The sequence below is a fragment of the Anomaloglossus baeobatrachus genome, chromosome 1, assembly GCF_048569485.1.
Source record: "Anomaloglossus baeobatrachus isolate aAnoBae1 chromosome 1, aAnoBae1.hap1, whole genome shotgun sequence".
In the NCBI taxonomy this organism is placed as follows: domain Eukaryota; kingdom Metazoa; phylum Chordata; class Amphibia; order Anura; family Aromobatidae; genus Anomaloglossus; species Anomaloglossus baeobatrachus.
In genome coordinates, this window is record NC_134353.1 from 371,934,237 (window position 1) to 372,078,415 (window position 144,179).

A 144,179-nucleotide genomic window follows, 5' to 3' on the forward strand; every position below is an offset into this window, starting at 1 on the left:
GTCAGGACCGGTTGGCGAGGCAGGAGCGGCTCTACGAGAGAGATAGGTAAGTATACCACAAGACACAAGGAGACCTGACTCCTAGCTTAGCAAAACACGAAGAACAGGCCCCGCCCACTTGGAAAGGATCCCCCTATATACCCTGTACCTGATTCTTCAATATCCTGTTGGAGGACACTGGCCCTTTAAGAGAGGGTCAATGACCGCGCGCGCGCCCTAATGCGCATGCGCGAGGTTCGGGTGCCAGAAGCCAGAGCAGGGAGCGGTGAACAGGAGGCAGGAGTGCCGGGCTTGAGCAAAGTTGCCGACGGGCGCCGGGAGCGGGGACCGGGCTGCCTGGGGACCGCAGGTGATGGGGCATGGAGGCTGTGGAGCGGGGGACGCCTGGCAGAGGAGCCGGGGAGCGTGGTAGGGGAGCCGGGGAGCGTGGCAGGGGAGCCGGGGAGCGCGGCAGGGGAGCCGGGGAGCGTGACAGGGGAGCCGGGGAGCGTGACACGTGCCAGCCCGCCCCTCCTGAGAGCCTGCCCGCCCCCTGCAGCTGTGGTCTGCTGGCACAGTCGGACCTCAGATGCAGGCACACTAGCATGATACTCGGCTCCTGCTGTGCTGCCAGTGCGAGCCGAGTGTCATGCGAGCATCCCAGTAGTGCCCAGTGTGGCTCCAGCCTCTCTCTCTCACACTCACTGACTCATTCACTCACTCTCACCCACTCACCGATCACCGGCGCTGCGCTGCACGGCTGTCACATTGCTGGCGGCTTCTCCTGATTTGAAAATGCCGGCCGCCCATTATTCAATCTCGTATTCCCTGCTTTCCCCGCCCACCGGCGCCTATTATTGGTTGCAGTCAGACACGCCCCCACGCTGAGTGACAGCTGTCTCACTGCAACCAAATCACAGCCGCCGGTGGGTCTATATCTTGCAGTAAAATAAATAAATAATTAAAAAAAAACTGCATGCGGTCCCGCCCAATTTTAATACCAGCCAGATAAAGCCATACGGCTGAAGGCTGGTATTCTCAGGATGGGGAGCTCCACGTTATGGGGAGCCCCCCACCCTAACAATATCCGCCAACAGCCGCCCAGAATTGCCGCATACATTATATGCGACAGTTCTGGGACTGTACCCGGCTCTTCCCGATTTGCCCTGGTGCGTTGGCAAATCGGGGTAATAAGGAGTTATTGGCAGCCCATAGCTGCCAATAAGTCCTAGATTAATCATGTCAGGCGTCTATGAGACACCTTCCATGATTAATCTGTAAATTACAGTAAATAAACACATGCCCGAAAAAATCCTTTATTAGAAATAAAAAACACAAACATTCCCTCATTACCAATTTATTAACCCCGACAAACCCTCCATGTCCGGCGTAATCCACGGACTCCAGCGTCGCTTCCAGCATGCAGGTGACAGGAGCTGCAGAAGACACCGCCGCTCCGGTCACCTCCAAGCAGCAACTGAGGTGAGTAGCGCGATCTGCTGAGGTGTCACTGAGGTTACCCGCTGTCACCGCTGGATCCAGTGACAGCGGGTAACCTCAGTGACAGCTCAGCAGATCGCGCTACTCACCTCAGTTGCTGCTTGGAGGTGACCGGAGCGGCGGTGTCTTCTGCAGCTCCTGTCACCTGCATGCTGGAAGCGACGCTGGAGTCCGTGGATTACGCCGGACATGGAGGGTTTGTCGGGGTTAATAAATTGGTAATGAGGGAATGTGTTTGTGTTTTTTATTTCTAATAAAGGATTTTTTCGGGCGTGTGTGTTTATTTACTGTAACTTACAGATTAATCATGGAGGGTGTCTCATAGACGCCTGACATGATTAATCTAGGACTTATTGGCAGCTATGGGCTGCCAATAACTCCTTATTACCCCGATTTGCCAACGCACCAGGGCAAATCGGGAAGAGCCGGGTACAGTCCCAGAACTGTCGCATATAATGTATGCGGCAATTCTGGGCGGCTGTTGGCTGATATTGTTAGGGTGGGGGGTTCCCCATAACGTGGAGCTCCCCATCCTGAGAATACCAGCCTTCAGCCGTATGGCTTTATCTGGCTGGTATTAAAATTGGGGGGGACCGCACGCCATTTTTTTTAATTATTTATTTATTTATTTCACTGCACAGTATAGACCCGCCCATCGGCTGCTGTGATTGGGTGCAGTGTGACACCTGTCACTCAGAGTGGGGGCGTGTCTCACTGTAACCAATCATAGGCGCTGGTGGGCGGGGAAAGCAGGGAATACGAAATTGTTTAATGGGCGGCCGGCTTTTTCAAAACAGTAAAAGCCGCCGGAGCAGTGAGAATGCCGTGCAGCGCCGGGGATCGGGGATTGGTGAGTATATGAGAGAGGGCTGCTAACTTCAGTTACTCAGGAGATTAGCGGTCACCGGTGAGTCTTCACTGGTGACCGCTAATCAGGGCGCGACACAGACAGAGCCGCAGCATGACAATGAAGTCGGGTGAAGTTCACCCGAGTTCATTCTGACAGTGCGGCTCTGTCTGTGTCTGCTGTCATCTGCCATTCAGCTCTGCTACATGGCTGTCTGTGTCTGCTGTCAGCGGCCATGTAGCAGCGCTGAATGGCAGATGACATAGTAAAAAATACGCATTACACACGCATTACACACGCTAGTAAAATCTCAGAAATAGCATCGCACTTGCGTTGCACTCGCACCTAACGTGAACTAAAATCAGCCGAGTTTTTTTCAGCCCAGTCGGACCGATTTTACTCGCATAGATGTGTTTCCACCCTAAGGCTGGTTTCACATCACAATTTTTTCCTGTCTGTGGGGATGCTATTTTTTGCAGGGCCCCATGGACAGGAAAGGACACCATCAGATGTGACCTCCAGATGCCATTTCTGTATCCGTGTTCGTGATTTTCTCGGATCGGGACACAGAAAGGCCAAGCCTACAAAGCGCAGGCAAGCGGGGCACTTTCACTCCTGCAATGTACATACATACACTATATACATACATTATATACATACATTGCAGGAGTGAAGCAAGTGATAAAAATAAAAAAAAGAAATCCTCACCTCTTCGGCGTGTGTCCCGCGATGCGCTACATCTATTCCGAGCTTAAGGACCTGGCGGGGCTACCCAATCAGCTGATCGGTCACATGAACGCATTTTGTAATCATTCCACACCTATAATAGTATCATAGTATCATAGATTTAAGGTTGAAGGGGGACTCTAAGGGCGGCTTTGCACGTTGCGATATCGCAGGTGCGATGTCAGTGGGGTCAAATCGAAAGTGACGCACATCCGGCGTCACTTTCGACATCGTAGTGTGTAAATGCTAGATGATACGATGAACGAGCGCAAAAGCGTCGTTATCGTATCATTGGTGCAGGGTCCGACATTTCCATAATGCCGGTGCCGCGACAGGTACCATGTAGTTCCTCGTTCCTGTGGCAGCACACATCGCTGTGTATGAAGCCGCAGGAGCGAGGAACATCTCCATACCTGCCGCCGGCGGCTATGCGGAAGGAAGGAGGTGGTTGGGATGTTTACATCCTGCTCATCTCCGCCCCTCTGCCGCTATTGGCCGCCTGCCGTGTGACGTCGCTATGACGCCGCACGACCCGCCCCCTTAGGAAGGAGGCGGGTCGCCGGCCAGAGCGACGGTCGCAGGGCAGGTGAGTGCATGTGAAGCTGGCGTAGCGATAATGTTCGCTACACCAGCTATCACAAGATACCGCACCTGCGATGGGGGCGGGGACTATCGCGTGCGACATCGCAGCATCGGCTTGCGATGTCGCAACGTGGAAAGCCCGCCTAAGGCGGGCTTTGCATGCGACATCGGTAACAATGTGTTATATCTAGTGATAGCTGCCGTAGTGAATATTATCGCTACGGCAGCGTCACATGCACTCACCTGCCCTGCGACTTCGCTCTGGCCGGCGACCCGCCTCCTTCCTAAGGGGGCGGGTCGTGCGGCGTCACAGCGACGTCACACGGTAGGCGACCAATAGAAGCGGAAGGGCGGAGATGAGCAAAATGTAAACATCCCGCCCACCTCCGTCCTTCTGCATTGCAGCCGGGACGCAGGTAGGAGATGTTCCTCGCTCCTGCGACGTCATACACAGCGATGTGTGCTGCTGCAGGAACGAGGAACAACATCGTACCTGTCGCTGCACCGGCATTATGGAAATGTCAGACACTGCACCGATGATACGATAACGATGCTTTTGCGCTCGTTAATCGTATCCAAAAGGATTTGCACACTGTGACATCGACTGCGATGCCGGATGTGCGTCACTTTCGATTTGACCCCATCGACATCGCACCTGCGATATCGTAACGTGTAAAGCCGCCCTAAGTCCATCTAGTTCAACCCGTAGCCTAACATATTGATCCAGAGGAAGGCAAAATAAACCCAATGTGGCAAACAAGCTCCAATGGGGAAAAAAATTCCTTCCTGACTCCACATCCGGCAATCAGACTAGTTCCCTGGATCAACACCCTGTCATAAAATCTAATATACATAACTGGTAATATTACATTACAAGAAAGGCGTCCAGGCTCTGCTCAAATGTTAGTAGTGAATCATTCATTACAACATCATGCGGCAGAGAGTTCCATAGTCTCACTGCTCGTACAGTAAAGAATCCTCGTCTGTGATTATGATTAAACCTTCTTTCCTCAAGACGTAGCGGATGCCCCCGTGTTCCAGTCGCAGGCCTAGGTGTAAAAAGATCTTTGGAAAGGTCTCTGTACTGTCCCCTCATATATTTATACATTGTGATTAGATCCCCCCCTAAGCCTTCGTTTTTCCAAACTAAATAACCCCCAGTTTAATAACCTGTCTTGGTATTGCAGCCCACCCATTCCTCTAATAATCTTGGTGGCTCTTCTCGGCACCCTCTCCAGTTGAGCTATGTCCTTCTTATATATCAGTGACCAGAATTGTACACAGTATTCTAAGTGCGGTCGCACTAGTGACTTGTACAGGGGTAGAAGTATATTTTTTTCATGAACACATACCTATTTTAATACATCCCATTATTTTATTAGCCCTGGCAGCAGCTGCCTGACACTGTCCACTAAAGTGAAGTTTACCATCCACCCATACACCCAAGTCTTTTTCTGTCTGTTTTACCCAGTGTTCTACAATTAAGTACATAATTCTAAATTATATTTCCTCTACAAAGTGCATGACCTTACATTTATCTACATTAAACTTCAATTGCCACTTCTCAGCCCAATCCTCCAATTTACATAAATTTCCCTGTAATATCACATTATCCTCCTCTGTATTGATTACCCCGTAGAGTTTAGTATCATCTGCAAATATTGAGATTCTACTCTGCATGCCCCCAACAAGGTCATTAATAAGTATGTTGAAAAGAAGTGGGCCCAATACTGACCCCTGTGGTACCCCACTATGAACTGAGACCCAGTCCGAGTACGTACCATTAATAACCACCCTTTATTTCCTATCACTGAGCCAGTTTTTAACCCAGTTACACATATTTTCCACTATCCCCATTATTCTCATTTTATGTACCAACCTTTTGTGTGGCACCGCATCAAAAGCTTTTGAAAAGTCCATATACACAACATCCACTGCATTTCCCTGGTCCAGGCTTGAACTTACCTCTTCATAGAAGCTGATCAAATTAGTTTGACAGAATCGATCCCTCATAAACCCATGTTGATACTCTGTCATAAGGTTATTTTTCTTCAGATACTCCAGTATAGCATCTCTCAAGAAACCCTCAAGGATTTTACCAACCGTAGAGGTTAAACTTACCAGCATATAGTTTCCCGGCTCAGTTTTTGTCCCCTTTTTGAATATTGGCACCACATTTGCTATGCGCCAGTCCTGCGGTACCGACCCTGTTATTAAGGAATCTGGGAAGATTAAAAATAATGGTCTATCTATCACAGAACTCAATTCCTGTAGTACTCTGGGGTGTATGCCATCCAGGCCCGGAGATTTGTCACCCTTAGTGATTTCGAGGCGGCGGCGTACTTCCTGCTGGGTTAAGCAGCTAATATTCAGGGGTGAATTTATGGTATCACTGGTCATGTCATCTGCCATGGCATTTTCTTGTATAAAAACCGTAGAAAAAAGTCATTCAGCAGGTTGGCTTTACCCTCATCCCCTTCCACCATTTCACCAATACTATTTTTAAGGGGGCCAACACTATCGCTTTTCAGTTTTTTAATGCTCAGGTAACCTAATATACACATGGTTATATGCCATATGTGTTCATTTTCCTACTATCTACAGATATTTCATGATTATTCCACACCTATAATGCTCAGGTAACATAATATACACCTGGTTATATGCCATATGTATTCATTTTCCTATTGTCTACAGATATTTCATGATCATTTCACACCTATAATGCTCAGGTAATGTAATATACACCTGGTTATATGCCATGTGTTCATTCTCCTATTATCTACAGATACTTCATGATCATTCCACACCTATAATGCTCAGGTAACGTAATATACACCTTGTTATATGCCATATGCGTTCATTCTCCTATTATCTACAGATATTTCATGATCATTCCACACCTATAATGCTCAGGTAACATAATATACACCTGGTTATATGCCATATGCATTAATTCTCCTATTATCTACAGATATTTCATGATCATTCCACACCTAAAATGCTCAGTGTCACAAACCACCGGGGGGGTCACTCAGAAATCCCCCGCGCTGGCTACCAGTACGTCACAATCGGGGGGTAACAAGTGGGGGTCACCCCTACTTTATACCTCCCGACCGACAGACAGAGCACGTGACGCGCTCTCTAGCGCCCCTCTTATAGTCAGGCCAATTATGGAATTGCCCGACAATAAGCAAGGAGGCCGCTATACTACTTATGCCGATTATTGAAGGGTCCCCGGTGAGAGTAAGGTATATATTCCCCCGACCTCCGCGGGCGGAATATATAATATCTTCCCGAATCTCACTGGCCTCCCCACAATAATCCTTGGCACAACTCGCTGCCACCAACCGCTTCACGGTAACTATTAGCCGAACACACAGACGTGGGATTCAAGATCGAGATAACAGAACAGCCCAAGATTAATTATATAATTTAATCGCCTAAAGCACACTAGAAACTACAATATATACAATAGGGAATCTACAGAATATACATATGTCAGAGTACAGTTACAGACAAAGCATGGTTTACAACAGGTATGCAATTCAATCAGTTACCTTGTGCGTCTGGCCACAGGGGGGCGCTGTAGACCAGGTTTCCAGGAACTCTCTCACAGGTCTGTCCCAACCAGGCCCCCGAGCAGAAGAACCTTGGAAAATGGCCGAAGCAGGGTTATCAACCTGGGCAAATCCAGGTCTCCTCCTACCTTAGTGACCTCACAGGGAAGCACTGCCACTCCCCCTGCATGGATCAGAATTATCCAGCAAAGGGGATATTGGCCATAACTTTGCCTGGGAGCGTCGTAGGCGGACGCCAATGCTCTCATTGTGACAGTTATGAATTTAGCTACAGAACGAGGGGACTCATGACCTGTCTGCCAGTTCCCCATTGGCTGATATCACACCTGGGGCATTTCCCAATGTCCTGCTCCCATAAAAAGGGGGTGCCGGCATCGTCCACATGCGGAGACACCATTTTTATGGTTGCCATATTTATCGGAAATATGGCTTGCGAGATATGAACCATTTTTTACTGGAGTCGTTCTGTCTGGCTATTTCCATAGCCTTGCTAACTAGCTAGCAGCTCCTACTACAGGGTGACGGCAGGGAGTCATCCTGTGTCCATTGTCCTGAAGCCACCTAATTTCCATATCACAGGACATGGCCATGGAGTTTGTTGCTAAACCAGTTGTGTGAAGGAAAGGGGGGTTGACACCAGGAGAGGGCTTCCTGACATACTTGAATATCATGATTTATCGTCATCTCTCCGGATTTACCTCACACCTCCCCCCTTTTGAGGGCGCTAGGGGGCAGCACACTCCGGTGTTCCCCCGTGCGCCCGTCCGCGACCTCTCCTTGTCGGGACAGCCCGTCTGCGTTACCGTGGTCACGGCCCCTTTTGTGGCGAATGGTGAAGTTGTATTGCTGGAGCGCAAGGCTCCATCGCAACAATCGCCCATTCGTCCCAGAGACGGTGTGCAACCAGCTGAGGGGATTGTGGTCCGTCTCCACGATGAAGTGGCGCCCGTATAGATAGGGTTGCAGACGCTGCAGGGCCCACACTATGGCCAGGCACTCCTTCTCCATCGTGGAATAGGCAACTTCCCTTGGTAACAGCTTCCTGCTCAGGTACAAGACCGGGTGCTCTTGGCTCGCAGAGTCCACCTGGCTGAGCACCGCACCGAGGCCGAAGTCACTGGCGTCGGTCTGTACTACAAACGGCCGCGTGAAGTCGGCTGCCTGTAGCACGGGCGGGCTGGACAGGGCGTCCTTTAGGGCCCGGAAGGCTGTCTCGCAGTCCATTGTCCAATCGACTGCAGAGGGCAGCTTCTTCTTGGTGAGGTCCGTCAAGGGCTTTGCCAGGCTACTATAGCATGGAACAAACCTCCTATAGTACCCAGCGGTCCCCAAGAAGGACATCACCTGCTTCTTGGTCCTGGGGGTGGGCCAGGATGCGATGGCCTCCACTTTCTCAGGCTCGGGCTTCAGCGTTCCCCCACCTACCCGGTGACCGAGGTACTGGACCTCGCTCATGGCCAGCTGACACTTTCCCGGCTTGATGGTCAAACCTGCCCGGTGGATCCGCCTGAGCACCTGTGCTAGATGCTCTAGGTGGTCCTCCCAGGTGGGACTGAAGACGGCAATGTCATCTAGGTACGCGGCCGCGTACCCTTCAAGTCCCTTGAGCAGGGTGTTGACCATCCGCTGGAAAGTGGCAGGGGCATTCCTCATCCCGAATGGCATCACCGTGGACTCGTACAGTCCAAATGGGGTAATAAAGGCAGAGCGTTCCCTGGCCTTGCGAGTCAGGGGGATCTGCCAATATCCCCGGCTCAGGTCCATGATGGTCAGGTACTGAGCCCCGGCCAACTGATCGAGCAGGTCATCGATGCGTGGCATTGGGTACGCATCGGCGACCGTGACAGCATTGAGCCCCCTGTAGTCCACGCAGAACCGAGTGGTTCGGTCCTTCTTAGGGACGAGGACTACAGGCGAGGCCCAAGCGCTGTTGGATGCCTGGATCACCCCCAGCTCCAGCATCTCGTCAATCTCCTGGCGCATGTGTTGCTGCACCTCCAGGGAGACCCGATATGCTGAACGCCGGATCGGGGGATGATCCCCAGTGTCCACGTGATGGACAGCCAAGTCAGTCCTTCCGGGCTGGTTGGTAAACAACCCCCGGAAGGGGAGTAGGGTGGCCCACAGCTGGGACCGTTGGTCCTCCAAGAGCTGGTGGCCAACCTCCACATCCTCAATGGATCCGCCTGCCCTAACCTGGGCTAGCATATCCAAGAGGGTTTCCGCTTCTCCCTCCTCGGGCAGGTTGCACACAGGGAGTGCACATGCCTCCCGCTCATGATGTGCCTTCATCATGTTCACATGGAAGGGCTTCCGCCTTCCACGGGCAGGGTCCAGGGTGACCAGGTACGTCACAGGGTTGAGCTGCTGGTACACGAGGTATGGGCCTTCCCAGGCTGCCTGAAGCTTGTCCTGTGGTACGGGGACCAGTACCCACACCTCTTGACCCACTTGGTAGGTCCTCTCACAAGCGTTCTGGTCGTACCAACGCTTCTGATCAGCCTGGGCTTGAGCCATATTGTCGTGTACCAGTTGCGTCAAGGCCTGCATTTTGTCCCGGAAGCGCATGACATACTCGATAACCGACACTCCAGGGGTGGCCAAATCCCCTTCCCAAGCCTCTTTCACCAGAGCCAGGGGGCCCCGCACACGTCGCCCGTACAGGAGCTCAAACGGTGAGAATCCTGTTGAGGCCTGTGGAACCTCCCGGTAAGCAAATAACAGGTGTGGGAGATACCGCTCCCAGTCACGCCCATGGGAGTCGACCAACATCTTAAGCATCTGCTTCAAGGTGCCATTGAACCGCTCGCACAGGCCATTAGTCTGTGGATGGTACGGGCTGGCCACCAGATGTCGCACCTGGACTTGCTTACAGAGGGTCTCCATCAGCTGGGACATGAATTGGGTCCCCCGGTCGGTGAGCATTTCCTGGGGAAAACCCACTCGGGAGAAAACCTCCAGCAATGCGGTGGCCACCTTGTCAGCCCGAATGGACGACAAGGCCACTGCTTCTGGGTACCGGGTGGCATAGTCCACTACCGTCAGTATGAAGCGTTTCCCGGAGCTGCTGGGGATGGCCAGCGGGCCGACCAGATCCACAGCCACCCTCCTGAAAGGCTCATCGATGATTGGCAGAGATACCAGTGGGGCTTTGGGGCGTGGCCCCGCCTTCCCCACTCTCTGACAGGTTTCACACGAACGGCAGTAGGCAGCCACATCGGCCCCCATTTTTGGCCAGTAGAAATGCTGGTTTAACCTGGCCTTGGTCTTAGCGATCCCTAGGTGTCCGGCCATCGGAATCTCATGTGCGATCCGCAACAACTCCGTCCGGAACGGATAGGGTACCACCAACTGTCGGTCCCTGGGCCACGCCTCCGGTGAACCCTGCTGGACCGTGGCCCGGTACAGCCGTCCTTGGTCCCAGACCACTCGCTCCGGGTCCGAGTCCGAGGGAGGCTGTGCCGCCTGCTCCTTAAGAGCTGTCAGGCTGTCGTCAGCTTCTAACGCTGCCTGAAACTCCTGACTAGATGTGGCCAGAATCGACGAGACTGTCACATCTTCAGTCAGTACCCCGGGACCTGTGTCCTGGCCTCCACCTGACTCGGCTGCCACTTGGTCAGAAGGGGAAGAGCTATCGGACCTCCGGGAGGCCCCTTGGCTTCCAGCACTCCCACTGCGGGTGACAGCGGCCACAGCCGCTGCGACCGTGGGTCGTGCCTGCTCCTCCTCCGTTCCTGACCAAGTCGCCGGTTCAGGCAGACCTACCTGGCTTCCTGACACCCCGGTTGTGGGGGAACCATGCACCGAGATCTTACCTGGGAGCACTTCCGCTCCTGGACCGGCCCCAATCTCACCTGCCTGTTCCCCCCCTGCAGCAACAGAACCCCGCTGTGAAATCTCTGGGGACCCCACATTTGCTGTGGTAGCCCCCACCCCACACACTGGTCCTCCCCCTGCAGCACCCTGCTCTCTGCTTATCCCTGCAGAGGGCAGCAGATCCCAGCTCACAGGCTGGTTACTTGTAGAGGCATTGTCACACCTTTCTCTGACCCCCTCCCCTGTCACAGCTGCAGCTGCGTGTGTGTCTATGGTGTCTGTGCAAGCAGAAATATCAGAGTTCACTCCCTCCTCCCTTACATCATTCATAGATAACACATTAACATTGTCCGGAGGCACGTCAGCACTGGCTGAAGGTTCAGCCTTTGGGGCGGGGCCAAACTGGGAGGTTATTTGCCCCAAATCTGTCCCAAGTAGCACGTTTGCAGGGATCCGATCAGTTACCCCCACCTCCCTCACCCCTCGCCCTGCGCCCCAGTCCACATAAATGTCAGCAACAGGCAGCGCCGGGTCAATGCCTCCAATCCCGGAGACAGCGAGGGTTTTTCCAGGGATCAAGTCTTGGGGGGACACCATCTCAGGCCGCACCAGAGTCACCTCCGAGGCGCTGTCTCGCAGTCCTATGGTCACAGACCGGCCGACGGTGACAGGTTGGAAGCTGTCCAGGGACCTACCACCACCCCCACCCACACAATACACCTTGGGCGGCCCTTGGGACGGGGACGGAGCCGGGGCCTTGGGACGCTGAGGGCACATGGCCTTGAAGTGTCCAGGTAGGTTGCACTGGTGGCACCGTCTTGGTTCTGCCACGGGCCTGGAGAGGGGAGTTGAGGGGGACACCCCCTGCAGTCTAGGGGCAGGTGGGGCAGTCGCAGAGTTCATCTTACCCCCTCTCCAGGTGCTGCTGGTGGCTGCTCTCCTGGCTTCAGGAGCCCGATTGTTGGTGTAGTCATCTGCCAGGGCAGCTGTAGCCGTGGATCCCTTTGGCTTCTGGTCTCGGATGAACTGGCGGAGATCCTCAGGGCAGTTCCACAAGAGTTGCTCCGTGATGAACAAGTCCAGGATCTCCGGTCCGGTGGAAAGCTGCAGGCCTTGGGTCCAGTGGTCGGCAGCTCGGGCAAGTGCCCGCCGGTGGTCAGCCCAGGAGTCCTTTGGTCCCTTCTGCAGCGTCCGGAACTTCTTGCGGTAGGACTCCGGGGTGAGGTTGTACTGTTGGATCAGGGCCCGCTTGATGGTGTCGTAGCCCTGATCCGCCTCAGCAGGCAAGTCCCCAAGGATATCCAGGGCCTTACCCCTTAAACGGGGGGTCAGGTATTTGGCCCACTGGTCCTTGTTCAGATGGTGCTGCAAGCAAGTCCGCTCAAAAGCAGTCAAGAAAGAGTCCAAGTCTCCATCCTTCTCCAGCACTGGGAAGTCCTCAACACGGACCTTTGGAAGTTTGGTGTCTTGAAGGTCACGTGTGGCTGCTGAGGGCCGGAGCTGAGCTAGCTGCAGCTGGTAGTCACGCTCTGCCTGGCGCTCTTCACGCGCTGCCTGCCGCTCTGCCCTGCGCTCTGCCATGAGTATCTCGTAGGTATCCCGGTCTCCAGCCTGGAGAAGGGCCATAGCCATTTGAAGAAGGCTATCCGAGCCTCCCAGGCTCGGTGGAATGGCACGTGGTGATCTGCGGCCCGCTGCGGAGCCTGGTGCTTCACTGTCCACTGCAGAGCGGAGGGCTGGCATCTGGCTCGTTGAGGAACCTTGGGCGAGCTCCTCCTCATCTTGTCCAGCAGTCCCAGGTTGTGCGATGTCCTCTGCAGAGCTGTTCTCTGGCGTCGGGCTCCTGGAGGGCTCGTGGACAACCTCCTCATCGTCTCTGGCCTGAGCATCGGCCATTCCTTTGGCTTTGCTCCTGGTGCTATCAGCCATTGTTGCAGACTTTGGTCACTGACACAGAACTGACACCTGATGCCTCCACACACCTTACAGTATCTGCACTCTGACACTCTAGTGTTGAGCTAGTCTGAAGACCCCAGCAGCCACAGCTGCTGCAGGCAGTCTTTAGTGTCTGGGAGTATGGGTCTCACACTCACACACACTATTATCTCGATCCCACCGCTGCCACCAATATGTCACAAACCACCGGGGGGGTCACTCAGAAATCCCCCGCGCTGGCTACCAGTACGTCACAATCGGGGGGTAACAAGTGGGGGTCACCCCTACTTTATACCTCCCGACCGACAGACAGAGCACGTGACGCGCTCTCTAGCGCCCCTCTTATAGTCAGGCCAATTATGGAATTGCCCGACAATAAGCAAGGAGGCCGCTATACTACTTATGCCGATTATTGAAGGGTCCCCGGTGAGAGTAAGGTATATATTCCCCCGACCTCCGCGGGCGGAATATATAATATCTTCCCGAATCTCACTGGCCTCCCCACAATAATCCTTGGCACAACTCGCTGCCACCAACCGCTTCACGGTAACTATTAGCCGAACACACAGACGTGGGATTCAAGATCGAGATAACAGAACAGCCCAAGATTAATTATATAATTTAATCGCCTAAAGCACACTAGAAACTACAATATATACAATAGGGAATCTACAGAATATACATATGTCAGAGTACAGTTACAGACAAAGCATGGTTTACAACAGGTATGCAATTCAATCAGTTACCTTGTGCGTCTGGCCACAGGGGGGCGCTGTAGACCAGGTTTCCAGGAACTCTCTCACAGGTCTGTCCCAACCAGGCCCCCGAGCAGAAGAACCTTGGAAAATGGCCGAAGCAGGGTTATCAACCTGGGCAAATCCAGGTCTCCTCCTACCTTAGTGACCTCACAGGGAAGCACTGCCACTCCCCCTGCATGGATCAGAATTATCCAGCAAAGGGGATATTGGCCATAACTTTGCCTGGGAGCGTCGTAGGCGGACGCCAATGCTCTCATTGTGACAGTTATGAATTTAGCTACAGAACGAGGGGACTCATGACCTGTCTGCCAGTTCCCCATTGGCTGATATCACGCCTGGGGCATTTCCCAATGTCCTGCTCCCATAAAAAGGGGGTGCCGGCATCGTCCACATGCGGAGACACCATTTTTATGGTTGCCATATTTATCGGAAATATGGCTTGCGAGATATGAACCATTTTTTACTGGAGTCGTTCTGTCTGGCTATTTCCATAGCCTTGCTAACTAGCTAGCAGCTCCTACTACAGGGTGACGGCAGGGAGTCATCCTGTGTCCATTGTCCTGAAGCCACCTAATTTCCATATCACAGGACATGGCCATGGAGTTTGTTGCTAAACCAGTTGTGTGAAGGAAAGGGGGGTTGACACCAGGAGAGGGCTTCCTGACATACTTGAATATCATGATTTATCGTCATCTCTCCGGATTTACCTCACACTCAGGTAACATAATATACACCTGGTTATATGCCATATGTATTCATTTTCCTATTGTCTACAGATATTTCATGATCATTCCACACCTATAATGCTCAGGTAACATAATATACACCTGGTTATATGCCATATGTATTCATTTTCCTACTATCTACAGATATTTCATGATTATTCCACACCTATAATGCTCAGGTAACATAATATACACCTGGTTATATGCCATATGTATTCATTTTCCTATTGTCTACAGATATTTCATGATCATTCCACACCTATAATGCTCAGGTAACATAATATACACCTGGTTATATGCCATATGCATTCATTCTCCTATTATCTACAGGCATTTCATGATCATTCCACACCTATAATGCTCAGGTAATGTAATATACACCTGGTTATATGCCATGTGTTCATTCTCCTATTATCTACAGATATTTCATGATCATTCCACACCTATAATGCTCAGGTAACATAATATACACCTGGTTATATGCCATATGCGTTCATTCTCCTATTATCTACAGATATTTCATGATCATTCCACACCTATAATGCTCAGGTAACATAATATACACCTGGTTTTATGCCATATGTATTCATTTTCCTATTATCTACAGATATTTCATGATCATTCCACACCTATAATGCTCAGGTAACATAATATACACCTGGTTATATGCCATATGCACTCATTCTCCTATTATCTACAGATATTTCATAATCATTCCACACCTATAATGCTCAGGTAACGTAATATACACCTGGTTATATGCCATATGCATTCATTCTCCTATTATCTACAGATATTTCATGATCATTCCACACCTATAATGCTCAGGTAACATAATATACACCTGGTTTTATGCCATATCCATTCATTTTCCTATTATCTACAGATATTTCATAATCATTCCACACCTATAATGCTCAGGTAACGTAATATACACCTGGTTATATGGCATATGCGTTCATTCTCCTATTATCTACAGATATTTCATGATCATTCCACACCTATAATGCTCAGGTAACATAATATACACCTGGTTATAAGTCATATGCGTTCATTCTCCTATTATCTACAGATATTTCATGATCATTCCACACCTATAATGCTCAGGTAACATAATATACACCTGGTTATATGCCATATGCATTCATTCTCCTATTATCTACAGATATTTCATGATCATTCCACACCTATAATGCTCAGGTAACATAATATACACCTGGTTATATGCCATATGCGTTCATTCTCCTATTATCTACAGATATTTCGTGATCATTGCACACCTATAATGCTCAGGTAACATAATATACACCTGGTTATATGGCATATAAGTTCATTCTATTATCTACAGATATTTCATGATCATTCCACACCTATAATGCTCAGGTAACATAATATACACCTGGTTATATGCCATATGCATTCATTCTCCTATTATCTACAGATATTTCATGATCATTCCACACCTATAATGCTCAGGTAATGTAATATACACCTGGTTATATGCCATGTGTTCATTCTCCTATTATCTACAGATATTTCATGATCATTCCACACCTATAATGCTCAGGTAACATAATATACACCTGGTTATATGCCATATGCGTTCATTCTCCTATTATATACAGATATTTCATGATCATTCCACACCTATAATGCTCAGGTAACATAATATACACCTGGTTTTATGCCATATTCATTCATTCTCCTATTATCTACAGATATTTCATAATCATTCCACACCTATAATGCTCAGGTAACGTAATATACACCTGGTTATATGCCATATCCATTCATTTTCCTATTATCTACAGATATTTCATAATCATTCCACACCTATAATGCTCAGGTAACGTAATATACACCTGGTTATATGGCATATGCGTTCATTCTCCTATTATCTACAGATATTTCATGATCATTCCACACCTATAATGCTCAGGTAACGTAATATACACCTGGTTATATGCCATATGCATTCATTCTCCTATTATCTACAGATATTTCATGATCATTCCACACCTATAATGCTCAGGTAACATAATATACACCTGGTTATATGCCATATGCATTCATTCTCCTATTATCTACAGATATTTCATGATCATTCCACACCTATAATGCTCAGGTAACATAATATACACCTGGTTATATGCCATATGCATTCATTCTCCTATTATCTACAGATATTTCATGATCATTCCACACCTATAATGCTCAGGTAACATAATATACACCTTGTTATATGGCATATGCGTTCATTCTCCTATTATCTACAGATATTTCATGATCATTCCACACCTATAATGCTCAGGTAACATAATATACACCTGGTTATATGCCATATGCATTCATTCTCCTATTATCTACAGATATTTCATGATCATTCCACACCTATAATGCTCAGGTAACATAATATACACCTTGTTATATGGCATATGCGTTCATTCTCCTATTATCTACAGATATTTCATGATCATTCCACACCTATAATGCTCAGGTAACATAATATACACCTGGTTATATGCCATATGCATTCATTCTCCTATTATCTACAGATATTTCATGATCATTCCACACCTATAATGCTCAGGTAACATAATATACACCTGGTTATATGCCATATGCATTCATTCTCCTATTATCTACAGATATTTCATGATCATTCCACACCTATAATGCTCAGGTAACATAATATACACCTGGTTATAAGTCATATGCGTTCATTCTCCTATTATCTACAGATATTTCATGATCATTCCACACCTATAATGCTCAGGTAACATAATATACACCTGGTTATATGCCATATGCATTCATTCTCCTATTATCTACAGGCATTTCATGATCATTCCACACCTATAATGCTCAGGTAATGTAATATACACCTGGTTATATGCCATGTGTTCATTCTCCTATTATCTACAGATATTTCATGATCATTCCACACCTATAATGCTCAGGTAACATAATATACACCTGGTTATATGCCATATGCGTTCATTCTCCTATTATCTACAGATATTTCATGATCATTCCACACCTATAATGCTCAGGTAACATAATATACACCTGGTTTTATGCCATATGCATTCATTCTCCTATTATCTACAGGCATTTCATGATCATTCCACACCTATAATGCTCAGGTAATGTAATATACACCTGGTTATATGCCATGTGTTCATTCTCCTATTATCTACAGATATTTCATGATCATTCCACACCTATAATGCTCAGGTAACATAATATACACCTGGTTATATGCCATATGCGTTCATTCTCCTATTATCTACAGATATTTCATGATCATTCCACACCTATAATGCTCAGGTAACATAATATACACCTGGTTTTATGCCATATTCATTCATTCTCCTATTATCTACAGATATTTCATGATCATTCCACACCTATAATGCTCAGGTAACATAATATACACCTGGTTATATGCCATATGCACTCATTCTCCTATTATCTACAGATATTTCATAATCATTCCACACCTATAATGCTCAGGTAACGTAATATACACCTGGTTATATGCCATATGCATTCATTCTCCTATTATCTACAGATATTTCATGATCATTCCACACCTATAATGCTCAGGTAACATAATATACACCTGGTTTTATGCCATATCCATTCATTTTCCTATTATCTACAGATATTTCATAATCATTCCACACCTATAATGCTCAGGTAACGTAATATACACCTGGTTATATGGCATATGCGTTCATTCTCCTATTATCTACAGATATTTCATGATCATTCCACACCTATAATGCTCAGGTAACATAATATACACCTGGTTATAAGTCATATGCGTTCATTCTCCTATTATCTACAGATATTTCATGATCATTCCACACCTATAATGCTCAGGTAACATAATATACACCTGGTTATATGCCATATGCATTCATTCTCCTATTATCTACAGATATTTCATGATCATTCCACACCTATAATGCTCAGGTAACATAATATACACCTGGTTATATGCCATATGCGTTCATTCTCCTATTATCTACAGATATTTCGTGATCATTGCACACCTATAATGCTCAGGTAACATAATATACACCTGGTTATATGGCATATAAGTTCATTCTATTATCTACAGATATTTCATGATCATTCCACACCTATAATGCTCAGGTAACATAATATACACCTGGTTATATGCCATATGCATTCATTCTCCTATTATCTACAGATATTTCATGATCATTCCACACCTATAATGCTCAGGTAATGTAATATACACCTGGTTATATGCCATGTGTTCATTCTCCTATTATCTACAGATATTTCATGATCATTCCACACCTATAATGCTCAGGTAACATAATATACACCTGGTTATATGCCATATGCGTTCATTCTCCTATTATATACAGATATTTCATGATCATTCCACACCTATAATGCTGAGGTAATGTAATATACACCTGGTTATATGCCATGTGTTCATTCTCCTATTATCTACAGATATTTCATGATCATTCCACACCTATAATGCTCAGGTAACATAATATACACCTGGTTATATGCCATATGCGTTCATTCTCCTATTATCTACAGATATTTCATGATCATTCCACACCTATAATGCTCAGGTAATGTAATATACACATGGTTATATGCCATGTGTTCATTCTCCTATTATCTACAGATATTTCATGATCATTCCACACCTATAATGCTCAGGTAACATAATATACACCTGGTTATATGCCATATGCGTTCATTCTCCTATTATATACAGATATTTCATGATCATTCCACACCTATAATGCTGAGGTAACATAATATACACCTGGTTATATGCCATATGCATTCATTCTCCTATTATCTACAGATATTTCATGATCATTCCACACCTATAATGCTCAGGTAACATAATATACACCTGGTTTTATGCCATATGCATTCATTCTCCTATTATCTACAGATATTTCATAATCATTCCACACCTATAATGCTCAGGTAACGTAATATACACCTGGTTATATGGCATATGCGTTCATTCTCCTATTATCTACAGATATTTCATGATCATTCCACACCTATAATGCTCAGGTAACATAATATACACCTGGTTATATGCCATATGCATTCATTCTCCTATTATCTACAGATATTTCATGATCATTCCACACCTATAACGCTCAGGTAACATAATATACACCTGGTTATATGCCATATGCATTCATTCTCCTATTATCTACAGATATTTCATGATCATTCCACACCTATAATGCTCAGGTAACATAATATACACCTGGTTATATGCCATATGCATTCATTCTCCTATTATCTACAGATATTTCATGATCATTCCACACCTATAATGCTCAGGTAACATAATATACACCTGGTTATATGCCATATGCATTCATTCTCCTATTATCTACAGATATTTCATAATCATTCCACACCTATAATGCTCAGGTAACATAATATACACCTGGTTATATGCCATATGCATTCATTCTCCTATTATCTACAGATATTTCATGATCATTCCACACCTATAATGCTCAGGTAACATAATATACACCTGGTTTTATGCCATATGCATTCATTCTCCTATTATCTACAGATATTTCATAATCATTCCACACCTATAATGCTCAGGTAACGTAATATACACCTGGTTATATGGCATATGCGTTCATTCTCCTATTATCTACAGATATTTCATGATCATTCCACACCTATAATGCTCAGGTAACATAATATACACCTGGTTATATGCCATATGCATTCATTCTCCTATTATCTACAGATATTTCATGATCATTCCACACCTATAATGCTCAGGTAACATAATATACACCTGGTTATATGCCATATGCATTCATTCTCCTATTATCTACAGATATTTCATGATCATTCCACACCTATAATGCTCAGGTAACATAATATACACCTGGTTATATGCCATATGCATTCATTCTCCTATTATCTACAGATATTTCATGATCATTCCACACCTATAATGCTCAGGTAACATAATATACACCTGGTTATATGCCATATGCGTTCATTCTCCTATTATCTACAGATATTTCATGATCATTGCACACCTATAATGCTCAGGTAACATAATATACACCTGGTTATAAGTCATATGCATTCATTCTCCTATTATCTACAGATATTTCATGATCATTCCACACCTATAATGCTCAGGTAACATAATATACACCTGGTTATATGCCATATGCATTCATTCTCCTATTATCTACAGATATTTCATGATCATTCCACACCTATAATGCTCAGGTAATGTAATATACACCTGGTTATATGCCATGTGTTCATTCTCCTATTATCTACAGATATTTCATGATCATTCCACACCTATAATGCTCAGGTAACATAATATACACCTGGTTATATGCCATATGCGTTCATTCTCCTATTATATACAGATATTTCATGATCATTCCACACCTATAATGCTCAGGTAACATAATATACACCTGGTTATATGCCATATGCATTCATTCTCCTATTATCTACAGATATTTCATGATCATTCCACACCTATAATGCTCAGGTAACATAATATACACCTGGTTTTATGCCATATGCATTCATTCTCCTATTATCTACAGATATTTCATAATCATTCCACACCTATAATGCTCAGGTAACATAATATACACCTGGTTATATGCCATATGCATTCATTCTCCTATTATCTACAGATATTTCATGATCATTCCACACCTATAATGCTCAGGTAACATAATATACACCTGGTTATATGCCATATGCGTTCATTCTCCTATTATCTACAGATATTTCATGATCATTGCACACCTATAATGCTCAGGTAACATAATATACACCTGGTTATAAGTCATATGCATTCATTCTCCTATTATCTACAGATATTTCATGATCATTCCACACCTATAATGCTCAGGTAACATTATATACACCTGGTTATATGCCATATGCATTCATTCTCCTATTATATACAGATATTTCATGATCATTCCACACCTGTAATGCTCAGGTAATGTAATATACACCTGGTTATATGCCATGTGTTCATTCTCCTATTATCTACAGATATTTCATGATCATTCCACACCTATAATGCTCAGGTAACATAATATACACCTGGTTATATGCCATATGCGTTCATTCTCCTATTATATACAGATATTTCATGATCATTCCACACCTATAATGCTCAGGTAACATAATATACACCTGGTTATAAGTCATATGCATTCATTCTCCTATTATCTACAGATATTTCATGATCATTCCACACCTATAATGCTCAGGTAACATTATATACACCTGGTTATATGCCATATGCATTCATTCTCCTATTATCTACAGATATTTCATGATCATTCCACACCTATAATGCTCAGGTAATGTAATATACACCTGGTTATATGCCATGTGTTCATTCTCCTATTATCTACAGATATTTCATGATCATTCCACACCTATAATGCTCAGGTAACATAATATACACCTGGTTATATGCCATATGCGTTCATTCTCCTATTATATACAGATATTTCATGATCATTCCACACCTATAATGCTCAGGTAACATAATATACACCTGGTTATATGCCATATGCGTTCATTCTCCTATTATATACAGATATTTCATGATCATTCCACACCTATAATGCTCAGGTAACATAATATACACCTGGTTATATGCCATATGCATTCATTCTCCTATTATCTACAGATATTTCATGATCATTCCACACCTATAATGCTCAGGTAACATAATATACACCTGGTTTTATGCCATATGCATTCATTCTCCTATTATCTACAGATATTTCATAATCATTCCACACCTATAATGCTCAGGTAACGTAATATACACCTGGTTATATGGCATATGCGTTCATTCTCCTATTATCTACAGATATTTCATGATCATTCCACACCTATAATGCTCAGGTAACATAATATACACCTGGTTATATGCCATATGCATTCATTCTCCTATTATCTACAGATATTTCATGATCATTCCACACCTATAATGCTCAGGTAACATAATATACACCTGGTTATATGCCATATGCATTCATTCTCCTATTATCTACAGATATTTCATGATCATTCCACACCTATAATGCTCAGGTAACATAATATACACCTGGTTATATGCCATATGTGTTCATTCTCCTATTATCTACAGATATTTCATGATCATTCCACACCTATAATGCTCAGGTAACATAATATACACCTGGTTATATGCCATATGCATTCATTCTCCTATTATCTACAGATATTTCATGATCATTCCACACCTATAATGCTCAGGTAACATAATATACACCTGGTTATATGCCATATGCGTTCATTCTCCTATTATCTACAGATATTTCATGATCATTGCACACCTATAATGCTCAGGTAACATAATATACACCTGGTTATAAGTCATATGCATTCATTCTCCTATTATCTACAGATATTTCATGATCATTCCACACCTATAATGCTCAGGTAACATTATATACACCTGGTTATATGCCATATGCATTCATTCTCCTATTATCTACAGATATTTCATGATCATTCCACACCTATAATGCTCAGGTAATGTAATATACACCTGGTTATATGCCATGTGTTCATTCTCCTATTATCTACAGATATTTCATGATCATTCCACACCTATAATGCTCAGGTAACATAATATACACCTGGTTATATGCCATATGCGTTCATTCTCCTATTATATACAGATATTTCATGATCATTCCACACCTATAATGCTCAGGTAACATAATATACACCTGGTTATATGCCATATGCGTTCATTCTCCTATTATATACAGATATTTCATGATCATTCCACACCTATAATGCTCAGGTAACATAATATACACCTGGTTATATGCCATATGCATTCATTCTCCTATTATCTACAGATATTTCATGATCATTCCACACCTATAATGCTCAGGTAACATAATATACACCTGGTTATATGCCATATGCATTCATTCTCCTATTATCTACAGATATTTCATGATCATTCCACACCTATAATGCTCAGGTAACATAATATACCCCTGGTTATATGCCATATGCATTCATTCTCCTATTATCTACAGATATTTCATAATCATTCCACACCTATAATGCTCAGGTAACGTAATATACACCTGGTTATATGCCATATGCGTTCATTCTCCTATTATCTACAGATATTTCATAATCATTCCACACCTATAATGCTCAGGTAACATAATATACACCTGGTTATATGCCATATGCGTTCATTCTCCTATTATCTACAGATATTTCATGATCATTGCACACCTATAATGCTCAGGTAACATAATATACACCTGGTTATAAGTCATATGCATTCATTCTCCTATTATCTACAGATATTTCATGATCATTCCACACCTATAATGCTCAGGTAACATTATATACACCTGGTTATATGCCATATGCATTCATTCTCCTATTATATACAGATATTTCATGATCATTCCACACCTGTAATGCTCAGGTAATGTAATATACACCTGGTTATATGCCATGTGTTCATTCTCCTATTATCTACAGATATTTCATGATCATTCCACACCTATAATGCTCAGGTAACATAATATACACCTGGTTATATGCCATATGCGTTCATTCTCCTATTATATACAGATATTTCATGATCATTCCACACCTATAATGCTCAGGTAACATAATATACACCTGGTTATAAGTCATATGCATTCATTCTCCTATTATCTACAGATATTTCATGATCATTCCACACCTATAATGCTCAGGTAACATTATATACACCTGGTTATATGCCATATGCATTCATTCTCCTATTATCTACAGATATTTCATGATCATTCCACACCTATAATGCTCAGGTAATGTAATATACACCTGGTTATATGCCATGTGTTCATTCTCCTATTATCTACAGATATTTCATGATCATTCCACACCTATAATGCTCAGGTAACATAATATACACCTGGTTATATGCCATATGCGTTCATTCTCCTATTATATACAGATATTTCATGATCATTCCACACCTATAATGCTCAGGTAACATAATATACACCTGGTTATATGCCATATGCGTTCATTCTCCTATTATATACAGATATTTCATGATCATTCCACACCTATAATGCTCAGGTAACATAATATACACCTGGTTATATGCCATATGCATTCATTCTCCTATTATCTACAGATATTTCATGATCATTCCACACCTATAATGCTCAGGTAACGTAATATACACCTGGTTTTATGCCATATGCATTCATTCTCCTATTATCTACAGATATTTCATAATCATTCCACACCTATAATGCTCAGGTAACGTAATATACACCTGGTTATATGGCATATGCGTTCATTCTCCTATTATCTACAGATATTTCATGATCATTCCACACCTATAATGCTCAGGTAACATAATATACACCTGGTTATATGCCATATGCATTCATTCTCCTATTATCTACAGATATTTCATGATCATTCCACACCTATAATGCTCAGGTAACATAATATACACCTGGTTATATGCCATATGCATTCATTCTCCTATTATCTACAGATATTTCATGATCATTCCACACCTATAATGCTCAGGTAACATAATATACACCTGGTTATATGCCATATGTGTTCATTCTCCTATTATCTACAGATATTTCATGATCATTCCACACCTATAATGCTCAGGTAACATAATATACACCTGGTTATATGCCATATGCATTCATTCTCCTATTATCTACAGATATTTCATGATCATTCCACACCTATAATGCTCAGGTAACATAATATACACCTGGTTATATGCCATATGCGTTCATTCTCCTATTATCTACAGATATTTCATGATCATTGCACACCTATAATGCTCAGGTAACATAATATACACCTGGTTATAAGTCATATGCATTCATTCTCCTATTATCTACAGATATTTCATGATCATTCCACACCTATAATGCTCAGGTAACATTATATACACCTGGTTATATGCCATATGCATTCATTCTCCTATTATCTACAGATATTTCATGATCATTCCACACCTATAATGCTCAGGTAATGTAATATACACCTGGTTATATGCCATGTGTTCATTCTCCTATTATCTACAGATATTTCATGATCATTCCACACCTATAATGCTCAGGTAACATAATATACACCTGGTTATATGCCATATGCGTTCATTCTCCTATTATATACAGATATTTCATGATCATTCCACACCTATAATGCTCAGGTAACATAATATACACCTGGTTATATGCCATATGCGTTCATTCTCCTATTATATACAGATATTTCATGATCATTCCACACCTATAATGCTCAGGTAACATAATATACACCTGGTTATATGCCATATGCATTCATTCTCCTATTATCTACAGATATTTCATGATCATTCCACACCTATAATGCTCAGGTAACATAATATACACCTGGTTATATGCCATATGCATTCATTCTCCTATTATCTACAGATATTTCATAATCATTCCACACCTATAATGCTCAGGTAACATAATATACACCTGGTTATATGCCATATGCATTCATTCTCCTATTATCTACAGATATTTCATGATCATTCCACACCTATAATGCTCAGGTAACATAATATACCCCTGGTTATATGCCATATGCATTCATTCTCCTATTATCTACAGATATTTCATAATCATTCCACACCTATAATGCTCAGGTAACGTAATATACACCTGGTTATATGCCATATGCGTTCATTCTCCTATTATCTACAGATATTTCATGATCATTGCACACCTATAATGCTCATTCCATGTATAACTTGCCAAAGAAACCTTTTATACATCTACATAATATACACCTAATAAGTTATTACCCTCATTCTTTTTATTTATTCCTTTTCATCATTCTTTTTAGTATGTCCCCTAGTTACGAGTATTGAGCGTGGTAGTGCTCGGTCATCACTATTGGTGGGCACATACCCTAAGGATGTCGGGGCACCAGAAAAATATGACAATCCATTCGGGAACTTTCCTTTTTTTTCGGGAGCGTCATGGACCCTCGGGGAGAGTTGGCAAAGTATAGAATAAAGAAGCATAATAGTTTGCTATAGGTCTGCGCATTGTAAGTACTGGGAATAAACTCATAAAAAGGTTTATTGAGAAATAAAATGGAAAACATTTATCATGCAATAATAAAAATAAATAAAAACATCCCGGTCAATGTGAGGTGTCACAGTACAAGTATATGGAGACACGGATAATGGACAGTGCCGGCCGGAGGAAGAAGCCTCATGTGCTCCTGCATTGTTGGGACATCGGAGTGTAGGAGATGTGGCCAGCAAAAAGGGAAAAGGCAGCAGGAGAATGAGCCATGTATGGGACTGTAACGGCCGAGACGCGGACACAGAGGCTTCGAGCCAGCGAGAGACCGGCATAACGGAACGGGACGCCACAGAGAAAGCCGCTACGACAAATGTAGCCGGCTCGGCAAAGTTCGCGCATGCGCGGCGTCCACTAATGACGTATTATGCGCCGCTGCTGCTGAGCACAGACATGGCGGCGCTCGGAGACTGTGAGTTCCTGGTACGGAGGGCACGGGAGCTCGTACAGGAGGATACGTGTGCAGCCCGGGCATGGCTCATCACTGCCCGCACCCTGTATCCGCAGGATTTTAATATCCAGGTGTGCACCTATACAAGTATTCAAGCTTATAAGCGTCCCCCAGGATACTGTGAGTGGTACAGTCCTATATGTATGGTCACTGGAAGGAGTTTGGCCAGAGGTGATCTAATGTACATGAATAGGGGAGTATGCTCTGTCCCAAGCCCACCTTATTATGCAGGGTGTACACACTGCCCCCCAGGCCTCATGTTAGGGGGCAGCTCCGGCCTTCTTCTATATATCTGACAGACTCTTCTGTTTTCTCCTTCCATAGTATGAGATGTACAATATTGAGAGAAGTGCAGAGCGGACGGCTTCAGCTGGGAGACTGCTGTACGACATGTAAGTCCTCCTCATGGCGCTCCTTATACCTTACACCTGAATGTCTGCAGGTTGTCCCTACAATTGGCGACTCAGGGGTCAGGATTGATCAAGAATGGCTTTATGTGCACCAAATCTTAGCAAATCTGAAATGTTGCACATTAATGGCCAAGGTGAACCAAATTATGCCTATACCACCTTGTTTAGTGTTCTTCCCAGTGTTAGACGCTGTATGGCGGGCATTACATGGGGTTAGGGCGAGGTGAAGGGGTGTGGGTCTGGGGTCGCCTTATGAAGTAGATCTGAGAGGGACAACTCTTTATTACTGGGGATCTGTCAGGTTGGATAATGTTATTAATCTGCAGGGTAATAGTGTTATGACGGTGTCCGGACTCCAGCACTGAAAGTGCGGCACCTGAGACAATAAATCTAATAGCGGAGGAATAAATGTAATAGCGTTATTCGAGGTTCCCTTTAAAGGAGTTGTCTAAATGAACAAGTCTGTGTCACTCCGTGACTGCAGCACAGGTGTCAGAGAAGGGAATGGCGGTCACGTGCCGCGAGTTTAGGATATGCATACCCCCGGCTAGAATGCGACAAGACTGTTTCCACCTTCTCACAATATACTTGCATTGTCAAGGCTGCACCCATCTAGTCGGATTCTGTCCGCGAATATGTATATCACATACCAGTGACCGCCATTCCCGGCTCTGACACTGGAGAATCATCAGTGTGCGCACTGTGAGAATTCATATAAAGTGCCTGCAGATGTGTCATTTTAGAATGGACAACCCCTTTAAGTAACGTATAATGGATCATAGGTGCCAAAACTCACCCCCCTCTGGTGGTGGTGGTGTGGGAGCTGGTTCCCTTTAAGCTGGTAAACCGCAGCGAACGTAGATGGCTGCAATCGCCGCTGTTAGGCCAGCACTATAACACAGCTGGCTTTCTCCATACACGCGCACCTGATCTAGGACGTATCGGAACATCCCATGTGGGAATGGTGTTAATAGGAGCATTCCCCCTGTATATAGGAAGAATATTACCACAAAATATAAGAACACGCCCTAAGGTTATGTGCGCACGCTGCCTTTTTTTCTGTTCACATAGAGGCATAGATGCACCCGCTGTAAAAATGCATAAAAAAAAAGCATGTGTTTTTGTGCGTTTTTACTGTGTTTTAATTGCTGCGTTTTTTCCAATGCATTGCATGGGTGAAAAATGGTGCCAAAAACGCAGAAATAATTGACATGCTGCAGTGGTCACCACAAAACTGCACTGTGCGGACAGCAAAAATGAAAACTCATAGACTTTGCTGGGGAAGGAAATGCATACAGTTTTGAGACCAATATTGCACCCGAAAGACACGAAAAAAAAAAGGAAGCAAAAAATCGCAGCGTGCGCACATAGCCTAAGCCTATATTTTCCTGATGTGAGCTGCTCTGGGTGTAGTTGGGGTCCTGGTAATAGAGAAATCTGGGAAAGAACATCACCAAGAAACTTTTCAGTATTCTTTCTAGCGGACATGTCGGTATGTTCAGCTTTACTATATGTTCTTTGAACAGACTGTTAAAATGTAAGAATGTTTGTTACTTTCTTGGAGCACATTTTACAGTTGTGTTCATGTGTTTTTTAAGGTTTGTGAACTTTTCAGACCAGCCTGTGGTTTGGAGGGAAATAAATGTTATTACGGCAGCGCTTCGGAATGATTTACAGGATAAACAAACACAATTTTTACGAGGTGAGACACTAATTGGAATGTATGGGCACTTCGCTGGGATTTTAAATATATTTGATCACAAGAAAAAAGTTTGCCATTTACAAGTGTTGGTTTTTTTTTGTTTTTGTTTTTGTTTTTTTGTTTGTTTGTTTTTTTTTTACTTCTGTGTGCATATATTTAAAGGGAACCTGTCAGCAGAAATTTTGCCCTAAACCTAAAAGATTCCCCTTCTGCAGCTCCTGGGCTGCATTCTAGCAAGGTTCCTATAGTTATTCTGCCCCCTTTGAGACCAAAATAAATAGTTTATAAAGTGGTACCTTTTCAGTTTTAAAATCTTGTTAATGGTACACGGGGGCGGGCTGTCTGTTGTCTGTTACTGTCCCTCTGGCCGCTTTAGGCCGTCCCCCAACGCTCATTTACATACCTCAGGACGCCGCCCAGTGCGTCCGATGTCTCGCGCATGCGCCGTGCCACTGTAGCGGGGCTGCACATTCGGACCGCTGGTGACGTTGCGCAGGCACGAGATTATGGGCGGCGCTGTGATTTTCATCAGCAAGATCCCGCCCATAATCTCGTGGCCGCGCTTTCCCCTCTGCCTCCACTGTTCTGTGCATGCCCTGGCCAGATGACCCAACGTCGCCTCTTTCCCATCTAGCCCTGGAGCAGGAAATAGATGGGAGGAGCGGAGCAGGACACCACCGATCATCTGGCCAGGGCATGCGCAGAACGGTGGAGGCAGAGGGGAAAGCGTGGGCACGAGATTATGGGCGGGAGCTTGCTGATGAAAATCACAGCACCGCCCATAATCTCGTGCCTGCGCAACGTCACCAGCGGTCCCACTGTGCACAGTCCCGCTACAGTGGCACAGCGCATGCGCGAGACATCGGACGCACTGGTCGGCCTCCTGAGGTATGTAAATGAGTGTTGGGGGACGGCCTAAACCAGCAGGAAGGACAGTAACGGACACCAGACAGCCCGCCCCCTTGTACCATTAACAAGATTTTCAAACTGAAAGGTACCACTTTATAAACTATTTATTTTGATCTAAAAGGGGGCAGAATAACTATAGGAACCTTGCTAGAATGCAGCCCAGGAGCTGCAGAGGGGAAATCTTTTAGGTTTAGGGGAAAATTTCTGCTGACAGGTTCCCTTTAAAGATATTAATCAACTCAACTGGAGGTTTTGTTGTTTTGGGTTTTTTTTTGTCCCCTGAATGCACTGTAGGTAGCAATCTTTTGAATGATTGTTCTATATAATGCAATACTATTTCATTGCAGCATATAGTGTAAGTGTTGGCCTTCACAGGGTGACCAAGTTGGCAGTTATGGGACCTTCAGCAGGTTCTTGGCTGATTGTATCAAGGGGAGCAAGTTCGTATGTACGTGCTCCATGTAAATGTCACTGTAAGTAATTAAGAGCAGCATCTAAATGGTTAATAGCAGTGGTCTTTTGAAATTATTATTTATTATATTTTCCATTTATTCCATGGTGCTTTACATGTGAAAGGGGTATACATAATTAGAGACAAGTACAATAATCATGAACAATACAAGGCACAGACTGGTACAGGAGGACAGAGGTCCCTGCCCGCGAGGGCTCACAGTCTACAAGGGATAGATGAGGGATAGATGAGGATACAGTAGGTTAGGGTAGAGCTGATTGTGCGGCATTATATCAGACTGAGGGTTACAGCAGGTTGTAGGCTTGTCGGAAGAGGTGGGTCTTCAGGTTCGTTTTGAAGCTTGTCAAGGTTGGCGAGAGTCTTATATTCTGGGGCAGAGCATTCCAGAGTATGGGGGAGGCACGGGCGAAATCTTGGATGCGATGGTGGGAAGAGGAGATGAGAGGGGAGTAGAGAAGGAGATCTTGTGGGGATTGAAGGTTACGTGCAGGTAAGTATCGGGAGACTAGGTCACAGATGTAGGGAGGAGACAGGTTGTGGATGGCTTTGTATGTCATGGTTAGGGTTTAAACTGGAGTTGGGCAATGGGAAGCCAGTGAAGGGATTGGCAGAGAGGAGAGGTCGGGGGGACAGGTGGATTAGTCGGGGAGCAATGCTGCCTGTGTAACCCCTGCAGCTTTTGGAGTGGGCTCAGTTCTTGAAGCCTTCCATACAAGACTTATACCGTGTTTCCCCGATAGTAAGACGTAGTGGGGGTTTTGGGGGAGTCGTCTAATGTAAGACGTACCCCGAAAGTAAGACATAGTAAACGGAAAGCGTTATTTTTTTTTTCTTCTTCTTTACAGTACCGGCCGAGAGCTCAGCTGAGCGCCCTGACAGGCCGGCGGCCGAGCGCCCAGCTGAGCGCCCTGACATGCCGCGGGCGAGCGCTCAGCTGAGAGCTGTCACATGCCGGCGGTCGGGCGCTCAGCCGAACGCTCGGCCACCAAGAAATGTTGCAGTAATGTTGTCCGTGGTCCATCAGGACCACGGACAACATACAAAAACACGCAGCCTCAGTGCCCTCATGTGCAGCAATCGCGGCAAGTCCCCATACGGTACATTGCATGGAGACTTGCTGCGATTGCTGTGGGATTTTTTTCCAATATAAGACATACCCCGAAAGTAAGACATAGTGGGACTTTTGGGGGTAAAAAGAATGTAAGACACTGTCTTACTTTCGGGGAAACACGGTATATGTGCCAGTATGATCCTCGCGGATGGTACTGTCATCACTATTCTGTACACGTGCCATGCACTCCCATAGCTTTTTGTTGGAACTCATTATTTTCCAGCCCTCATATCAGTAAGTTTGGTCCGTTTTCTGTGATTTTTTAGACTGATCCCTCTAGTACAATACCCTATATCCTAGGTGTGTGTTAATGCTATTCCTGCTTTTTTTTTCAGCCCTGTTTGAGGCTCTTCCCGGTCGTGTGCAGTGTGAAATGTTACTGAAGGCTACAGAACAATGTTTTAATACACTGGAGCGAGCAGAAATGCTGCTACTTTTGTTGAGACGTTTTCCAGAAACTGTAGTACAACACGGGGTAAGGAGATTTATATTGGGGTCGTTGGCACATTTTTAATGATCGCATCATGTATCATGACATTTAGGCCATTAAAGCTAATGTATGTGATATGACAGCATTTACACTGGGCGGTTATGAACTCTTCAAAACGTGCAAATCAGAACGGTTCATACATTTAAATGGTCTCATTTCCACTAAATGTTCTGCTGTAGGATGTTACTTGCTCAGCGCTGTCTCCCTGCCGCTGCCCCGTTCTGAGCTCAGGGGCCCTGGCTGTGTAGACAGAGACCAGAGCAGCAGCAGAGAGCCGGCACGGAATTCAGGGAGCGCAAGTAATACTTCAATTTTATTTTATTTTCTAACTGCCACACTTTTCTGAAAGAAAACAACCCCTTTATTGGCATTAGACAGGAATTATTAATATAAATGAATATCCTATAATGCGTAAAGGATATCCCGGCTGGCACACACAGTACCAAAGTTTGAAGGAACTTTTCGTTTTTCAAGTAAATTTTCTAATTTAGACATCTGGGCCTGCTTCCTTAGCAGAGGCCTACAAGTCATTATATGCACTGGAGAAATGGCCATGATGAATCCGCCATATTTCTTTATTTTATAAAGATTCCTTCCCTCTGACCAGTTTGAAAAATAAGATGGATAACCCCTTTGAAGGGTTTGTCTTAATTATCAGAAATACAGGCTGAGAACAGAAAACACATTACAATAAGCAGTCCAGTGCTGTTACTTCAGTAGTCTACAGCGATAACTTCATGTCCATCCCTCACCCACTGCACGATCTTCATTAATGACATTTGTGTGTACGGCAGTAACCAGAGAAGTCACACTGGCAGCACAGCGGGAGCCGAGTGTCATGCGAGTGTCACTGCGACTGATGTGCGATCGGACCACAGCTGCGGGGTGAGGGCCAGCGCTGCGGAGGGGAGAGCCGGCGCTGTGTAGGGGAGGGAGGGATTTATCTCCCTCTCACTTCCGTTGCCGGCTATTGCCATTCTTGCCCTGCACTCGCAGTATACCGGTGTAATGTGAGTGCAGTGCAATTTTTTTTTTTTTTTTGCTCTCTTGCCCCATAGACTTGAATGGGTGCGAGAGAAACAAGGATCGAATTGCACCCATAGCATGCTGCGACTGTTTTCTCGGTCCAATTAGGGCTGAGAAAATAATCGCTCATGAGTGCTGACACACAGGGTAATATTGGTCCGAGTGGAGTGAGATGTTTTATCGCATTCCACTCGCTCCGATTTTTGTCGTGTGTCTTAGGCCTTAGTGATTCAGCTCTCACATGAATGATGGACATGCCAACTTTACTAAAGGGATCATTGAATGTGAATGGTTGTTTTTTTATTATTTCAACACCTTTCCTGCTGTCGGCTTGTGTTAGTTTTGTGTGGGGTTTTTTGTTTTAAATATCAGATAACTCTTTCAACATGGTGGCATTGACTTTTCTTTATCGTTCCTTTGGGAGACCCAGACCATGGGTGTTTAGCTTCTGCCTCCGGAGGACACACAAAGTACTACACTTAAAAGTGTAGCTCCTCCCTCTGAGCTTATACACCCCCTGGTGAGCCAGTCCCAGACAGTTTATTGCTTTGTGTTCAGGGGACTGGCCCAGGCGAGCTTGGTATCCGGACCTGCTCCAACTGTCCGTAGAGATGCCGTGGCATCTTCCAGACCGTCCAGACCTACTCTCGCAAGGTCCGTTTTTCCGCCCGAATTCTGCGGTCCTCAAATTGACGGCGTGGCTCTTGAGTCCTGGATTTTGACGGCTTCTGGTATTCCTCCTGAAGTCATCTCCACTATGACTCGGGCCCGTAAGTCTTCCTCCGCCAAGATCTATCACAGGACTTGGAAAATTTTCCTGTTCTGGTGTCGCTCTTCCGGCCATCCTCCTTGGCCATTTTCCTTGCCGACCCTTCTGTCTTTTCTACAGTCCGGTCTGCAGCTAGGACTGTCCCTCAACTCTCTCAAGGGACAAGTCTCAGCCCTGTCAGTGCTGTTCCAGCGGCGTCTCGCCCGGCTGGCTCAGGTCTGCACGTTCATGCAAGGCGCGTCTCACATCATTCCGCCTTATCGGCGGCCCTTGGATCCCTGGGACCTTAACTTGGTCCTCACGGTATTGCAGAAACCCCCCTTTGAGCCCCTTAGGGAGGTTTCTTTGTATCGTCTTTCTCAGAAAGTGGCCTTTCTAGTTGCCATAACTTCTCTCAGGAGAGTCTCTGATTTGGCGGCGCTCTCCTCGGAGTCACCTTTTTTAGTTTTTCACCAGGACAAGGTGGTTCTCCGTCCGACTCCGGACTTCCTTCCTAAGGTGGTCTCTCCCTTCCACCTTAACCAGGACATTTCCTTACCATTCTCCTGTCCGGCCCCTGTTCATCGCTTTGAAAAAGCGCTGCATACTCTAGATCTGGTGCGTGCTCTCCGGATTTATGTGTCTTGCACCGCTGCGCTTAGGCGGTGCACCTCTTTTTTTGTTCTAACCACAGGGCGGCGCAAGGGTCTCCCTGCTTCTAAGCCGACCTTGGCCCGTTGGATTAGATCGACCATTTCGGACGCCTACCAAAGTACTCGGGTGCCTCCCCCGCCGGGGATCAAAGCACACTCAACCAGAGCTGTCGGTGCCTCTTGGGCTTTTAGGCACCAGGCTACGGCTCAACAAGTCTGTCAGGCTGCCACTTGGACTAGCCTGCATACCTTTTCGAAGCACTACCAAGTGCATGCTCATGCTTCGGCAGATGCGAGCTTGGGCAGACGCATCCTTCAGGCGGCTGTCGCCCACTTGTGAAGTTAGGTTCTGCCTACTTTTTAGTTTTTCTGTTTATTTCCCACCCAGGGACTGCTTTGGAACGTCCCATGGTCTGGGTCTCCCAAAGGAACGATAAAGAAAAAGAGAATTTTGTTTACTTACCGTAAATTCTTTTTCTTATAGTTCCGTATTGGGAGACCCAGCACCCTCCCTGTTGCCAATTTCTTGTTCCGTGTGTTATCACCGGCTGTTGTCGTGGACAGAGTCTCCGGTTGTTCCGGTTCTTGCTCGGTTCTACTTGTGGGTGGCTATTCTCCTTCAGCTTTTGCACTAAACTGGCTGGGACTGGCTCACCAGGGGGTGTATAAGCTCAGAGGGAGGAGCTACACTTTTAAGTGTAGTACTTTGTGTGTCCTCCGGAAGCAGAAGCTAAACACCCATGGTCTGGGTCTCCCAATACGGAACTATAAGAAAAAGAATTTACGGTAAGTAAACAAAATTCTCTTTTTCTATCAATTCCAGGTGAACCCCTAAGTGAAACATGTCAGCTCCGACTTTTTGCTTTTTTTTCCAGGTTAGCTTAGGTGAAACTTTGTTGGAAGCTGAGAGTCTGGAAGACCAGGAATCACCTGTGAACTGTTTCCGAAAATTGTTTGGTAAGTGCAATTATAGGAAGGTTACTGAATACACCAATGATGGCGTTATTTAATGAGACTAATAATGCATGTTGAGTTTGATTTATTAAAGTGGGGTCTGGAGTCCAACTAAATTTTCATCTACGTCTACCTATTTAGAGCTGTAATAAAGTCTATTTTTTTAATATACTTGTATTAAAACTTCCCTACCATTCCCTAACTACACTATCTAACTGCTATTCCCCCCCTTCCTTTTTGATCACTATTCATTTGAGAATCCTAGTGCATGCTGGTATACTAAAATGAAGCATCATAAGACCAGGGGACAGAGGCTGTGGTCAAAGTCCCTGCCCCGTTACTGAAATGAAGCATCATCAGACCAGGGGACAGAGGCTGCGGTCACAGTCCCTGCCCCCTTACTGAAATGAAGCATCATCAGACCAGGGGACAGAGGCTGCGGTCACAGTCCCTGCCCCCTTACTGAAATGAAGCGTCATCAGTGATGCCCCTTTCAGGGGCTGTGTCCCTCCCTGTGAGTTGTGCACTGTGCGATTTACAGAGTGACACCATCCACTCTTTATTTATTTTTTTCATTTTGTGATGTGTGCTTAAAAATCAGATGGCATATGGATGGTCCGCGTGCTATCGTTTTTTGTTTGTTTTTTTTTTCTCTCTCACCTATTGACTTGCATTGGCGAATCTCATCTGATATACTCAGCCATACAGAATATCCTCAGCCGGATTACAGCTGAGGAAAAAACTCACAGATGAACATTGCCTTGTTGAATAACATTAATGCAAGTGCAATGCAATTTCTTTTTTTTTCTTTTTTTTATTATTGCATTGCACTCAGATATGAGCAAACCCTTAGACTTTGTTAAAATGAGATGGGAAGGCTTCATCATTAGTGATGGTCGAATAGTAACTATTCGTGTTTGGATTATTGATAACGAATCCCAAAGTACTATTCTGGTATTCATCACAAATAACAAAGCTAATGCAAGTCAATGGGGAACCTGAGCCGTGATGAGTACTGTAGTAGTGTGTGCTCACGATCAGTGTCTGCAGCGTTTTGGACACAGCATTCAAAACGCTGCCTTGTACAGTACAAGCACAGTGGATAGAATTTCTAGAAATCCCGTGCCCTCTGTGCTTGTTTTTTCCGCAGCAAACACTGATCTGCGGTGCGTTTTTCCAGACCGCAGCAAGCATGTCCATTGTTTGCTGCGGATTTGCATGTGTCCTCCATAGGGAGAACACAAGCGAGACACCACAGCGCACTGAACCCTGATCGTGGGTACAAGCAGCTGTGGTCTCCTGCGTTCTCCTGTGGAGGAGAATCGTGGCCCCGCAGGTCAGGACCCACCGCATACAGGACAAAGTGAGTCCTGATCATGGGCACATACCTTAATAGTCCTCTGTATTCGGTAAGCATTTTCTGAACACAAATAGTTACTATTTGCCAATCTCTATTCACCATGACTCACTTCAGATTATTTTTGCCATGCTGCTCTGGACTGGCATAAAGATGCTAAATGTTGCATCATTTTTGGAACATTTGAAGGTGTTTTACACCAGAAAACTGCCAAAAACTCCTTCATGAGTAAGGCTCATTGTGTCTTCACTTCTGTGGGAAAACATTTTGAATACAGCCTAATACAGTAACCTGTCAGGTGCAATATGCACCCAGGACCACAAGCAGTTGTGGGTGTATATTGCTAATCCCTGTATACAGTAGCATAGATGAAGAGCTCTTTAGAAAAAGTATTTCTAAATATCCCTTATGATATGCTAATGAGCGCAGGGACTAGTCTCAAGGGTGTTAGTCCCTTCTCTCATTCTGTCCTCTTAGCACAGGGGTGTGCTAACATGCTGTCCAATGTCCATTGCCCAGCATTATCATCAGCGGTGACGCACGTACCTGTGTCCGTTAGGGTCAGGGCACATGATCAGAAGTCCTGGTATTTCCGGTCATGCGCACTAGACCTGTCTGGAGCTGAGACACGTACACCCGGCTTCAAAGTGCACATGACCAGAAGTGCGGTGACTTCTGATCATGCACACTTACTTTAAATCCGATGGTCTGAAGCTGTGAGAACGAACCCAGGTAAGTGCTTCACCAATGATGATGCTGGGCAATGGGCATTGAATAGCATGTTAACACGCCCCTGTGGGTGAACTACCATACCATGCTATGAGGGCTAAATGAGTGCAGGATCTAACTAGTCCCTGTGCTCATTAGCATATCATAAAGGATCTTTAGACATATTTATTCTAAAGATCTCTTTATCTATGCTAGTGTATACAGGGACTGTTAGGCATGGATTAGAAATATGCACCCAGAACTGCTTATGTTTCTGGGTGCATATTGCACCTAACAGGTTCCCTTTCAACAGCTACAGAGAGGCTGCCTCTTCCTCAATTGTATCAGTGACGGAGGGTTCAGAACATGTCTGCTCCATTTCCTTTTGTAGGGTAATGTTTGACGTTTTGTTTTTTTTCCCCCAGTGTGTGATGTTTTACCCCTCATTATTAACAACCTGGATGTCCGCCTGCCCTCCAGCCTGTTATACAAATACCTGAACAAGGCTGCTGAATTCTATATAAATTATGTCACTCGAGCGCCTCAGACCGATGCCCAGCATCAAGGTATGAAGGGCTGCATATGCCTTCATGTAAATTTAGGGAATATATGTAGTGAGAGGGTTATTGATGTTAAGTTCCTTCCTACTCAGGTACACAAGATACATCTGATTTACTTTCGCCCACCAAACGAAGCTCCCAAAAATATATTATTGAGGGCCTTACGGAAAAATCCTCACAGATATTGGACCCTTGGGATCGGCTGTTTAAAATCCTGTCTGTGGTTGGCATGCGATGTGAATGGCAGATGGACAAGGGGACAAGGTTGGAATGGATTCTAATTATCGCAGTTCTGTCTCCATAGTATGTTTTGTCTTTGTCTAGAATATACATATTTATATATAGGCAGTTACAAAGGATTGATGTAAACCCACTCACCTCATTGGTCACTTCTACAGCTGCCCGCCATCTTGTCCTCTTTGTATCGCCATAGAGTGTTACGTTTCTGACTTCTTCACTGTATACACAGACCAGAACTTGCAACTGTGTTGAGGCCTTGGAGATCACTTTGTGGATCCACTCGTGCCGTGAGGTACAAATCTGCTGACATGTGCGCTGATCGCTGTTGGCAGCAGCCGGGGATCACACTGGTGGTTTAGGACGTAAAATTACTGCCCGCAATCATTAAGGGGAACCTGTCACCACTTTTTTTGCCTATAAGCTGTGGCCACCACCACCAGGCTCTTTTATATACAGCATTCTAACCTGCTGTATATAAGAGCACAGTCTGGGGGTATAACATAAACAACACTTTATAATTTATTACCTAACGGTCGCACGGGGGGGCCTTATGGGCGTCTCCAGTGTCGGCGCCTTCTCTTTCTGCCATCTTCGTCCTCTTTCTGAAGCCTGGGTGCATGACGCGACTACGTCATACACACTCGCCGGCCCTGCTCAGGACCTCAATGCCGGCGAGTGTGTATGATGTCGGACCCGTCATGCACTGCGGCTAGAGAAGGAGCACAAAGATGGCCAAAAGAGGAGACGCCGGCACCGGACAACGGAGACGCCCATAAGGCCCACAGCGCAACCGTTGGGTAAGTATTATAAAGTGTTTTTTATGTTATACCCCCGGCCTTGGCTCTTGTATACAGCATGTTAGAATGCTGTATACAAGAGCCCGGTGGTGTTGGCCGCAGCTTATAGGCCAAATAAAGTGGTGACAGGTTCCCTTTCTTTATCGTTCCCTCCATGGGAGACCCAGACCATGGGTGTATAGCTAGCGCCTCCGGAGGACACACAAAGTACTACACTCAAACGTGTAGCTCCTCCCTCCGGGCTATATACACTCCCTGGATGACAATCTACCCAGTTCAATGCTTTGTGTTTCAGGAGGATACACACACTTGCATTCTCTGATATTTTTTCATTTTTATTTTTTGATTTTCAAGATTAGAAGAAAAGCGGGTCCAGTCTGGACTCCCGGCATGTCCCTTCACACCCCACTCAGTCGGCGGTGCTGTTAAGGTTGACTTTACAAGGCTGGAGCCTTCACATGCCGTGCTCCTTCACATCCTCTGAGAGGCTCTGGTTTGAAGTGGGAGCCATCACGGTCCTCTCTGCTTGCAGGAGACCGGTCTCCATCCACAGCCCTGTCTGGTTCCTGCTGGAAGGAGTGTTCCCCCCCCCCTCAGGGACATGGCCCTGCGTCTCTAAAGCTAAGTATTGAGACGTTTTTTCAGGGGTCCCGGGTACTTTTATTAGGGGGACAGTATGTGTTTTATCGTTACTGTAAATTCCGGCCGGTTCTGGGGGTTTCCCCTGAGAACCGCGCCGAAGGTGCCTGCTCGTCGGCCGCATTTTAAAATCTAGGCCCCGGCTTTAGTTTGGGCCTAGTTTCGGTTTCGGCTTCTCTGCATGTCATGCATACAGGCGCCGCCCACCGCTCGGCCAGCAGAGGGGAGGGCACTCCTCTCTGGGGAGATGTTCCCTCCCCTGTATCTCTCTCTGCATCTCTCCCTGGCCCTCCGTTTTCCCGCTCTTGGCCTAATACCCGCCCCCCTCCTCCTTCCAGCGCCATTTTCTCAGCGTTCTTACACTGGACGGCGCTGGATGCTGCAGCTGCTGCTGTTTAGGAGGGCTGACGCTTCACTTGGGCTTTGAGCTGTGGAATCCGGAGGGCACACAGAGAGCGGTCTGGTAAGCCACAACCTCTGGTTGTGGGCTTTTTATTACACTCTCAGGACATTCTACAGGAGTGTTTGCTTGCTGCAGAACTTCCACCTCAGCAGCATGTCTGTCACCCGGAGCAAGGCTGCAAACATGTACGCTATATGCACTGCATGTAAGCTCATTCTGCCAGAGCCAAGCACATACCCACATTGTGATGCCTGTGCTAATATGGTTGTGTCTCAGCCTGGAGTCTCCTCAGGGGTTCCTCCGGCTGCTTCGGCCCCGGTGGCTGAACCCCCGGCTTGGGTAGCATCCTTTTCACAAGCTATTTCCCAGTCTTTTGCTGACTCCATGGGGCAGCTGTCCCGGACACTGCTGACCATGCATCAGCCCCCTCAGGGTGCTTCTGCTGCTCCTAGCTCTGCAGAGCTCTCAGAGCATGTCCTAGGACCCTGTCCCCCTAAACGGAGACGCAGGGACCCTTCTCCTTCCTCTTCCCACGGCTCTGATTCACGTGCCGAGGTACAGGGCGAGTAGGATTCGTTTACTGTGGGCTCAGACGCTACCTCTATGTACCCCATTGACTTGTCTGAGGGTGATGCGGATGTTAGTGACTTGATTGCGTCCATTAACTCCGTACTGAACCTCAATCCACCAGAGTCAGAGGAACAAGCCTCTCTGGTAGAGATGCACCAGTTTACCTCACCTAAGAAAGCTAGGATTATGTTTTTTAACCACTCCAGCTTTCAGACCACTGTTACCAAACCCAGGGCCTGTCCTGACAAACGTTTTCCTAAGCGTAGTTCAGATGACCGTTTTCCTTTTCCACCAGAGGTGGTTAAGGAATGGGCCCAGTCCCCAAAGGTAGACCCTCCGGTGTCCAGAATCTCAGCCCGCACAGTCATAGCTGTGGCTGATGGCACTTCTCTTAAGGATCCCACTGACCGCCAGGTTGACCTTTTGGCCAAGTCTGTATATGAGGCGGCAGGAGCCTCGTTCTCCCCGTCTTTTGCGGCAGTGTAGGCTCTCAAGGCAGTCTCTGCCTCTCTGGAGGAGATACATTCCCTTACCAGGCACTCTATTCCTGAGAGGGATGCCTTAACTTCTCAAGCTTCGGCTTTTGCATCCTACGCCATGTCTGCCATCCTGGAGGCTACTCACCGCACGGCGGTGGCCTCCGCTAACTCCCTCGCGATCCGCAGGATCTTGTGGCTTCGAGAGTGGAAAGCAGACGCTTCCTCTAAGAAGTACCTTGCGAGTCTCCCTTTTGCTGGGTCCCGGCTGTTTGGGGAACAGCTGGATGACATAATTAAGGAAGCTACTGGCGGGAAGAGTACTTCCTTGCCTCAAACTAAAGCCAGGAAACCTGTCCAGGGCAGGATCCAATCGAGGTTTCGGTCCTTTCGTTCCTCTAACTGGTCATCCTCTAAGCCCTCGACCGCGTCCACTACCGCAACCAAGGATCGTAAATCAAACTGGCGCGCAAAGCCGCGTCCTCAAAAGACCGGAGGAGCCGCTGCCACTAAGGCAGCCTCCTCTTGACTATCTGGCTGCGCCAGCAACGTCCTTGGTCGGTGGCAGGCTCTCCCACTTTGGAGACGTGTGGTTCCAACACGTCGCCGATCAGTGGGTGCGGGATATCATCTCCCACGGCTACAGGATAGAATTTTCTTCCAGCCCGCCAAACAGATTTTTTCTGTCCACACCCCCCTGCTCCAAAGCCGCCGCCTTCTCTCAGGCCGTGGCATCCCTGCAGGCCAACGGGGTAATTGTTCCGGTTCCCGCCCGGGAACGGTTCAGCGGTTTCTACTCAAACCTCTTTCTAGTCCCCAAGAAGGACGGTTCCTTCCGGTCCATCCTGGATCTCAAGCTTCTCAACAAGCATGTTCAGGTGCGGCACTTTCGCATGGAATCTCTGAGATCGGTCATTGCCTCAATGACCCAAGGAGATTTTCTGGCATCCATCGACATCAGAGATGCCTATCTGCATGTGCCTATTGCGGTCTCACACCAGCGTTGGCTACGCTTTGCAATCGGAGAGGAACATTTCCAATTCGTGGCTCTTCCCTTTGGCTTAGCCCCTCGAGTGTTCACCAAGGTCATGGCAGCAGTGGTTGCGGTCCTGCACCTCCAGGGGTTGGCAGTGATTCCTTTTTTTTTTTAAATCAGATACTTTTTTATTAAAACAGAGTATATACAACAGAATAACAAATCGGCATCCAAATTAAATTTATCACATCTATTACCCCTTTAACTCCCCCTCCCGCCCCCCTCCCCCACCCCGGCAGCAACACTTCTCCCCGATACTACATCCCATATAGTACACACTTATAATACCCTTCAACTGTAGTATAGAACCATCCCGTTGTGCAGGAGGAACAACTAGTAACACAAATAAAACAAAACATACACATCAGAGGTCTCAGACGGCTATCCCCGTCCCATATCAGTTTACTGGTCCATCACTCGTCCTATCCGCATTGCAGCCAAGGAGACCAGAGCTTCTCAAACATTTTAACATTCCCCCTTCTTTCATACACTCCCCGTTCCAGCTGAAGAATACACTTCACCCCTTTAATGTACTCTCCCCTGGTCGGGGGGTCTTTTTTAATCCAGGACCTGGCGATTAGCTTTCTTGCCGCATACAGCAGCCTAGCAATGACAATTTTCATAGTATTTTCCACCCCAAGCTCCTCAACATATCCCAATAGGCAGATCACTGGTTCCCTGGGGAGAACACACCCATATGTTCTTCCTATCTTGTGGATAACCTTAGTCCAAAAGGAGACCAGTCTCGGACAAGACCACATCATGTGAAAAATACCTGCGTCAGATCCCTGACACCTTGGACACTCCGAATTCCTTGTCAACCCCATTTTAAACATCAGTAAGGGAGACCTATATACCCGGTGAATCACGTATAGGTGAGACAGTCTGGCCGGTTCGCTCATGGAAAGTTTAGGGACATACGCCAGGATACTCTCCCACACCTCCTCCGTTATCGGCCCAACTTCCTCCTCCCATTTAGATTTAGTTTTAATTGGGTATTCTAACAGAAAGGTATGTAGTATATCTTTATACGTGCCAGAAATGATCCCTTTAGTGCTTCCTCCGCCCTTACACACATACTCCAGTACCAGGTCAGTCTGTATGGCCACACTTTGTTTAGCCGCTTGGGCTGCAATCGCATGTTTTAATTGTCTGTAGTGGAGCCAGCCGGACGCCGGTAACTGAAACTCACTCTGTAACTGCGGGAACGATTTCACAATTCCTCCGTCCAATATCTGATGCATGTATATTACACCCTTGCGTCTCCACTCCTCAATATTCCCCATTTTCTGAATCTCCGGGAGATTACTGTTATCCCAGATAGGTGTAAACTTGGTTAACCGGGTCACCCCTCTCACCCTTTTCAGCCTATCCCAGGTCTTGTTTATAAGTGCCATTGTAGGAGATGTTCTACCCAGGAGCCCCACCGCACCATCCTCTAGTCCCATTACCAATGGACTTCTACCCACTATGTATTCCAGTACTTCTTTAATGCCCCCATCTTTCTCTCGATCAGACCAACCCCTGAGGTGTTGACATTGCGCCGCTATATAATACAATTCCGGATTTGGGATTGCTAGACCCCCCTCATCCTTCGGCCTTTGTAAAGTCTCTAATCGCACCCTAGGCTGCTTTTTACCCCACACCAGGTCCCTAAACAGCGAGTTTATCCCTTTAAATCTTTTCCTTGAAATACAAACAGGGGCATTGTGCAGTATGTATAGGAGTTTAGGCATTACTACCATCTTTAGTAAATTAACCCTTCCAACAACTGACAAATGTAGCTTGTTCCAGGCATCCACCTTGGCTCTCAATTTTTTAAGGAGCGGCCATAAGTTCACCTGTATGTATTTTTCTACTGGCAGAGATATCTGGATACCTAGATATTTAAATTCGTCCACATTCTTCAATTTGTTAGCCCCAGTATCCTCATTTGTCCAGGCTACTTCCCTATCCACCTTAAAGAGGCTCGATTTAGACCAATTAATGGTCAGTCCCGAAACTTCTCCAAATTTCTCTATTATCTGCATGGCATGATCCAATGTGGCTGATGGATCCCCCAAGAAAAGTAATAAATCGTCAGCATAAAGAGCTATTTTCTCCTCTAAATGCCCATACTTAAATCCATGGATCTCCTTTGTTTTCCTAATGGCCGCCGCCAGAGGCTCTATTGCAATAGCAAATAGGAGCGGCGATAGTGGGCAGCCCTGTCTCGTTCCCCGGTGCAACTCAAACGCTGAGGAGGTCATACCGTTAACTCTAACTTTAGCAGTAGGCCTATTATACAACAGCTGCACCCACTTTACAAACCGTGGGCCAAAACCCATATGCTGCAACACTTTCCACAGATACCCCCACTCAACACTATCGAACGCTTTCTGGGCATCTAACGAAGCGATCACCCTCCGGCCAGGGTTGTCAGGCGGCAACTGTAGATTAAGGTACAATCTCCTGATATTAGCAGCTGTCGACCTATTGGCCATGAACCCTGATTGGTCCATATGGATTAGGTTAGATATAACTCCAGTCAGCCGGTTTGACAACACCTTAGCCAGAAGCTTCACGTCCGCTGTTAATAACGAGATGGGTCTATATGAGTCTGGAAGCCTCGGATTTTTATCCTCCTTAGGAATTACTACTATTATTGCTTCTCTCATAGATTCAGGCAATACACCTTCCCCCTCCGCCACCTCAAAGACTTTCAATAGTTTGGGTAATAGGATTCCTTCTAACTGTTTATAAATTTCAACTGGTAGCCCGTCTGCTCCCGGTGCCTTGTCATTGCTCATGCCATGCAGAGCGCCCTCCAGTTCATCAATAGTAATAGGTGACTCCAGTTTATCTCTATCCGCCACAGACAACACAGGAAGCCCACCTCGCTCAAGAAATGAGTCCACCTCTTCCACCCTCATCTCTCCGCTAGAAGAATATAGCGTGCGATAGAAATCTTTAAAGACCTCAAGGATCGCCTCAACCTCAGTGACCTGTGTCCCCTCCACCGTGTCCATACCATGCACAAATGAACTACTCCTTTGAGCTGCAGCTATGACCGATAATAGGTGACCAACTTTTTCCCCCTCCTCATAAAAATGCAGTTTTTGGAATGCCTGCTTCCTTACCGCCTTCTCCAAAAGCATCTTATTAACCTGTTCATGCGCCTGCCTAAGATTTTGCTTCGCGTCCGTAGTAGTACTCCGGATTGCTTCCAGCTCTGCCTTATCTAAGGCCTCCAGGCTATCTTTCTCATCCTGCCTCGTCTGTGTTTTACGTTTACAGATATCCCTGAACAGGAGCCCCCTGAGGTATGCCTTCATCGCATCCCATACCACCAGCGGACCAGTGCTACCCTCGTTGTGGATAAAGAAATCCCCAAGATCCCGTTCTATATTCCCCATATTAATATGACGGATCCATGCTGGATGAAGCTTCCACTCTCCCCTCCTTCCCCCTGTCAGGGTTCCTCGTCGTATGGACACTAGAATTGGGCTATGATCTGAAATCACTCTTGTCAGATATTGCACGTCACTTATCATTGCATCCATCAGATCACTAGCTAGAGCCATGTCAATGCGAGACAGAGTGTTATGCGAAGCCGAATAACAAGAGAAGCAGGATACCCTCCCATTCCTCACTCGCCAGGCATCCACCATTCCAAGTTCCCCAATAAGAGTGCCAAACGAAGTCATACAACTATCCTGAATACCTGGAGGTCTACTACTCCTATCCCAGTACAGGTCTATCACATTATTGAAGTCCCCCACCAGTAAAAAAGGGATTACTCCCCCCTTCTCAGAGAACTCCCTTATCTCCCTTAGTTTGGTGCACTTATATGGACGTGGTATATATATTGCAGCTATACACATGAGTCTGCCAAATATTTTACACTTGACGGCCACACACTGTCCCTCTTTATCCACATACACTTCTATCTCTTCATATTGCACAGAGTTATGGATCAGCAGTGATACACCCCTTGCATAGTTGGAAAAGGTGGAGTGATAGGCCTTCTGCACCCATCTCCTATTTTAAACATGTGTTGTTTCCTTTGTTAGATGCGTTTCTAGTAGACATATTACTGACGGGTTCTGGTCTTGAACATATTTAATTATTGCCGCTCTCCTAGACCTATCTGATAACCCTCTAATATTCCAACTCAACACCTTAATTCTATCCCCCATTATCCCACCCAGTAAAGCCATCAAACCTTGTAGTATCTCCCCATGCTGCCTCTACCCTACCCCTTTCCCCCCTCCCCCCCTGCTCCCCTCCCCTCCTACTCCCCACCACTTCCTGTTTTCGAGTACTCCCGTGAAGCATCGGGTTTTCCAAACCTGGTCCATAATCCCTACTAAATTCCCCCCTACCTCCCTCGCCTTCCCCTCTTAGACACATTTTAAAACTCGTCTCTTTTCCAACAATTCTCCACTCCCCCCCTTTTCTATGTATAATCATATTCCACTCAACCAATATAACAGTAAAATGGCGAACAGTAATTAAACTGGAATCTCAAATTGTAAATACCCCCACCGCGCCAAATTAGGCAGTCCCCATGTCCTGCGAAGCTCACATCAAACCCTTCGCATTCCCCCTGCATACTACCTCAATCCCAAAGGGAAGGAGGAAAAAAAAAAAAGAAAAAACAAGAAGGGTCCCCTGTAAGCTCTTAAGGATGTTGTAGAGCCTCAGCCGGCCTTCTCGAACACACTTCAGATTCAGACAGTCAGCTCATTCCTTCAAACGGATCCGCTTTTCGTTTGCGTCCAACCACTGCATGGCTTCCTCTGGAGTTGTAAAAAAGTGCACCCGCTCCAACGCCGTCACTCTTGGCTTTGCCGGGAACATCATTGAGTATTGCACCCCCATCTCTCGCAGGCGCCTCTTTACTCCTGTAAAAGTCATACGTAGCTTTTGAACAGAAATGGAGTAGTCCGGGTATATGGAAATTCTCTGGCCGTCAATCATAAGATCCTCCATGTCTCTTGCCTTTCGCAGTATAGTGTCCCTGTCTCTGTAGTTGAGGAGCTTGGCTAGCATAGTGCGAGGGCCCCTGCCTGCTGTTTGTGGCTGCATCGGGACTCTGTGTGCACGTTCCACAGCATAGAGCTTGGATAAGACATTAGCACCCATTTTCCCCCTGAGCCAGTCTTCTACATATTCAGTGGGGTTTCTTCCTTCCGCTTTCTCAGGGATGCCGACAATTCGGATGTTATTTCTTCTAGAGCGGTTCTCTAAATCATCATTTTTTGCCGTGATTTCAGCTATCTGCTGTGCAAATGTTTTTTCAGACTTTTGTAGTTTTGTAATATGATCCTCTGTTATCCCCACTCTCTCCTCTACAGCCGTTGTTCTCAGGTCTGCTTTCTTGAGGTCTTTCTTAATGTCAGCAACTTCTGCCTGTAATCCCTTAACTTGCTTCGTCAGGGAAGTCAGAGCCTCTTTACAAAAAGACACCACTGCAAAAATGTCCTTTAAAGTGGGGTTTTCTGGAGCCTGGTCTGCACTATGTGCTTCCTCTACTTCTCCTGTCTTATCTTGCTGCTGTTCACCATCCCCCATCTCATCAGAGCTGGCATTGTCTTCTCCCTCCTCACCTCTGTTATCTGTATGCTGATGTGATTTCTCTGAAGTCCGGGCAAATTTCTCCAGCCTTGCCGCGACCTGCATCCTCTCCTGACAGGCTGCATTCACTTTCTCAGCTTCCTGCCTTATCATGGCACCATCCTGAGAGCTGGGGACTTTCCCGCCTCCATTATCTTTTTGCCTGTGACGGACCATGGCACCTCTCTGCATCCACCAGACTCACTCCAGATAAGTCCTCACCACCTTATCTTCCTGACAGCCGGCTGAGGCAGTGATAACAGCGGTATTCAGGGATTTATCAAGGGAGTTTGCAGGAGAGCTCCACAAACACGTCTCTTCACATTGCCGTCCAGGCCACGCCTGGCAGTGATTCCTTACCTGGACGACCTTCTAGTCAAGGCCTCATCCAGTGTAGACTGCCAGCGGAGTGTCTCTCTCACTGTCGCCACGCTAGTTCAGTTCGGGTGGCTTGTCAACTTGCCCAAGTCCACTCTGACCCCGACCCAGGTACTTATGTACCTAGGGATGCAATTCGAGACTCTGCCGGCACTTGTCAAGTTGCCCCTAGTCAAACAGCAGTCCCTTCGTCTGGCGGTGCGCTCTCTGCTGCGGCACCGCCGTCATTCCATCAGACACCTCATGCAGGTGCTGGGTCAGATGGTGGCGTCAATGGAAGCGGTTCCCTTTGCCCAGTTCCATCTGCGTCCCTTGCAGCTGGACATTCTCCGCTGTTGGGACAAGCGGATCTCTTCCTTGGACAGGCTGGTGGCTCTGTCATCACAGGCCACGAGCTCCCTTCAGTGGTGGCTTCAGCCCCTCTCTCTGTCACAGGGACGCTCCTTCCTGACTCCGTCCTGGGTGATCCTCACCACGGATGCCAGCCTCTCCGGTTGGGGAGCAGTATTTCTCCATCACCGAGCACAGGGCACTTGGACTCCGTCCGAATCAGCCCTCTCGATCAATGTGCTGGAGATCAGAGCTGTGTTTCTAGCTCTCCTAGACTTTCACCACCTCTTGGCGGGCAAGCACATTCGGGTTCAGTCGGACAACGCGACAGCGGTTGCCTACATCAATCACCAGGGCGGAACTCACAGCCGTCTGGCGATGTTGGAGGTTCAACGAATCCTCCAGTGGACGGAGGACTCCAAGTCCACCATATCTGCAGTCCACATCCCAGGCGTGGAAAACTGGGAGGCCGATTATCTCAGCCGTCAAACCGTGGACAGCGGCGAGTGGGCCCTGCATCCGTCAGTGTTCAGATCGATCTGCCGCAAGTGGGGCACTCCGGAAGTGGATCTAATGGCATCCCGGCACAACAACAATGTTCCGGTTTACCTGGCTCGCTCCCACGATCCTCAAGCCTTCGCAGCAGACGCACTGGTTCAAGATTGGTCTCAGTTCCGTCTGGCCTATGTGTTTCCCCCTCTAGCGCTCTTGCCCAGGGTTCTGCGCAAGATCAGAACGGAGGGCCGTCGAGTCATACTCATTGCTCCGGACTGGCCCAGGCGAGCTTGGTACCCAGACCTGCTCCGCCTGTCCGTAGAGGTGCCGTGGCATCTCCCGGACCGCCCAGACCTTCTCTCTCAAGGTCCGTTCTTCCGCCAGAATTCTGCGGCTCTCAGATTGACGGCGTGGCTCTTGAGTCCTGGATCCTGACGGCTTCAGGCATTCCCTCTGAGCTCATCTCCACCATGACTCAGGCTCGGAAGTCTTCCTCGGCCAAGATTTACCACAGGACTTGGAGGATTTTCCTGTCCTGGTGTCGCTCTTCTGACCATGCTCCTTGGCCGTTCTCCTTGCCGACCATCCTGTCTTTTCTACAGTCAGGTCTACAGCTAGGTCTGTCCCTCAATTCCCTCAAGGGACAGGTGTCGGCTTTGTCGGTATTGTTCCAGCGGCGTATCGCCCGACTGGCTCAGGTGCGCACCTTCATGCAGGGCGCATCTCACATCATTCCTCCTTACCGGCGGCCCTTGGATCCCTGGGACCTTAATCTGGTCCTCACGGCCTTACAGAAACCCCCTTTTGAGCCTCTCAGGGAGGTTCCTTTGTCTAGACTTTCACAGAAAGTTGTTTTTCTAGTAGCCATAACTTCTCTCAGGAGAGTTTCTGATTTGGCTGCGCTCTCTTCGGAATCCCCCTTTCTTTGTCGCTCCATTGGGAGACCCAGACAGTTGGGTGTATAGCTTCTGCCTCCGGAGGCCACACAAAGCATTACACTTAAAAGTGTAAACCCCTCCCCTCTGCCTATACACCCCCCCCGTGCATCACGGGCTCCTCAGTTTTATTGCTTTGTGTTGAAGGAGGCACACATCCACGCAAGCTCCACATTTTAGTCAGCAGCAGCTGCTGACTATATCGGATGGAAGAAAAGTGGGCCCATAACAGGGCCCCCGGCATGCTCCCTTCTCACCCCACTCTGGTCGGCGGTGCTGTTAAGGTTGAGGTGCCCATTGCGGGTACAGAGGCTGGAGCCCACATGCTGTTTTCCTTCCCCATCCCTTAGGGGCTCTGGGTGAAGTGGGATCCTAACCGGTCACCAGGCACTGGGACCGTGCTCCCTCCGCAGCCCCTGGGGGAATCTGCTGGACAGGAGACCGGGTATCGTCAGGGACAGGCCCTGCTCCTATGAGGTACTCTGTGTCCCCTTGGGGACGGCGCACAGAGTGCCTGTGTAATGGACACTGCAGCAGCTGCTGGGTGTGTTTGTGCGCCGGGACTACCGCGCTGACCGCGCTTGTTTGCCGGCCGCGCTTATAACTTTAGTCCCCGGCTTTTGCGGCCTAGTACCGCATTCTCCCGCCCCCGGGCCTGCCAGTCAGGGGTAAGGGCGGGACGCTGCACTAGACGTCAGCGCTGAGGGCTGGAGCATACTTTGTATCCTCCTCCCCCCTCACTGAACACCGTGGGGCACCAGATTCCCGCACTTTCTGAGGCACGCCCACGGCTCCCTCCTCCTCTCAGAACGCTGGCAGCCATTCCTATCAGCACGTCTGACGCTGGAGAACTTCAAAGGGGAGACAACACCGAGCTCCACAGCTCTGGGAGGCCCAGGCAGGGAATCTGGTGGTCACACAACCGCTGAGGGCGGTCGGTAAGCCGCACCTGTTACTAGGTGCTGGCCCCCCTGGGTGCCGAAGTGTATATTTATATGCTTATATTGTATACATTTACTCTGTACGGCCGCACTATTAGCTTTTGGCTATATACCCTCACTGATTGCTCTAAGAGGAGACAACAGCATGTCGTCCGCAAAAAGCAAGGGTGCCAAGGCACAGGCTTACTTTGCAACCTGTACCTCATGTGCGGCAATGCTACCTGCAGGTTCCACCTACCCTCATTGTGTGCAATGCTCGGCCCCTGTGACACTCACTCAGCCGGAGTCTCAGCCACTGGTGGGACCCCCGGCCCAGGTGGAACCACCGGCCCCCACTGTCCAGGTGACAGGGACAGAGTTTGCAGTATTCGCTGACAAACTTTCTGAGTCTATGGATAGATGGTCTGCTAAGATACTAGAAGCTTTGCAGTCCAGACCTGTAACACAGGCACCGGGCACTGTTGATTCATTGCCCCCAGGCCCCCCTCGGTCGGAGCAGCAAAGTGCTCCTGGGTCGACTCATAGGTCCCACGGGGAGGACTCCGACATGGACCGCAGTCCCAGACCGACTAAGCGGGCTCGCTTGGAGCTTCCCTCGACTTCATCACACTGTTCAGAGTCTCAGCATGAGGACTCTCTGGAAGATGAAGCGGATGTGGCAGATCAGGGCTCTGATCCTGACGCCGCGCTCAACCTTGATACGCCTGAAGGGGACGCCATAGTAAACGACCTTATAGCGTCCATCAATCAGGTGTTAGATCTTTCTCCTCCAGCCCCTCCGAGTGAGGAGTCAGCTTCTCAGCAGGAGAAATTTCATTTTAGGTTTCCTAAACGTACACGGAGTGCGTTTCTTGATCACTCCGACTTCAAAGATGCAGTCCAGAAACACCGAGCTTTTCCGGATAAGCGCTTTACTAAGCGCCTTAATGACACACGTTATCCCTTCCCCCCTGACGTAGTCAAGGGTTGGGCTCAGTGTCCCAAGGTGGATCCTCCAGTCTCTAGACTGGCGGCCAGATCCATAGTTGCAGTGGCAGATGGTGCATCACTCAAGGATGCCACTGACAGGCAGATAGAGCATGAAATCCATCTATGAGGCTATCGGCGCATCCTTTGCTCCGGCATTTGCAGCCGTATGGGCACTCCAAGCTATCTCAGCTTGTCAGTCTGAGATTAATGCAGTCACACGGGCCGCTACTCCGCAGGTTGTGTCCTTAACCTCTCAGGCGTCGGCGTTTGCGTCCTACGCCATGAATGCTGTACTGGACTCTGCGAGCCGTACAGCGGTAGCATCCGCCAATTCAGTGGCAGTCCGCAGGGCCATGTGGCTACGTGAATGGAAGGCAGACTCTGCTTCCAAAAAGTTTTTAACCGGTTTGCCATTTTCTGGCGACCGCCTGTTTGGCGAGCAATTGGATGAAATCATTAAACAATCCAAGGGTAAGGACTCGTCCTTACCCCAGTCCAAACCTAACAGACCTCAACAACGGAAGGTACAATCGAGGTTTCGGTCCTTTCGGCCCTCAGGCAGGTTTCAATTCTCCACGTCCAACAGGCCTCAAAAGGGTCAGAGGAACTCTGATTCATGGCGGTCTAAGTCACGTCCTAAAAAGACCGCCGGAGGAACCGCTCCCAAAGCGGCCTCCTCATGACTTGCGGACTCCCCAAACCGCATCCTCGGTCGGTGGCAGGCTCTCCCGCTTTTGCGACGCCTGGTTCCCACATGTCCAAGACCGATGGGTGAGAGACATTCTGTCTCACGGTTACAGGATAGAGTTCAGTTCTCGTCCTCCGATTCGTTTCTTCAGAACATCTCTGCCCCCCGAGCGAGCCGATGGTCTTCTTCAGGCGGTGAACACTCTGAAGGCAGAAGGAGTGGTTATCCCTGTTCCCCTTCAGCAATGGGGTCACGGTTTTTACTCCAACTTGTTTGTGGTACCAAAAAAGGACGGATCTTTCCGTCCCGTTCTGGACCTCAAACTGCTCAACAGACACGTGAAAACCAGGCGGTTCCGGATGGAATCTCTCCGCTCCGTCATCGCCTCGATGTCCCAAGGAGACTTCCTAGCCTCAATCGACATCAGGGATGCTTATCTCCACGTGCCGATTGCACCAGAGCATCAGCGCTTCCTGCGTTTCGCCATCGGGGACGAACACCTTCAGTTCGTGGCACTGCCTTTCGGCCTGGCAACAGCCCCACGGGTCTTCACCAAGGTCATGGCAACAGTGGTAGCAGTCCTACACTCTCAGGGACACTCAGTGATCCCTTACTTGGACGATCTTCTTGTCAAGGCCCCCTCTCGGGTGGCATGCCAACACAGCCTGAACGTTGCTCTGGAGACTCTCCAGAGGTTCGGGTGGATCATCAATTTCCCAAAGTCAAAACTGACACCGACCCAATCGCTGACATATCTCGGGATGGAGTTTCATACTCTCCCAGCGATAGTGAAACTTCCGCTGGACAAACAGCGTTCACTACGGACAGGTGTGCAATCTCTCCTCCGAGCCCAGTCGCACCCCTTGAGACGCCTCATGCACTTCCTAGGGAAGATGGTGGCAGCAATGGAGGCAGTTCCATTTGCGCAGTTTCATCTGCGTCCACTTCAATGGGACATTCTCCGCAAATGGGACAGGAAATCGACGTCCCTCGACAGGAACGTCTCCCTTTCTCGGGCAGCCAAGGCCTCCCTTCAGTGGTGGCTTCTTCCCACTTCCTTGGCGAAGGGGAAATCGTTTCTGCCCCCATCCTGGGCTGTGGTCACGACGGACGCGAGTCTGTCAGGGTGGGGAGCGGTCTTCCTCCACCACAGGGCTCAGGGTACCTGGACTCAGCCGGAGTCCTCCCTTCAGATCAATGTTCTGGAGATAAGGGCAGTGTATCTAGCCCTAAAGGCGTTCCATCCGTGGCTGGAAGGCAGGCAGATCCGAATTCAGTCGGACAACGCCACGGCGGTGGCATACATCAACCACCAAGGCGGCACACGCAGTCGCCAAGCCTTCCAGGAAGTTCGGCGGATTCTGCTGTGGGTGGAAGCCACAGCATCCACCATCTCCGCAGTTCACATCCCGGGCGTAGAAAACTGGGAAGCAGACTTTCTCAGTCGCCAGGGCATGGACGCAGGGGAATGGTCTCTTCACCCGGACGTGTTTCAAGAGATTTGTTGCCGCTGGGGGAAGCCGGACGTCGACCTAATGGCGTCCCGGCACAACAACAAGGTCTCGGCATTCATGGCACGGTCTCAAGATCACAGAGCTCTGGCGGCAGACGCATTAGTTCAGGATTGGTCGCAGTTTCGACTGCCCTATGTTTTTCCTCCTCTGGCACTGCTGCCCAGAGTGTTACGCAAGATCAGGTCCGACTGCCGCCGCGCCATCCTCATCGCCCCAGACTGGCCGAGGAGGTCGTGGTACCCGGATCTGTGGCATCTCACGGTGGGTCAACCGTGGGCACTACCAGACCGACCAGACTTGCTGTCTCAAGGGCCATTTTTCCACCTGAATTCTGCGGCCCTCAACCTGACTGTGTGGCCATTGAGTCCTGGATCCTAGCGTCTTCAGGGTTATCTCAAGAGGTCATTGCCACTATGAGACAGGCCAGGAAACCAACGTCAGCCAAGATCTACCACAGGACGTGGAGGATCTTCTTATCCTGGTGCTCTGATCAGGGTTTTATTCCCTGGCCATTTGCCTTGCCCACTTTTCTTTCCTTCCTTCAATCCGGAATGGAAAAGGGGTTGTCTCTCGGCTCTCTTAAGGGACAAGTCTCGGCGCTCTCTGTGTTTTTTCAAAAGCGTCTAGCCAGGCTTCCGCAGGTACGCACGTTCCTGCAGGGGGTTTGCCACATAGTCCCCCCTTACAAGCGCCCGCTAGAACCCTGGGATCTGAACAGGGTGCTAACGGCTCTTCAGAAACCACCTTTCGAGCCTATGAGAGATATTTCTCTTTCTCGCCTCTCGCAGAAGGTGGTCTTCCTAGTGGCAGTCACATCACTTCGCAGAGTGTCTGAGCTAGCAGCACTGTCATGCAAAGCCCCCTTCCTGGTGTTTCACCAGGACAAGGTGGTTCTGCGTCCGGTTCCGGAATTTCTCCCTAAGGTGGTATCCCCTTTTCATCTCAATCAGGATATCTCCTTACCTTCTTTTTGCCCTCATCCAGTTCACCAATGTGAAAAGGATTTGCACTTGTTAGATCTTGTGAGAGCACTCCGGCTCTACATTTCTCGTACGGCGCCCCTGCGCCGCTCGGATGCGCTCTTTGTCCTTGTCGCTGGCCAGCGTAAAGGGTCGCAGGCTTCCAAGTCAACCTTGGCTCGGTGGATCAAGGAACCAATTCTTGAAGCCTACCGTTCTTCTGGGCTTCCGGTTCCTTCAGGACTGAAAGCCCATTCTACCAGAGCCGTGGGTGCGTCCTGGGCATTGCGGCACCAGGCTACGGCTCAGCAGGTGTGTCAGGCGGCTACCTGGTCGAGTCTGCACACTTTCACGAAACACTATCAGGTGCATACCTACGCTTCGGCAGATGCCAGCCTAGGTAGGCGAGTCCTTCAGGCGGCGGTTGCCCACCTGTAGGAAGGGGCCGTGTTACGGCTCTATTACCGAGGTATTATTTTACCCACCCAGGGACTGCTTTTGGACGTCCCAATTGTCTGGGTCTCCCAATGGAGCGACAAAGAAGAAGGGAATTTTGTTTACTTACCGTAAATTCCTTTTCTTCTAGCTCCAATTGGGAGACCCAGCACCCGCCCCTGTTCCCTTCGGGCTGTTGTTCTTTTGTGTACACATGTTGTTCATGTTGAATTGTTCTTTGGTTCATGGTTTAAGTTCTCCGAACATCCTTCGGATTGAATTTACCTTAGACCAATTTATAAGTTTCCTCCTTCCTGCTTTTGCACCAAAACTGAGGAGCCCGTGATGCACGGGGGGGTGTATAGGCAGAGGGGAGAGGTTTAAACTTTTTAAAGTGTAATGCTTTGTGTGGCCTCCGGAGGCAGAAGCTATACACCCAATTGTCTGCGTCTCCCAATTGGCGCTAGAAGAAAAGGAATTTACGGTAAGTAAACAAAATTCCCTTCTTTTGGTGTTTCACCAAGACAAGGTGGTTCTTCGTCCGACTCCGGACTTTCTCCCTAAGGTGGTGTCTTCTTTCCACCTTAACCAGGACATTTCATTGCCCTCTCTTTGTCCGGCCCCTGTGCATCGCTTTGAGAAGGCGTTGCACACCTTGGATTTGGTGCGAGCGCTCCGAATCTATGTATCATGCACCGCCGTTTTTCGGCGGTGCACCCCACTTTTTGTGCTAACCACGGGTCAGCGCAAGGGTCTCTCTGCTTCTAAACCGACCCTAGCTTGTTGGATTAGGTCGGCTATCGCCGATGCCTACCAGTGTTCTCAGGTGCCTCCCCCGCCGGGGATTAAGGCGCACTCGACCAGAGCTGTCGGTGCCTCCTGGGCTTTCAGGCACCAGGCTACGGCTCAGCAGGTTTGTCAGGCTGCCACTTGGTCCAGTCTGCACACTTTTTCGAAGCACTACCAAGTGCATGCTCATGCTTCGGCAGATGCGAGCTTGGGCAGACGCATCCTTCAGGCGGCTGTCGCCCATTTGTGAAGTTAGGTTTTGCCTACTTCTCAGTTTGGTTTATTTCCCACCCATGGACTGCTTTGGAACGTCCCATGGTCTGGGTCTCCCATGGAAGGAACGATAAAGAAAAAGAGAATTTTGTTTACTTACCGTAAATTCTTTTTCTTGTAGTTCCGACATGGGAGACCCAGCACCCTCCCTGTTGCCTGTTGGCAGTTTTTTGTTCCGTGTGTTTCACCGGCTGTTGTTAGTAGACAGAGTTCTGGTCTTGCCGAGTTTTACTCTATCTCTACTTATGGGTGGATGTCCTCCTTCAGCTTTTGCACTGAACTGGGTAGATTGTCATCCAGGGAGTGTATATAGCCCGGAGGGAGGAGCTACACGTTTGAGTGTAGTACTTTGTGTGTCCTCCGGAGGCGCTAGCTATACACCCATGGTCTGGGTCTCCCATGTCGGAACTACAAGAAAAAGAATTTACGGTAAGTAAACAAAATTCTCTTTTTTAAGGGTTTGTTTTTTTGGGACCAGTTCTGAACCTGTCCCAACTTGCATACAAATGCAAGTTCCGAACACACCTGCAGAACCTATGAAGTTCGTAACGTGAGAATTGCCTGTTCTTTATCTCTACCCAGCTAGCGAATGACAGAATGGGGTGTTATGGCCCCCAAGCCTACAATCATTCATTAGCTCCTTCTGAATGCAATACTTGTCAATATTATGTTATCTGTAAAGCATTCTAATCATTCTAATTTGTAGTGTATTATGGTATGAATTATATGGCTAAAAGATTTTCAAGTCTCTAAGTAGGACACTAAAAAAAGGAAAAAAAACGCTCACTATTTTGTTTGTCAAAAGCGGTTAAAATTGCATGTTCCTCAGAAAATGTCTTAAGTTTTGCTGGGAAAAAAATTCAGACGTACATAGAATCACACTGAGGGGACCGGAGTACAGTGGAACCTTGGTTTAAGAGTAACTTGGTTTGAGAGCGTTTTGCAAGACAAGCAAAGCTTTTTACAAATGTATAACTTGGTTTAAGAGCAATGATTTGCAATAAGAGCAAATACTCACCGTGTACACTTCCGGTTCTGTCCTTTCACCACCCTCTGACCCGCTCTGGAGGTAAATTTCTGTACATATGTACTGTATATACTGTATACAGTATACCATTGTACAGTATATACTATATAGCATGTCTATCACTTTGCATTTTTGGATACAGTATTGTACTCTCTTTTGGCTAACCAGTACAGCACATTGCTTATACTGTACCTCCCGCACACCAACAATTTTAATATAAGCTAACTTGCAGTTTAATTTGCTTTGTTTTTTCCTGTACTGTACAGTATTGTGTTTGTGTACTGTAATGATTTTATATGAATACAGTACATTATTTTGTATTACTGTAATAAGTTTTTATAAATACAGTAAATATTTTTGGGTTGTGGAACGAATTGTCTGTGTTTCAATTATTGTCTATGGGAAAATTCGCTTTGATATAAGAGTAACTTGGTTTAAGAGCACACTCCCGCAACCAATTACTCTCGTCATCCAAGGTTCCACTGTATATATATCGAAAAAATGTTCTGATTTTTGAAAATATTGCAATTGACAAATCAGTTGAAAATATCCAGAAGCCCAAAACCCACCCACTATGGCTGATGTGAAGAAAACATAGGGAAAAAAAAGTAAAGTAGACTTAAAAAAGTTAAAGGAAGTATAAGGAGCAAATGAAAAACCTATGTAAATAAATACAACCTGCGCCTTTCAAATGACACCAAACCTATTGTATAAAAGGGGAAGTACAAAGTGGAATAGATTGTAGACAGTAGGATGTCAGCAGCAAAAAGAGGGTTAAAACACTTCTGTCAAGAGTGTAGATTAAAAGTAATCACAGGATAAGAAAAAACCCTGCTTAACACCATAAAAATCATCAATTTAGAGAATATGACCTGATTGTAACGAAAAGCCCCCAGTCATATAACTAGTACAAATAACCCTTTACTGAGGTCAGCAGAAAAAAATCCCAAGATAACAATATTACACATAAGCAAACCCATGCAATATACAATGGAGCTGATCAGGACCCACTGCGTCCTGGTCCTGGATGTGGCGGGTCCTGACCTGCAGGGCCGTGAATCTCCTCCGCAGGAGACCGTGACCATGATCCGGGCTCGGGCAATTGCAGTTTCTCTCGTCTATTCTCCCTGCGGAGAACACTTTGCTACTCCGCAGTAAACAAATGACAAAACTGCATCACATGGCAGTTTTCGCTGTGGGCCGTACACGCACAGTCGCCATGGGATTTCTAGAAATCCCATCCACTATGCTTGTACAGTACATTGCAACGTTTTGGATGCAGCTGAAGCTTGCTACATCCAAAACGCTGTGAACACTGATCGTGGGCATGTACCCTTATACCTCGATGGTCTTTGCTGATGAATTATAGCTTTGCTACATAGAAAAAGGTATAAAATGGAGATATCTACATATGTGCAATAGTGCTATTATGTATATGCCTTTTTCGGGGGCTGTATTTTCACTCAGTTGAATTTGTGCGATATGTGCATAAAAAAAAAATAGTGTGTATATATATATATATATATATATATATATATATATATATATATATATATATATAACATACTGTGTATATGTGTGTGTATATATATATATATATAAAATTTATAATATATTTTATTTTTTCTGCAACGAGGAGGGGGTGTTCCATTTCACATTAGAGCTAATACAATTAGTGTACTCCAAAATGGTGACGGTGACAAGTGTCCACAGATCTCACAAAAACAGCTGTCCTATATCTGATAGTTTAAAAAAATAGATAACAAAACAAGCGCACTATGAGAAGCATCTGTGGCAACCTTTTAGCATTTAGATAGTAGGAACTGCTCACCTTTGCTGGTTGTGCGCCCCCGCACAACTTCAGTGAAAGTTTAACAGTCTGGAGTTCCTCCGATCTGAGTCCTGTGTTCGGGCTTATAGGATCCAGACTTGGGGTATCTTTGTCGGCTACTGAGTTCCACCAGCACCATGGAATTCAGGTTTTTACTCCTCGATCCTCCAGCTAGCCAGCTGGATTCTTTAATGGGTCAGCAGGTCCTTTGCAGCTATTACCGATTCCCAGTATGGGGAAGGTAAATGGATAGTTTGCCCTCGGTCTGAATATAGCGCAATAAGGACGTCTGCTGATGATATTTGTTATACTTTATTAGTTAAGTACTCCTATTGATACAACGCGTTTCAGCAGAAATGCTAATAGTATAATATTAATTAATGTTTTAATCAATTCAATAATGATAGAGAATTTTGTTTCCTTTAAATCACTAATGGAATACTCTGATGTGAACTCCAACCATCATGGACTTTGAGGGTTAAAATTTCAATGATCAAGTAGCGGCACACCCAAAAGGTCCACCTTTTTAATCTATATAAGAAGTTTTTATACTGCTCCTATTATACCTGATGAAAGAATTTCTGCTGAAACGCGTTGTATCAATAGGAGTACTTAACTAATAAAGTGTGTCATCTGCATGTGAACAGCGCTCTATGCAAGTCACCAGTGTGCAGTTTTATCATCTAGCATTCGCCTCCCCTCCATTCCATGGAGGTGTGTGTGTGATCTGCTTCATCTGCACCTGTGATGCTTCCACATTAGTGGGGGTTTAGCTGTATCCTGGTAGAGCATTAGTTTTTGGCCTGGGCGATGTACACACTGCAGCCCAACTTGCTGTGAGTAGTACTTAACTAATAAAGTACAACAAATATCATCAGCAGACGTCCTTATTGCGCTATATTCAGACCGAGAGCAATCTATCCCTATATCTGATAGTTAACTGTGTCTGCTTATTCTTTCTCCAACTTTCCTGCGTCTCTTCCCTATAATTAAAGGCTGAGTTGTTAGCAGTTTTTGGGGATAATTTGTATATTGTTCTTTTATGTAGGAATTTTAATGACCTTTTTCATCGAATCAAAGAACTCTGCCGTTACATCGGTAACTTTGACAATGAAGCTCATACAAAATACAAGAATCTGGTTGTCTATTCCACCATGCTTATATTTTTCAAAAGTGTCTTCCAGTACATCAGTGCTATTCAGCCTTCTCTCTTCCAAGGTGCGTGCTTTATTGCTGTTATTTTAGACTATTTTGTGTCAGTAAGTAGAGAATCTTTCTATGTTGTTATATATTCCAACAGGGGTTCAAAGGACTGAGATCCCTAATTAAAGGGGTTGTCCATTGATGGGACAGCCCCTTTTTATCAGGGTAGTCTCAAATTGTCTCTTGAGCAACTCCCATCTCTGCAGTCTCTTTACTTCTTGTTTGCTGGAGGACGGACACTCTTTGAGAGACACGTCTGGTCAGTTTACTTTTGTTAATGCTCTGCAAGGCAGAAGTTCTCACTTGGCAAAACAATGTCACACAAGACCTGGGAGACAAGCATGGACATCATTGAACTGGTGACTGGTGAGGACTATCTACAGAGTGGGCCATTTATATGGATACACCTAAATAAAATGGAAATGGTTGGTGATGTCAACTTCCTGTTTTTGGCCCATTAGTATATGGGAGAGGGGAAACTTTTCAAGATGGGTGGTGACCAAGGTGGCCATTTTGAAGTCAGCCATTTTGAATCCAACTTTTTTTTTTTCTAATGGGAAGAGGGTAATGTAATACATTAAACCTATTGATAATTTCACAAGAAAAACAATTGTGTGCTTGGTTTTAACATAACTTTATTCGTTCCTTAGTTATTAACAATTTTATGACCACATATAAAATGTGTTCAACGTTCTGCCATTGTGTTGGATTGTCAATGCAACCCTCTTCTCCCACTCTTGATACACTGATTGCAACATCGCAGAAGAAATGCTAGCACAGGCTTCCAGTATCCGTTGTTTCAGATGCTGCACATCTTGTATCTTCACAGCGTAGACAAGTGCCTTCAGATGACCCCAAAGATAAAAGTCTACGGGGGTCAGATCGGGAGACCTTGATGACCATTAAACTGGCCCACGATGACCAATCCACTTTCCAGGAAACTGTTAATGTAGCACCTGACACCCATAATGTGGTGGTGCGCCATCTTGCTGGAAAAACTCAGGGAACGTGCAATCTTCAGTGCATAAACAACGGATACTGGAAGCCTGTGCCAGCATTTCTTCTGCGGTGTTGCTATCAGTGTGTCAAGAGTTGGAGAAGAGGGTTGTATTGACAATCCAACACAATGGCAGCACTTTGAACACATTTTATAAAATGGTCATAAAATTGTAAATAACTAATGAACAAATAAAGCAAGGACACCATTGTTTTTCTTGTGATATACTCAATACGTTTCATGTGTTACTTGACCCTCTTCCCATTGGAAAAAATAAAGTTGGATCCAAAATGGCTGACTTCAAAATGGCCGCCATGGTCACCACCCATCATGAAAAATTCCCCCCTCCCATATACTAATGAGCCACAAACAGGCAGTTGATATCACCAACCATTCCCATTTTATTTAGGTGTGTCTATATAAATGGCCCACCCGGTATTTTTATTTGACATTGGTGAATATGTTTAAGAAGGTGTTGTTGAATTACTAGACAATCCCTTCAATATATATCTAGCTGTTTAAACCAACATATATAGTTGTCTGTTTTATGTTTTGAAGGACCCAACTCTCCAAACCAAGTTCCCATTGTCCTTCTGGAGGACACATCAAACGTTTTCAGTGAAGTTGAGATGAATTCTGGCAAGCACATCCACAAAAGGAGGAAACTTGCAGACAGTAGGGAAAAAACAATGGTAATTTTTGAATTCTGTCTTTGTATTTTATTTCCATAGTAAAATAATAATTTTATTTTTATAACGTCAACATATTCTGCAGCATTTTATAACAGGGCGGGGACATGTATAGACATTACTGAGTAACACCTAATTCTACTCTAAAAGGAGGAGTGGGGTTCCTGCTTGCAAGCTTACAATATATAAGGAAATGTGGAAACACAATAAGTAAAAAGTGCTTGTTGTGCATGTTTCAGCCATCATTATAATAGGGGTTGTCGTATAACACTGCATGAGCTGGTGTGAGGGCATAGGAGTATATACTGGGCTATGAAGCCATATTCCTATAGCCATCTTCCTGAAAGGTAGTAAAGAGGCTTCAATTAGTATGCTACTGAACTTGAGCAACTGGTCTGTGTGAGCAGAAAGCAATCTCCTATAATATGGAGATTAGCTGAGCTGTTAGCCCTGGGAATCATAAAAAGACCCAGGAAGATCCCCCTCAGTGACACTGAGGTAGAAGTTTGTATCTACTTAGGCTTTGAAGTATCCAGACAGCCAGACTCCAGTAAAATATGTGTAATATCTCGTGAGCCGTGCTTCCTATAAATATGTCCAGCAGAAATATGGCATTGGGGCAGGCTGACGAGCCCCGCACATATTTTATATAGGCGTAAGACCTTTGGAAGTATCCCAAACGTGATATAGGCCAGTGGGGAACCAGCAGACCAGCCATGTGTCCTATCATTTTGAAGGTACAATCATAACTAAAAATGAGAGCATTGGTGTCCACCTACGACGTTCCCAGGCAAAGTTATGGCCAATAATCCCTTTGGAATATTACTTTGACTCACGGCAGGGGGAGTGGCAGTTGTTGTGAATGTTAGTTATGTCTTGGCTGCTGGGAGGCTCCCTCTGGTGGCCAGGAAGGGTTTGGACAGAGACCAGGTGGGTTGTGCAGTGGGTGTTTCCTTTCCTAACTCTCTGCTTATTTAAGTCCTGGTCTGATTGCAGGCTGTTGCCGGATGTCAGTTGTTCTTGGTATCTCCAGCCTGCTTAATCCTGCTCTACATTTCATCCACTCCAGATAAGTTCTTGCTCTTTATTTATTGCCTGGTTCTTTTGCTTATCTGGGGTTGTCATTTGTTGTGGTTGGTTTCAGTTTATTTCCTTCCAGGGATTTTCCCCCCCAGTGGATTGTTGAGGAACTCCCTGCAGTTCGGTGTGGAGTTTAGCTCCTTTGGGTCCATGTGTTTATGGCTTGTTGAATTTGTTATAATTCTTGTTTTCTGTTCATTGGTATGACAAGGGCACCTGGTATAGGACGGAGTTCAGATCGAGCGATCTGAGGGCCTTTTTGTACTATCAGGAAGTTGGTATTTTGCAGGGTTTTCTCTGGCTACCATCAGTCCCTTTCCTGTCCTTTCCTATTTTAGTCAGTGGGGGCCTCACCTTTTGCTAATCCTGTCATCTACCTGTGTATTGTGTTTTTCCTATATCACCGCAGTCTTTGAATGTGGGGGGCTTGCTATTCTTGTCTATTTTCTGAGGCAGAGAGTTATTCATCTTTCCTACCTTTAGGATAGTTAGTTCTCCGGCTGGGTTCGCGGTGGACAGGATGTTAGTTCACCCCTCGGGTACTTCTAGTTGTGTTGGTTAGTAAGGGGATGGCGGCCAGATTAGTTGCCAAGGCTCTTGTCACCTTTTTGCCAATGATTTGTGGTGATCTTCCATGGTTCCGGATCATAACAGGCAGTGCTTCCCTCTGAGGTCACAAAGGTAGGAGGGGACAGGGATTGAGCTTGTTTGATAACCTCAATGCAGCCATTTTCAACTTGTTCTTGCTCGGGGGTCTGTGTCTGAACACATGTGAGGAAGTTCCTGGAACGCTTGTTTAGCAGCGCCCCCCTGTGGCCAGATGCACAAGGTAACTGCTTGAACTGTATGCCTGTTTGTAATCCATAACTTACTTGTAAATGTACTCTGACCTATCTATGTATATATTCTGTAGATTCCATATTGTATATATTGTAGTTTCTAGTGTGGCTTAGGCTGATTAAAATATATAATTAATCTTGGGCTGTTCTGTTATCTCGATCTTGAATCCCACGTCTGTGGGCTCGACGAATAGTTACCGTAATCGGTTGGTGGCAGCGAGTTCATGCCAAGGATCATTGTGGGGCGGCCGGTGAGATTTGGGGAGGATTAGATATATTTCCGTCCGCTGAGGTCGGGGAAATATATACCTTACTCTCACCGGGAGCCCTTCAGTCATCTGCATAGTAGAATAGCGGCCTCCTTGCTTATTGTCCGGCAATTCCATATTGGCCTGACTATAAGAGGGGCGCTAGAGAGCACGTCACGTGCTCTGTCGGTCAGACGGGTGGTAGCAAGGTAGGGCGTAATTCCCGCTTCCTACCCCCCGTTCGTGACAGCTGGTCATTAGCAAGTATCTAAGTACAGTTACCAAGTGCTATTTGGTGCATGGAGGGTGTGTAGACAAATTAATTGGATGGACCAGATTCTGAGGAAAAATAAAAGGCAACAGGGAAGTGTTAAAATAGTGAAGTGTGTTGTTAAGCTTGTCTTAACAGGTGTTTTTTAGAGCATTCTTAAAAATGTGGGAGCTAGGTTTTAGATGGTTTGGAGTAGTGCATTCCACAAAACTGGCGCAGCACGAAAGAAGTCTGGAGCCGGAAATGGGAGGATCGGCTTATGGAGGATGTTAGTCTTAGATCAGGTGCAGAATCAAGAGCACGGGGAGAGTGATAAAAAAGGATGGAGGAGAGGTAGGGTGGTGCAAAACTATGGAGCTTTGCAGGTGAGAGTGATACGTTCATATTGTACCCTGTAACAGATAGGTAAGCCGTGCAATGACTGACACAAAGTGGAGGCATCTGTGTAGTGGCTGGACAGAAATATAATACTGGTTGCCAAATTCAGGATGTATTAGAGAGGAGAAAGCTTTGTAAGAGGGAGATCAACCAGCAGAAAGTTCCAACCGTCCAAACGAGAATGAATATTTCCATATGAACTAAACGCATGCAGAAATTCCAGGCTGACTAGTTATTACATGAGCAGCATATGATAAATGATATTTTTAAATGTATCAATGCAATGTTTTTGGAATGTAGTGGCCTCTGTTAAGGGTATTAAAGGCCATATAATACAAAGTACATTTATTAAAGAGATTGTCTGACCTCAGGGTACAAGTATGTGTGAATCCTAACAGTGTGCAGTGCATGCGCTGTCAACATTTTAGGGGGATGGACAGCCATGTGACCTCCCTCCCAAGTATGCGATTTGTATACTTCTGGACACATTCCGACTAGACTTATCCTGCATCACTCAGTTGTGTTGAGCGAGGCCTCATATGTCTAGTTTGCACATGACCACATGTATGGAGATTACATGCTTGCGGTCACCTGCCCACCAGCTCCCAGCATCAGTGATTCTAGACAGCGAGCGGACTGTGTGTTGTGAGGATTCACAAGTCTACAGTCACATAGTCTGCCACCTTGTACCCCAAGTCCAGACAACCCCTTTAATGATATAAAGGATCGATAATAAATGTCTAACTAGAAGGAGGGCTTGATTTTGAATAGAGCTGTAAACACCTATGCACTTTTGAACTTTTGATGCTCTTAATAATTGCATTATGATTGAATAAAACAATCGAGTAGAGCCCTCAACTCTTAGGGGTACTTTTCACGCTGCAACATCGCTAGCCGATTGTAGAGATGCCGAGCACGATAGTCCCCGCCCCCGTCGTAGATGCGATATCTTGTGATAGCTGCCGTAGCAAACATTATCACTACGGCAGCTTCACATGCACTCACCTGCCCTGCGACGTCGCTCTAGCCGGCGACCCGCCTCCTTCCTAAGGGGACGGGTCGTGCGGCTTCACAGCAATGTCACACGGCAGTTGGCCAATAGCAGTGGAGGGGTGGAGATGAGCGGGACGTAAACATCCCGCCCATCTTCTTCCTTCCTCATTGCAGGCAGGACGCAGGTTGGAGATGTTCCTCGCTCCTGCGGCTTCATACACAGCAATGTGTGGTGCTGCAGGAACGATGAACAACATCGTCCTGGTCGCTGCAGCGAAATTATGAAAATGACAGACACTACACAGATCACCGATTTACGACGCTTTTGCGATCGTTTATCGGTGCTTCTAGGCTTTACACGTTGCGACGTTGTTACCGGCGCCGGATGTGCGTCACTTTCGATTTGACCCCGGCGATATCGCAGTAGTGATGTCGCAATGTGCAAAGTACCCCTTAGTGTTATAACAATTGAATGGAGCATCAGGGCACATATTTAAGAACTTACTACAGTTTTGCTATGCAGAGCAATTGTGGCTCCGGATCGGCTGTGTTGGTGATAATGAGGATTCCAGGGGCTGTACACTTAGAGAGACCATCATCATGTCAAAGCCGGACTGTTTTAACTATTATTAAATTCCCATTGTTCTCCTGAGTACTCTGTTCTGTTTTTTTGTTTTTGAAATGCGCCAAATAGTTTTTGGGCACTGTTAAGTGCTAATTGTTATAGCCTATAACAAAGGACGGCATGGCTCACTGGGTAATAATGCAGAGCGGTCTAAAGACATGCCCCCATAGAATCTGGGTAGCCAAACCTTATTCTAAAGGCCATAAAAATCCATACTAAATAAAAAGCCACTATCTCCAGAACCGTAAGGTGGATTTCAAAACAAACAATGCTCAGAGGAACAGCATGACTTTAATAATGGAAAAACTGTCCTGGTGACAGGTCCAGGATAAAGTGCATTACATAATATGGGAAGTAGTTGTGTCGCAAAGGTAATAATTAATGTATCATTTACTTTGTTCCTTAGAGCTCAGATGATGAAGAACTCTCCGGAAAAGGTCGAAGTCGTCATGTGATTGTTAGTAAAAATGATCTTGCTAACCCTAACGAAGTCCTAGAAAGCTTTAAAACTGCAAGAGAATGCTGGGATCTCCTGCACTCCTCAGAAGCCCTCGATAAAGGTATATGTGAATCCTGACAGATTTGTGAGTGTTCCTCGTTATATTTGTAAGGGAACGCTCACACTGGCAATAAAAAATTCAGTCTCCTCCCACTAAGCTCATTAGTATGTATATTATCTGGTGACATCAATGTCTGTGGTGTACAATTAGAAAACTTCAGATGTGTTTAGGAATGAGCTCAGCTTGCAAGTCCAAGTGTAGAGTGCAAGTATAAACTAGAACTATTAGATGAAAAAGCCATAACTTTCTGCAAGAATATTCTCCAGGAACCAAGGTGATTGTGATTGAAGAGTGTCTGTCAGCACAAAATGACAGTTCAAACCAAGCACTGATGCAACGATGCCCCTTTGTGTGACCAAGCATTTTACTGCACCTTCCCACCTAATTGATTCCTGTAAAGTCAAAAGCTATCAATCCAGGTGTACGGGGTTGGGGTAGGTGATAAATAGGGGGAAAGGTGAACTGATTTGTTTGGCCACACCAAGGGTGCACCGAGCACTTGTACTTGGTTTGAACAGCCATATTGACCGATTTTCTTTCAACAAACAAAACGGTAAGACCAAATGTCTCCTCAATGTTGCTTCACTACTGTCCCCTGTGTTAGAATTATTGTGATGAGAACCTTGGTGTCGTGTCACTGTGCACACAAGTCACTAAGGATGCCATGAGATGGGGGGCACATGTGGCTCCTCAGCCACTGGTTGGGAACACCGCATTCATAAATTATTTATTAAAGCGGGGCGGACAACCTATTCCCTAATGCATGTATCGTAACGAATAATTTTTGTCACTTACTTGATATGTAGTCCAGAAGCAGCAGACCAGCTTAGAAGGAAATTCCTCTAATTTTAAAACTAAGTTGCTTTAGATGACATTTTAAGGTTTTTTTTCTTCATCGTTCCTATGGGAGACCCAGACCATGGGTGTATAGCTTCTGCTTCCGGAGGACACACAAAGTACTACACTAAAAAGTGTAGCCCCTCCCTCCAAGCATATACACCCCCTGGATAACCAAATATAGCCAGTTCAATGCTTTGTGTTCAGGAGGCACACATCCACACATGCATTCTCATCTGATTTTGATTTTTGGAAAGAGTTTGAAGAAAAGCGGGTCCAAGCCTGGACTCCCGGCATGTCCCTTCTCACCCCACTGTGTCGGCGGTGTTGTTTAGGTTGATTTCAGGGCTGGAGCCTTACATGCCGCGCTCCTGCACCATCCCTCGGGCTCTGGCTTGAAGTGGGAGCCAGCACGGTTCTCCCTGCCTTGCAGGAGACCGGTCTCCATCCGCAGCCCTTTCAGGATCCTGCCGGACGGAGCACTCATCCCTCAGGGACCTGGCCCTGCGTCTCACAAGCTAAGTATCTGAGACGTTATTATCGGGGGTCCCTTGTACTTTGATTGTTGGGGAGAGTGTGCTGTGTATCTATTGTGACATTTCCGGACGGTTTTCTGGTTTTCCCCTAAGAACCGCGCCGATGGTGCCTGCTCGCCGGCCGCATCGTTAAATTTAGGCCCCGGCTTCGCCTGAGGCCTAGTTTCGTTTTCACTGCCCCTGCATGCCAATCATGCAGAGGGACAGTGCGGCTCCGACCGTTCGGCACAGGGGAGGGACACTCCTCTCTGAGGTAATATTCCCTCCCCTGTATATCTCCTTGGCCCTCCGGATCCCGCTCTTAGAGTAGGCCCCGCCCCCTCTCCTCGCTCCGGCGCCATTTTATCAGCTTCAGCCTTTTCATCCTATGCCATGTCTGCCATGCTGGAGGCTCCGCACTGCGGTGGCTTCGGCCAATTCTCTCGCTATCCACAGGATCTTGTGGCTTCGAGAGTGGAAGGCAGACGCTTCTTCAAAGAAGTACCTTGCTGGGCTCCCATTTGCTGGGCCCAGGCTGTTCGGTGAACAACTGGATGAAATTATTCAGGAAGCTACTGGCGGGAAGAGTACTTCCATGCCACAAACCAAATCCAGGAACCTGTCCAGGGCAGGAACCAGTCGAGGTTTCGTTCCTTTCGTTCCTCCAACTGGTCGTTCTCTAAGCCCTCGGCCTCGTCCACTAACTTAGCCAAGGACCAAAAACCCAACTGGCGCACGAAGCCGCGTGCTCAGAAGACTGCAGGAGCTGCTGCCACTAAGGCAGCCTCCTCTTGACTATCTGGCCGCGCCAGCAACGTCCTTGGTCGGTGGCAGGCTCTCCCGCCTGGCGACATGTGGTTTCAACACGTCTCCGATCAGTGGGTGCGGGATATCATCTCCCACGGCTACAGGATAGAATTCTATCCAGCCCGCCAAACAGATTTTTTCTGTCAACTCCCCCCTGCTTCAAGGCCGCCGCCTTCTCTCAGGCCGTGGCATCCTTGCAGGCCAACGGAGTAATTGTACCGGTTCCCGCCTGGGAACGGTTCAGAGGTTTCTACTCAAATCTCTTCCTAGTCCCCTAAAGGGACGGTTCCTTCCGGCCCATCCTGGATCTCAGGCTTCTCAACAAGCATGTTCAGGTGCGGCATTTTCGCATGGAGTCTCTGCGATCAGTCATTGCCTCAATGACCCAAGGAGATTCCTTGCATCCTCGACATCAGAGATGTCTATCTGCATGTGCCAATTGCAGTTTCACACCAGCGTTGGCTACGTTTTGCAATCAGAGAGGAACATTTCCGATTCGTGGCTCTTCCCTTCGGGTTAGCCACGGCCCCTCGAGTATTCATCAGGGTCATGGCAGCTGTGGTTGCGGTTCTGCACCTCCAAGGGTTGGCATCCCTTTTCCTGGACGGCCTTCTAGTCAAGGCTTCATCCAGTGCAGACCGTCAGCGGAGTGCTTCGCTCACTCTCGCCACTCTAGTCCAATTCGGGTGGCTTGTCTTTTTCCCAAGTCCACTCTGACTCCGACCCAAAAGCTCACGTACCTAGGGATGCAATTCAAGACTCTGCCGGCACTTGTGAAGCTGCCCTTAGTAAAACAGCAGTCCCTTCACTAGCGGTGCGCTCTTTGCTGAGGCCCCGCCGTCATTCCATCAGGCACCTAATGCAGGTGCTGGGTCAGATGGTGGCGTCAATGGAAGCGGTTCCCTTGCCCAGCTCCATCTGCGTCCTCTGCAGCTGGACATTCTCCGCTGTTGGGACAAGCGGACTTCCTCCTTGCACAGGTTAGTGGCTCTGTCGCCACAGACCAGGGGCTCCCTTCAGTGGTGGCTTCGGCCCCTCTCTCTTCAGGGACGCTCCTTCCTGGCCCCGTCCTGGGTGATCCTCACCACGGATGCCAGTCTATCCGGCTGGGGAGCAGTATATCTCCACCACAGAGCGCAGGGCACTTGGACTCCGTCCGAATCAGCCCTCTCGATCAATGTGCTGGAAATCAGAGCTGTGCTTTTAGCTCTCTTGGCCTTTCACCAAGTTGGCGGGCAAGCACATTCGAGTCCAGTCAGACAACGCCACAGCGGTTTCCTACATCAACCACCAGGGCGTGACACTCAGCCGCCTGGCAACGTTGGAGGTTCAACGCATCCTTCAGTGGACGGAGGATTCCAGGTCCACCACATCCGCAATCCACAACCCAGGCGTGGAAAACTGGGAGGCAGATTATCTCAGCCGTCAAACCGTGGACAGCGGCGAGTGGGCTCTGCATCCGGCAGTGTTTCAGTCAATCTGCCGCACTTGGGGCACTCCGGAAGTGGATCTTCGCTCCCACGATCCTCAGGCCTTTGCAGCAGACGCGCTGGTTCAAGATTGGTCCCAGTTTCGTCTGTCTTGCGTGTTTCCCCCTCTAGCTCTTGCCCAGAGTCCTGCGCAAGATCAGAATGGAGGGCCGTCGGGTCATTCTCATTGCTCCAGACTGGCCCGGGCGAGCTTGGTACCCTGACCTGCTCCATCTGTCCGTTGAGGTGCTGTGGCATCTCCCGGACCGTCCAGACCTTCTCTCACAAGGTCCGTCTTTCCGCCAGAATTCTGTGGCTCTCAGATTGACGGCGTGGCTCTTGAGTCCTGGATCTTGACGAGTTCTGGTATCCCTCCTGAAGTCATCTCCACTATGACTCGGGCTCGGAAGTATTCCTTGGCCAAAATCTATCACAGGACCTGGAGAATTTTCCTGTCCTGGTGTCACCCTTCCGGCCATGCTTCTTTGCCTTTTTCCTTGCCGACCCTCCTGTCCCTTCTACAGTCCGGTCTGCAGCTAGGACTATCCCTCAAGGGACAGGTCTCGGCTCTGCCAGTGTTGTTCCACCCGGCTGGCTCAGGTGCGCTCCTTCATACAGGGCGCATCTCACATCATGCCGCCTTCCGGCGGTCTTTGGATCCCTGGGACCTTAATCTGGTCTTCACGGCTTCCAGAAACCCCCCTTTGAGCCTCTTAGGGAGGTTTCTTTGTCTCGTCTTTCACAGAGAGTGGTCTTTCTAGTGGCCATAACTTCCCTCGGGAGAGTCTCTGATTTGGCTGCACTCTCTTCGGAGTCACCTTTTTTGGTTTTTCATCAAAACAAGGTGGTTCTCCGTCCGACTCCGGACTTTGTCCCTAAGGTGGTTTCTCCTTCCACCTTAACCAGGACATTTCCCTGCCTTCCTTTTGTCCGGCTCCTGTTCATCGCTTTGAAAAAGCGTTGCATACTCTGGATCTGGTGCGGGCGCTCCGGATCTATGTGTCTCGCACCGCTGTTTTTAGGCGGTGCACCTCTCTTTTTGTGCTGACCACAGGTCGGCGTAAGGGCCTCTCGGCTTCTAAGCCGACCCTAGCTTGTTGGATTGGGTCGGCCATTTCCGATGCCTACCAGTGTACTCGAGTGCCTCCCCCGCCGGGGATCAAGGCACACTCGACCAGAGCTGTCGGTGCCTCTTGGGTTTCAGGCACCAGGCTACGGCTCAGCAGGTCTGTCTGACTGCCACTTGGACTAGTCTGCATGCCTTTTCGAAGCACTACCAAGTGCATGCTCATGCTTCGGCAGATGCGAGCTTGGGCAGACGCACCCTTCAGGCGGCTGTCGCCCATTTGCGAAGTTAGGTTTCGCCTACTTCTCAGTTTTCTGTTTATTCCCACCCATGTACTGCTTTGAGATGTCCCATGGTCTGGGTCTCCCATAGGAACGATGAAGAAAAAGAGAATTTTGTTTACTTACCGTAAATTCTTTTTCTTATAGTTCCGTAATGGGAGACCCAGCACCCTCCCTGTTGCCAGTTTCTTGTTCCGCGTCTTATCACCGGCTGTTGTTGTAGACAGAGGCTCCGGTTGTTCCGGTTCTTGCTCTATCTCTACTTGTGGGTGGCTTCTCTCCTTCAGCTTTTGCACTAAACTGGCTATATTTGGTTATCCAGGGGGTGTATATGCTCGGAGGGAGGGGCTACACTTTTTAGTGTAGTACTTTGTGTGTCCTCCGGAGGCAGAAGCTATACACCCATGGTCTGGGTCTCCCATTACGGAACTATAAGAAAAAGAATTTACGGTAAGTAAACAAAATTCTCTTTTTTCTTGTTTGTTTTATTGCAAATCATGACTGCTCTCCACTTCGTGAATGATTAGAATTCTCCAGAATTTGTTTACCGTGGAAGACTGACACTTGGTTATGGCTAAGGATATTCCTAACCGATATGGTCATTTATCAGGTAAGTGCTTTTTTATCTTTATTATAGTAGATGTTATCTGTAGGCAGCTGAGAACATTTATTATTTGAGGTCTAAGCTATTTGTGTGCCCTGATATACAAAGGACTCCTAGTACCTCTTATTTGGAAAGTGACCCTCCTGGGAGGACAGGCTTGTTGGGGATTTGTGTTTTTAGACACCTTGTGGCTAGCTGGACAAAGGACTGGTGTAGCTGGAAAGGCGCGTGGTTTCATGTAAAAGAATGTGTGGGTTAAGATGCTACACCAAGTGGCAAAGATGTGACAGGGTTTTATAGAAATCATCAATTTTGCAGTACTATAGTATTGCAGTGTATTGTATGGGGTGAACAGAGGATCGCAAGTTCCCTAAGAAGAGTAATTAAATATACCCTAAGAAGATTAAAGGGGTGTTCCGAAGGCAAAAGGAAATTTCATTTAAATCCCTAGCAATTTGATGCTATAATCTAAGCTATTTTGTAATATACTTGTGTTTAAAAATTCCCTACCGTCCCCTAACTACACTATGTTGTATTTTTTCTATGTCCTGTCTGATGATGATTTGTTTGAGAATTCTAGTGCATGCTGGGATACTCAAATAAAGCATCATCAGGGATCAGTGTCTCTGGCAGCCTCTATCCCCTCCCTGAGACCAGTGACGTCACCAGCGGGGTGCCGCTAGTCTCCTGCATGTCTGGTATAGACCTCGATCTGTTACCGGCTGATTATTACAGATCTGAACTGATAACCGAGCGAGCACTGTGCAGATTGCAGAGTGCACAGGGAGTGACACAGTGGGACAGACCAACCCCTGACAAGCGTCATGATGGCGCTTCGTTTTAGGGAGGGAAAGAGGCTGTGGTCACTGCCACAGTTTCTGCTACTCTGACATTTTAGTTTGCACAATAGAATAGCAGTTAGCGTATTTAGGGAACGGTAGGAACTTTAATTCAAATATATTAGAAAATTACATGGATTCTAGCATGAACTAGACAGGGATTTAAATGAGATTTCCTTTTGCCTTTGGACCACCCCTTTAATACACAATACAAACATTTATCAAAAAGTATTTAAAGGGAAGAATATGTCACCAGCTTTTTGCTCCCCTATCTGAGAGCAGCATAGGGGCAGAGACCCTGGTTCCAGCGATGTGTCACTTACTGAGCTGTTTGCTGTCATTTTGATAAAATCAATGTTTTCTCTGCTGCAGATCTAGCAGTTATACAGAGCTCATGAACATGCTGGACTACCTGCAGCACACAAAGTAGTGCTGTAATGATCTACTGCTGATTAATCAGCGATTTTATCAAAACTGCATTATGCAGCCCAGTGAGCGACACATCGCTGGAAGCAGGATCTCTGCCCCTACATTATGTTGGTCTCAGATTAGGGGCAATAACCTGGTGACTGATTCACTTTAAAGAACAAAAACTAAAGTTGAAATCCACCCCCATTTACCCCATATGTAATTAGGTAAAGGTAAAAAATTAACATATACCGTATTTTTCGGATTATAAGACGCACTTTTCCTCACAAAAATGTGGGAGAAAAAGGAGGGGTGCGTCTTAAAATCCGAATATACCGTAGCTTACCAGGAGGTGAATTGGCGGCTGTCTGTGCGGCGTGCGGCTTTTTGTGTAGCCGTCAGGGTGCCTGTCAGTGCGTGCAGGCTGCCTCTCTGTGTGGGCGGCCGGGTGGCTGTGCGAACTGCGGTGGCTGTGCGGCGGGTTTCCTAGTTTGTCCGCGGTCCCGACTTCAAATGATGGCACCGGGAGTCAGCGCGTGCGCAGATGGAGCTCTTGGATGACAGCCATTTCTTTGAAGCCCGGACCGCGGACAGATTGGGTTACTCGCCGCACCAACCTGCTCCACCACACAACCGCTGCAGCTTTCGCTGCCACCACTGACTTGCCGCTGCCACCACTGACCCGCCGCTGCTGCCAGCACAGCCTCTATCTCCTGTGACCCAGGTCCAGCACCGTTGCCGCCCCCCTCCGATAAGACAACATCGACATATAAGACGGACCCCATATTTTTTCCTTTTTTTTCTTCTCTAAATTTGGGGAGCGTCTTATAATCCGGTGCGTCTTATAAAACGAAAAATACAGTATATATTTTTTATTTTTATTCATACTAATTGGCTTTTGAGAGCGCTTGTGGTGGTTCTTTGATATATACTTTTTTTTTCTTTTTAAAGGGACAACACAAGAAAGCAATCAACAGTCTTCATCTCATGGCTGCACTGCAAGGGCCTCCTTCACCAACACCACAAATGATAAATCAAGGAAACTTGGAACAGCAGAGGTCTCTTATTCAACTTGCAGCCTGCCATTTTGCCCTAGGGGAATATAAGGTTGGAATTTAGAAAAAAATTATTTCTTTTCACAGCACTTTGCCGACATCCTCACAGTCCCCCATTAGGGCTCAATATCCAACTACCTTCTTTTTAGTATGCGTGGGTTTCCTCCCAATCCATACACAAACACTAGGAGAACATACAAACTCCTTGCAGATGTTGTCCTTGGTGCGATTTGCACCCAGAACCCCAGTGCTGCAAAGTAGGGCTATATTTACATCTCCAGTAATCATTCGTTAGTACGGATCAAGCAGCAACCCGTTTGCAAAATAGTTGTGCAGATACTACTTATTCATTATTTTTTTTTTTTATCAGATTATTTTTTATTAATTTTTTAACAGATACAAAATTGACAACTACAAATCTCTGTCCTTTCCTGGTCAAAGATTTATCACCTACGTAAACAATTAGTACATGTGTATTTCACACAAGATACAAACAATAGATACATGGCTAGCTTGAATTACAAAACGTACAAAGGAAAGATCATTAGGATTCACTGGATTAATTGGAATAAGATTAAACAGTACGTACCTCACTATAGCTACTGAAGAGGAAAGGTGTTCATGGTATGCCCCCATGTGTCCAATATTGCCTCACATTTATCCAGTTTTGTGTTTTCTGTACAGCCTTCTTCCATTCTAATAGAGAAGCTTATTTTATTTACCAGTTCTTTTCGCTCCGGGACAGTTGGACCATTCCACCTGGAAGCAATACGTTTTCTGGCCTGATTGAGCCAATTTCCCTGAAGTATATACTCTTTCATCGTGTTATCTCACCTATGTGGCACAGTACACACCAAAGGTTTCGATATAATATGCAACGGAAATACGTCTTCAAATAATGTAACAGATCATTCCAGAATCGCCCCAACCAAACACAATTCCAAAACATATACATAATATCCGCAGGTGCCATTTCACACCTAGGACAACTATCATCCTCCCTAAACCCTGAATCTATGCGGAAATTGAGGGGGTCCTATATATTCTATGTAGCAAATAAATGTATCAAAGTCTGTGGGCCTCACTAGAGGATATTTGCCGAACTGATGAAAGTATTAACTTCCAATTCATGCAAGAGGAGCCTGCAAAACGTAGAAATAATTCCGCCTTGTTCTATACCCTGTTAGGCAAAAAAGCATTCTCCTTCATATGCTATCTATATTTGTTACTTTTCTGCATGTTGCCGCTGGCAATTGGGCTCATAAAACGGGCCATTTTTGTGTGCTAATTATCTCAATTTTTGTGGGGTTTTCATAGCGGTAATGCATGTCTATATTCCTATATTCATTATTACATACAGTATTTTTCGTTTTATAAGACGCACCGGATTATAAGACGCACCCCAAATTTGAAGAAAAAAAAGTAAAAAAAAAATATTGGGTCCGTTTTATAATCCGGTGGTGTCTTACCAGGGAGAGGGGGCAACAGTGGAGCTGGGGTCATAGCAGGCAGAGGTGGTACTGGAGTACTGTGATGCTGCAAGTGGTACAGAGGGGGGCCTAGATACTTGCTGCGGGCTTTGCTCTGTGCGGGGCTGGTGACGCCGCTCTGTTTTGCTCTGTTTGGCGCGGGTCTGTTCTGTGCAGTGGTTGGTGAGGCACCGGTAATTCTGAAGATGTCGGCGGTGAGGGCTTAAAATAATGGCGGCCGGAGTCGGCGCGTGCGCAGGTTGGAGCCGTGCGCAGGTTGGAGCTTAAGCTGAGAGCTCCATCTGCGCCACTGCTGACTCTAGGCGCCACTATTTGAAGCACTGAGGTCGACATCTTCATAATGACTGCCCGCTGCACAGAGCAGCCCTGCGCAGAACAGCACCGCACAGAGCAGCGTCGGCAGCAGCACACCGCACAGCATTTCCCCTGCCTCCTTTTACCCCTCTTCATCACCCCATGGTAAGCTACATTCGGATTTTAAGACCCTTCATTTTCCTCCCAAATTTTTGGGAGGAAAAGTATCTTATAATCCGAAAAATACGGTATATCTAAACACTACAGAGTGCAACTGTCTCTGTTTTGTTAAGTTTCATGCTCCGTGTGCACTTGTTCACGTTAGGAAGTGCCATCATTCTTTTTCACACTGCATGCTGCTCAGGCCTTGCTCCCATGTCTGTTTTTTAAATACTAGTTGTGGCTGGATCAGTGTTTTGGGTTTGTTTGTTTTTTAACCTTGAAGTCTATGGAAAACGGATCCATTAATTAATTAGCCTTCAAATTTCTTTCATTTGAAACTGATCCAGTAAGCAAAAAATGGATCCTTTTCAAATGAAAGAAAATCAGATGGCTAATTAACGGATCCATTTTTTATAGACTTCAATGTTGAAAAAAAAAAAACACAAACTGATCCAGCTGAAATCAGTTTATTAAAAGGGGACATAAGTTGTGTTTGCGCCACTTTTTTGCCAATGGATTGCTGCTGGGTCTCTTCTAATCTTCTAATGGATGATTTCTGGACATGTGAACTCAGCCTTCCAGTTCTTCTCACCATGCATAAGTTACTTTGGTGCGTCCTGAGATTTTCCTGCAATCGCCATAGCAGATGAGCATTACTTTAAAGGGAAGGTGTCGCGGATTTCTCTAATCCAAACAATGATTACTTGTAAGATAACATGCAGTTATAATATTATCTTGCTTTAAATATGTCTTTCAGTTTTTATAATGCTGGCAATGGGGGCTGCCATTTTACATTCCAAGTTTTAGCACGACAGTGCAGGCCCAATTTACAGAACCTCATGGACATAAGCGATACTAGTCGGATTCCAACCCTTTTAGTACTATTACACCTGAAATGGTAACGCCTATGTGGGCTGCCCAATTCACAGCCGTGGGTGTGTTCAGCCGCCATTTTTCCATAGCCCACGCTTTCGGCTGGGCTGCATTTTTCCCCTACAGCCAGGATCTGAAAGACCAAGCAGTACCATCCTAACAGATCCTAGAACAGTGCCGTTACTGACAGCTGGGGCGGCGTGCAGCGATGGATTACCATCTCCATTGACACCCCCTCCCCCCGCTCTACCCAGCCCCGCACTCCCCCCATTGCCGGCGTCCATGCAGCAGAGCTGTGTGTGTTTGTTTGTGTGCATGCAGAGCATGTGAATACCAGCACCCCTCTTCCCCCTCTGCCGCTGCTACGGTCTCCACTGACACCCCCCGCTCCCCCTCTAATCCTGTCCTATGTGATACTGTCTGCTGAGCCGTGTATCTAATCCTCTCCTGTGTGATACAGCAACTCAGCAGACAGTATCTAATCCTATCCTGTGTGATACTGCATGCTGAGCTGTGTATCTAGTCCTCTCCTATGTGATACTGTCTGCTGATCCATGTATCTAATCCTCTCCTGTGTGATAGTCTGCTGAGCTGTGTATCTAATCCTGTCATGTGTGATACTGTCTCCAGACCTGGGTATCTAATCCTATCCTCTGTGATACCCTCTGCTGAGCTGTGTATCTAATCCTATCCTGTGTGATATTGTCTGCTGAGCTGTGTATCTAAACGTATCCTGTGATACTCCTGCTGTCCTTGGTAACACTTTATACATTTCTGGTCACCAGAAAAAATGGCTCCGCACTGTGATCCTAAATTTCATTCTCTGTTCCTTTGGAAGCACCCAGGTTGGGAAGGGGAGCTGTGACATCACACACAGGAGAGCAGACTCCGCCCACTTTACTGCAGCTGTAATGCAGGCTATTTCTACAGTGGGATTTCTGTAGGATTTCAGCAGCTGCTCCCCCTAGTGTTTAACAGTGGAAAATATCAAACTTTTTTTTTTTTTATATATATTTTGCTCAATTAAAAACAAATAATATTATTTAAACATAACATTAATACTTTACATTTTTTCAGTTATTGAAATTTTTTTTTTTTTTTGAACGACACCTTCCCTTTAAGGCCCCCATACACATAAGATAGTGGTCAGCTAAAGCTACTTTCACACATCAGTTTTTTGCCGTGGGGCACAATCCGGCAAAAAAACTGATGCGACGGATCCGGCGAAAAAAACTGATCCGTTGCATCACTTTTTCCCCATGCGTTCCTTCCGTTTTTTTGACAGATCCGTTGTGAAACTGAGTATGCTCAGTTAAAAAAACCTGATCCGTCGTTTGATTCCATCATATGCCAGATGACGACGGATCCGGTGCCCATAGGCTTCCATTATACAATATGCCGGATGGCGCCACATCCGTCGTGGTCCGTTTTATTGCCGGAGACAAAAAATGTACCATGCTGCATCCTTTCCAGAAGCCGGACGAAGAGATTTCGCTGGACTCTGCGGACGCCGCATGCAGCGCAAGGCCATCCGGCGCGAATACAAGTCTATGGGGAATAAAATGGATCTAACGCCAGATCCGTTTTATCCACAATTCGCCGGATTGTGCCTGACGGCAAAGAACTGATGTGTGAAAGCGACCTAAAGCATTTTGGCAAACAGCTATCTTTTCTGACCCCCCCCCCCGGTCTGTGCACAGAAGCACTTGGCTCCTAACAAATGTTCCTGTGTTGTCTGAGAGATTTCTCTGGCAGCTGCGAATCAGTCACTAGTGCGAACAAAGCCTTATTTATGTTGTCATTCTCATTTCCTTGATTAGAAATCGCCTTTTTATCAAACCAACTTTTCAGTTCTTTTTCTCATATAAGCATAAATACGAAGTAGAAAATCACAAAAAATTGAATTTTTGTTTTAATTTCCAGTATTTAAATAATACAGAAAAGTAATATTTTGTTTTCTCCTCCTTTTAGCTAACATGTGAGAAGGTCCTGGATCTAATGAGTTTTATTGTACCACCACCACAAGAAGTTTCCAAGAGCAAGGACGAGCAATCCAAACTTAAGCCTAAATTTAGGAAAGGTACATAGCCGTAAAACATCCTATTGTAGTTTCTAGGACCCCTTAGGATCTGTTCTGCTGGTGTAAATATAACAGGTATTCTGAGATGTTACCAAAGAAAGCTGCGTCCTTCAAAGTAAAAACTGAGGTTGACATACCGGTGACTGATTTCAATAGGGCATAGCTTTTCAGTTTTGATGTAATTTTACCCCTTCTGATAATGGCATACACGGAGTACTGATAATATATGGATTGAAGGGCTTTCCCAATATTAGAAGAATACAACAGGATAGGTGATGGGTTTCTGATCCCTTGGACCCCTCCAGTCCCGATAAGGGAACCTTGAAATCCCCAACTGGATTGGAGTGGATACCGCAGTCCCATGCTGCATGTGCGTTCATCGCTTCTTTTTTATGTGCTTTCTTCAGAGCTGCAGCCTTTGCCTCGATAAGGGTCATCTTGGGGTGTAACACATTAAGAACATTTAGAATACTAAACTAGTAATCTTGTTTGATTCTAGGCTGTGACCTCAAGCTGTTGCCTTGCACTAGTAAATGCGTAATGCCTTATTGTCTCCAGCTGTTATTGGCAAGCGTAAAGGTAAGGAAGAGGGGTACTCTATTGAGACCTGTCTTATATGCGCCATAGAAAACGCCTACAAAATTGTCCTGCGTGAGTTTCACATGCAGCCTATTGACTTTAAATGAACTGTGCAGTCTTTCTCTTTCCCTGCAGGGGCGCTGCTGATAAATCATCAAACATTCATCGATTTCCATTCATTTTTGGCTGTAGTAGGACAACTTGTATTTAGCTTATAAGAGATGGAATTGTCCAAAGGGGTCAAACTTTTTAGTATAATGAAACCTACTTTATTGGCATATTTACCTATAATGCTAAACGGTTATCACTATTAGCCAAAGTTTAATGATTTAGGCTTCCTTACTGATGTTTATACGTTTTGTGACTTTATAATGGGAATTATGTTTGGGAGAATGCTGTAGGTAATGAAACATGTCATCTGTTCTCTTTTATAGCCAAAAGTTTCCTTTTGTTTTGTTGTATACCAGTCAGTACAGAACATAATTCTGTCCCACCTGTACATAAGGATGCAATGGCTAATGTTTGCCCCTTTTTGGTTTTTTTTTTTTTTGTTTTGTTTTGTTTTTTTGTTTTTTAGATTAGAGCCTTCTCTGATAACCGAGACGACATGGCTCTTGGTCACCTGATTGTGTTACTGCAGCAAGACTGGCCTAAAGGAGAGAACCTATTCTTAAAAGCTATAGGAAGGATTTGCCAGCAAGGAAACTTCCAATATGAAAACTTTTTCAACTACATCACAAGTATGTTTGTATTATTTTCACATTCTAGACTTGCATCTACTATTTGTACTCATACCTGTAAAGGAATTTCTGGCTTGCCATGGCCATAGTAATTTTAAAAATGAACTTATTAGGGTAAAATGTTTGGTACCAAAACTGTGTGTACAGGCTCAATGGAAGGTCTATGCGCACCATGTTCTACTTAATGTAATGCAGTGCATCATGGTCACTAGTGAATGAAAGACTAGATCTTATGATCCGCCAAACTCCTATTCTAATGCTGTTGTCTTTATAAGTAATTGTATATTAATATCTACAATAATTTTCTACAATAGATTTCATTTCACTACCCAAAAAAAGAAAATACTGTTTTAAACTCATAAGGACCAAGTGCTGTAAATTTACCCTGTTTGGTCCTGGGATTTTAACCCTGCAATATGGTAAATCTACGTTGCTCTTGATAGATTGCAGGATCTTTAACCCTGCAAATTGGTGTCAGCTACAGCCAGAGACTTCGTAGGGAAGACAGAAGATATTTATTACCGCTTCGGTCTTGCATTTCACCAGCTACAATGTGTTAAATGAGCACTATACAGTGTATAGAAACCATGCCAATGCTTCTGTTCTGTAGAACCTGATTGCTAAGTGTCTGACTGATATAAAATGGCTAATGGGCCAATGCAGACCCAGATCGGCTCTGTCAAACGCTATATAGTCTGTTGTTTTACCCTGTAACCATGGCTCCTATGGATGCCTCAGTTACAGTGCGGGGGAAAAAAGGTAAACAAGTTATCTAAATAACAAAAATAGAAAAAAGATTACATCTTGCTTTTCATGTGAGATCTACCGTATTTTTCGGACTAGAAGACGCACCCTGGTTTTAGAGGAGGAAAATGGGAAAATAAAACTTTAAGCAAAAAATGTGGTCATGACACACTGTTATGGGGCGAGGATCTGCTGCTGACACTGTTATGGGGGTAATGTCCCCAAATTCTCTACTAAGGTACCCCATCCTGGTAATGATCCTCCTGCCTTGTATATGATCCTGCTATAAACCCCCATCCTGCTCCTATACCAGCATCCTGTTCATATTCCCCCATCCTGCTCATATACTCCCATCCTGCTCATATACTCCCATCCTGTTCATATACCCCATCCTGTTCATATACCCCGATCCTATTGATATACCCCCATCCTATTGGTATACCCCCCATCCATCCTGCTCATATTCCCCCATCCATCCTGTTCATATACTCCCATCCTGTTCATATACCCCCATCCTGCTCATATACCCCCATCCTGCTCATATACCCCCATCCTGTTCATATACCCCCATCCTGTTCATATACCCCCCATCCTGTTCATATACCCCCCATCCTGTTCATATACCCCCCATCCTGTTCATATACCCCCCATCCTGTTCATATACCCCCCATCCTGTTCACATACCCCCCCATCCTGCCTGCTCATATACTCCCATCCTGCTATATGCCCCCATCGTGCTCATATACCATCCTGGTATATGGCCTGTATCCTATAGCACAGACAAAAAAATAAACGTTTATACTCACCTTTTCCTCACTCCCTCCAGCACCGATCATCTTCCTCTCTGCGCCAACTGACCTGTGTGTGTGGAGCCGTTCCCCTGCTGCATCGCGATGTCTTCCTGTCTGTGCCGATCAGCTGACCAGCTCAGCACAGATCAGCTGACCGGCACAGACAGGAAGACATCGCGTGCAGCAGGGGGGCGGCTCCATACACGGGGACGGGTGAGTGTACTGATTCACTGCACCCCGCGCTGGTAATGACGCGCGGGGGGCAGTGAATACAGCCGCACATGATCACTCCAGGCTGTAATTGCCAGGGGTGATCATGCGGCCGGCTCTTTGCTATGCGCGCGTCCCCGCTCGTCCTCCCGCCCACCTGTCAGCGCAGGCTTCTGCACTGAGAGATGGGCGGGAGGATGGGCGTGCATATGTAATGAGCGGGCCCACGTGGTCACGGCAGGCGCTACTGCTGCCTGCTCGTGCCCCCGATGACTCGCAGCACCCTCATTGCCAGCTGCAGCCCTATAGTCAGACCATAAGACGCACCCCCACCTTTCCCCCAACATTTGGGGAAAAAAAAGTGCGTCTTATGGTCCGAAAAATACGGTATATTCTCTGGTATACATGCAAAGGGAAAAAATCTGCACATACTATGTATTTAAACGACCAGAGTAACCTGGAGAATTCATTGAACATGTTAATTTATGAAACCTTAACAGTAAAAAATTTAAACAAGAAAAAAAACTAAATCAAAATTTATAGAAATTCCTAAATATAGATATAGATATATATTATATATATTTTATATAATATTTTACAGTGGGGAAAATAAGTGTTTTATACACAGCCAATTTTGCAAGTTTTCCAACCTACAAAGAATGGACAGGTCTGTAATTTTTATTGGAGGTACACTTCAGCTGTGACAGAAAAAACAAATCCAGAAAATCACATTATTTAAAAATCGTACAATTTGCATTTTATTTCATGCAATATATGTTTTATACAATAGAGAAACAGAAGTTAATATTTGGTACAGAAACATTAGAGGTCAGACGTTTCCTGTAGTTTGCACACACCGCAGAAGGGATTTTGGTCCACTTCTCAAACAGATCTTCTCTAGATCTTTCAGGTTTCGGAACGGTCTCTGGGCAACATTGAGTTTCAGCTCCCTCCAAAGATTTTCTACTGGGCCCAGGTCTGGAGACTATCGAGGCCACTCCAGGACCTTGAAATGCTTTTTACAGAGCCTCTCCTTAGTTGCCCTGGCTGTGTTTCAGGCCATTGTGATGCTGGAAGAACCAGCCACGACCCATCTTCAGTGCTCTTACTGAGGGAAGGAGGTTGTTGGCCAAAATCTTGTGATACATGACCCCATCCATCCTCCCTTCAATACAGTTCAGTCGTCCTGTTGCCTTTGCAGGAAAGCACTCCCAAAGTATGGTGTTTCCACCCCCATGCTTCATGGTTGGGACGGTGTTCTTGGGGTTGTACTCCTTTCTCCTCTAAACATGGCGGGTGGAGTTGATACCAAAAGGTTCTATTTTGGTCTCATCTGACCACATGACTTTCTCCCATGCCTCCTTTTGGATCATTCAGATGGCCATTGGCGAACTGCAAACGGGCATGGATATCTGCTGGCGTGAGCAGGGAGCTCTTGTGTGAACTGCAGGATTTTAATCCATGACGGCGTATTGACTTACTAACTGTAATCTCTGAGACTTGGGTCCCAGCTCTCTTCAGGTCATTTAACTGAATAGGATAACTGAAGTGAGCACTAATATATATATATGAGTGCAAGCCAAAAATACATACTATATATAAGAATAAGGCTGCACATCAAACTTAGATAATGGTATAATGCCTCAAGCATATGGACAAATATTGGAATATACAATGAAAAATGCTACTTGCTAATTTGAACATGTGAATAATGAATTGCATACCTGCTATGAATATTAGGAAAAAGGAGATATTTAGCAATCGCATTGATCAATGTAACTGAGCCCCAAAGCCTCGTCAAGGCATATCTCTATATTGGGGTCCCTAGCTCTGTGACCCTAACTGTGTGTCATCTCATTGCAATTAAAAACTGCTATGGGTGGAGAGGGGTAACTAAGGACTTTCTTATATAGGAGATGGAAAAAACATGGCCGAAAGGGGCGGAGCTGTGTTCACATTCAGAAAAAAAACTACATATAACTGAATAGGATAACTGAAGTGAGCACTAATATATATATATGAGTGCAAGCTCTTCAGGTCATTGACTAGGTCCTCCTGTGTAATTCTGGGCTGATTCCTAACCTTTCTCAAAATTATCCTTACCCCATGCAGCAAGATCTGGCATGGAGCTCCAGACCAAAAAAGATTGACAGTCATCTTGTGTTTCTTCCATTTTGTAAAAATTGTGCTAACAGTTCTTGCCTTCTCACCAAGCTGCTTGCCGATTGTCCTGTAACCCATTGCTGACTTGTGCAGGTCTACAATTTGTCCCTGGTGTCCTTAGGGTGCGTGCCCACGATCAGTGCTCACAGCATTTTGAACGCAGTGTGTTTTTTCGCTGCGTCCAAAACTGTGTTCTATAGTACAAGCACAGTGGCTGGGATTTATAGTAATCCCATGCACACTGTGCTTGTTTTTCCCGCAGCGTAAACTGACATGCTGCAGCTCGGGAAGCCGCATCGCTTATCAGTTTATGCTGCGGAGCCCCGAGTGTTCGCCGCAGGGAGAACAGCGACACAGTCTGCAGCTTCCCGAACACTGATCGTGATCATGGGCAGCTGCGGTCTCCTCTCTGCTCCACAGGAGAGCATATGCTGCGTCCAGAAGGCAGCGTGTCCTGATTGTGTGCACAGGTCTTTGGTCTCGTCCTTGGTGAAATGGCTATGTTCCGATGAGGCTAAATTAGAACTCTTTTGGCTAAATGCAACATGCAAACCCTAACACTTCATATCACCCTGAAAAGACCATCACCATCGTAAAACCTGGTGGCAGCATCATACTGTGGTGATGGTTTTTTTTTCTTTGTTTTTTTTTTTGTTTTTTTTTAGCATGGACAGGAAAGCTGTTCAGAGTTGATGGGAAGATGGATGGAGCTAATTACTTGGCAATCTTGGAGGCAAACCTTTTAGCAGCTGTAAGACTTCAGACTGGGGTGCAAGTTTACCTTCCAGCAGAACAACAACCCTAAAGATTCTGACAAATGTTCAATGGAATAGTTTAGATCAGGGGTGGGGAACTTTTTTACTGCCAGGGGCCATTTGGTATTTTCTACCAACCTTCGGGGGCCACACAAAATGACCCTGCTATATTTGGTCAAACAATTTAACTCACCCCTACTGTGGTGGCTGGAGCTGTTTCTCTTTGGTGCGGCTGTGATGTTAGGTGATATTGATCATGTTGTTTCTCACAAATGCTTTTCCAGGTTTGTCTTGATCTGGAGAGGCTGGGGGCATAAACATTGCAGGAGACATTGGGGCATATCCATTACAGGGGGGCTGGCGCATGTACATTCCAGGAGGGGCATATACATTACAGGAGGGGCTGGGGGCATGTACATTACAGGAGGGGCTACAGCACTGGGAGAGCACGGACATCATTAGGTGGTATGGACAGCACTGGGAGAGTATAGAAGTCACCAGGGGGACACAGATAGCACTTGTGGCACATGGACAGCAGTGGGGGCTACACAGCACTAGGGGCACACACAATACTACACATAGTACTGGGAGGACAGCATTGGGTTGCGGGGAGGCCGGTAAAACTGCTGCTTTTTTATTTCTATGGCACAGGAGCACAGCGCAACTCGCGCTGCTTACCCTGCCCACAAGGTAAGCCTAGAGCACGCTGGCACAGGCCAGTGTGAGGACCTTCTAATATACGCATGCAAGATGGGTGCGCGTCCTCGCATCACGCATTGGGATTTAAAGGATCGGCAGCCGGCAAAAGCGTGGCTGCCTCCTAAGCACTGCGGTACCTGGCATTATGCCCGGGGGCCGCAGAAAGTCATCACAGGCCGAAAACGGCCCACAGGCTTGGAGGTTCCCCACCTCTGGTTTAGATCAAAGCATAGTCATGTGTTTTGAATGGTCCAGTCAAAGTCCAGATCTAAATTCCATTAGGAATCTGTGACAAGACTTAAAAATTGCTGTTCACAGATGCTCCCCATCCAATTTCACTGAGCAAGAGCAATTTTGCAAAGAAGAATGGGCAATGGTGGTAGAGACATACCTCAAAAAACTTGAAGTAGTAATTGCAGAGACTGGTGGTCCTTTAAACTATTGACTCGGGGAGCTCAATAGAAATGCATATCACTATTTACATTTTTAAAATTTTGAGAAAACAATGTATTATTTCCTTTACACATCACAAATACTTGCTGTGGGTGCTACATAAAGAAAAATATGTAGTATGTGTGTGTGTGTGTGTGTGTGTGTGTGTGTGTGTGTGTGTGTGTATATATATATAATATATATGTCCGTAATTGTGTATTGGAACAGCACAGAAAATAAGGCAAATTTACCTGAATTTCACACTAAACTCCAAAGGGCCTGATAAAATTGTTGGCACCCTCTTAATATTTGGGTGCCGTCCCTTTGGAATAAATAACTGCAATCTATCACTTCCTATAACCATCAACAAGCTTCTTACACCTCTCCACTCGAATTTTGGCCCACTCTTCTTTTACAAACTGCTCCAGGTATCTCAAATTTCAAAAGTACCTTCTCTCATCAGCAATTTTAAGATCTCTCCACAAGTGTTCGATGGGATTTTGATCCGGACTATTTGCTGGACACTTAGAACAATCCAGCCCTTTGTTTCCATCCATTGCTTCTTGAAGTATGTTTTGGGCCATTGTCCTGCGTGAAGACCCATAACCTAGAACGCCATGCGATATTCTGGGCACTGCATTGCGACCCCGAATCCTTTGGAAAACTTCAGATTTCAGGATGTCTTTCACACAGTCAAGGCACCCAGTGACAGAGGCAGCAAAACAATCCCAAAATATATTTGACTGTAGGTACTGTGTTTTTTTTTTTTTTTTCTTTGTAGGCCTTATTCTGTTTTTGTTGAACAGTAGAATGATGTGCTTTACTAAAACACCTCTATCTTGGTCTCCTCTGTTCGCAAGATTCTTTCCCAAAAGGATTTTGGTTTACTCACCTTCTTACATTTTGTTAAACTGCAGTCCTAGCTTTTTTGTCTGTGTCAGCAGTGAGGTCCTTCTGGGTATCCTGCCATAGCGTTTAATTTCATTAATTCAAATGTCATCGAATAGTTCACACTGATGCATCCTAAATCTGCAGGACAGCTTGAATTTCTTTGGCACTTGATTGGGTCTGCTTATCCAACATCCGGACTATTCTATGTTGCAACCGTTCATCAAATTTTCTCTGATGGCCACGTCCACGGAGATTAACTACAGTGCCATGGGCTGTAAACTTCTTGATTTATGTTGCACGCCGTAACATTCAGATCCCTGGTGGTGGACTTGCAACCTTGACATTGTTGATATTTTTCAACCATTTTGGTTCCCAAGTCCTCAGACAGTTCTCTTCTCTTTCTGTTCTCCATGCTTAGTGTGGCACACGCAATGCAAAGATTGAGTCAACTTAGTCCCTTTTTATCTGGTTTCAGGTGTGATTTTCATATTACTCACATCTGTTACTTGCCATACCAGAGTATGAACGATCATCACGTGCTTGTAACAAAGTTTACCCATAACTTTGAAAAGGTGCCAACAATTTTGTGTAGCCCATTTTTGGAATTTTTATGAAATTATATCCAAGTTGCCTTTTTTGTGGTGTTCCAATACACACAAGAGAAAAACATGGATATGTCAAAACATGAACAATTTCAAGGGTGCCAACACTTTCGGCCATGACTATTATTTATATTTATATATATATATGTATGTATGTGTGTGTGTGTGTGTGTGTGTGTGTGTGTAAGTCATTCAATCTTGAACATTCTATATGTATTGGTATGTTTCATGCCTCATACGCCAATTTTGTCCACAGACATCGACATGCTTGAAGAGTTTGCTTACTTACGGACCCAGGAAGGGGGTAAGATTCACTTGGAATTGATCCCCAATCAAGGAGTGCTGCTCAAGTGAGTGTTTCTTATTACATCTCTGTTGCTTGTTGTACACATAGTTTAGCCTAGTGTATTAAATATGAAGGAATTGGATGAGTAAGCTAAGAAAGAAGTAAATATATGTTCAATAATGTAATACTTTTAAGAGCCTTTAATGCATAAAGCACCTAGGAGTAGTTGTGAAAGTGGAAGATTCAGGACTACGTATCTCCTGTGAAGCACTTGGCAGAAGGTCCTGTGGTCCCTATGGAATGACCACAACTAGAATGCCTCAATAGTCTAGATCCTATGTCTGTTCTAGGCAGGAGCATGAAACATAATGTATTGGAGAGCAATAGTAATATCCCGGCCTTCTAGCTGTGCTGTATACAGTCTTGTATGTTTTTCACTGTAGTGTTTTGCAGCTGAGGATGAGTTATTACTGTTTGCTGTTTTTGAAGGAGCTCTAGCACTACCCTGGGGTTGCTGCAGCAAGAATTCATGCCTGTCCTACAGGCCAGCATAGCAACCAGTGACAGGTACTAAGTCCACAAAGCCTGCTCATGATGTGCTGTGTCCGTCAACATTTTTTTTTCACAGCCCCATAGTTCTCGATGTTTGATGTGCAATAATTTGCCCATATATTTATAATTTCAGTTTCTTCTTCATTTGACTGTAAAGGTGTGACATTCAGCATTTTCCACATGAGTGACTGGTGTATGTTGTCAGCTGGCCATCACACAAGAGAATACATTATACTATCTAAGGAATGGAAGGACTATGGCCCAATTCATCAATTTGGTCTTTATTTTTTAACTCACTTTACTCTTTTGTCTTGTTGTATTTGTTGAAGAATATGACGCAAAAATCATCGACATGGTGCACATGGTTCGAGTTTTCTGCAGTCAAAATTGATCTTTATTTTCGACCTGAACCTTTTTTGCAAATTTCTAGCTGAAAAAGTTGCACCAAAATATCTGACATACAAAAACTCACACCGGGTTTTTTTTGTGGGGGGGGAGGGGGTGCTGGTGTATTATCTGACACAGTTTGTGATTTTCAGAAAACTTGCAAATGATGAGCCAGGTGAAAAGATTTGGATACCTTAAACTTCACCCATTGGGGTGAACATGGAAAAAAAAATAAAACAGGGGAATACATTTAAAACAGACTTAAAAAAAAGGGGCTTATGGAAAATGCAATAACAAATCGCCCTTCATGTGTAGGTCTTAATTACTTTTTTTTTTTTTTTTAAGGCAAAAGAGAATAATTTAGGTTTTCCCGTGGCATATTGTATTTTGTCGAGCTCCTTACCAGATTTTGAGGGATGTAGTGTAAGCCTACATTCACATTGCATTTTAGCTTACTGTTAGTGGCGCCGTCAGGGCTTATGTTCCCAGTACTAGAAAACAGAATTCAGATGTTTGCGCTGATGGGGCCATTAACTTTATTAATGCAGACTGAGCACTTCATGATCGGTCTACCATCATTTTTATCAGTATCTGAAATGGGCACCAAAATGACTGCAACTCGAGTCACACTGTGCTGTGTCAGACACGTTCTTTCAACAGTATCTGCCTATACCGTTGAAAGAACGTATCTGACACAGCACAGTGTGACTCGGTCTTTATCATTACAGTCAATGACCTCATCCGTGCAAACTTCAGAATTTCTTTTTTTACGACTTCTGGCATAAGCCCCAACAGAGCCACTGCCCATAGCCTAAATCACAATGTGAACATAACCGATTTACTGGAAGCTCCTGAAATATGCTGATAGGCTGAGATAGTAAATAAAAGGGCATCTATTTTCCGTGGCATTAGGGTCCCAGTACAATTATCTTTCAGAAGATAATCCCGCTTTATGGTATATTTAACTAGGGTTTGTGTGTAGCAGTTTCCCTTAAGTGTGTGAAATACAAGGTAAGTGGAGTGAAGGGGAGGACAGAGCGGTGGAATCCAAAATTGGCATTTTTAATGTGTTAAACTGCTGATGGCATCAATTCATCCTTCTCTAAAGGGATATTTCTGCCATTATTGTGGATTCCTTCTATCTATATGGATTGTTGGCTATGTGGGTCCATCCCTTACGATGATGAAAATAAAGTCTATTATGAAGAGCATTGCCTCCGTTCTGCTCTTGCCAAAACATTGGCACTTCCATTGTTCGAGGTTTTCTAAAGTTTCCCGACACTTTGACCCCTATAAGATATACCTTCAATAACTGAAAATCCACTTTTTAATGAAAAACTACCCATTTATATTTATAATTTTAACACAAATTTGTTTTGTGGCAGACATCATACGGTGACCCGTGGTATTACAAAAGGAGTGAAAGAAGACTTCCGGCTGGCTATGGAACGACAGGTGTCCCGCTGCACGGAAAATCTTATGATAGTCTTGCATCACTTTTGTATCAATGAGAAGATTTTGTTATTGCAGTGCTTGGCTTAACCTTTATAATTTATTGCCTGCTAATGTAAATAATATGGTCAATGTGTCCATACATCGTCCTGTTTTGTATATTTACTGTCTTCTTGGCGTGGTCATTGTAAATAAAGGTTCTTTTTCATTAAACAGTCTTTACATTACTGGATGACGCAATATGAATAATTTTTGGATCCCTTTCTCTTTAAGGGCTCCTACAACAATGACAATCAGGCACTCTGCTATTAACGTTCTAATAAAAAGACAAAACATCAATTTCATGATTGACTAGAGCTGGGCGGACTCGCAAAAAAATGGGGCCAGTGGGTCCTGCTCTCTTTTTTTAAAAAAAAAACCTGGATCGGAATCCGCCCGCATATAAGTCTATGCGGAACAGAACCAGAGATTAAAAATGGTGGTAGAAAGGATAGAGGAATGGGAGAGCGCGTGTATGGTGGACTTACCAAGGCTCCGGGATGGGTGCACGCTGCTCCCAGGCTTCGCATTCACTGCCTGGGCTGCTGATTATTCAGACGTGCAGTAAGACACCCTGAGTGTCAGCTGACTGCATCCAATCACAGGCGCCAGGATAGCTGATGGGCGGGGAGAGCAGTGTAAAGGAGCCCATATACTAAGTGATAGGGGGCGTGTTGAAATGACATCATACCTGGAAGGAGCCCATGCACTCTAGCATCTACCCTCAGTATCATAGTATAACAAAAAAAAATAAAACAATTGGTGCAGGGTCTCCCCGGTATTCTGATACCTAGCACAGATAAAGCTCATGGCTACAGCCCCAGCCCTTCACTTATCTTGGATGTGTATCAAAAGATGAGCAACCCCATGCGGTTTTATTTTTATTTCAATAAATAATTTAAAAAAAAAATGACATGCGGTCCCCCCCCCCCCCCCCCACAATTTTGATAGCCAGCCAAGATAAAGCCCCACAGCAGGGGCCTGGTATTCTCAGGCTGGAGAGACCAACCCTAAAAATATCAGCCTCCAGCCGCCCGGAATTGCCACATCCATTAGATATGACAAGCCCGACGCTTTACCGGCTCTTCCCGAATGCCCTGATGGGGTGGCAATCTGAGTAATAAAGGGTTAATAACGGCGTATTAATAATAGCATAAAGCTTCTAATAAACCCAAGATTAATGATGGCAGGCGACTGACATCCGCATTGTAAATCACAAACACCGAAAAAATCCTTTATTTGGAATAAAATACAAAAAACACTCTCTTTCACCACTGTATTAACCCCCAAGACTCTGCAGGTCCGACGTAATCCACTCGATATCCAATGGCGATTCCAGCTCTGCTACATCTGAATCTCACAGTGAGCTCCATAGAACAAGACTGCTCGCTGTGAGCTCCAGAGAATGAATGAGCCGCAATGACTGCAGGCAGACGCTGTCACACAGGCTGGGGGCGCATCTGACTGCAATCAATCACAGTGGCCAGTCCGGCCGGTGGGCGGGGTAAGCCATGCATATAAAATGAGCGGCCCAGGAAGGCCACAGGAGCAGCATACAGCAGCGTGGGAGCAGCGTACAGCCGGGCTGGAGCCTTGGTAAGTGTGAAGCGCTTGATTCATTCTTTTCTTAATGTTTCTTTTTTTTTTTTTTTTTTTTTATTTTCTCGAGTGTCTGATCTGGATCAAATGCCCAGCACCAGGGCAACTTTGAAACCGCGCGGATCCGGAATTTTTCAGTCAGGGTCCACCCAGCACTAATTATGACAACAACTTTAAGAAATACATAAACCACATAATTTCGACTGTCTACAGAACATAACTATAAGGCTATGTGCCCACGGGGAAAGTGTCCTGCGGATATATCCCCAGGACATTCCGCAGGAGCTCCCAGAAAACGCAGCACAACTTTGTCTGTTTTTAATGCTGCGGTTTTATTGTGGAATGTCCTGCGAATATGCTGCGGTCATTCTGCATTGAGGATATACAGTACCATGGCTTCGGCACTGCATCCTCAATGCCGAACAAGTGCTGGAGTGATCGGGACGTTCATACCTCCATCATGCAGCACATCACTTTCCGGCCGTGTCTGTCTGCACTGTGCAGGAGAAGGTGAGCGGGCCTGCACTAGATCTGGCTGTCACATGACCGGAGCTCATGCAGGCCCCGCCCACCACCTCCTTCTTGCTTTTGGCTCCACTGCGCTCCTCTGCACCGGAGGAAGTGACTCCGGTGTCTATCAAGGCAGGTAAGTATGGGACCCTGCGGAAAAATCCGCAGGAATTATTCACATGCTGCAGATTTTTCCGCAGGGAAATCCGCATTATTTCCGCAGCGGAAAAAAACACAGCATGGGCACAGCACTCCCCAAATGCCAGGAAATGGCTGGGGACTCGCTGTACTGCGGATTTTTGAAAAATCCGCGGAATTTCCATGAAAAAAATGCCAACAAATTCCAGCATTTTCCGCAGCGTGGGCACATAGCCTTAGGCTATGTTCACACACTGCATCTTTTCTTGACCACAAAGATGCAAAGTTTTTGGCCCCAAAAAACGCACCCGCGGCAAAAATGCATCCAAAAAACACATGCGTTTTTGACTCATTTTTATCGCATTGTGTCCTATGCGTTTTTTTCAAATCTATTGAATGGAAGGGCTCACAAATTCTGGTAAAAAACACAAAAAGAATTGACCTGCTGCACCTTAGCTCCATCTTCAAAAACGCAGCCAAAAAAGATTCACCTTGTGTATAGCAAAATAAAAATCTCATAGACTTTGTTGGGAGAAGGAAATGCATTTGGGTGCATCTTTGTGACCTCAAAAACGCAAATGCAGCTTGTATAGGCTAATTTGGTCGCTCAATGAAGATGGCCCAGGGACTTTGTTTCCTCACAATAACATTTTCCACATGTTAGACCCTTAACAACCACCAATATGTTTTAAAACTGCAGCCATTTAGGTGCCTTATTCCCTCATCGCAGTTTTAAATAAGTGAATAGTGTCAGTCACCTGCAGACATCAGTCCCACCTGGTTTTGAAACTGATCGTAGCCAATTAACCCCTTCACCACCGGTCACTAAAACACCCCAATGACCGGGCCATTTTTTTGCAATTCTGACCAGTGTCACTTTGCAGATTATTACTCTAAAATGCTTCAACGGATCTCTGTGATTCTGAGATTTTGTTTTTTTGTGACATGTACATCATAATGGTTATAAACTTAGGCCAATATTTTGAGTCTGTGAAAAAATTGGAAATTTGGCGAAAATTGACAATTTCATATTTTTCAAACTTTTTTAAATTTTATGCCCAAAAATCTGAAAGTTAGGTCACACAAAATAGTTACTAAACAACATTTCCCACATGTCTACTTTACATCAGTGCAATTTTTGATACCTTTTTTTTTTTGTTAGGAAGTTAGAAGGGTTCAAAGTTCATCAGCAATTTCTAATTTTTCCAACAAAATTTACAAAGAAGGGAATTTTGTTTACTTACCGTAAATTCCTTTTCTTCTAGCTCCAATTGGGAGACCCAGACAATTGGGTGTATAGCTATTGCCTCCGGAGGCCACACAAAGTATTACACTTAAAAGTGTAAGGCCCCTCCCCTTCTGGCTATACACCCCCAGTGGGATCACTGGCTCACCAGTTTTAGTGCCAAAGCAAGAAGGAGGAAAGCCAATAACTGGTTTAAAGACCAATTCAATCCGAGGAAACATCGGAGAACTGAACCATACCACATGAACAACATGTGTACCCGAAAAAAACAGAAAAACCCCGAGAAAACAGGGCGGGTGCTGGGTCTCCCAATTGGAGCTAGAAGAAAAGGAATTTACGGTAAGTAAACAAAATTCCCTTCTTCTTTTTCGCTCCTAATTGGGAGACCCAGACAATTGGGACGTCCAAAAGCAGTCCCTGGGTGGGTAAAAGAATACCTCGTGATAGGGCCGTCAAACAGCCCTTTCCTACAGGTGGGCAATCGCCGCCTGAAGGACTTATCTACCTAGGCTGGCGTCTGCCGAAGCGTAGGTATGCACCTGAAAATGCTTGGTAAAAGTATGCAGACTCAATCAGGTAGGTGCCTGACACACCTGCTGAGCCGTAGCCTGGTGCCGTAATGCCCAGGATGCACCCACGGCTCTGGTAGAATGGGCCTTCAGCCTTGAGAGAACCAGAAGCCCAGTAGAACTGTAGGTTTCAAGAATTGGTTCCTCGATCCCCCGAGCCAGGGTGGATTCAGAAGCTTGCGACTGTTTACGCCGACCAGCGACAAGGACAAAGAGTGCATCCGGGTGGCGCAGGAGCGCCATGCGGGAAGTAGAACCTGAGTGCTCTCACCAGAACCAACAGATGCAAATCCTTCTGAAATTGATGGACTGGACGAGGACACAAAGAAGGTGAGGTGATATCCTGATTGATATGAAAGTGGGATACCACCTTAGGGAGAAATTCCGGAATCGGACGCAGAACTACCCTGTCCTGGTGAAGGACCAGGAAGGGAGATTTGTATGAGAGCGTTGCTAGCTCGGAAACTCTCCTAAGAGACGAGACCGTTACTAGAAGGCCACTTCCCGAGAAAAGCGGGAAGGGAGACCTCTTTCAAAGGCTCGAAAGGCGGCATCTGGAGAGCAATTAGAACCTTGTTCAGATCCCAGGGCTCTAACGGCCGCTTGTACGGAGTGCTGAGACGACAAACTCCCCGTAGGAACGTGCGTACCTGAGGAAGTCGTTTCTGAAAAAATACAGATAGCGCTGAGACTTGTCCCTAAAGGGAACTGAGCGACAACCCTTTTTCCAACCTAGATTGCAGGAAGGAAGGAAACATAGACGATGCAACCGGCCAGGGAGAAACACCCTGCGCCGAGCACCGAGATAAGAATATCTTCCACGTCCTGTGGTCAATCTTGGCGGACGTTGGTATGCTAGCCTGTCTCATGGTGGCAACCACGTCCTGAGGTAATCCTGACGACACTAGGTTCCAGGACTCAATGCCACACCATCAGGTTGAGGGCCGTAGAATTCAAATGGAAGAATGGCCCTTGAGACAGCCAGTCTGATTGGTCTGGTAGTGCCCCCGGTTAGCCTACCGTGAGGCACCACAGAACCGGGAACCACAACATCCTCGGCCAATCTGTAGCGACGAGGATGGCGCGGCCGCAGTCGGTCCTGATCTAGCGCAGCACTCTGGGCAACAATGCCAGAGGTGGCACATAAGGTAGCTGGAACTGCGACCAATGCTGAACTAAGGCGTCTGCCGCCAGAGCTCGATGATTGTGAAACCGTGCCATGAAGCTGGCACATTGTTGTTGTGCCGTGACGCCATTAGATCGACGTCCGGCCTCTGTCAGCGGCGCCAGATCTCCCGAAACCCGTCCGGGTGAAGAGACCATACCCTTTCGGCCACACCCCGGCGACTTAGGAAGTCAGCTTCCTAGTTTTCCACGCCTGGGATGTGAACTGTGGATATGGTGGATGCCGTGTCTTCCACCCACATCAGAACCTGCCGGACTTCCTGGAAGGCTTGCCGGTTGCGCGTTCTTCCTTGGTGGTTGATGTATGCCACCGCTGTGGAGTTGTCCGACTGAAGTCGGATTTGCTTGCTGTCCAGCTGCTGTTGGAAGGTTTGTAGGGCAAGATACACTGCTCTGTGTTCAAGAACATTGATCTGAAGGGTGGACTCTTGCTGAGTCCACGTACCCTGAGCGCTGTGGTGGAGAAAAACTGCTCCCCACCCTGATAGACTCGCGTCTGTCGTAACTATCGCCCAGGATGGGGATAGGAAGGACCTTCTTTTTGACCATGAGGTGGGAAGAAGCCACCACCGTAGAGATTCCTTGGCCGCCTGAGAAAGAAAGACGACTCTGTTGAGGGAGGTCGACTCCCCGTCCCATTGGCGGAGAATGTCACATTGTAGTGGACGCAGATGAAACTGCGCGAAAAGAACTGCCTCCATTGCTACCATCTTACGTAGGAAGTGCATGAGGCGTCTCAATGTGTGCGACTGGTTCTTAAAGAAGAGATTGCAGCCCGTAGTGAATGCTGTTTGTCTAGCGGAAGCTTCACTATCGCTGAGAGAGTATGAAACTCCATGCCTAGATATGTTAGCGATAGGGTCGGGGTCGGATCTGACTTCAAAAAGTTGATGATCCACCCAAAACTCTAGAGAGTCTCCAGCGCAACGTTCGGGCAGTGTCGGCATGTTTCCTAAGAGAGTGCCTTGACAAGTAGATCGTCTAAATATGGGATCACAGAGTGACCCTGAGAGTGCAGGACTGTGACTACTGCTGCCCTGACCTTGGCGAAGACCAGTGGGACTGTCGCTAGCCGGAAGGTAGAGCTACGAACAGAAGGTGTTCGTCTCCTATAACGAAGCGTAGAAACGCTAGTGCTCTGGATCAATCGGCACGTGTGGATAAGCATCCTTGATGCCTAATGATGCTAGGAAATCTCCTTGGGACATTGAGGCGATGACATGGCGGAGGGATTCCATCCGGAACCGCCTGGTGTCCACGAGCTTGCTGAGCAGTTTTAGATCCAGAACGGGACGGAACGGCCCGTTCTTATAGGCACCGCAAATAATTTGGGGTAAAAACCGTGACCTTGTTCCTGAAGAGGAACGGGGGTCATCACTCTTTCTGCCTATAGAGTGCACCCTGTTTGCAGAAGAGCAGCGGCTCGGCCGGGAGGTGGAGAAGTTCTGAAGAATCGAGTTGGAGGACGAGAAGTGAGCTCTATCCTGTACCCGTGAGACAGAATGTCTCACACCCAACGGTCATTGACCTATGGCAGCTAAATATCGCCAAGGCGGGTGAGCCTGCTACCGACCGAGGATGCGGAGAGAGGAGGCCGCAAGTCATGAGGAAGCCGCCTTGGAAGCGGGTTTTCAGACTGTCTCTTTTTTGGGCGTGACTGAGCCCGCCAAGAATCTGAGCTCCTCTGATCCTTTTGAGTCCACATTGGACGAGGAAAAATGGGACCTGCCCGAGCCTCGAAAAGACCGAAACCACGACTGCCTCCTGCTCTGTTGGGGTTTGTTGTGTCCGGGCTGAGGAAAGGATGAATCCTTACCCCTGGACTGTTTAATGGTTACATCCAAACGCTCACCAAACAGTCGGTCAGCAGAAAAAGGCAACTGGTTAAGCAACCTTTTTTGGAAGCAGAATCTGCCTTCCATTCACTTAACGAGCAGACCAGGCTCTGCTTAAAAACACGGAGCAGCGGAGGCTACTGCCGTACGGTTCGCAGAGTCTAGGGCAACCTGAATCGCGTAAGAAACAAATGCAGACATTTGAGAGGTTAAGGATGCCACCTGCGGCACAGATGTACGTGTAACCGTGTCAATCTGTGTAAGACAAGCTGAAATAGCTTGGAGTGCCCCAAGGGTGAGAATGCTGGAGCCAACGGTGCGCCGACAGTCTCATAGATGGATTTAGACCAGAGATCCATCTGTCTGTCAGTGGCATCTTTAAGTGCAGCTCCATCTCCCACTGCAACTATGGATCTAGCTACAAGCCTGGAGATTGGAGGATGCCGCTTGGGACACTGGGTCCAGTCCTTGACCACGTCAGGGGGCAGGGATAACGTGTATCCTAAGCCGTTTGGAGAAGCGCATATCTGGATAAGTGTGGTGTTCCTGGACTGCCTCTCTGAAGGCAGAGTGGTCCAGAAAAATACGTGAAGCTGACTCCTCCACTGGAGGAGCTGGGTGAGAAATAACCAACATTCTATTGATGGACGCTATAAGATTATTCACTATGGCGTCACCATTAGGTGTATCCAGATTGAGAGCGGTCTCAGGATCAGAATCCTGAGCCGCTACTTCCGCCTCATTACACAGAGAGTCCTTCTGCTAGGACCCTGATGAAACCGAGGGCCGCTCATAGTGAGCCCGCTTAGGCTGTCTGGGACTGACGTCTGTGCAGAGCCGTGACTCTGGGATGCGTGTGACATTCCCGGAGCTGTTAGTTGTTCACACTGAGGGGGGCCATGGATCAATGATTCAACAGTGCCCATGTTGTGAGAGACATGTCCGGACTGCTAGGCTTCTAGTATCATAGCCATAGTCTCAGAAAATCTGTCAGTAAATACTGCAGACACCGTCCTCATCCTCTGGCCATTAGCAGAGACTCCGGCTGAGTTGGATATAATGGGGGTCTATGTAACCTGCCGGCCGTATAGCCGTACATGCTGTACCGGCTGCATAGAAAAACATGTGGTTCTGCACCTTTGTTTTACACAGAGAATATGCTGATAACTCCTCCGCACAATCCAGGAGGGTATATACAACGTGCGACCAAACAGTGCAATGTATATAGTACAAGCATATCTATAAGTGCACTTCTGCACTAGTGGGGTTAGCACCACAGGTGCTGCTTAACGCCTGTTGCAGCGATTGTGTGATTAACAGAATGCCAGGGTCTTCCACACTTGTCTCTGTATCGTACAGAAACTGACACTAATGGCTGCCGGCGTCCTTGTAGAGAAGGAAGCCGTGGGCGTGCCTGAGAAAGTGCGGGAATCCGGTTTCACAGTGCACACAGTGAGAGGGGTGGAGTATGCAAAACATACTCCAGCTCTCAGCGCTGCTGTGCTATGCAGCGTCACGCCCCTACCCTGACTGTCAGGCCTGTGGGCGGTAACGAAGGGAGACTAGGCCCAGAAGCCGGGGACTCGAGTTAATAAGCGCGGCCGGCATATCAGTGCTGGCCGGCGCGGAAGTCCCCGGCGCACCACAAATCCCAGCGGCGCCTTAAATAAAAATGGCAGCGGCGGTTAGCGCAGTAGTCACCCAATACACTAACACACCCAGCAACGCTGTGGTGTGCGATGGCACTAGTGCGGACAGCGCCGCTGTCCCTGGCGCACTAACACACCCAGCAGTGCTGCCGTGTGTCTGCGCGGTCCCCACAGGGACACAGAGTACCTCCATGTAGCAGGGCCATGTCCCTGAAGATACTCCGCTCCATGTCCAGCAGATACCAGGGGCTGTGGATGGAGCACGGTCTCAGTGCCTGGAGACCGATAGAATCCCACTTCACCCAGAGCCCTGTAAAAAGGGATGGGGAAGGAAGCAGCATGTGGGCTCCAGCCTCCGTACCCGCAATGGGTACCTCAACCTTAACAAACACCTCCGACATGAAGTGGGGTGAGAAGGGAGCATGCTGGGAGCCCTGTATGGGCCCTCTTTTCTTCCATCCGACATAGTCAGCAGCTGCTGCTGACTAAACAGTGGAGCTATGCGTGGATGTGTTGCCTCCTTCGCACAAAGCACAAAACTGGTGAGCCAGTGATCCCACTGGGGGTGTATAGCCAGAAGGGGAGGGGCCTTACACTTTTAAGTGTAATACTTTGTGTGGCCTCCGGAGGCAATAGCTATACACCCAATTGTCTGGGTCTCCCAATTAGGAGCGAAAAAGAAACCATTTTTTTTAGGGACCACATCACATTGGAAGTGAATTTGAGAGGCCGAGGTGACAGAAAATACCTAAAAGTGACACCATTCTAAAAACTGCACTCCTCACACTCCTCAAAACCACGTCCAAGAAGTTTATTAACCCTTTAGGTGCTTCACAGGAACCAAAGCAATATGGAAGGGAAAAAAATGAAAATTTTACTTTTTTACGCAAAAATATTACATTAGCAGTAACATTTTCACAAGGCTATCAGGAAAAATGCACCATAAAATTACTTGTGCCATTTCTCCTGAGTATGCCAATACCTCATATGTGGTGATAATCAATTGTTTGGGCACAAGACTGGGCTCGGAAGGGAAGGCCATTTGAATTTTTTAAAGCAAAATTAGCTGGAATTATTAACAGATGCCATGTCACATTTAGAGACCCCCCTGAGGTGCCTAAACAATGGAGCACCCCCACAAAGTGACTCCATTTTGTAAACTAGACCCTTCATGGAATTTATTTAGATGTTTAGTGAGCACTTTGATCCCATGGGGGTTTATCACTTTGAGCCGTAAAAAAAAAAATTTTTTTATTACCACAAAATTGTTACTTCAACCAGGATGCTTTTTTTCACAGGGGTATCAGGAAAAAATGCACCATAAAATGTATTGGGCAATTTCTCCTGAGTATGCTGATACCACAGATGTGGTGGAAATAAATTGTTTGGGCACACAGCAGGTCTCAGAAGCCTTTTCAAACGCAAAATTGTCTGGAATCGTTAGTGGATGCCATGTTGCGTTTGAAGAGCCCCCTGATGTGCCTAAACAGTGGAAACCCCTCACATGTGACCCCATTTTGGAAACTGATTCCCCCAAGGAACTTTTCTAGATGTGCGGTGTGCAGCTATATCCCCGAGGTGCTTCATATTAGTCTTGAACATTGAGCCGAGAAAATAAAGATAAATCACATTTTCTCCACAAAAATGTTCTTTGAGCTCAAAATTTTTAATTTTCTGAAGGGTAACCGGAAAAAATCGCATAATTTACATTTGTTGTGCAATTTCTCCTGAGTACGCTGATATCCCATATGTGGTGGAAAACCACGGTTTGGCTCACAGCAGGGCTCGGAAGGCAAGGAGCGCAATTAGACTTTTCAAAAGCAAAATTGTCTGAAATCGTTAGCAGATGCTATGTTGCGTTTGAAGAGCCCCTGATGTACCTAAACAGTGGAAACCCCCCACACAGGACCCCATTTTGGAAACTAGATGAAGGCAAAACCCAATGCGCCAAAAACTTCACATTAGGGGAAAATTCCTTCCCAACTCCACATATGGCAATCAGACTAGTTCCCTGGATCAACGCCCCATCCCAGAATCTGTGTTGCGTTTTGAAGATTAAAGTGTGTGGTTTTGTTATGTGAGGGAACGTCAGGTTGGTATGTCAGTGCTTTTTTTTTTTTTCGTGTGAGTTCAGAGGAGTACGTCAGGATGGCATGCGTGTGAGTGCTGTGTTTTGGGGGGGTTTTTTTCTGTGTGGTGTGAGTTGTGGGGAGTATGTCTGGTTGGCATGTGTGTGTGCTAGATTCTGAAACAGTCAGTCATGCAGAGTCCAGGTTTGTTGGGGCAGGTGTCGCATTGCCATGTTGAGTTCTTTCTAATCCCGTTACTGTGGCACACTACACTTTCTCTGTGTCCTACTTTTTCTGGCAGCATGAGGAACCTTTCCCGGGAAATGTTGCCTTCATACAAAACGAAAACCTTCAGTTCCAGAGTTACTGGAGCCCGCTACCTCCTGATCTCCAAACATCAAGGCCTTGACCACTACCTCCGGAAAGTGAAGGAAGGTGTTGGTGCAGCCTGCACATTTTGATAGTACAAACGCATTGTACAGTGCCATCTATATGAGGTGCACAGCCAGCTTCTTATACCGCACCTTAGCCTTTCATGCTGCACTGTATGGCTGCAGTAGTTGATCAGAGAGATCAACTCCTCCCATGTACCGATTGTACCCCAGGGCACAGTTCAGTTTATGGACTTGTGAAAAAGAACCCCGAATAGTGGTGGTGCCAGGATCATGGATTGTGGTCAAGAAAAAAATGTCCACAAGCATGTTGTCGCTACAATGGCTTCTTCGCTCACCCTTTCGGATTAGCTGCTCAGTTAGCGACGTAGGGACACCCCTCTGGTTTCTGCGCACAATACCGCACGCCGCAGTACCTCTGGCAGAGAGGGACCTGAATAGTGGGATGCTGGTATAAAAGTTAACATACAGGTGATATCCCTTATCCAGCAGTGGGTGGACCAAATCCCACATGATTTTCCCTCTCACCCCCAGAGCAGGTGGGCATTCCGGGGGTTCGAGCCGAGTGTCTTGTCCCTCAAACGCTAAACCTGAGTGTACCCTGAGGTACTCTCGCAGAGTTTATAGAGTTTGATTCTGTACCTGGCTCTCTTGGTTGGTACTGACAGAATCCCAGCCTCCCATTGAAGTGGATAAGGATTTTATCCACGCAGATTTCCCTTTCGGGAATGTACACTTCAGTAAACTTGTTGCTGAAGTGATCGATGACCCAATGAATTTTCAAAAGTCTTTCAAAATTTGGGTCATCTTGGGAAGGCACTCAGAATTGTCCCTAAAAGGTAGACATTTATAGATTGACTCAAAACGGTGACGAGTCATTACCAGGCAAAATACTGGAGTGTTATATAAAATATCTACGCTCCGGTATTGGCGGATTTCAGGCTTCTTCACCAACCCCATATGCAAAACCAGACAGACCAGTCAGAAAATTAGGAAGCAGCATTTTGAGCCAAAACACGTTAGCGTACAAATTGGTTTGCACCACCATGAGACTTACGAACTGCTCAGTGAAAAAGCACTAATACTGTGGTCACTCACCCTTGGCTGTGGTCTACTTTGCCTACGGCTTCTTGGTGCTTCTTCTTCACTGGAGGAGGAGGAAGAGAAGGAGTGGGAGGAATATAAGAATGTGGGGTCTTTATATTCATTCATATTCATATTTAAACTGCCAATCACAGCGATCGTGGATGGGGGGGGTCAAGCAAAGGTCCCCTGCTGTAAGAAACAGCAGGGGGCATAATTTGAAAGCCTTTGCTGTGGCCATGGCAATCAAATGAATTTTAGGGAGTAAAGTTATGTCACTGGTTGTTAAGTCACGTAAAAATAGGACGTAATTTTACTGCCTGCAGCCATGAATGGGTTGAAAACTACTGTCAATCGCAACAGCGGGATCTCGGTGGTTGACCGTAATCGCGGGTTCTGATCGTTGCCATGTCACCCCGAGGTCATCTGTTGACCCCAGGGTATGGTGGCCTGGTAGATCCTGCTATAAGCAGGGTCTAACAGGCTGTTTGAGGGAGTCACTGACAGGTCTCCGCCACTGCAGGACCAGCGATCAAAGTACAACATTTTTATGTCCCACTGTGACTAGGTGGGACAGACACAATGCACACACAGATGTGAAACAGGTTTTGCTGCTAAGTGCAGCGTTTGTGTTATAAAACAAACAAAAATAAGTATTCATTGGTATCTCCACAAACTAGGAAAAAATTAGCATACGAGTAATAAAAGCTCAGTTACTTTAGTAATTCAAATATTAAAATATACACGTATTCAAAAATTCATACATTTATAATAAGCAAGCAAGAGTTGCAAGGAATGAACAAAATATACCAATTTAGCAACAGATTGAATGATTTTGTTTATGAATATGTATTACAAACAGCTAGTAAAATAAGCATAATGGTCCCCTATTGATAGCATAAGATGGACAATGTGGCCATCTAGTGGGAAAATAGGAGTACTACTACTCAATTGCAATAGTCAATTTGTGCTGGAGAGGGAACATAAATATACTCTAAACCAGGGGTCTCAAACTCAGCTGCGTGTATGGGCCGCATTATTTGCAAGACAAAGTGAACATTTTTAATGAATCCATGTTTTTTTTTCTATAAATCTTTGGATCCTTTTTTAAACATTTTTTGCTTGTGTATTATAACAAACGTGCACTTTTCTTGTTAAGTTTATACAGTATATAAAAATCATTTTTAATGGCAAAAAAATTCATGCTTTATTTTGAATTTTTTTTTTACAATTTATCACCTTCTTGTAATATTGTTTTACAATTAGCAGCATCATATAGTAATCTCAGCCAACATCTTGTAGTAATGTGCCCATGCTGTAGTAATGTCCCCATCTGTATGCCCTGTAGTATTGTGCTCATCCTTGTGGTATTGTACTCAGTAGTATTGTGCCCATCCTTGTATGTGCCCAGTAGTATAGTACCCTGTAGTATTGTGCCCATCCTTGTGTCCTGTACTATTGTGCCCAGTGATAGTGCCCTTCCTTGTGCCTTGTAGTATTGTGCTCATCCTTGTAGTATTGTGCTCATCCCTGTAGCATTGTGTTCACCCTTGTAGTATTGTGCCCATCCTTGTAGTATTGTGCTCATCCTTGTAGTATTGTGCCCATCCCTGTAGCATTGTGCCCTTCCTTGTAGTATTGTGCCCATCCTTGTATGTGCCCAGTAGTATAGTACCCTGTAGTATTGTGCCCATCCTTGTGTCCTGTACTATTGTGCCCAGTGATAGTGCCCTTCCTTGTGCCTTGTAGTATTGTGCTCATCCTTGTAGTATTGTGCCCATCCCTGTAGTATTGTGCCCATCCTTGTAGTATTGTGCCCATCCTTGTAGTATTGTGCTCTGTAGTATTGTGGCCATCCCTGTAGCATTGTGCCCATCCTTGTAGTATTATGCTTTGTCATATTGTGGCCATCCCTGTAGTATTGTGTCCTGTAGTATTGCGGCCATCCCTGTAGCAATGTGGCCATTCCTGTAGTATTCACATAGAGAGAAAAAATCCAGCGCAGGTCCTCAGGATAAATAAAAAAATCAGGTTTATTGTAACATCATTAAAAGTATAATCCTGGTGAACAGCAAATGTAAAAGAGACCACACAGTACACATGGGACTACGCGTTTCGCCGTGCTGTCTTATTCATGTTACAACACGACAGCATGTCGAATCGCGTAGTCCCATGTGTACTATGTGGTCTTTTTTACATCTGCTGTTTTAATGGCTGTTGGCGCCTAAGCAATGGGCGGCGCCACCGGTAAGGACGAGCCAACACAGTCTCTGCGGGTTCAGGGTGTAGTTTACTCACAACTTCAGCTGCCAGCCCGGTCACACTGGTCACTGCCATGATGGGCTCAGGTCAATCCTAAATCCGGTAAGGGGCCACCGCCGGTGTTTTGAGAGAGAAGGAGTGAGAGTCCTATTTCTAGGGTGTCCCCCTCCGCAGTCAGGTACCCTGGCTGAGCTCCTGCTCCAAGCCCCGGGGCTAATAAAGTCCAGGTTTTCCAGAGATGTCTTTCCAGAACTATGGTCCTGACGGGTCTGTTGTTTTGTGAGTGTGTTGGACCTATTTCTACCCCAAGTGGAGCCGGTCCCCCCAGGTGGCTAGCTTCAGTGACCAGGAAGTCCCATGATCGTATGGCCACCCCCCTGCCTAACCTGAGCCAAGCCGCCCTGTGTGAATGCTCCTAAGCTGTATGTAGTGTGTGAATGTGGAACACCAGTGATTAACCTCCCCCTTACCTGAGATGAATACCGCACCTTAATTGAGGTGCAGTACCCTGTGGCGACCAGAGCCCCAGGGGCACCACATATGTATGATATATAATATTATATGAGTGTTTTTACTGGTATAGTAATTTTAATAATGTACGTAATATATAGGGATCTAAATGGATATTCATGTATATGTTTTGTTATTTCATTATATTTATTTTTATTTTTCAATAATTATATTATATATATATATAAAATATTATGTGGTGATACAGATTCTTAGCATATAATGCACTTATTAATTCTCTATGTAATATAATAGTACAATAATAATTCTTTATGTGGTGTACTATAGTCACATATTAATCCTTTTTTATACAGTGTGTCCACCCATATCCTGTCCACAGCCATTAACTTGAGAACGGCGGCAGCTATAGGCATAGAAGTGGTGTCTAGGTATAGTAAAGTAGCCATGTGCTACGCAATGAAATCACCTATAGCACCACCTGGTGGAAAACAACGGAGTTAGCATTTTTATCTCAAACGGAACGAGATACAGATTAAAAGTGAATTACAAGGTTGGAGGGCATCAATAATTCAATACGAATCTACACCTTGCATACAGAAATGCTATGATTAGAACGTGTAAAACTCACAAGGCTGCGGACGTGAAGCGATACCTCATGGAGACATTCCTACAAGTCATTGGGCATGGTGGCTGCGTGGAGTGGCCTCTACGCTCACCTGACCTGACCCCATTGGACTTCTTTCTGAGAGGTCAAATCAAACAACAGGTGTATGTGACCCCTCCAGGTATCGCTTCACGTCCGCAGCCTTGTGAGTTTTACACATTCTAATCATAGCATTTCTGTATGCAAGGTGTCGATTCGTATTGAATTGATGATGCCCTCCCACTTTGTAATTCACTTTTAATCTGTATCTCGTTCCGTTTTCGAGATAAAAATGCTAACTCCATTGTTTTCCACCAGGTGGCGCTATAGGTGGTTTCAGTGCATAACGCATGGCTACTTTACTGTACCTAGACACCACTTCTATGCCTATAGCTGCCGCCGTTCTCAAGTTAATGGCTGTGGACACACTGTATATGTTGCGGACAGGGGTTGCTCGGATCCGGGTTCGTTACTGCGGCTCGTACAGCCATCCGTCCTCACAACCTTAGGAAAGGGGGTATTTACAGGGGATTTGGTTTGTCAGTGACACCACCCGTGGGTTACGGTGAGAGTTGGTAGCACCGGCACTGCCTGGTGATGGGACGCCCGGGGCTGATGGAGCGGTGCAGCAGGATGGATTCCCCTCCACAGGTAGGGGAGGTGTAGTCCCGGGGCCCAGGTGAACGGGAGTGATGGCTGCGGAGTCTGATATGCAGGGTTGGACCGGGAATTAATGGTGTACTCACAGTTCCAAAGAATTGCACACAAAGTCCAGTGGTAAACCAAATTGCCAGTGACCGGTTGCCTCCGGCGGGTGTATTCGGGTCCCGGTTGTAGGACCCCGTGTGTAGCAAACAGGGGTCCCTTCCTCCTGCACTCAGTGTTTGTGTCTTCAATGGGACAACTCCGCTTGGAACAGGGAAGTCCACTCCCGGTACTTTGTATTTTGGGAGCTGTGGCCCAAGAAATCTGACCCTTGGGATCTCTGTAGGTTCTGGCGGACACCCTATCCCCCGCGTTGGGCTTCCGTTTCGCTCTCTGGGCTTACTGTGGAACAAGGCCTGAAACCTTGTCCCCGGTTGGTTAATTAACAAGGGGCTTGCAACCTTCCTCATCCTAGGGTCCAGCCACCCCGACTGTGCACAGCCTCCGGAACGGATTCCCGCTGTCGGCATCGGCGGGCTACAACCCTGCCCTGGTCCACTTAAGGTCTCCCGCGACCGGATCGCTGTCGCCTGTGATCCTGCTTGCCGTCTTCCACCTAGTCCGGTAGTCCAGGGGCCCCCTACCCCTGACTCCTCTCTCTTCCTCCTCCTGAACTTCACTCCGACTCAGACTTCAACTGTCTTCTTCCCTCCCCTGACACCTCAGGACCCCTAGGTGGGCGCTCCCATCTGCCTGGTCCTGCCCACTGGTGTGTCCCTATTATTACGGGGGGTGACTAGGCTTTACTGGCTGGTGTTGTGCACCTGGGTGTGGGTTTTGTGTTGGACTGCCAAGGAGGGTGGACTTTTGTACCTGAGAGATTTGTACAACCTCTGTGGCTACCTGGTGTTGCCAGGGCGTCACAGATGCATGCTCCCAACCTACTACAAAACGTATGGTTATAGGAATGGAAATGGTTTTGTGATGTGTGTTTTGTGGTGTTATGCGTCTTGTGTTGTGTGTTGTAATGTTTGTGATGTCAATTAAGTGGATATACTTACATCCTGCGAGCTTTCTCCATGCATTTCTCCACCCCGTCTGCCTTCTTCCGGTAGCCCCTCTGCTGCAGCTTCCTCCTAAATGCAACCGAAAAAGATTTTGATTAACAATTTGTTAAAACATTACAAATATTAAATGTAATTGATATTACCTGCAATTGATGCCTTGGAGGGGAGCTATCAGAAGAAGACATTCCTAATCCGTCAGCTATTTGGAAAAAAATAACAAATTAGAAAACAAGTTTAAAAATAATAAAATGGTTAGCATTGACAGGAAAATATATTTACATGTGTTTTTGAATCCGACAAAAAATTTGATTTCTGGTTTCTTTGGGCTATGTAAGAGAAAAAAAAACAAACCATTTGATTTTAAATAAAAATGAAAAAAAAAAAAAACCCAACTCTTTAAATATGCACTGCAATAATACACAACCAGTACAAATCCCCACCATAACACCCCTACACCAATAGTCCCATTACCACTCTAGTATCAACATTATAACCCAGCTACCCCCACTTACCATAGTACGACTCAATATCCCAAAAATATTTTACCCAATAATCCAATACCACTTGAAATCCCCACAATACCAAACCGTCCACCATAGTCCCATCACCACACAATATACCGCCCCACAAAAGAAATTTTGCAGTTTAAAACCATGTTGACAAAACCACCAGACACCTAAATTTTACAACATACACTACAGCTAAAAAGGCGAAAAATTAGACAAACCACACAAATTGATAAGAATTTTAATAAAAAAAATTTTGGGATTTTTTTTTTAATTCTTTAAAAAAAAAAAAAAAAAGGAGCAAATAGCTCTTTATTTCAGAAAAGTCAATAATCAAGCAATACATTTTAGAAAAATAAAAAAAGGACAGATCAAAAAAAAAGACAGATAATGGGTTTTCAGATTTTGATCACCAAGCTAATCCTTGTTCCTCCGCGTCTCTTGCTTGGTCAGGGTCTCAAGCTTGGTCAGGATCTCTTGGTTGGTCAGGGTGTCAGGGTCTCCTGGTGTCCTGGTCGTTCTTTTCAAAGGGGATCCTGGTGAGTCTGTCTGGTAAGAAGGTTCAGAGAGCATTGTCTTGCTCTGAAATTAGGACTTATATATATATATATATATATATATATATATATATATATATATATATATATATATATATATATATATATATATATATACCCTTTCGCTAATTGTGAGTAAACAAGATAATTAGCATGGTCCTAAAAAAAATAACGGAATCCGCCACCATAGACAATCATTAGACACCTTGGCGGATTCTAACGAAATCCGTCAAGGTGCGTTATTTTAACGACCCAAAAAATGCTACATGCAGCGTTCCATCCGCCCGACGCTGCGTCAAAATAACGACTCAGTGTCGCCCAGCGGATGCAACGCAGACACTTGCGTTACAGTGCGTCGTCAATACAAGTCTATGCAGAATAGCACAGTGCGTTAATGTACTGCGCTATTCTCCATAGCGGCGGAATGCGCTGAACGCAAGTGTGAAAGCAGCCTTACTTGTAACCACAATCCTCAAGTTTTGTTCTATAGTCCTGAGTTTACTTCCATTTAATGCATATGCAGCAATAGGATTACTCCGTCCTAGGTGCATTACTTTACATTCATCAAAATTAAATTTAGATTGTGTTGTAATACTGTATTATCAAGCGTTTTTAATATCCTACATAGTTTAGTGTCAGCAGCAAAGACTGACACTTTACCATAAATCCCTTCCACAAGGTCATTAATAAAGAGATTAACAAGAATTTGTCCTAGAACAGATCCCCACTGCTGACTATAGCCCAATTAGAGAATGTACCATTTATGTCTACTCTTTATTAGCCAATTCCTTACCTATGTGCTTATAGTTTCCCCTAGTCATTGTTTCTGGAGCTTCATTACAAAAGTAAATGTGTCAAAGTATCAAATGCCTTTGCAAAGTCCAAATAAATCACTTTAGCTGCATTACTAATATCCAGGTTTGTACTTACCTCCTCATAGAAACTCAATATGCTGAATTTTAAAGAGCAGGTAAGTACAAATATGGATAGAAATGTAAATGATATAAATGTACACGCACACGGATCAAAATTAGAGAACACTTCTCAGATACCTGCAACTTAATGGTACGGATTTCCTTTCTTATCTGACAAACCCCATTTAACTGGCAGTCTAACTTTCGAGTTTGCACTGACTTTGCAAAAATGGTGTGCCATTCCACTTGGGGGGGGGGGGGGGGGGGGGAGTGTCAGGAGTCAGTCAGTGAAGTAGAGGAAGTGAAAGTGAGAGGAGGGCAGGAGCTGGGCTCCTTGGAACTACTAGGTAGCAGACATTGGTCTGGGCCTGGTAGGAGCTGGACCCCCGGTCGCAGGGGATTGTGACAAGGGGCACGGCATTGTCGTGGAGGACAGCCGGCGGCCTTGTACCATCACCGGACTGGGACCAGGGCACGACTGAGTACGTGGATCCTAGGTCAGGGAGTATCTTCAGGAAACCTGACAATTTACCCGACGAGAACGGAGCCTTCAAGATCCGCTCTCCACCCGCTCCAAAATCGGGGTACTAGTGCAACGAGAGGGATAGGACATTCCACAAACACGGTCCAAGAAATCCCAAGCATGAACCCTGAGAGCAAGCTCCTTCAGAATTACTGGGGCGCGGGACCTGACTAGTTTTAGGCTACAGGGACCAATCAAAAAGCAACAAGGTGCCACAGGAAAAGGTCACAGATCAACAGGCAACACCAACAAAATGGGACCCAAACATGCTCCCCTCAGCGGCAGCGGTGTCCAGAAGTTTGGTTTACTAAAGTTGTCGGTGTCAGCGTTATTGGACTGAGTGAGTACGCAAGTGACCCTTACCTCCCCAACGGCACTTCCCTGTCACCATCCCCAAGCCCCAGGGCAGCATCCCCCCTACCTGTGGAGGGGTTAAACACCTGGCTGCCCACTCCATCGCCCCCGGGTACTCCCAGGCGCAGCGGTGGTACTCCATCTTATCACACACCACGAGTGGCATCACGAACTCTCAATATACCAAAACCCCCTGTAAATACTCCCCTTCATTCGAGTGGCCGCGAGACCCCCGGGTTCGGACGCCCCTCAAACCTCCGCGGATCCGAGCAGGTCAGCTGCTGACACGGGGGCGGTACACCTCGAAAAACCTGGCGTCACGAACAGGATACGAGCAGGACTCACTTACCTGGGTGACGTGCGCCTTGTAGACCGAAATCTGTGAGTCAAGATCCCGTTCCCGCCAATTCCGCTATCTTCCGGCATCTTTTCGCGCCAAAAACGCCATCTTCCAAGCAAAAGATCGCGAATGTAATGCCTGAGTGTAGCCACAGACTCAGACTGGCTGTAAGGGGAGTCTAGAGTAAGGCTCCTCACAAAGCAGGACCCCAAGATCTCTGCAACCCTTTAACCCCTATACAGGGATGTGGAATTACACAGAGCCGCAGAGATCACTACCTGTGGCAGGCTGTTGTCTGTGGGCGTCAGGCAGGGTCAAAAACCAGGAGATGCAAAACAGGAACAGAATCGGCAGGCAAGGGCATAGTGAGGAGACAAAGCAGAGGTCAAATCCGGAACTGGCAGCAGGGTACAAAAACGACAGGCAGGAGGGTAGTTAACAAGCAAAGGTCAGCGCACAGGAATCACAATACAAACAGCACATGAGCCAGGAGTACAGAACTTTCTCTGGCAGTAGTCATGTGACAGGAGGGGAAACAAGAAGGGTGTGGTGTCTTCCCATTGGCTGCAGGTGAATGTCGGCCAGATCAGCTGGAAGACACGCCACCTACAGTCAGCCAGTGGTACTGCAGGTTCCAGGGAAACCCAGCCTAGTGGATGAGCGGAGCCTGTGCTCCGCAGAACCACGGGCACCGACTCCTCTCCCATCACCAGCACTATCCATGGTGGGAACATGGCGTCGTCTGGCAATCGAAGCAGAAGTCGCAGGAGCGGAATCTGGTGGGGACGTGACAGCGAAGCAGAAGCCCCGCCCTTCGTCCTGCGTGTGAGGCCGGAACTGAAAGTTCTCAGCGGGCCACAGGATCAAGAGAAGTGCTGAGTGAACACCGAGGGGGCATGCTGGAATGTAATTACAGTGGAAGAGAAGCAGGGACTCCAGGACTCTGCTATAACGTTCCTGGACAGCACAGAGGCAAGATGGCTGAGCGGAGCTGGTCACCGGAACGTGCTGTCCCCGGGACCGTGACCTGGATCAAGGAGGAGACAGAGCAGCTGTGCAGGAGGATGCGGACGCAGTTCCTGTTCATCTTGGATCACTGGAGGGAAGAGATGAGGAGCCTGGCGATGGCGGTGCGAGCCCGTGAGATCGAAATCCCACAAGAAGAGAGGGTAAGCGGTTACCCAGTCCCTATTGATTACCCTAATCCCGCCAATGCGGCTGTGGGATCTGGACCGCCCCCGCTCCCGGTGAGCACTCCACTGCCACCAACCCCGTCGTCGGCGGACGCTGAGCTGCCCACTTCTACCCCAGCAGCGAAACCTCCGGTGCTTTTGTGTGAAGTGCCAGCTGCGGAAACCCCACTTCCGTCCCTCGGCCCGGTCACGACAGCCTTCACCCCGACACCGGCCAGACCAGACCCGGCCGCATCACCGGGCCCGTCCTCAGAGGCGGAGCATACGGACCCTGCAACCCCGGCTGCGGAGCAGTTGGTCTTCTTGTTACCCAAGGCGGAAGTAGAGCCTGGAGAGCTGCCGGGCGGCATCCCAACGGCTGCCACTACCACGCGGCATCCCAACGGCTGTTGGGGCCGCAAGAGCGCACCTGAAGCCAGAGCCAGCTAGGGAGCTGAGGCTGGATGCCGACGCCCCCTGCTGGGAATGACAACACCCAAGATTGAAACCAAAGATGACGACTCCAGATCAAAGGCAGCAGGAAGCAGTTGCCCGTGCAAAAAGGGAGAAGGAACGCCTGAGAAGGGTCACTTTCCGCGTCAGGGGGCCATGGTGCTGGGGCCTTGTCAGGCCGTTCAACCCCAAAAAAGGGTGGGGTTGTCCTATGGGAAGCGGATCTCTCCGAGGAGGTGTTCGTTGCATGACGAGATATGCAGCAGCATCTCCCAAGAGACCACCCAGGCCGTAATCTGGAGCCGGGAGAAGTGGTTGGATACACTCGGCATTGGAGTGAATGGGGCTGGTACGCCCTTGATGTGAAGCGGCTCGCTATAGTTAACAAGCAGGTTGTGCCAGCCGCCGCTGTCAACTACCAGCCTCCCAGTGGTACCAGTAGCTTAATGTTCTAAATAGAAACTGTTCGAAATCTGTGCTTTCATTTATTGTTTTTCTAAGTTTGTTATTTTTCATATAGAAAATGTTGGAAGATAAATACCTAAGCAACCGGGTCTGAATGAATGAAAATTACCAGATTTCCGAGAAGATTTGTTAGTGTGTGTGTGTGTGTGTGTGTGTGTATATATGTATGTACGTATGTAAAGTATAGTATACCCAGGTACATGGACTGTGTTAGTTTATATATAGTAAAAACGAAAACAGGAGGGGAGCCAGCACTGCTTATGAATGGCATGCAACAATGAAGAAATAAAAAGTGTAATATTCACAAATTCATTCCTACTGTAACAATTCAATGAGATTTTTTGCAAATGATTGATCAATGATTTGAGCCCCCCTGCCCCGTCACGGCAAATCTCTATAGGGGGGGTCCCTAACGCTATATTATAAATTATTATGTACCATAAGGTCTCATATAATGAGCAGGACCATATGAAAACACCACTTACCCGAGACATGTCTGAACCGCTCCCATGCTGCCAGGACTGACAACCGCGAATAAAGGCAGCCCAGGTGCCAGTGTGTGTGGCAGAACCACACACACCAGCACAATGTCAGGACTGGCCCTCACAGTGCCAGACCAGCAAACATGGATGAGGGCGGAACAAGGTTCAGGCAGGTGGTGTTTAAATAATGATGCCTTGGAGCAGGAGGCGGTGGCTGTGTGTAAACAAGCACCAAACTGAATTATGATGGCGACAGAAACAATTTGCAAACCACACTGGGCGTGCACGGCATGGTGGCGGTCAACCACCTGGTGTTTGTTCACACGGGGCAGGGGGGCTCAAATCATTGATCAATCATTTGCAAAAAATCTCATTGAATTGTTACAGTAGGAATGAATTTGTGAATAGTACACTTTTTATTTCTTCATTGTTGCATGCCATTCATAAGCAGTGCTGGCTACCCTCCTTTTTTCATATAGTAAAAATGGACCACGGTCACAGAACTGGTTGTGACCAACACGAACTTGTGTTGTTCCAAATAGTTGCACCTCCCGTGCCCACCAGAGTCGTCTACTACAACGCCCGGAACCTTAACCTGGTCACGGACCCACCATAGGTTTGCAAGGGGTCAGGTTGTTTGGGTGGCAGGTTAATGGGATCCGGAACATTGGGACTGGACTGTAGCAGGAAGAGGCTGCAACGGAGCAGGTTGAGCCTCCGCTACTACTAAAACTGGTAGCGTTCCATCGTTGGAGAGATGAACTTTAAAATGTTAAGTAACGTTTAAGTAACCAGTCTCCCTGATGAGGGGCATAATGTGTGAATAAAAAGGTTTCTTTTTTCTATTTCACAGTTTGAAGAAAAAAAAATATATACCTCTGATGTCCTGTAGCTCGAGGACAAGCTACGTTTAACCAAGGGGGAATGTGGCACCCTATCGGGTCGTCACAGGGTATTGTGCAGTCTGCCCTTCTGTGCAATATCCACCTCCTTCTTGGTTTCAGGTCCCTAACAAATTGGTGTTGCCAAAACCAGCTAATCAAAATCCTAGGAACACTCTGAACCACACCCACCAGACACACCAGTGGACGGCCTGAGTGGAATAGGGTCGCCCACTTGGGGGGGTTGGTTAAGGGGAGGTCAGGAGTCAGTCAGTGAAGTAGAGGAAGTGAAAGTAAGAGGAGGTCAGGAGCTGGGCTCCTTGGAACTACTAGGTAGCAGACGTTGGTCTGGGCCTGGTAGGAGCTGGACCCCCGGTCGCAGGGGATCGTGACAAGGGGCATGGCATTGTCGTGGAGGGCAGCCGACGGCCTTGTACCATCACCGGGCTGGGTCCAGGGCACGACGGGGTACGTAGACCCTAGGTCAGGGATTAGCTTCAGGCAACCTGACAATTTACCCGACAAGAACGGAGCCTTCAAGATCCGCTCTCCACCCGCTGCAAAATCTGGGTACTAGCGCAACGAGAGGGATAGGACTTTCCACAAATACAGTCCAAGAAGTCCCAAGCGTGAACCCTGAGAGCAAGCTTCCTCAGTTAGCCATACTGGGGAGCAGGACCTGACTAGTTTTAGGCTACAGGGACCAACCAGAAAGCAACAAGGTGCCACGGGAAAAGGTCACAGATCAACAGGCAACACCAACAAAACGGGACCCAAACATGCTCCCCTCAGTGGCAGCGGTGTCCAGAACTTTGGTTTACTAAAGTTGTCGGTGTCAGTGTTATTGGACTGAGTGAGTACGCAAGTGACCCTTACCTCCCCAACGACACTTCCCTGTCACCATCCCCAAGCCCCGGGGCAGCATCCCCCCTACCCGTGGAGGGGTTAAACACCTGGCTGCCCACTCCATCGCCCCCGGGTACTCCCAGCCACAGCGGTGGTACTCCATCTTATCACACACCACGGGTGGCGGTACGAACTCTCAAAATACCATACCCCCCTGTAAATACCCCCCTTCATTCGAGTGGCCGCGAGAACCCCGGGTCCGGACACCCCTCGAGCCACCGCAGATCTGGATCTAAGCAGCTTGGCTGCTGACACGGGGGTGGTACACATCCAGCTCTGCTACATGAAGCTGCCAGGAGCGGCCACAGACCAGGACTGCTCCCTGTCAGCTCCACGCAGCAACTGAAGTGAGCCGCTCGATCAGCGATGATGTCACTCAGGTTACCCGCGGCCACTGCTGGATCCTCCCAACTGTGACAGTAAGTAGCCCAAGTGACTGAATTGAGCTTGCACGATCAGCGATGACGTCACAGGTAAGTTGCGGTCTCAGGTGGAGGACTCCAGCTGGCCGCAGGTAACCTGAGTGACGGCACCGCTGTTCGCGCTGCTCACTTCAGTCACTCAAGGGATTAGCGGTCACTGGTGAGTCCTTCACGGGTGACCGCTAATCAGGACCCTATACACAGACAGAGCCGCGGGATGACAATGAAGTCGGGTGAAGTTCATCCAAGTTCATTCTCATCGCGCGACTCTGTCTGTGTCTGCTGTCAGCGGGCATTTAGCAGAGCTGAATTGACAGGGGAACGCACTGTCAAAAATGCATCCAACACGCATGAAAAACGCATGGAAAATGCATGCGTTTTGGATGCATTTTTTTTTTACATTTGTACAGTCTGCCAGAGGGTGCGTTCTTTTTCGCACTGCACAGAATGCAACTTGTGCACATACCCTAAAATGTATTGTGCAATTTCTCCTGAGCACACAGATACCTCATATGTGGTGGAAAGTAATTGTTTGGGCGCACGGAGGGGCTCAGAAGAGAAGGTGCGCCATTTCACAGCAAAATTGGTTGGAATTATTAGCGGACGCCATGTTGCATTTGGAGACCCCCTGAGGTGCCTAAACAATGGAGCTCACCCACATGTGACCCCATTTTGGAAACTAGACCCCCCCCATACAAAAAAATATAAAAAATAAAAAATACGGACGTCATATAAAAAATAAATAAATAAATAATATGAGCGCCTGCAACTGACACTAAGGCAAGTGCCACACATGAGAGCGATGCACGAATCTCGCATCGCATCACCCGGCACAGCTGGACACTCCTGTCTGGAAGAGCGCAACCGTGCCGGATGATGCAATGTGAGACTCATGCAAGAAAATTAATTTTCTTGATATTTTGCTATTCGGAGATACTAATACTCATAAAATTCTTTATCACAATTACCGCAAACCTATTAGCGGTAATACGATTTTGAGAGCAGACCGTCAACATCCTAGGCACACAATAAGAGCTATACTCCAGGGAGAGTTTACTCGTATGAGCAGAAATTGCTCAGAAGGAAAATTCTTTCTGAAAGATACCAATTTAACCACTTCACGACTATTAGAGGCTATAATAAAAGTGATATAACAAAAGCTTTTCAGAATGTGGTAAAAAAATAGAAGTAACACGCGTGTACGAGTACCGAATAAAAATATTACATAAAAAAAATATATAAACAACATTTTTTCAGTACCCCATTTAGTAGACCGTTTTCGGAGGTAAAAGGAATAATAGAAAGTCACATACCCATTTTGTATCAAGACCCAATATTGAACCAGATTTTGAAAAATAAACTTACATGTGTAGCAACAGAAGGTAGGTCCATTAGTAATATGCTCTCTCCAAGATTATACACAGCGCCCCCTACCAACAAAATGTGGATGAATTCCACTGGTGTTTATAAATGCCATGATAATAAATGTAATGTCTGTAAATATGCAAAAAGAAACAATGTCATCACTTAGCACAAGAAAATTCATTCCTTTATTAATTGTGACACAAACCATGTAGTCTACTGTTTAGAATGCAAAATCTGCAATATAAAATATATAGGAGTACTAATAAAATTAAAAAAAGATTAAAAAAAAATAAAAACCCTAAAAGTTGAAATTACCCCCCATTTGTCCCTTTACAAATTAAAGGGTTAAAAAAATTAAAAAATACACATATTTGGTATCGCCGCATTCAGAAATGCCTGATCAAAATATAAAATCAATTAATATGATCGGTAAATGGCGTAGCAGGAAAAAAATTCCAAACACCAAAATTAAGTTTTTTGGTTGCCGCTAATTTTGCGCAAGATGCAATAATAGGCAATCACAACTTAGCTTCTGCGCAAAAATGGTACCGTTAAAAAAAAAAAAAATTAGCTTAAGATGCAAAAAAATAAGCTTCCACTGAGCCATAGATCCTGAAAAATGAGAATGCTTCAGATCACGGAAAATGGCGCAAAAAGTGTGCCATTCTTTGGGACAAACGTCTGAATTTTTTTTAACCCCTTAGGCTATGTTCACACTTCCGTCTTTTTGCATCAGTCACAATCCATCGCCTTGAGCAATTACGGTATCCTGCAAAATATTTTGCAGGAATCCGTTTTTTCCCCATAGACGCCTAACGGATTGTGACTGATGGCCTTGCGTTGCATCCGACGCGTGACGATCAGTTGTTTACTGACTGACCGTGAGGCGGTAGGAGCGCAGCATGTAACGTTTTTTGTGTGCAGCAGATCGTTTTTTTTACTGTGAGCATGCGCACAGTAAAAAACCATGATGGATTGTAAATGAAGTTCGAGCGGTAGGAACGATCAGCTGATCTCCCAGCAGCCGGCTTTTGAGAGTGATCAGCTGATCATTCTCTCTCTCGTTTTTATACTGAAATCATTTCACCAACGGAATGCGCTTTCTCATGACAATCAATTCCATTTCTTGCCACCCGTTGGACAACGCATCAGTCACAAGCCTCAAGCAACGCAGGTGACTGATGCAAAAAACGGAAATGTGAACAAAGCTTTAGATAAAAGTAAACCTGTACATATTTGGTGTCTACGAACTCCTAGTGACCTGAGGTATCACACACATCCCAAAAACGGTCATGCAATCGCACTTTTTTTTGCAATTTTTTTTGCACTTGGAATTTTTTTGTCGTTTTCCAGTACACAAAATGGTAAAACTAATGGTTTCCTTTAAAAGTACAATTTGTCCCACAAAAAATAATCCATTATATGTTAAGATTGATGGAAAAATAAGAGTTACGGCTCTCGGAAGAAGGGGAGGAAAAAAACAAACGGATAATCGCCCGGGGGTGAAGAGGTTAACTGGTCAACAGTTATTTAAAGGGAATCTGTCACCAGGTTTTTAAAACCTAATCTGAGAGCAGCATAATGTAGGGGCAGAGACCCTGACTGCAGCGATGGGTCACTTACTGGGCTCCTTAGAGTAGTTTTGATAAAATCATTGTTTTATCAGCAGCAGATTATCATTAGAGGACTATTTGGCATGTTGCCAGGTCGTCCAACATATTTATGAGCTATGTATAATAGATCTTGAGCAGAGAAAAAATTGATTTGATCAACATGACTGCAAACAACTCAGTAAAGGACACATTGCTGGATTCAGGATCTCTGTCTCTACATTTTGCTGCTACTCAGATGGGGGAGCAAAATCCTGGTGACAAGTCTCTCAAACAGAAATAAAATCATGCCCTACCCATGCATGCATTAACATAGTGCAGATTGTGATAACCCAGAGTAACTAGAGATAACCAAACTCTCAGAAAAACGGGAATGCGGGTCCCTTTCTTTATCTCTATTTTTTTTCTTTTTTTTTTTTTTTTAAATTCGGTTCCGGTCCAGAATCCAGTCCTTGTATAAGTCTATGGGGATCAGAAACTGGAGATTAAAAATGTTGGTAGAAGGGATGAGGAGGTAGGAGCATGCTCGTTGCACTTCCCAAGGATTTGTCATGGCGGTATGCTGCTTCCGGGTCTCACATTCATTTCTGCAGCAGCTAATTAACGTTCAGTGAATATGCACTGCTTTCCCTGCTCACCAGCCCGTGATTGGTTGCAGTCAGATGGGCCCCCACACGGAGTGGCAGTGTTTCAGCTGCCTGATTCTAATCACAGCTCATCTATATCGTAGGCCAAAGTCACACTGGCATATGGCATCGGATACGTTATGCTAATGACCCTCGGCTCAGGATCTCCTGCGTGTCTAAGCCGAGGGTCGTGTGACTGCGATCGGATCACAGCTGCGGAGGAGAGGGAGGGATAAAATCCCCTCCCCCCCCGGAGGAGAGGGAGGGATAAATCCCCCCTCCCCATTTTCATCCTGTGCGTATATCGCACGCACTGCACGTTTCTCTCGCACCCATATACTTGTATGGGTGTGAGTGATAGGAGACTCGCAGACAATCGCAGCATGCTGTGATTTTTTTTCTTAGTCCGATTAGGGCTGGGGGCTACAGACTATAGCTGTATGCTTTATTTGTGCTGGGTATCATAATATGGAGGGACCCTAAGCCAATTGCTTTATTTATTTTTATACCACGATACTGACCCACAGACATCGCCTGTGATTGGTTGCAGGCAGACGCTGTCACACAGGCCGGGGGCGCATCTGACTGCAACAAATCACAGACGGCATACTGGCTGGGGTGTGGTGAAAGCAGTGCATATGGATGAGCAATGATGAGAGGCCCAGGAAGTGAAGGAGAGGCCGCAGGAGCAGTGTACAGCCGCGACAGAGCCTTGGTAAGTACAAAGCTCTTGCTTCATTCTTATATTCTTTATTTTTTCTTTATTTTTCTTAATTACTTGAACTGGATCCAGATCAAACACCCAAAATCCAGGGATCGGCACCTGGACACATTTGAAACCGCAAAAAAGTCAGCACAAATTGTGCACTACTGCACTAAGAATTCCAAATGTACTTACTATAAATTTGAGTTTTTTGGCAAAATATTGCAATTTCTTGAGCTACCCCGCCACGTCACGGCAAATCTCTTTGGGGCAGTCCTACGCTAAATTATTTTTATATAAAATGTGCTATGCGGCCTCACATATGGAAAAGTAGAACTTTTCTACTATTTCATATGTAAGGACGTATGGCACATTTTATAAAAATATTTTAGCGTAGGACTGCCCCAAAAAGATTTGCCGTGACGTGGCGGGGTAGCCACGGGGTAGCCATCAGGCAGTCACAGGGTGTTGCACAATTTTCCTTTCCGTGCAGCATCCATCTCTCTCTTTGTTCCAGGTGTCACCCAGTGATGTGCTAAGACCAGCATGCAAATCCCACACACACACACACACCAGGGGGCAGGTCCAGTGAGGAAAGGGCCGCCCACCGAACGGTTAAGCAGACTGGGTGGGAGGTCACTAGTTAGTCATCGGCTGGGTAGCAAGGAGAGTGGTGGCTCTCAAGTACCTCTCAGGGAGGAGAGCAGGCTGGGGAGTTGGAGCTCCCAGACAGCGTGAGAGAGTAGCCTCAGAGAGTGAGGGGCTGTGGAAATGGAGGCTCCCGGAGGGTCGGACTAGACCAAAGCACACTAGTAACATCACTGGGAATGGTCACCTGGTCGTGCTCCTCTCAGCGGCAGCGGTACTGAAGGACGTTTGGTTGAATCACTGCCTGTGTGTTCATTGACCTCACAAATCAGCAGAGCCTCATCCAGCACCACAAAAACCACTGTAAGTTTCTCTGCTCCCTGTCTCCCAGACCTACAGCCCACGGCTTCCCTTCTCCGAATCACGGGGCCCCGGGGGCACAACCCCCCTACCCACGGAGGTATTAAACACCTTGCTACTATACCACCGCCACTGGGCTCCCCCGCCAACAGCAGCAGTGATACACAATCTTACCACACACCGTGGGTGGCGTCACGAACTTCTAATCCCCCTGTACATAGTCCTCCTTTCATTGAGTGGTCGCACAACGCCCGGGTCCGGCCCCGCCTCTTCTGGTCAAATGGGTACAGGGCAGCCAAAAGGAATTTCAGGGGCTCTTACTGGCAAAATTTTTGGGCCCCCTTGAGACTCTGCCCAGGCTCCACCCCAGCCCCACCTCTGCTCAGCTCCACCTCCAACCCTCAAACCTTCCACAGTCCCACTGTCCCGTCTGGAAAAATTCCAATCTGAACTCCACTCCCTCCCCTCCCACAGTCTGAGTAGTCATCATGTGACCAATCATTCATATGCAATTTTCATACTTAGTCATGTGATGCCGAGCTGCTTTTCCTAATTCTGTCAATGTTCAGTGAAAAAGAGAGCGGTAAGAAGAAAAGTTAATTGCCAGATGACCGTAAGTATGAAAATCACATACGAGTATGAGTGGAGTGGCCATGTAATGACTGCTGGAACCAGGAAACAGAGCCGAATCCTGACAGTGAGTATATTACACGCTGTTAGGATTGACGTGTTACAGGGCTTAATTTTATAATTGAAGGGATTGTGCAGGTTTGAGACAAGGTGACTGCAGACTTCTGCATTCTCAAAGCACTTGCACTTTCAGGTTTCTTCCTTGCTAGTGGCAAGAGTGGACGGTCATATGAGCACAAGTATGAGATTTGTATATGCCGCCCCTGCGTCAGCAGCCGAGCTGCTCAGATCCGGATCTGCAGTGGCTCGAGGGGCGTCCGGACCCGGGGGTCGTGCGGCCACTCAAATAAAGGGGGTATTTACAGGGGGATTAGAAGTTTGTGACGCCACCCACGGTGCGTGGTAAGATGGTGTATCACCGCTGCTGTTGGCGAGGGAGCCCGGTGGCGGTGGTATAGCAGCAATGTGTTTAACCCCTCCGTGGGTAGGGGGGTTGTGCCCTGGGGCCTGGTGATGCTGAGAAGGGGAGCTGTGGGCTGTAGGCCTGGGAAACAGGGAGCAGAGAAACTTACAGTGGTTGAGAGGTGCCGTGGAGGGGTGGAAGGGTCAGTTGTGTACTCACTCAGTCCATGAAGCTGACACCGACAACTTGGTAAATCAAAGTTCCGGGCACGGCTGCCGCTGAGGGGAGCACGTTTGGGTCCCGTCCCCGGTGGTGTTGCCTGATGATCTGTGACCTTTTCCCTGGCACTTAGTCTGCTTCTTAGTTGGCCCCGGGAGATTGAAACTAGTCGGGTCCCGCTCCCCAGTGTGGCTAACTGTGGGAGCTTGCTCTCAGGGTTCATGCTTGGGATTTCCTGGACTGTTTTGTGGAAAATCCTATCCCCTTCGTTGCACTAGTACCCCGATTTTGGAGCAGGTGGAGAGCGGATCTTGAAGGCTCCGTTCTGGTCGGGTCAATTGTCAGGTTGCCTGAAGCTACTCCCTGACCTAGGGTCCACGTACCCAGTCGTGCCCTGGTCCCAGCCCGGTGATGGTACAAGGCCGCTGGCTGTCCTCCTCGACAATACCGTGCCCTTTATTACGATCCCCTGCAACCGGGGGTCCAGCTCCTACTAGGCCCAGACCACAGTCTGCCACCTAGTTACTTCCAAGGAGCCCGGCTCCTGACTTCCTCTCTCCTTCACTTCCAACACTACAAAGGCCTACTCCTGACCTCCCTTTACCAAACCCCCCAAGTGGGCGACCCTATTCCACTCAGGCCATCCACTGGTGTGTCTGGTGGGTGTGGTGCAGTGTTCCTAGGATTTAATTAGCTGGTTTTTGCAACACCAAAAGTTAGGGACCCGTAACAAAGGGGGAGGTGGATATTGCACAGAGGGCAGATTGCACAATACCCTGTGACGACCTGATAAGCCAATGCGTCACATGTATACTTCTGGCCACATTCTGAGTAGACATGTCTGGCCTCATGCAATTCATTTTCAGTGATCAAGGCCACGCATGTCTAGTCAACACGTGACCACATCTATGTAAATAGCATACTTGTAGTTTTGTGACCTCCCACTCTCACCACCGGCACCAGAGAATACTGCCAGCATGCAGTGTGCTCACTGTGAGAACTCAGAAGTCTGTAGTCACATAGCGTGACAGAGTAAGTGCAGACACATCACAAACATGGGACAACCCCATTAATGCTCCTAACATAAAAAAAACATAGTAACCCTTAAATTGGCAGATGGCGCAATACTTTAACACATCCCTGTATAATGTAATCTTACGAGTTCTGAACTGTTACATTTGTACAGGATCAGGATTTATAACAGCACAGGAATACATCAACCGAGAGCCACAAGAGGAACAGAAATACATCACTAGAGCCCCCATCAGTACAGAAACACAGCATCAAAACCCTCATCAGTACAGAAATGCATCACCAGAACCACCATAGCTACAGAATCAAAGAATCAAAATGCCCATCAGTACTGAAATACATCACAGAACCACCATAGGTACAGAAATACATCACAAGAACCACTATAGGTACAGAAACAAAGCATCAAAATCCCATCTTACAGTGTTGCCTCCAACAGCAAATCAAATCCTAGATACACACTGCACAACACCCACCAGGGACACCAGTGGACGGCTTGAGCGGAATAGAGTCACCCACCTAGGGGTCAGGAAGGGGAGGTGAGAAGTGTAGAAGTGAAGTGAAGTGGTAGTCCTCGAGCTGAGAGGAGCTCTGAGGAAGCTGTGAGTTGAAGCTCCCAGGGGAGAAGCAGACTGGATCGCAGACGGTGGTCTGCACCTAAGGGAGTTGAACCCCCGGTCGCAGGGGATTGAGGCTAGGTGCCTGGAACCCATCAAGGAGGACAGTCAGCAGCCTGGTCCTATCACCGGTCCGGGACCGAAGGCACGTCTGGGTACACGGACCCTAGGTCGGGGAGAAGCTTCAGGCGACCCAGCAATTAACCTGCGGAGGACAGGGCCTTTACAGACTGTTCCCACAAAGCTCAGAGATCGGGGGCACTAGCACAACGAGGGGGATAGGGCTTTCCTAGCAGCGGCCCACTGCTGTCAGGAGCTCACGCTTGGGATTTCAGGCTCCCTCACTTAGCCACAGTGGGGAGCGGGGCCCAGAAAGCTCCAAGCTACCGGGCCACAATGGACACTCTAAATTTGTGCCAAGAGGCAGGTCACGGACCACCAGGCAGTGCTGCAGGGGACAGGACCCGGACGAGCTCCCCCAAGAGGGCAGCGGCACCCAGAGACTTAGTGTACCCAGTTGTCAGTGTCTGCTTTCTTGCTGAGTGAGTACCCAGTTAACCCCTGCAACCAGCAAACCTGCGTTCCCCTGCATCCTACAGCACCATCCAGAGTCCCGGGGCCTTCCCCTATCCGTGGAGGGCCACGACACCTTGCTGCCCCACTCCATCACCCCGGGTACTCCCAACGGCAGCGGCGGTACTCCCAAATTACCGTACACCACGGGTGGCGTCACAAACTAACTATAACTCCCCTGTACATACCCCCTTTCCATTTGAGTGTGGTCCCTAGCCCCCAGGTTCGGAGACCCTCGAGCCACGAGTAATCACCACTCCCGGATCTGAGCGGTTCGATCTGCTGCAGCGGCGGCACATTCGCACCATTCGGTATCCGACGGTAAAAATACATCAGCTCCGATACTTTCAGTTTCATTTCTGACTTCCTGGTGCTCGTTTTCCAGCCTCCAGGTCTCTCCAGAGAGAGTGAGAGAAAGCGAGAGCGACCGTACTGTTTCTGCCTTTTCCTCAGTCATCTTAGCTCGCCATTAGGTCCAACATGCTGGCGTTGTTGTCCGTGGTGCTGATCTACGGTCTCCGGTCCTGCCGACTCCCCACTGCTGTTGCTTCCAGCCTGAGGTCGAATTAATATGCGATGAGCATAATGACCGGGGGTCGTAAGCATGTGACAGCAGCGACCGAGACAGCAGTGCTGGAGAAGGTGAGTATAGAAATTCCTCTTAATTCACAGACACGTGTGTTTTCTCTGGTGCGTGTCACACGGATCACATTTGTGCGGTCCGTGTGACACCCGTGATGCCGGAGAAAAACAGACATGTCTACGTGTGGAGCACACAGACACACAGTCCATGGCAAAACACGCACGTGTGCGCAGAACGATTGATTTTAATGGGCCTACGTGTGTCCGTGTCTCCGGCACGTGAGGAAACGGACCAAACACGTACCGGAGACATGGACGTGGGAAGGAGGCCTTAAATGGGCCGCCCAGTCCGTGAGGTGCCTGGGGATTCATTTGGCGGTCGATAACGATCTTCTTTACGGCCTGAACTTCCTCCCCCTTCTTCAGGCCATCCGAGAGGACTGTGCAAGATGGACCAAAGGTCTGTTTACGTGGTTTGGGAGATGTGATATCTTTAAAATGAATGTCCTTCCTCACATTTTATACCTACTTCAGGCTCTTTCCATAAGGATTCCTAACTCCTTTTTTACAGACCTGGCTTCTCTCCAAACCAAATTCATATGGGCCAACAGGTAGGCTCGGCTCGGCTCGGCTCTCCCGGTCTTTGTTGGGTAGGCCTAAGAGGAGGGGAGGATTAGGAATCCCAGATTTGAAGATCTATTACTGGGCTTCCCACATCGTGAGGGTTATTGATTGGTGTTGGCACTCCCTTGTGAAGCCCTGGGTGCTTCTGGAGCAAAGTTTTGTTGAGGTCCCTCTCTAGACAAATTAGGCATTTCCTCAGCTCCCTACCCGACTATGCTCAATTCACTAACCGCCTCACTGAGTTTTTAAACTTGTGCCTGGGGGAGGGGGTGCTGCGGCTTTCCCTCTCTCTGGTATGCAGGATGCTGGTTGATCTGGCGGGTGCCCCCCCTCCGGGATATCTTTTGCAGTGGGAACGAGACCTGGGACTCTCCCTGTTGCAGACGATTTCAGCACCAAATGTGTACCTCCAGGCACAAAACCGCAGCAAAAAAACGTGAAAAAAAACCTTGTTTTTTTTTTGCTAGGAAGTGTAGATTGGGTGCAGGAATATGGTGTAAAAATTTGAGTACCAAATCTGGATCTCTTGGCCAAAAAAAGTGCACTTTTCTACTAGGAGATGCAGGTCTGTGAACTCAGTGACCTCCACCTGAGGTCAGGTTACCTGCGATCACAGGTGAAGCACCATAGGAACCTGCTGCTGTGACCGCAAATGACTTTAGTGATGTCACCGCTCATTGCGCAGCTCATTCATTCTCTGGAGCTCACAGCGAGCGGTCACGCTTTATGGCCACTCGCTGTGATATTCAGATGTAGCAGAGCTGGATGCGGCATGGGACCTCGTGTGGATTACGCCAGACCTGCAGGGTGTTGGGGTTAATAAAGTGGTGAAGGAGGGTGCGTTTTTGTACTTTATTCCAAATAAAGGATTTTTCTCTGTATTTGTGTTTATTTACTTTCATGTACAGGTTAATGATGCAGGTATTTCATAAACACCTGTGCCATCATTAACCTAAGGCTTAGAAGCAGCTATGCGCCGATATTGACCCCTGATTACCCCGATTGCCACGGCAATGAGAAGAGCCGGTATAGCACCAGAATTGTCAGATCTAATAGATGTGGCAATACCGGGCTGAGAATACCCCCAGTCTGCTTTATCTTGCTGGGTATCAAAATTGTGTGTGGGGGGGGGGAGGGGGGGGCGCACGTCTTTTTTTACTTATTTAAATATATATATATATATATATATATATATAAAAAAAAAAGCCGCATGCGGTTACTCTTAGGTCAGAATCACACTTGCGAGTCTCACATTGCATCACGTATTACTCACAGTAAGTTGGGCTGCAGTGTGTACATCGCCCAGGCCAAAAACTAATGCTCTACCAGGATACAGCTAAACCCCCACTAATGTGGAAGCATCACAGGTGCAGATGAAGCAGATCACACACACACCTCCATGGAATGGAGGGGAGGCGAATGCTAGATGATAAAACTGCACACTGGTGACTTGCATAGAGCGCTGTTCACATGCAGATGACACAGTCACAAACCCGCAGCCTATTAGGTGACGCCCTTCTATTAGATCAGGCGGGCTGCCAAGCCGTACCCCACTGTGTATCATGCACGGACAGACACTCTACAATGCAAGGCCCAACAGAAAGGGGCCTGGCTGTATCCTGTACAAACAAAAAAATATGAGGTTTTTGTTGGTATTTATGGCCATAAAACGTAAGCCTACACCCTCGTCACGGGATCTCATGTCTGTAGGTCCCTACACTAAATATAAAAATAGCAACAAAAAGAGGATAATGTCCTCCAAAAATCAAGTATTACTCACAGCAAGTTGGGCTGCAGTGTGTACATCGCCCAGGCCAAAAACTAATGCTCTACCAGGATACAGCTAAACCCCCACTAATGTGGAAGCATCACAGGTGCAGATGAAGCAGATCACACACACACCTCCATTGAATGGAGGGGAGACGAATGCTAGATGATAAAACTGCACACTGGTGACTTGCATAGAGCGCTGTCACCAGTGTGCAGTTTTATCATCTAGCATTCGCCTCCCCTCCATTCCATGGAGGTGTGTGTGTGATCTGCTTCATCTGCACCTGTGATGCTTCCACATTAGTGGGGGTTTAGCTGTATCCTGGTAGAGCATTAGTTTTTGGCCTGGGCGATGTACACACTGCAGCCCAACTTGCTGTGAGTAATACTTGATTTTTGGAGGACATTATCCTCTTTTTGTTGCTATTTTCACATTGCATCACCTGGCAAAGCCTTGCACATTTAACTCTGGACACTAGATACACAGCACAGATACATCCCGATAGCCGCGGGCTGTATTTGTGCTCTCGTCTGAATACGGGGTCACAATTGTCTTATTTTTTACCACCATACTGACCCGCACACACTTGTACTGATTTCCCCGCCCATCTGCCGTCCTGGCGCCTATGATTGGTTGCAGTCAGCTGACACTCAGGCTGAGGGCGCGTCTAACTGCAACCAATTACGTGCGCCAGTGGGTGAGCAAAATAGTGAATATTCAATTGTCGGCTCCGGAAGGGAAACAGGGAAACAGTTACCTGGAAGGAGTTTGCTGCCATGACACAGCCTCGGTGAGTACAACATGCGTGCTCCTAACAACCCCCCCCCCAATCCCATCCCATCCACACACGTTTTTAATCTCCAGATTCTGGTCCCCATTGACTTATATGAGTACCGGATTCTGGAGGGGATCAGGTTTTTTTTTAATTGAGCAGTGATCCACTGGTCCCAGTTTTTTGCCAATCTGCTCAGCCCTAGTTATATTTCTAACAATGCTGAGGGGTGGCTTGTTTTAAGCAGGACAAGTTGATATTTCCACTGATATCATTTTAATTTACTTACATGTTTTTGATCACGCTTTATTTGACTTTTTGAGCAGCAGTATGTTAAAAAAAAAAAAAACACCATTTTTGCCACAGCTAGAAATGAGTGAGTACCGTAATGTTCGTATTTGCTATACTCGTAACGAACAGCGAGTACAATGCAAATCAATGGGAAAAGGCAAGTAATTTTCTGCTGGACCCAACAGAGAGGGCTGGGGGCTTGAGGAAAAGGCTGAAATGGATGGGAAAGTGATGAAAGTGAATGGGGAGAGCCTGGAGAATATGCCTGCATGCATTTATGACTCGCATATGGTTTCTGGGAATGAGCATGTCACAGTATTACACCACTTATTCTCTCTCTCTCAGGTTTATAGTCACCGATCACGGCACGGCTGTCACACTGCTCCTGCTTCCTCTTCACTACCCGCTCTTTCACCTCATCACATGAACTCATCACATATTACCTGTGCCCACTTATTAGTCTCATACGTATTCACTGTTTCCCCCACATACTGATGGCCATGATTGGTTGCAGTAAGACCTGCCCCCATGCTGAGTGACAGCTGTCTGACTGCAACCAATCACAGCCGCTGGTGGGCGCATCCATTTCGTACAGTAGAATAAAATACAAATGACATTCCCTAACACATATGTGAGTGAGCTCTTAGGGCTGCGTGCCCACAATCAGTGTCACCAGCGTCTTGGACGCAAAGTGTTTTCACTGCGTCCAAACTGCTGTGTTGTACAGTACAGGCACAGTGGATGGGATTTATAGAAATCTCCGCCCCCCTGGGCTCTTTTAGATGTTCCATAAACTGACCTGTGGCGCTGCCTTCCTATCCTCAGCATGTCAAATTTTCTAATAGCAATCCTAGTACTCTGAGCGGGAGAATACAGCGAACATCCGCTGACAGTCACTCTAATGGTGTGCACAGACAGTGCGATCTCCTACCCAAGAGACTAGCGTCTCCACCAGAGAAAGTATGCTGGGTCCAGACTGTGAAGACGCCTGATGGTGGGGACTCACCCTTATAGATTTAGTGTTGTGGCCTAAAGATACGTTTTACACATACACAATACACTATATGGTTACGTGCCCACGGTCTGGACATGCTGTGTCCTCGACACAGCATGTCCTCTCCTGCGGGGCCGCAAGTGCTCTCCACAGGAACCACAGCGGCCTGTGCTATCAGGGTTTGGGCCACTGTGGTCTCTGTCTTCTGTTCTCTCTTTGGAGACATTTGTGGCTACACAGCTATAAATTGACATGCCAGGGCTCGGGAAGCGGCACCACAGGTCAGTTTTCGCTGTAAGCTGTACACGCACAGTGGGCAGAGGATTTCTAGAAATCCCATCCACTGTGCTTGTACTGTACAATGCAGCGAAAACACTCTGAATCCAAAACACTGTGAACCTTGATGGTGGGCACGCAGCCTTACATACACGGACTGTAAACATACAGTACAGAGATGTGTACACACAGCATACAGCCATATACACAGACACCTGCGCACAGCCGTATGCACACACACACATACAGACCAAAAGTTTGGACACACCTTCTCATTCAAAGAGTTTTCTTTATTTTCAGGATGATGAAAATTGTAGATTCACATTGAAGGCATCAAAACTATAAATTAAAAGATGTGGAATTAAATACTTAAAGTGTGAAACAACTGATAATATGTCTTATATTTTAGGTTCTTCAAAGTAGCCACCTTTTGCTTTGATTACTGCTTTGCACATGTCGCGGGCGGGGAGGAGGGTGTCAGCACACCGCGCTCACCCCTTCTGCTCGGGTCCGGCAGCTGCTCAGTGGTGGCTCGAGCTGTGGGCCGGATCCCGGGGTTTCTCGAGCGACACTCCTCGCCCGTGAGTGAAAAGGGGTTTGTGATTGGGTGCGGGGATTGTTATAGTTCGTGACGCCACCCACGGTTGTAGTGATTGCACCACCGCTGCTCAGTATGGGGGTCCCGGGGATGGTGATGCGGAGCAGCCAGGTGTTGTGTTACCCCTCCGTGGGTAGGGGTTGGTGATCCCGGGGCCCGGTGGAGGTTTGTGAGGTGCGGGACCTGGTGGGCGCAGGGACGCGGGGGCAGCGCTGTGCCTTGCGGCACTGTGGTACTCACTCAGCCTGAGACGTGACACAGTTTGTACGGTAAACCAAACGGCTGGTAGGACGGTCCCACAGACGGCTGCACCTGCACTCCCGGTAGGTGACGGTGATGTCCCTCTTCCTTGCACCTATGTTTGACTTGTGGTAGCGGTGGATTCCCTCCGGTTACCCGCTCCCCGACTGCAATCTGGGCCGGAGGAGCTCTACACTTTGCCCGCAGGCGCTGGCCCTGAGAAACTGGTGCCGTGGCGGTGGCGGTGTCTCTCTGCTTCAGGTTGAGCTGTTGCCTTCAATCGGGACTTGGTTGTTGGGGGATCTGCGTCCCCGTCACTGACGGATTCGGCAAATTTGGCGACTCCTAGCCTTGCCGGGGTCCGAGAGGCCCCTGCCCTGGTGCTGACTGTCCTTCGGAACACTGCTCCAGACCACCGGGCACACAGCCAACGGGGTCCTTCCAGGAACTTCCAAACGGTCCCCCTCCAGACAGTCACCGCCGTTGCTGACCTTGCTTATCTGGCCCTACACAAAGCTGGACCCTTCAGGCTTTCTTTCTCTTCTGTCACTTCACTTGCTTTCCTCCTTTTCCACTTGCCTACTTTCACTTTCTTAACTCCTCAGCTTAGCTCCTCACTGAGCTAACTCCTTCCACTTCCTCCTCCTGGACTCAACTGCCTGGTTTAGCCAACCGCCTGGCCCACCCCCTGGTGTGGATCATCAGCCTCTGGAGGAAGGCAACAAGGATTTGTAGGTTAGCTGTGATGTGCCTACCTGGAGTGTGGGGTGTGGTGGTGCGTGACCTGTGCCCCCTGGCTTGCCCAGGGCGACACATTCCCCCTTAGCAAAATGCAGACCGTCCGCGGGCTGCCGTCCTACACCGGTTTTATTTTTCTGTAAAAGGGGGTAACAAGTTTAAGAAAACATAAATAACATTTTTAATCAAAACTCTTCCCAAGACGGGAGGCACATTTACTTAAACGTTGCAACGGTATACGGCTACGGTTTCCGCTCTCTCCCACCCAAGCAACCTGGCCCTGATGCTGCCCCTAAAACCCAGGCAGCACCCCTTGACCCACAGTCCAGCACAAGTTACCCGAGCGGGATCTGTCCTTCCCCTCCAGAGGGTGGCCACCGGTTCCTTTGGTGGCTGGGCCCTGGCCTGCTCTGCTCAGGGCCCTCCCTACAACCTGCCTCTCCGGAGGCGGCATTGCGGAAACGGTAACGGTAACCAACATATTTACAAGCCACTTAACGTTTGTGGTGCCCTGCAAGTTCACGGGCTTGTCCATGGATAGTTCCCATGCAAATAAACTTTAAACGGTCCCCACGGGGACAACGGTGCCGGCTCCTGCCGGTTCAATCACAAAAGCAAATCAGGTAAAAACTTCAGTATCATTTTTCATTTTCATCAAAACTTTTCAACTTTTAAACAAACAAAGTGGTGGTCCCAACGGGGACGGTGCAACGGGCATCCACTGCCCTACTCCGGTCCTTCAGGCTCCAGTGCTCCTTCCAAGGGAGGGGGCGCGGCGCTTGCTAGGGCCTCTGGGCTGCCCTTCAATCTAGCGTCCAGCGCAAACCACCCTCGCTCCCCAAAGAACCGAGTGTACTGGATGATATCACCCGGCATCAGATTACGGCCAGGATGCTCCTCGGGCAGGTGGGCATTCACATCCCGCCGGGCTACAAAAACTTCGGCCTCCAGGCCCGGCTCGTAGATGAACCCGTAGCCCCGGCGGACATCAAACCGCATCACCTGCCCCACGTACAACGGTACTCGGGCACGGGAGGTCACCCGCCGGAGGTGCTCCTTCTCCCGGATCACTCTGGACACCAATTCGGCCTTTTTCCGCTCCCTCTCCTCGATCTCCAGGCCCAGCGGTACCGGCTCCCTATCCCAGTACGGCGCTGCTGCCAGCGCCGGCGCACGGGTCGGGCCCCACGAGACATCCAAAACGTTACCCACTGTCAGGAAGGTGGGCGGCGTATCCCGCGGTGTCATGGCCTTGGGCGCCACCTCAGCCGAGGTGTGGGGGATGGGCATAGGGGCTTTCCGCTGCCGGGCCTTCGGCTCGGAACGGGTCATCGGCTCCGGCTCGGGGGGTTTTTCAAGGGATGCCTCCAGTTCTACTTTCGGCGTCTTCCACGGTAACACCTCCGGTGTGCCGCGGGCTCCGGCTACAGGTCGGCCCGCCTAGGCGGGAACGCTGGGTACTGCTACCGGTTGCGGTGGTAGCAGGCCTAGTGGCGGGGTCACGGCCTCCGGGACGGGTGGCGAGGGAGGCAACGGGGGGAGAGGGCTTGGACCGGGCCCCACAGCCGCGATGACCGGCCCTGCAAGGGCATCGGGACGTGGGTCACTCACCCTCCCTTTCTCCGCCTCCTCCTCGCGTCTCGGCACGGTGGCTACAACGTCCGCCATGTCTGCCTCCCACTCCTCCATGAGGAGCTGCATCCTGACCTGCAGCCTTTGATAGAGCTGCGCGGTTCGGATCTCCACCCACGCCGCGGTTCCAGGCGCGGGGGCTACGGTGTCGCGGGACGGCATCCACATGGTGGCTTTTCTGTTTGCTTCCAGGAACGGTATTCTTGCAAGGTCCTGGCGTCCCTGCTTTTATAGCCGCGACTACATTCCGCCAGCCGCCATCGCGTCCCCCTTAGCTCTTTCCGGCCCCTCCTCTCTCGGGGCGGGGTTTTGGCCTTCGCGCATCTACTGCTCGAGAAGACGCTCGAGCGGGAACTCTTCGCGCCAAAGATGGCGGCTTCTGAAATTTTTCTGCCGGATACCTCCGGCGGTAACAAGGCGCACCTCTACCAGACGGCAGAGCGGTAAGATCCTGTTCGTGACGCCAAGTTGTCGCGGGCGGGGAGGAGGGTGTCAGCACACCGCGCTCACCCCTTCTGCTCGGGTCCGGCAGCTGCTCAGTGGTGGCTCGAGCTGTGGGCCGGATCCCGGGGTTTCTCGAGCGACACTCCTCGCCCGTGAGTGAAAAGGGGTTTGTGATTGGGTGCGGGGATTGTTATAGTTCGTGACGCCACCCACGGTTGTGGTGATTGCACCACCGCTGCTCAGTATGGGGGTCCCGGGGATGGTGATGCGGAGCAGCCAGGTGTTGTGTTACCCCTCCGTGGGTAGGGGTTGGTGATCCCGGGGCCCGGTGGAGGTTTGTGAGGTGCGGGACCTGGTGGGCGCAGGGACAGCGCTGTGCCTTGCGGCACTGTGGTACTCACTCAGCCTGAGACGTGACACAGTTTGTACGGTAAACCAAACGGCTGGTAGGACGGTCCCACAGACGGCTGCACCTGCACTCCCGGTAGGTGACGGTGATGTCCCTCTTCCTTGCACCTATGTTTGACTTGTGGTAGCGGTGGATTCCCTCCGGTTACCCGCTCCCCGACTGCAATCTGGGCCGGAGGAGCTCTACACTTTGCCCGCAGGCGCTGGCCCTGAGAAACTGGTGCCGTGGCGGTGTCTCTCTGCTTCAGGTTGAGCTGTTGCCTTCAATCGGGACTTGGTTGTTGGGGGATCTGCGTCTCCGTCACTGACGGATTCGGCAAATTTGGCGACTCCTAGCCTTGCCGGGGTCCGAGAGGCCCCTGCCCTGGTGCTGACTGTCCTTCGGAACACTGCTCCAGACCACCGGGCACACAGCCAACGGGGTCCTTCCAGGAACTTCCAAACGGTCCCCCTCCAGACAGTCACCGCCGTTGCTGACCTTGCTGATCTGGCCCTATACAAAGCTGGACCCTTCAGGCTTTCTTTCTCTTCTGTCACTTCACTTGCTTTCCTCCTTTTCCACTTGCCTACTTTCACTTTCACTTTCTTAACTCCTCAGCTTAGCTCCTCACTGAGCTAACTCCTTCCACTTCCTCCTCCTGGACTCAACTGCCTGGTTTCTCCCGCCTCCAGAGCTGTGACCTCCTTGGTGGGCGGAGCCAACCGCCTGGCCCACCCCCTGGTGTGGATCATCAGCCTCTGGAGGAAGGCAACAAGGATTTGTAGGTTAGCTGTGATGTGCCTACCTGGAGTGTGGGGTGTGGTGGTGCGTGACCTGTGTCCCCTGGCTTGCCCAGGGCGACACACACACTCTTAGCATTCTCTTAATGAGCATCAAGAGGTAGTCACCGGAAATGGTCTTCCAACAGTCTTGAAGGAGTTCCCAGAGATGCTTAGCACTTGTTGGCCCTTTTGCCTTCACTCTGCGGTCCAGCTCACCCCAAACCATCTCGATTTGGTTCAGGTCTGGTGACTGTGGAGACCAGGTCATCTGGCATAGCACCCCATCACTCTCCTTAGTCAAATAGCCCTTACACAGCCTGGAGGTGTGTTTGGGGTCATTGTCCTGTTGAAACATAAATGATGGTCCAACTAAATGCAAACCGGATGGAATAGCACGCTGCTGCAAGATGCTGTGGTAGCCATGCTGGTTCTGTATGCCTTCAATTTTGAATAAATCCCCAACAGTGTCACCAGCAAAGCACCCCCACACCATCACACCTCCTCCTCCATGCTTCACGGTGGGAACCAGCCATGTAGAGTCCATCCGTTCACCTTTTCTACAAAGACACGGTGGTTGGAGCAAAAGATCTCAAATTTGGACTCATCAGACCAAAGCACAGATTTCCACTGCTCTATTGTCCATTCCTTGTGTTCTTTAGCCCAAACAATGCTGTTCTGCTTTTTGCCTGTCCTTAGCAGTGGTTTCCTAGCAGCTATTTTACCATGAAGGCCTGCTGCACAAAGTCTCCTCTTAACAGTTGTTCTAGAGATGAGAAGGTGTGTCCAAACTTTTGGTCTGTACTGTATATACAGACATATACACATATAGTCACATAGAAGCGTATACATATTTGAAAACATTCACATACAAATAATCATACACAGACACAATCCTATACACTCAAATACACAGACACATACTGGGGGGGCTTTTTACTTTTGATGATTGGGTGACACTTCTTCTCTTCTCTCCCGTGCAGCTACAGACTTGTTTGATGGTAAATCCCTTTACGCTAAAGGACCTGTGGTGACGTCACGCCCATGTGATCAGAAGGGGCGGGGCCTCAGCAACACCGCTGATAAAGAAACTCCAGGTGTCCTGGAGTTATTTATAATAGAAGCGGGGGAGTGAGGTAAGACCTCCCTCCAGATGGGGGCACACGGGGGAGGGGGGGGAAAGGCTAAGCCTGCATGATTATAGTGGACGAGAGGAAACATGGCCACGCCCACTAACAAAGCCGGTCACGCCCACTACCCAGGCAGGTTAATGAACACAAGAGAAAAAAGGACTCAGCGTGCATAGAAATAGTATAATCATATCCAGTCAAAATCACAACCTCAGATAATGCATATAAAAGTCTATTTTATTATAAGACCAGATAAAAGACAAGTTGGATTAACATTATGTATAAATACAATTCAGTACAAAAGTAGAGATCATAGAGTAAATGAGGACAGGGAAAAGCAGCACATTAACCCAAACATGAAAGAAAAGTAATGGGCTGATTATCACCTCACCGATGGAATTCCAGAGTAACTCACAGAAAAATAGGAGCAGTGTCCCATGGGGAGGACAGGGTAAGTTAGGTTAGTCAGATAGGTATAAGAAGAAATGAATCACATCCATGAATCTGAAAACTCCATATGCCATATCATATGTTCAGGGCTTAAGCAGCCCCACAGAGAAACAGAGGCGTGTCAGATGGAGCATGTCAGAAAGCATGTCACAAATCTAATCACACTTACCCATGTGTCAGGTCGCACCAGCCAGATCGCAGAGTTGTGTGCCCCTACGCGTCTCGCCTAGAGCTTCATAAGGGGGAGGTATGGAAGGAGAAGTGCCAGTGAGGAATACCTAGCCAGGTGAGGCTTATGAGTCATATCGTCAGGGCTGATAAGTGAATCAAGCTGTCAATTATGCCCAGATCACGGGGCGCGTGTCCATGTCCCCGCCCGCGTCACTTCCGGCTCTCCAGCGGTGACGTGAAGTGTCAGCGTTAAGGAGGCCATCGGCAGCGGGCACAGGGAGGGGAGAATGGAAGCGCGCGCACAGGACAGAATCGCGTCATATGAATGACAAGGGAGTGGGTGGGCGCATGCGCATTGCGCAATCAACCACTCAAGTAGTCATTCATGGCAGTGGAGACAGAGGGTAATGGGGGGAAAAAGAAGGGAGATGTATGGCCAGTCAGGGTCTGATACATAACACGTCTCAGTATGAGGTTACATAGATGTACATAAAGTTTAGTATCAGAGACTATCACAAAGAGAAAGAGAAGAAAAAAGTTAAGATGGGAAGGGGTGAAAAATGAAAAGAATGAAAGGAGGGATAATAGAGAGTAACTATATATATATATATATTATATATATATATATATATATATATATATATATATATATATATATATATATATATATATATATATACATATATATATATATATACACATATACATATATATATATATATATATAATGTACATACATATCAAATGCCAAAAAAGGGGGGGTGACTGTATCGCTATAAAACACCCCACAGTACAAATATATAATTTAGCATATACATGCATGTACAAAAAACATTCCGCAGTCGAATCGACCATTATTATCCCTCCTGAGTATAGAATGACGGCCAGATGATCATTCTGAGGAATGTGCTTAGCTTGATTCATAGCAGGACTGATTTTAGACCAAAAATGCCTCACTAATGGCAGAAAAAGGTTAATGGGACCTATGAATAATCCAAAAAGAGCAATCAATTAAAAACAGTGCACAAAAAAAACGAACAAAGAAACTGTGCGGCTTTTCCCGGTCCTCGTTTACTCTATGATCTCTACTTTTGTACTGAATTGTATTTATACATAATGTTAATCCAACCTGTCTTTTATCTGGTCTTATAATAAAATTGACTTTTATATGCATTATCTGAGGTTGTGATTTTGACTGGATATGTCCTTTTTTCTCGTGTTCATTATACTGTATTTTAAGGACGTGCTTGAGTGGCCACAAGATAGCCGCATTGATGACTCCACAATTGCGGGTTCGTTTATTTACCCAGGAAGGTTCTAGCCACTGGGATGTAACCGCAACCCTTGTCTGATGCTCCTCGGCTTGATGGAGGCAGCGCGCGATACATGACGTCATTATAACACACATGGCCGCGCACTGTGAACTGCGCGTGGCCGTGTCTCCTGTACTATGAGGCCGATCAGCGCCGTCTGCCCCTAATGTCTCAGTGTGCCCGGCCACATCACAGTAGAAGAGACACAGCTGCTCGCAATTCACTGTGTGTGGCCATGTGTGTTATAATGACATTATGCAGCAGGCGGGCGGCCCTCTACAATAGTTGGGAGAGCAGCCTGGGGGGCAATTGTCCCCCTGCCTCCCAGCCCAGCCCGCCTCTGCATGCATCCTGCAAGGGTATACAGCTCCCGTAGCAACAGGACCCACACTCAGCTAGGACCTCATCTTTCATGTAGGAACACGGGGAGTAAGAGAACTTTACCCTGCACACGACTACCGCCCCGTGCAAGCTAACTGCCTGGGGCGGTACTGGCACTGGCTGTCAAAACAGGAGCTTGGCTATCAGTTAAGCCAAACTCCTGCTGTTATCACTCTGCCTGCATAATCACTAGGGCACACTAGTACATCCATTAGTGTACTGCAAATTTAGAAATACCTTTACGTCTAATGTCGGGAAGGGGTTTCATCACGGTTGACACCCACTTAGTACAAGAAAAAAAATAAAAAAGAAGCAACCCCTCAATTTCAGTGTTGGATTAGAAAAATATGGGAGCTTACTTCCAGAAACAGCATCACTCCTGACCATGGGTTATGTTTGGTAAGAAACAAAACTGAACTCCGTGCAATTAAAGTGAAAGGAGATGAGCTGCAATGTCACAATCCATTGTCAAGGGTTGTGCGGTTTCTGAAATAAATTATCCCTATTTTTCTAATCCTAGACAACCCTTATTGATCTTAGCCCACTTTCAGGAGAAATAACCAGAACAGTGATAAAAATACAGAATTGTTTATTTTTCATGGAGAATACAATTATTTACTAAAACAAACATATTAGATGAACTTACAAGTCATCTTAAAAAGGACCTGTCACCAAATTTTTAATGTTGAACTGGACACACAATGTAATAGTGGCTGCAGAGCGGCATAAAACATGTTTTTTTAAATAATGTCTTTCCATGGCGAAGATATTAGCAATCATATTATTTGGCACCTTTTGTGAAGTACAAGTGGGTGATTTTAGATATTTATTCCTGGGATGTAACCAGGAGAGGGCTGTACACCATTACATCTCACAAACTGAAAAACCTAAGCTATTGAGAGGCGTGTTCTTTAGCTGCTGTGGTGCTGACGGCTTATGATTGGGCAAGTCATAAAGGGAGAAGTAGTACACGCCTACAGTAAAAACGGTCTGATAACGCCCGACTGGACTTAACAAAAGTTTACTCCAAGGCTATGTGCGCACGTTGCGTACTGTCCCTGCAGAAATTTCTGCAGCGATTTGAACAGCACACGTACGCTTCAAATCGCTGCAGAAAAAGTCCGTAATGAAAAAAAAAAGCCGATTTCATGCGCTCTGAGTGCAGCCCCTCCCATAGACAGAGCGGGACCTGCAGGCAGAGCGCAGGAAAGAAGTGACATGTCACTTCTTAGAACGCGAGCTTCGGGCAGCAGCCGAAGCGCTGCACTATAACACGCCACGTGCGCACGTCTCCTGCATACTCTTCATAGATTATGCAGGGGACGCAGGACGCATGCAGTTACGCAATGTGCGCACATAGCCTAAGGTGTCAAATATTTTGATTACTAGTATCTTTGCAACAGAGAAGCAAATAAAAAAAAAAAACCCCTATAACATTTTATTCTGCACTGCAGCCACTATTACATTGTGTGTTCAGTTCACCATGAAAAACTTTCATGCAAGATCCTCTTAAGTGCATATTTGACAATATTCCATTCATTACATGATTTGGCTCTCAGATCCCGCTAAAGTCTTTAATTATTATATATAAAATATTAACAAATCTCACAAATTAAACACATTTGTTGATGAATGATTATACTTAATGAACATTCACAGAATATATTTTGTATCACACAGGTAGAAGAGAAGACCAGGTTTATGCCGCGCTACAAACCACTGATGCGGGTAAATTAAAAGATTTCCTTTTTATTTGACAGTTCCTACGCGTTTCAGAGACATCAGTCTCCTTCCTCAGGAAAAGAAATCACAGAATATATTTTAAAATTTACTAAAACCTTACATTTGACAATATTAGAAGAGTAAACCTCTAATGCAGGCATGATTAAACATCCGGACTGCTGAAGGAGGTAGAATTATAACGTTAAGATAACTGATTAACAAATAAAAAGTGGAATTGGAATCAAATGTGTACATGGAAATTAATTTGCATTAGTGTTTACGTGCCTTTTAGTTTATATAAGAATTTAACTGTTATGGGCACAATTATACCTTTGTTAAAATGTTCCCTTTTTCTCTGCACCACACTATACAAGCCTTATGTGATAAATGACAGCATTAAAAACAGATCTGTAAAGTTCTTTAGGTTACAGTTTAGGACTATTTGGGAATGGCACTTCCTTTGGTACAAAGGAAACAATCTGAGGTCAAATCTTCCAGAATATCCTCTTTCTATATAGGATATATGAAATGAGCACCCAAATAGAAGTGGCTACAAGATTCTGTGTAAGGTGCTGGGCATGTGATTGATTGTCCTCCATCTTCCATTTGAACGGGAAATAATTTTCAAAGACTTCATGGCCAACGTAAACAAGGATAGAGTTCATTCCTGCAGGAAAACAAGATTTTACTTCATGTCGGATAATACCAGACCATGCAGGCATAGACAAATCTTGTACTCTTTACAATAACTGCAAGCACAGGCTTACCAAATATTATATACAGTGCCCTGAAAACATACAAGTGTAAAAGGAAATGTCACATATATATATTATGTCTGAAAATTGTGAGGTGCCCAGTGGCCCGATACCCCTAAATAAAATCTTGAGTGACTAATTGCTTCTAGAAGTCACCTAATTAGTAAATTGAGTCCACCTGTGTGTCATTTATTCTCAGTATAACTACAACTGTTCTGTGAAGGCCTCAGAGGTTTGTTTGAGAGCATTAGGGATCAAACAGCATCATGAAAACCAAGGAACATACCAGACAGGTCATGGATAACGTTGTGAAAAAGAGTAAGGAAGGGATAGGTTATAAAAAAATAGCCAAAACTCTGAACATCTCACCGAGCACTGTTCAATCCATTATCCAAAAATAGAAGGAGTATGGCACAAATATAAACCTACCAAGACATGGCCGTCCACACCTAACTGACATCCCAAGTAAGAAGCGCATTAGTTAGAGAAGTAGGCAAGATGTCCTTGGTCATTCTGGGGGAGCTGCAGGGATTCACAGCTTAGGTCGGAGAAGCTATTGGTCATAGCAAAAAATATAAACAAGGCACTCCTAGATCCAGTGAAAAAATATTTTTTATTAAATACTCAGCGTAGTTAGACGTTGCGGCCCACACATGGCCTTCATCAGTAACTAGCACCTGAGTTGAGGAGGAATAGATTATGGTATGTTGTTGCCGTCAGTGCTAAAGGGAACACTAATAAATGTAACTTGCAATATCTCACTGCTAAAATATGCAGGTGTGGGAACGCAGGCAAGTAATCAGCTATGGTCTGCAGTTTTCACATTAAAGAATTATGCAGTTGTAGTAGCGCAAATGAGTGTTCAGCTTGTATTCAGAGACTGGTCACTGCTGCATGATGTGGTTGAAAATAGCGCTATTCACGGAGCTTCTCTGATAACAGCCTGTGAGTAGCAGTAGCCAGTGTTGTATGTCAGGCCATGTCAGTGGATACTGCTACTCACAGGCTGTTATCACAGAAGCTTTGTGAATAGCGCTATTTTCAACCACATCATGCAGCAGTGACCAGTCTCTGAGTACAAGCTGAACACTCATTTGCGCTACTACAACTGCATAATTGTTTAATGTGAAAACTGCAGACCATAGCTGATTACTTGCCTGCGTTCCCACACCTGCATATTTTAGCAGTGAGATATTGCAAGTTACATTTATTAGTGTTCCCTTTAGCACTGACGGCAACAACATACCATAATCTATTCCTCCTCAACTCAGGTGCTAGTTACTGATGAAGGCCATGTGTGGGCCGCAACGTCTAACTACGCTGAGTATCTAATAAAAAATATTATTTTTTCACTGGATCTAGGAGTGCCTTGTTTATATTTTGCTATATATGGTTCGGAAACCTACCTGAGCACCCTAGCAATTATTTTTGGCTAGAAGTGCCTTATCCTATTGAATTATTAGTCATAAACTCCACAAATCTGGAATTTATGAAAAAGTGGGTAGGTATGCAGACCACCTGTTAGCATGACAAAGGACAAATAGGTATAGCAAAGCATAAATAAATGGTATAAAGTGCAATGCTAATATCCATGTCAGTAGTAAACTGTACTTGTATCCAATTAATCTTTGGTTTCTACTCCCATTGAGGTAAACGGGTTTTTCTCATTGAGTGGTTTTTGAAGTACTGAAACAGGAGATGGCAGTTGTTACAGATTATTATAGAAGAGATTCTATGTAGATAGAAGAGGGAGGGGGCGGAGCTATGTCTCTAGCTCCTCCCTCTATTTACATAGATGGCAGATGTTACTGAGAAGATTCTATCTCAGTAATGGGAAAGTCTTCACTGAATACAGATTGTACCTCTGCTTATTTTCATGTGTGCTATTGATTTATGAAATTAAAATGATGGTTACACTCTAAGTAGGCAAAATATAGCAATAGGTACATCATAATAATAAGACTTAATTGCAATGTTATGATCCGCAGGCAACTATTCGTAGACATTCTCCCTGACTAATGAAATCCAAAACTCCGTTATATGTCAACTACAGTGAAATATAAAACCTAATAATAACCCCACCGAGTGCAGGCAAAAACCCGTGAAGGAGGAAAAGTGACCCAAAGACGATAAACATAATTTTTTTTTTTTTATTGAATTCATTTTAAAAGACATATACTACCCAAACAAAAACAGTAAAAGTCAGGGAGATTACCAAGCAATAGCAGCAGGAGAAGTACAAAGTGACAGTGCAAACAAAGGACCCAATTCTTTACAAAAATCCTATAGCAATATTACAGGATATACAATTAGGCTATGTGTCCACGGGAGAATGTAGCTGCGGATTTTTCTGCATCAAAATCCGCAGCTTTCCCGCAAAATCCGCACCTTTTCAAAGGTGCGGATTTGCCGCGGATTTACCGCGGATTTGATGCGGATTTTTTTTTTCCCCCCCCCAATTTTAAAGCCAAAATCCGGATGAAAATCCGCAACAATAATTGACATGTTGCAGATTTTTCCGGATCAAAATCCGCACGAAAT

General features: G+C 46.6%; 2 protein-coding genes across 3 annotated transcripts in view; one reads left to right on the plus strand and one right to left on the minus strand.

Moving 5' to 3' along the window:
• Window positions 1-27,023: 27,023 nt before the first annotated feature.
• Window positions 27,024-91,697, plus strand: INTS10 (integrator complex subunit 10). Of its 2 annotated transcripts, XM_075352488.1 has the most exons (18): window positions 27,024-27,186; window positions 27,440-27,507; window positions 29,124-29,227; window positions 32,055-32,194; window positions 35,512-35,593; window positions 38,081-38,221; window positions 38,308-38,479; window positions 60,587-60,756; window positions 62,297-62,430; window positions 67,268-67,421; window positions 72,924-73,006; window positions 75,199-75,354; window positions 80,093-80,201; window positions 80,701-80,780; window positions 81,358-81,520; window positions 89,064-89,157; window positions 89,583-89,660; window positions 91,418-91,697. In XM_075352488.1, the coding sequence occupies exons 1-18, from the start codon at window positions 27,058-27,060 to the stop codon at window positions 91,572-91,574; spliced, it is 2,214 nt and encodes a 737-aa protein (XP_075208603.1). In that variant the 5' UTR covers window positions 27,024-27,057; the 3' UTR covers window positions 91,575-91,697. The 2 variants fall into 2 exon arrangements, with proteins under 2 accessions (XP_075208603.1, XP_075208604.1); XM_075352489.1 differs by lacking the exon at window positions 89,583-89,660.
• Window positions 91,698-139,733: 48,036 nt separating this feature from the next.
• HGSNAT (heparan-alpha-glucosaminide N-acetyltransferase) overlaps window positions 139,734-144,179 on the minus strand; it is a 75,184-nt gene continuing 70,738 nt past the window's right edge. The window contains exon 18 of the mRNA XM_075352490.1: window positions 139,734-141,550. Within this exon, the coding sequence (XP_075208605.1) occupies window positions 141,369-141,550 (182 nt within the window). The 3' untranslated portion in view covers window positions 139,734-141,368. The remainder of the gene's footprint in view (window positions 141,551-144,179) is intronic.

Excerpts from the sequence above, each read along its gene's own strand:
- INTS10 (XM_075352488.1), top strand. The coding sequence starts at position 27,058 with ATGGCGGCGCTCGGAGACTGTGAGTTCCTGGTACGGAGGGCACGGGAG. Across the intron at positions 27,508-29,123 it reads GGGAGACTGCTGTACGACAT|GTTTGTGAACTTTTCAGACC; the intron begins GTAAGTCCTCCT and ends GTGTTTTTTAAG. Across the intron at positions 89,158-89,582 it reads AATCAAGGAGTGCTGCTCAA|GAGCTCTAGCACTACCCTGG; the intron begins GTGAGTGTTTCT and ends CTGTTTTTGAAG.